The 118,995-nt window shown below is 56.5% G+C and overlaps 4 protein-coding genes across 10 annotated transcripts; 2 read left to right on the forward strand and 2 right to left on the reverse strand.

Annotated features, from left to right (window-relative positions):
* Positions 1–2,495: 2,495 nt before the first annotated feature.
* Positions 2,496–3,218, forward strand: BHLHE23 (basic helix-loop-helix family member e23). The gene has a single exon (XM_061209919.1). The coding sequence runs from the start codon at positions 2,496–2,498 to the stop codon at positions 3,216–3,218; it is 723 nt and encodes a 240-aa protein (XP_061065902.1).
* A 27,686-nt stretch (positions 3,219–30,904) lies between these two features.
* SLC17A9 (solute carrier family 17 member 9) lies at positions 30,905–46,610 on the reverse strand. 2 transcript variants are annotated; one of them, XM_061208726.1, is made up of 13 exons: positions 46,410–46,610; positions 40,543–40,740; positions 39,995–40,134; positions 38,175–38,274; positions 36,147–36,277; positions 35,571–35,667; positions 35,298–35,394; positions 34,631–34,718; positions 33,807–33,841; positions 33,330–33,445; positions 32,683–32,738; positions 32,488–32,517; positions 30,905–32,059 (listed from the first exon to the last, which is right to left on the reverse strand). In XM_061208726.1, exons 1-13 carry the CDS (start codon positions 46,466–46,468, stop codon positions 31,797–31,799), a joined length of 1,410 nt encoding a protein of 469 aa, XP_061064709.1. In that variant the 5' UTR covers positions 46,469–46,610; the 3' UTR covers positions 30,905–31,796. The 2 variants fall into 2 exon arrangements, with proteins under 2 accessions (XP_061064709.1, XP_061064710.1); XM_061208727.1 differs by having other exon boundaries at positions 31,796–32,052.
* Positions 46,611–52,393: 5,783 nt separating this feature from the next.
* GID8 (GID complex subunit 8 homolog) lies at positions 52,394–58,478 on the reverse strand. Of its 3 annotated transcripts, XM_061209588.1 has the most exons (6): positions 58,292–58,478; positions 57,919–58,012; positions 55,490–55,619; positions 54,344–54,540; positions 53,840–54,037; positions 52,394–53,059 (listed from the first exon to the last, which is right to left on the reverse strand). In XM_061209588.1, the coding sequence occupies exons 3-6, from the start codon at positions 55,605–55,607 to the stop codon at positions 52,886–52,888; spliced, it is 687 nt and encodes a 228-aa protein (XP_061065571.1). In that variant the 5' UTR covers positions 55,608–55,619; positions 57,919–58,012; positions 58,292–58,478; the 3' UTR covers positions 52,394–52,885. The 3 variants fall into 3 exon arrangements, with proteins under 3 accessions (XP_061065571.1, XP_061065570.1, XP_061065572.1); XM_061209587.1 differs by lacking the exon at positions 57,919–58,012; XM_061209589.1 differs by lacking the exons at positions 57,919–58,012; positions 58,292–58,478 and adding an exon at positions 57,652–57,908.
* A 133-nt stretch (positions 58,479–58,611) lies between these two features.
* On the forward strand, positions 58,612–108,427 carry DIDO1 (death inducer-obliterator 1). 4 transcript variants are annotated; one of them, XM_061209584.1, is made up of 17 exons: positions 58,612–58,751; positions 77,476–77,651; positions 78,166–78,273; positions 79,100–79,937; positions 80,574–80,895; positions 82,838–83,050; positions 83,843–84,056; positions 92,796–93,273; positions 93,521–93,680; positions 94,220–94,336; positions 94,494–94,598; positions 94,862–94,997; positions 95,221–95,749; positions 96,187–96,340; positions 97,055–97,144; positions 97,954–98,149; positions 105,335–108,427. In XM_061209584.1, exons 4-17 carry the CDS (start codon positions 79,102–79,104, stop codon positions 108,361–108,363), a joined length of 6,579 nt encoding a protein of 2,192 aa, XP_061065567.1. In that variant the 5' UTR covers positions 58,612–58,751; positions 77,476–77,651; positions 78,166–78,273; positions 79,100–79,101; the 3' UTR covers positions 108,364–108,427. The 4 variants fall into 4 exon arrangements, with proteins under 4 accessions (XP_061065567.1, XP_061065568.1, XP_061065566.1 ...); XM_061209585.1 differs by having other exon boundaries at positions 58,612–58,725; XM_061209583.1 differs by lacking the exon at positions 58,612–58,751 and adding an exon at positions 66,264–66,343.
* Positions 108,428–118,995: the final 10,568 nt, after the last annotated feature.

The following is a 118,995-nucleotide window of genomic DNA, read 5'->3' on the forward strand; positions in this document are numbered from 1 at the left end:
GGTGCTCCCCCACCCCAGGTGCTTGGCCTGACACCCACTCACCCTTCAGACCATGGCCCAAACACCATGGCGGCCTGTCCATGCCGGGCTGTCCCCACCGCCCTGCCCGTGCCTGACCTCAGCCCAGGAGGCAGTGCAGGGGCTCCTTGGAGAGAGCCCCCCAGACCCTTCTTGTCCTTGAGCCCACCTTCAGTCCCAGCCGGGACAGGCTGGTGGATGAGGCCTGCCCTCCTGAGCATCAGCCCTGGGCTCCCCTCCCCTCATCCATCTGCAGGGCCCAGAGCACAGAGACTCCGGTGTTTCCCACGACTGATGATCCACGTGTTTGTGCCTGTCTCCTCCCCTCCAGCATGGAAGCCCTTGAGAGCAAGGATCCCCCTCAGTGCTGGATTTCCAGAACCTTCCAGAGCACACACAGCTCTCATCCATTCGCTGCACAAAAGCACCTGGCACCTGCTCACCTTCCCCGAGCACTCGACAACACAGAGATCATCTCTATTACTCCTCTCCCTGGTGAAGCCTGGAGAACAGAGAGGTTAAGCTTCTCTGTCAAGGTCACACAGCAGGGCCTGATGAGTGGTTCCCAGGCAGTATTGAGCTGGAGACCAGGGTGACACCCATCTCTTGACTGAGTGGGAAGCAACCATCACCCACCAACTCCACAAGACCTCCAGGCACCGTCCCACCTGGAGAAAGTTTGGGGTCCTTCATCTCCCATTGGAAGGATTGAAAATGTGAGCCCCGAGGCTGGCAGGATTCCCCCAGATGGGGCTCAATCCGAGAGGAGGAAGCACCTCTGGAAACTCTGCCGAAGCCCTGCGGCCAGCTTGTGCTCACTGCACGTAGAATGTGGAGAAAGGTCAGGTGGCGCTGCGCTGGCCGTGCGTCGATGCCCTAAACCATCCCACAACCACTGCACGAAACCGGGACCCAGGTCTGAAAAAGGAACCAGGCCGCCCTCAGCTTCCTATCCTCCCGGGGGTTTTCAACCTGTATTAGAAACTCCATCATTACCCCACCCCTCCCAAACCTTCTGACAGGTCTGGCCTTAATCCTTGCCCCCAGCCTCCCAGCCATGGGGACTCTCCTGGCTGGCAACCCCAGCTCGGCCAGCGCGTCACCCTGAGGCGAGCTGCGCCCAATGACCAGCCCCCACACCCTCCCCGGCCCAGGCCGGCGGGGAGGTTGCCGAACCGGGCATCATGCATCCTGGGGCCCCGCAGGTGCTCAGACAACACCCCTCGTCTGACGCCCACCTGGGGGCACCACAGCAGTCCCTGGAGGGGTTTCTTGGCTGAGACTCAGGCCAGGACAGAGGACCCGCCCCCGCCCCAGCCTCTCGCCGGTGCAGCCCCCATCTGCTTTCTCCAGCAGAGCTGCCATCCTCCCCAACTTCATGGTGGAGCCCTCGCCGCCCCCCCCAGTAGAAAACTGAGAAAATTCCCCCTCTATGGTAGGACAAGCCATGGAAAAAACCTTTCACCGGAAATAGCAGAGAATTGAAACAAGGTTTTGCCTAAACAAGAGGTTTTTGTCCTTAAATCTCCGATCCCCGCCTCAAACCACTAAGACTTCAGGGAGCGTGGAAACAACTTCAGGACGCACTTGTCCCCGGAAACTGCGCGGCGGGGGCTGGAGACCCAGGAAAGGGCCAGCTGCGGGGAAGGCCCAGCCCAGCCGGGCCTCAGGGCGTTCAGAGCTCGCCCTTTGCCCCGCGGGTTACCCAGCTTGAGGCCGCTCCTGGAGGGAGCCCACCGCGCGCCCCGGGCGTGCGCTCCGCACCTCCTCCGGCCTCGGCGGGTCAGGCGTCCGCGGTGGGCTGCGCGCTCCCTGCTCCGATCCCTGCCTGCGCGACGCCGGAGTGGCTCCTGCAAATGGTACCGAAGATGAGGACAAGGCGGCCTGAGGCGCGTGCCCACGAGGGACGGGGGCGTACAGTGACGGCGACCCCCGGGGGCGGCAGGAGGCAGAAGCTGGAGACGCCGGGAAGCGGGAGCAGCTCTCCGGGTCCCACGGTTTCCACAACCGTCTCCAACCAGACCTCCAGCTCCTTCCATCCCGGCGGCGCCCACCCCTGGCCATCGGTCGGCGCCGCCGGTGGAGCTGGGCTCCGGGAAGAGGCGGTCACCAAGTCCCCTCTGATTGGACGGCCGCGAAGTCCCAGAGGGCGCCTCCGCACTTTAAAGCAGGAGCGGCGCGAGGGAAAGGTAGAGCCCTCCGCAGCCCAGCCCTGCGCGCGGCAGCGAGAGGTGGGGAGGAGGGGGTCGGGGGGAAAGGAAAGAGAAGAGAGAGGGCGAGGGGGAGGAGGAGGAGAAGGAGGGAGAAGGAGGCGGAGGCGACCAGGAGGCGGGGCCGAGGCGGGACCCAGAGGCCCCGGCGCGGGGAGGCCCCGGGACCGACCGACTACCGGACGGACGCGCCAGCCGGGAGCGGCACCCAGGCGGCGGCAGCGGCCGGAGCGCGCGCGGACCCCGGGGCGGCGCGGGCCGGGCCGCATGAGCACCTGCCTGCCCGGCGAGCCCTCGGGCCCCGGAGGCGCGGCCATGGCCGAGCTCAAGTCGCTGTCGGGGGACGCGTACCTGGCGCTGAGCCACGGCTACGCGGCGGCGGCGGTAGGCCTCGCCTACGGGGCGGCCCGGGGGCCCGAGGCGGCCCGCGGCTACTGCGCGCCGGGCACGGGCGGCGACCTCCCCGCGGCGCCCGCGCCCCGAGCTCCGGCCGCGGCGGCCGAGAGCAGCGGCGAGCAGAGCGGCGACGAGGATGACGCCTTCGAGCAGCGGCGGCGGCGGCGCGGGCCCGGGGGCGCGGCGGACGGGCGGCGGCGGCCCCGGGAGCAGCGCTCGCGGCGGCTGAGCGTCAACGCGCGGGAGCGGCGGCGCATGCACGACCTCAACGACGCGCTGGACGGCCTGCGCGCCGTCATCCCCTACGCGCACAGCCCGTCGGTGCGCAAGCTCTCCAAGATCGCCACGCTGCTGCTCGCCAAGAACTACATCCTCATGCAGGCGCAGGCCCTGGACGAGATGCGGCGCCTCGTGGCCTACCTCAACCAGGGCCAGGGCTTGGCCGCTCCGGTGGCCGCCGCGCCCTTGACGCCCTTCGGCCAGGCCGCCGTGTACCCCTTCTCCGCCGGCGCCGCGCTGCCCTGCCCAGACAAGTGCGCCGCCTTCTCCGGGACGCCCTCGGCGCTTTGCAAACACTGTAACGGGAAGCCGTAAGGGCCCCGGGCCGCCCCTTCCTTCCGCACGCGTCCTTCATTTTACCTTGCCCCCATGACTGTGTCACCCTGCCCCCACCGGACCCCGCCCACGGGGAGAAGGCGGCCAGACCTCGCTCCCAGCCCTTGCGTGCTGAACTTTTGGGCCCGCGGGAAGCGCAAAGCGCATCCGGGCGCGGGATTGAACCGGACAGCGGGGCGCTGGAATCCATGCCCTGGAGCCCGCAGCGCCCAATGTGCACCCTCCCGACGCCCCAGCCATCGACCCTGGAGACGGGACGTGGGTGACCAAACGTGCTTGTCCGGGCGCCGCCGCTCAGCCTCAAAAAGAAAACCAGGATGGGCGCGACCCCCGGGCAGGTGGTCCTCCCCTGAGCCACCCGCGGAGCGCGGGACAGAGCGTAGCCCACCTTGGCGGGTCGTGGCCCTCGCTTTGGAGCGCGTCTTTGGCCCCCGTCGGCCGCTCTTGCCAAACCTCCCGGCCGCGCTCTGGGGGGGCGTGTCCCCGAGGACGCACCGCGCCTGGCACCTTCCCCCTCTGCCTGCTCCAGGACCCCCGCGCCGCAGCAGCAGAGCTGCGGGATGAGCCCCGACCCGGCCCCGCAGCTGTCGTTTTCAAAGAAGCCGGGCCGCGGCCGCAAGAAGACCCCGGCCAGGAGCTTTTCGGCTCCCAAGTCTGTTATGTTTGTTTTCTTGCTTGCCTAGAGGTGAGCGGACGCTAACGCCGGCTGCAGAATTCGTTCCCTAAACAGCCCCTGGGCTCCCCAGTCCCCAGTGCCCCCGCCGGATCGTCCACACCCTGGCGCGGCCCGGGTGGAGCTGGATGGAGACCTCGGCGCGCCCTCTGCTTAAAGGCGGCTGCATGGAGGAGGGGGCCTGGGGTGTCAGGGGAGGGCCTGGTCTAGCCCTGGCGACCGGCCAAGCCCCCAGCCCACCAACCCCGCACATTTCCGGGAGAGGAGACCGGGCCACGGTGAGTACGCTGGTGGGGGCCGCGCCCTGGCCGGTGCGAACCGTGATGGGGTCTCTTTTAAAGTCGGTGTGACCACGGGGTCTGTGTTTTTTAAAGTCGGTGCTCAACTCAGAACTCTGCCACCAGCCGGGGTCCACGCGCCGAGCACAGCCGGCCGGCCGCCCTGGGGGACCGAGCTGTCCGCGCCAGTTTGCGCCGGAGCGGCTCTGCTACGATATCCTGCTTTATTAACCCAATTTCTTCGGCTGTCGCTAATGCTATGCTAATAGGGAGAGAGGACCGCGGCCCTGCAAAGCAGCCTGTCTACAGCAGTTAACTTTAATTAATACATTTCAAAAGACGCTTTTGTATTTGCAAAATGAAGTGTGTGATTAAGTCTTATTCATAAAGACATATGCTTAATACTGGTTTTTGCTAATTTCCATATTTATTTCTTATTGTCTTTTTTTCCCATAACAGACTAGTTTATCAGTTTTGCACATTCAAAAAGCTGAGTGTTGGAAACTGTTTCAAATTTCTTTTAGATAACTGCATACCCAAGTGTCACCAACTTCTAGGGTCATTTCAAAGTGACCCTAAATCAACTTTATAAATTACTTATAATCTGAAACAGAGTTACTTATTCTGGTTAAAGTACATCATTTATATTCAGAATAAAGTATTTGATTTCAACTAATTTTTTGAATAATATGATTAAATTTTAATATCAATTTAAATAGTGTTCATTTGTGACTGAACTCATAATTTCAGTGTTCAGGGAGTTGTGTCAATTTGGGCCACGTGCTTCTAAATCACAGAGTCCCAAAAGTCTCTAAGACACAGACAACTGATCTGTAAGCAGCCGCTCAGCAAATGTACGAAATAATAAGAAAACGGTGAAGGAAAAAAATCTCTCTGCCCCCTCTAGGTGAAAAATAAGAATTTTTAAAAAGAGCCATTTAAGTAATCAGAAGTCCTTCCAAAAACTTCGTTTAAGTAAAAGTTAAATTAAATTTAAACTTTTTTTTTTTTTTCTTAAAGCTGCAAAGCTGTTTATCAACTGTTCTCCAAAAATGCCAGCGTGCTGTTCCCTGGGGTAGAGTGGAGGAGTTTTTCAAAGTGAAGTTTGGTGGGTTTCTTGACAGCAGCTGCTAATCAAGCAACCTGGAATATCAAAATAAATGTCGTTTGGCCTCTCCCAAGTTTGCACAGCAAACTCCTCATTCTAAGACAACCTAGACATTGGAAGAACATTCCCAGCACGAAAGGTCTGACTGCCCCCCTCCCCCCCGCCCCGTGGCCTGTTTGCCCCAAGTATAACCAACCAGGGGTGCCTATTGGCGCTGCCTGTCTCTGTTGCCAGAGACTCTCTGGAAACTTCTGATGAGGGTTCTGGTGTTTTCCCCGAAGGCTTGCTCTCCTACAGGTGTGGCACGAATTGCTATGAATGAACTTGAAAAAATTCATCACCCCGCACCTAACCCAGAGCTCGCCTCTCTCCAGCACTGGGGGAGGAATTAAGTAGGAAAGGGCTTTGCTTGTAGCTAGGATTTGACACAGCTTGTTCTCAGAGGAACAAGATATTAACGAGAGCCCTTTAAACCGGGGTTGCCCCAACAAGGAGAGTGCCGGCCACATGTGGAATCTTACAATTTCTGGTGGCCACGTTAAGAAAAGGAAAGAGAAGTAGATGAAATTAGTTTTAATGACTTTTATTTATTCCAACATAGCCCAACTATTATCATTTCAACATGTAATCAATATTTTTAAATTATTAGGGAGATCTTTCACATTCTCTTTTTTGTACCGAGCCTTCAGAATCCGGTGTGTCTTGCACTCAGAACCCGTCTCAATTCAGAACAGCCCATTTCAAGTGCTCAGTGGCCACGTGTGGCTTGTGGCCACCCCAGTGGAGATAGCAGCTCTAGATGGTAAAAACACAAAGCATTCAAAGTGCATTTGAATAATAAGCAGGAAACCTCCACCAATTCAGGGAATACATTCTAGTGCTAGACAAATAGGAAATGCTTTGTCCTAGTCACTCAATCCTGGGTCACCAAATCTAGCTGGGGCCGGGGCGGGCAGCGAGAAGAACCATCGTGAGTTTTCTACAAGAGTGGAAGCCGTGTGTCTACTAGTTGCTGGTCCCAGTGCATCAGCCTTGCACGAGCCAACCACACCCACACCTAGGGAGCCAGCGGCGTGACTGTGGGGTCCTCCCCACTCTGGCCAAGGGATTATCTTGAGCCAACAGAGCCTTTTCCTCTATTGACCCCACAAATGAAGGGGTCGGCCACACTGGCTGCTGCTTGAGTGACTCTCAGACCAAGATTCCTTCACGCTCAGGTTATGAGCCCGTGAAGTCTGGTTCCTGGGGGCTTGGGGCAGCCTTCTCAAGCCCAGTGGCTCCATAGGGGTCCCTGGCTGGGGTCAGAGGAGGCAAGCTGCTCCGCCAAGGTCCTGCACTCCATCTTCATTCACTAACCAACATGACCGGCGTGGCCCTGGCGCTTTTGGTTCACATGGTGCCCAAGATACTTTACGCCCAAAGATCTTTGTTTTCCCCGGTAGGAAATTCACGCACCTAAAACAGCATCCCTGGTTTCCAGTAATGGCATCCAGACTCTGAGGGCAGAACTCTACCCAAACCTGGCTCTGCCCCCAAGGACCAAGAGCATGGACCACACAAAGACCATCCAGCCCACACGAGTTCATAGACAGGCCCTCAAGTACCAGGCACGTGGCTTCCACTGTTTCATTTTGTTGATTTCATCCCAAAGGTGGGATTTCCTTTTCACTTCTTCACAGAAGAATCCTTGGGGAGCCTTGTTTCCCCTTAGGAGTAATCTTGACACTTGCTTTGCCAAATACGCCTGTCTTATTTCCTTGCAGGTTGGGAACGTTAAAAGAAGAGGTTCTGCCTCATAAAGGACAGATACTGTTTTCCTGAAATGATGGGGGAAATGCACCAACCATCACTCCGACCGGCACGGCCAGCCTGGCCTCTCCCTCGGCATCTGCGAGGGCTCCCACTGCAGCCTCGGAGCAGAGGCCCCTGGGCCCTGGTTAATCCAGCAGAGAGTGATTACAGCAATGTTATCATGTGAATTTGCTTGTGATATGTTTTTAGTCTTTAATCGCTTTTGGTATCCCATTTGAAGGGATGGAAATAGAGGGGTTTATGATGTATTAAATCATTTCTCCAACAATTACCTCTTTGGGCTCGTAACTCTAGATGTTTCAACTCCCCAACTAAAGTCTGTTCCATAAAGTTAGAAAGTTAATACACATTTGCACATTTAACCCCAAAGGAGCAAAACCCACATTACCATAAATGCAGAAAGGCTGAAATAATTAGCAAAGTTACCTTTGATCCAGTGTTTTCTCTGTTTTAAAAAGTGACTTGTGCTGTTTTCTTTCCAGTCTGAAGTGCCCGAGGCCTATGCATTCATATCACGGTATAAAAGCTGATTTTCGAGTGTGGCTCTCTGAGTGGGAAGATGGCCAGAATTATTCTGGAGGTTAACGTGAGGCGGGTCACACTTGTAAGGTGCACGCGTGCGAGGGGGGTCTCTGAATAAACCCTTTCTGCTCTGTGGTCGGCTCTGTGGAACTGACCAGCTGGTGCCTGGTGGGGCTACAAAGGGAAGCTGCTTCGTGGCCCCAGGGCCTCAGCCTGTGTTTCCTCGAGGCACAGCCCTCAGAACACAGTGCAGAGCCATGCGTGGGCCTCTGTCCCCCACGACACGCAAGGCCTCCTGTGCTGGCAGCCCCACCCAGTGCCAGCTGGCCTGCGCGGACCGTGCTGCCCCCGGGGACGGGAGCGCGGTCCTAGCTCAGGGCCCTCGCGGGGCAGCTCGCCAGTGCGCTGGAAGTGGCCCAGCCTTCCCAGTGGCCTGGTTCCGCCTCCAAGCCCTGTTTTGTGTAAAGCAATGAGCCCACAGTCAGTTGCTCTCCTGGGGGCCCTGATTCGGCCTGACGGGAGCCCAGGGCCCCCAGTTCCCTAGGACGGCTCTCGGTGCCCTAATGAGGCCAGGCCAGCCTGGGAACCTGGCTTCAAATCCCGAGACACATTCAGGACCCGCAAGACTCTCTGATGTCCACAAGGCAACTGCCAGGATGCGTTTTTGTCGCCTTCGTCACTCTGCAGCCCGCTGGCTTGCGGCACCGGAGCTGTGTCCTGGCCCTCCCCGTGTGTCCCTGCATTTGACTGCAGACGGCACCCAAGTTACAAGACCCCTGGAAACAAGCGGCCAGTCTCTGCACCTCGTGCATACAACCAGAGCCAGCGGACACCTGGGGACGCGAGTCAGGGTCGGGCTTAGCCCGCACCTGCCTGGGGGTCCGGAGAGCGGCTCGCGTGACCCAGCCCCGCATGGTCACTGAGCAGGCAGGAGCCAGGTCCCCTCTGCCAAAGTCACTCCAAGTCCTGGGACAGTTTGTACAGAGCAGCCTGGATGCCGTCCACTGACCACAAGCTGGTTGCTCAGGAGCGGACACATCTACACGGTTTAGTAATAGGGACGCAGAAACCCCACTGTCTGTGAGTCGCTCTCTGGCCTGTGGCACCCAGATTGTGGGTGGGAGGGGCCATGTTTCAAGCCTCTGGGTGTTAAGACCCTTCCTCCTTCCAGCACATCCCTGACCAGCACAACTGCCGGTGTCCTTGCAGCCCTCAAACAGCGGAGGGTTCCAGGAGGGCATCACAGACACGTGGGAAGGTGTTTATTTTCTGTTCAGGGGTCTGGGTTTCCAAATAAATGTAAAGCCTTTTACCTGCTGCCAGGATGTGAAAATCCCTGCTCTTCATACACCCCTGAATCTTTCCTCCGGGCTGTGGGGTCAGCAGTGATGTTCCAGAGCTTTCTATTAGCTCCTCCCCCATGTCAGGGACCTGAGGCTGCCAGATGGGATGAAAAGCGCCGTCCCAGAATGTCCGAGGGCTGCTTCCAGGCCCCCGGGCGCACATACCCTGGCTCGTTCTCTCTCTCTCTCTCTCCTGCAGCTACATTTGGGAAAAAAGAAGGGTCTATAACCCTTTGCCTCCCTCTGGGCAGCCCTATTTCCCTAACACGCGTGCTCCTTAAAATATCACAGATTTGGGGTCTCATGACCCTGGTCACTGCCCCCAGTGCAGTGCTGGTTGCATCTGGTTTGGGAAGGGATGCCTGACCCAGGAGAACAGCTGACCGGCCGCCTTCAGCCTTCAGCCCGGCCTGGAGCCCGGTGGACACAGGCTGGGGCAACCATCCTCTCTGCCTAAGCGTCACCTGAACTCACATGCGGGTGTGCGCGCGGGTGAGCACGTGCGTGCCGTGCCTGAATACACACGCAAGTCGCGCTGTAAACTGTTTCGTCCCCTGCCGAGGCCAGCTCGTGCCCGTGGGGGGCGGAATAGGAGCCCAATGCTGCTCGGCTCTTCTGGAAGGTGGGTGAGACGCCCCCTCGCGGGCAGCGGGCAGGACCCAGGAGAGGAGGTTTCCACCTGGTCTCAGGGAAGGTCCTCACGGTGCGGGAGCCTGGATGGCCGAGTGTGGCCACAGTCAGGAGTGACTCTGCAGAGAGGGGTCATGGAGAGCTACACGGGGGTGAGAGTGGTGTTCCCTGAGTTGCGGTCACTTCCCTGGTCACCCAGCCTGGCCAGCCCCAGCGCCAGACCCTCCCCACCTGACCCATAGCCCACCCTGATTTCAACAGAGGTAGCGGGGAGCCCTCCCCGCAGGACAGAGGTCTCCGGGCGTCGGGGAAGGAGGAGGTGCGGCTGCTGAGCCGTAGGAACAGGGGCAGGCGGGGAGCAGAGCCTCCTAACGAGCGTGTTGTCGGGCGATTTCGCCCTCATCCTCTGCTTAATCAGGCTGGTTAAACAGTGATTCTGAGGGGCCGTGCACCCCCTAAACCTGTTCGTCCTCAGGGCGCACTCCCGCTGCGCTGCGGGAGGGTGATGGGTAATTAATAGCGTGTCGCGAAGTGGCTGTGCTGACAGATGAGGGACACGGATGAACTTTCAAGGATGCTGACTTCATTAAGCGGCCTCATGACAGCCCACAGAACCGCCCAAGACGTCGTTTGAAAGGAGGTGCTCTGCGTTCAACTGCTCCTCGCCGCCCGCCCTGTAGGGGAAAGAACGATGTTTCCAGAATAATGACAAGTGAACAAACAAGGTCAGGGGACCCCGCAGGCGGCTCCGGCAGGCATTCTGCCCAGTGTCCTGGGCCAGGACCGCAGAGCCCCGGATCCGTTCCCTCCCCGTCCAGGGACCCTGGTGAGGCAGCCGCAGGCTCTGAGCTGTCAGGAGGACTGAAGGGGGGTCCTGACACGCGGCTTCGGCCCCCAACCCCCTCGGTGCTTCATCAACGCCAGCTGTGCTCTGGGCCAGGTGAGGTAACGGCCCCACGTCTGCAACCACAAACTCGGTGTGGCCCTTTGCTGAAGACCACGACCCCCCTCGGGCCACCAGCAGAGCCTGCAGTGGAGGAGATGCAGGGGCAACCACTCCAGAGGGGCCATCCGTTCATTCTTCACAGAGCTGCTGTTTCCTCTTTTTATTGTGGTGAAACATACTTAACATAAAACTTACCGTTTAACCGTTTTAAGTGTACAATTCGGCAGCATTAAGTACATTCACAAGGTCATGCAACCATCCCCACCATCTATTTCCAGAACTTTGTTATCATCTACAATTGAATTGAATTTTTTCAAGTCAGGCTTATTGACGTGTAATTGACACCCAGTAAAATGCGCAGCCCCTTAGATGTAGTTCCTTGAATCTTGGTAAACGCATACGGCCGTGAGCCACCACTGGGCAGGGTATAGAATCTTGCCCTCACCCCGGAAAGACCTCTTGTGCTCTCCTGACCCCAAAACTGCTGGTCTGCTTTCTGGCCCTATAGTGTTGCTTTTTCGGGAATGTCTTCTAAATGGAGCCTTAGAGTGTGAAATTTGGGGGTCTGGCCTCTTCACTTGGCCTAGTGTGTCTGAGCCTGGCCGAGGTTACCATCTGTGAAGTGGGGTGGTGATCTCAGTGGCACAGGAGACTTGGGGGAGCTGGATGAGGGGTCTCCTAACTCCTAGCCCCTCGCCTGCCCCCACGGGCCGTGCGCTGCTGTCACCATGACCCTACTGCACCCACCGTGGGTGCCAGTCTTTGAAAGTCATGGGCCAGCTTGATTTCTGCAGAAGCAGCCCTGTGTGAGCCGTTGTGACATCAGAGGCTTTGGGGGAGGAAGTGAGCAGCCCCACCTTGCTCTTTATGCGACGGTTTCCAAAGATGGCTCCTGCTGGCCGTCCAGGACAGCCCCAGAACGAGGCCCAGAATCCACAGCCGCGTCGATGCCGACTGCCTGTCTGTCTTCTGAATTTCTTCCTCTTTCCAAAAACACGTCCTCTCAAGGAACACCTGGGCGTGGTTTCCCCAACAGGGTGAGGGGTGGTGAGGGTTTGGGAAGGAGTCGCTGAAATGGTCCAGGCTCGGGAAAGGCAAGGGGGGGTGACCGCATCCGGCCCCCTGAGCTGGCCCGACGGCCACACGCGTCCTCGTGAGGGGCCAGAACAGCGCGGGCCTGCGGTGGGTGCCCTAAGCACTGATTAAATGAGGATGACAGCAGTGGTCACGGAGGGGCCCCGGGAGGGCCAGGAGGCAGGTGCCCCGTGATATCACTTTTCCGTGAGCTCAGCGCCCCGGGTTGCCACTAAGCTGCTTGTCAGTTAGCGTTAACCTGGAGACGCCCAGCCCCTTACTGGGAACCACGAAACAGAAGCCAGAAACCACGGACTCTTGTAAGGAAATGGGAAACGCTGACACGCATGAGAAGGGCCTCAGCCGGAGAGATGCGATCAGATCGTAGCTGGGAGATAAACCAGGGCCCAAGGGGCCACGCCTCACAGACACTGTCTCGGCAAAACGGGAACGTGCCTGAGGGTTTTCTGTTCGAATCTGGTGTCAGCTTTTTTCTCCTGTTGTACTTTTTTGATAGAGAAAAATATGGAGAAGGCTCTAAGAAGCAAAGTGCCTGTAACAGGCTGTCGTCAGGGTAAATGCTGATGCCATTTACATGGGCTGCGGCCACGTGTGACCTGAGTGCCCCCAATACGCCGCCTGCCTTGTCCCGGTGGGACCTGCGGGTGCCCAAGGCACAGACGTCAGCGGGAAGCTGTCTTCACAGACAGGAGGCGTTCCTAATCCTCCGTGTGGCAGCTCAGTTATCTGTCCGGTGGCGAGGGGACGTTATGCATGAGGCTGTGATTAAATTTCCTCATGTAATGACCCTAAGTAAATCTTTGCAATTTTCATTTTGCGGAGATTTAATATAGATCGGGGCCCTGTTGTTGGCTCCCATTTTAATCCCAAATCACTCATTAGATGAAGACCAGCAGACAGTGGGCGAGGCCTGTGGACTGAGCCGCAGACTGGACCTACAGGAGCGCGTCCAGATGGACGGCTGCTGCCCTCGTTCCGTGATGGGCGCTAATCTCAAACCCTGACCTGCTTCCTCCCCATTACGCATATTAAATGCAGCCAAAATTCTGGGGGTGGTGCGGTCCACGCCGCTCTCCCCAGATGCCTCTGGCTCCGACCCCGCCTGCCTGCTCCACACGGAAGCAAACCCGCCTGGGAGCCAGGGCCGGGCGGTGCCCACTGACAGATCCACCTGGCCGGACACCCTAGCTGAGTTGCCAGGTAAACACAGGAGTCATTTTGAGTAAGACTCTGCCTGAAATAATTGCATGGGACATACACTGAAAACGTGTTTCTTGATTATCTGACGTTCAGATTTCAGTGGGTGTCCTGTATTGGTATTTGCTGCTCTAGCCACTGTCCTCGGCCCCTGCACGCTTAGCCCTGAGCCTCCCTGAAGCCCACTGACCAGGGCCACTCTCGTGGCTGCAGACCCCACCCTGGCAGCCCTGCCTCCAAAGACTCAGTGGGTCTCCTGGGGGCCAGATGAGCTACAGCATAGCAGTCCCAGTGTAAAATGAAAATGTGGGATCCTAGTCCCAAAATGATTCAGAATTACAGGATGGCGACAGCCTTCTGAGTGGCGGGCTCTGGGCACACTGTTCAGGCCATCGCCCGCGAAGCTGGTCCTGCTGGGGGAGGAGGGTCGCAGAGCCCACCCAGGCTGCACGCCCAGCCCGATCAGGACGCCCCCTTCCTACCATCCTCCTCCTCCTCATCCCGCACGACCCCTTTCATTCCGGGACCCAAGAGACACCCCACACACGGGCACGCACATGCACACACACTCCACATGCATGCATGTACCACATATTCAGATATGTGCTCACGTCTGCACGCACACGAAAACATGCACACTTTTGCACACATCCACACACATGCTCACATGCGTGCACACGCCTGCACACACATGTACTTCCTTTGGACACTTTGCTCATTTGGGGACATGGTGACAGGTCTGGCTTAGCTGTGTCGCCCTCTCTGTGGAAAGGCAATCTGGCCTTGTGGAAAAGGCGCAGGCCTTGGGCCAGCAGTCCTGCTGTGGGAACGCGTCCCTCGGCACAGTTGGGACCCTGGAGAAAGACATCTCCAAGACCTCCTGCCAGCGACAGGGCCAGGAAGCCGCTTGGCCGCACCCATGGGCCAGAACCGGGATGATCACATTCACGGATACGGGCCGTTTCCACGACTGACCACGTGAAAAAGCAGCAAGAAGCACTGTTTACAACAGGCTTCAAGGGGGGATGTTTACACAGATGTAAAGTCTCTCTGGAAGGACGAGACCCTGGCCTGAGGGGCTCCTAAGGAGGGGGCTCAGGGCCCGGCAGGGAGATCAAAGGGGAAGTGGCTCCTGGTGGGTACTTCTATACTCTGAGCCCTCTTCCCATCACCGGGAATGTCTTTAATTAAAACCAGAAAGCAGCAGTCATGGGCTGAGTGGTGGCCCCCAAATATGTCCACATCCTAATCCCTGGACCCTGCAAATACTACCTTATATGGCTGATGACAAATTGAGATTATAAAGGAGTGACCACAGTTCAGGTGAACAAAAGTCGAGTCAAGCGGCCATTGAGGATCTGGTGTCAAGACGCGGCCCTGCCCCACCGAGAACTTGAACTCTCTCTGAACTGTACCAGGTCCGAGGACACCACCTGCCTGCTGCAAGCCTGTGGCCTCAAGGTCTCCCCTGGTGACTATGCAGCCATTTCGGACCCCAACCAGCAGCCTCACTTCACAAGCAGCCTCACTTCTCGCCAGCTCCAATTATAATTCTTTTTTAAAAAATTTATTTATTTATTTATTTATTTTTGGATGCATTGGGTCTTCGTTGCTGCGCGCGAGCTTTCTCTAGTTGTGGTGAGCGGGGGCTACTGTTCGTTGCGGTGTGCGGGCTTCTCATTGCGGTGGCTTCTCTTGCTGCGGAGCATGGGCTCTAGGCGCGTGGGCTTCAGTAGTTGTGGCACGTGGGCTCAGTAGTTGCGACGCACGGGCTTAGTTGCTCCGCGGCGTGTGGGAATCTTCCTGGACCAGGGCTCGGACCCACATCCCCTGCATTGGCAGGCGGATTCTTAACCACTGCGCCACCAGGGAAGTCCCTCCAATTATAATTCCTGATCAACAACTCACGTAACTAACTGTAACCTTGCAGGTTTTGCCTTTATAAGTTCCCCCCATTCTGTACTCTGACAGAACACAACTCAGGTGCTTCTTGAATCTGTGTCTCCCAGGCTGCAGTCCTTACAAACCCCAAATAAACACCTTTTAATTTCAATCAGGTCTCCATTTCTGAAATCTTGGTTGATATGCCAAAGTGTATGATTAAGGATCTTGAGAAGAGGCAGCTACCTGGATTATCCGGGTGGGCCCTACATGCCGTTACGTGTGTCCATATAAGAGAAGGCAGAGGGAGTTTGGGGACTCGAGCCACAGATGGACGGCCACGGCCAGAGTGGGCCCCGGCAAGGATGACCCTCCCTGGAGCCTCCGGAGAGAGCACGGCCCTGCCTGCACCCTGACCTTGGACCTCTGGCCCCCAGACTGGGAGAGACTGCTTTTCTGTTGTTCAAACGCCAGTCTGTGTGCTCCACTATGGCAACCACGGAAGCCACTGCAGAGCCCACCCTGGAGGGTACAAGGGCGCCCACCGCCCCTCGTGGCGCCGCCGACTCCTTCGTGGCTCGGCCAGACTCCTCTGTGGCTTTATTCTCCCAGAGGAACAGGAGGGCAGGGAAGAGCCAGTGGCGACTGCTCCAGGCCCCTGGCCGACTGCATGCACACCACCCCCTGGGTGCACACAGCACCCCCGTCCCGTCTGCAGGTCAGCCCGCAGGTCCCCAGAAACAGTGCAGAGCCGCTTAGATGGACCCACGGCCTCTGCACCACCAGGAGCCACGTCGTGGAGTTGTGGGAGGGTCACGTGGACTCAGGCCCTGACAGTCATGTGATGGGCGCGCCTGCTGGACGCTCCGGCAACCCCAAGGCATCAGCTGTCCTAGGAAAACCTTCTTCATGTGTCACAGGTGGGAGGTTACAGAGCAGGTGAAGGGCCGTCTCGGGTCACGGCAGCTGCTGGGTCCCTCTGAGTCCTTCCCTTCCTTCCTTCAACAAGCACTGCCCAGTCGAGGGAGGTGGATGACTTCCCTCAGGAAGGGACTCCGCAGGGTCCCAAACCCCCCAAAGGGCTGGTGAGGCAGGACCAGCCTTGGCCTCTGACCCCCAGGGGTAGATTGTGACCCACCCAATGGGGTCCAGCTTGTGGTGGGAGGTGCTTTACCATGAGCAGAGCCGGTGGGGACATGGGGAGAGGGGAGGAGGCCCTAGGGCAGAGACCGGGGGCCAAGGGGTCACCAACCCAAGTGCTGGTCACTCCACAGCAACCTTAACATTTTCTTCCCACCTGGAGACCTGACTGCATCCTTACTGGGTGTATCCGGTAGCTGTTGCTGCATTACAAATAAGCCCAAAGCTTCGCAGCCTGAAACAATAACACTCATTCGTTATCTCTCAGTTTCTGAGGATCAGGATTCAGGAGCGGCTCACTCAAGGTCTCTGGTGAGATGCAGTCCAGCTGTCAGCGGAGGCTCTGGTCATCTGGAGGCTGGACTGGGGCTGGACGGTCCCCTTCCAGGTTGGCTAGATCACGCAGCCCTGGGCTGGAAGCCCCAGTTTCTGGCCCTGTGGACTGTCCACAGGGCTGCCCCAGTGTCCTCAAGACAGGGTAGCTGGTCCCGGGGCCAACAGTGACAGATAACCTCGTCTTAGAAATCATAGACCATCTCTCCCACCACTTTTTATTCGTTAGAAGCACATCATTAGGTCCAGGCCACACTCAAGAAGAGGGAATTAAACCTTCTCCTGAGGCGAGGATTGTCAAAGAGTTCAGAGATGTATTTTAAAGCTACAACGTTAGCAGAGTTCACTTGAAGGGACTGAAAGAAAATCCCCCATAGATACCCCATCCTACATGTAAAAATGTTCCCACAAACAATCACAGGGTCTGAATTCAACCTTTAGATGTTCATTTCTTTGACTTAAGCATAAGTCAAAATCAAAGTGTCCAAGTTCTATAGTTGGATGTGACTGTCTCAACAAAGGGTCACATGTGAGGAGCCTCCTCATCAACCCTTTCCAAGGGCAGACCGCTATTGTCTCTCTGGGGATCTCTGCTGACTGTCTTCTGGGCCACATCTGTCCCCTGGGCCCCACCTTCAGTGCCTGGGTCGTGCTCGGAAGTAGGAGGCATTTGATAAGCAGATGTGACGTGTCACCCTGGACCACAACAGGGTCCCCAGCCACCTCCAGTGAGTCCCCCGGCCCCCGACGCCCAGCCCGAGCACTCAGGAGGCACAGCGTCCGATACACTGGCTCCATCAATCCCCTGCTATCATCCTTTATAGGCAGCAATAAATGCCGCACTTATTACCGGAATGGGTTTAACTGCAGTAATGACTTTGTATCACAGGAGCGGCCATTCTGGGTCTGATATAAAAACCACAATACTAAAACTTCCTCTGTGGTATTTTCGTTAAGTCTCCATTGTTCTGAAATGCAGGCTGTGCTTGAACATTCTGGAGGGGGTGCTCTGCTGGGACATGGAAGGGGGTCCCGGGACTGGAACAGCCCACAGCCCTGTCCCACTGCAGACGCTCTGCTCTGGCTGGAAAGGAGGAGGCTGTGCACAGCGGATGAGCGTCCCCGACCAGGTGGGGCCCAAGGCCTGGACCAGCCGCTGGCCGCCCAGAGCCTCAGCATCCTGGGTTGTGAAATGGGGGTTAAGACTCTGCCGGGCCGGGAGGTGCAACCCACCCCTGCCGCCCGCGGGACCAGCAAACACCCAGTGGGCTCCGCCCTCTTACTAATGGCCCGCCTGGGTCCCCTGGCATCACGTGAAGGGTCGATCGGGGTCCCAGAAACCAACTTGTGTGTGACTTTCCCAAAGATAACGCTGTCCTCCAGGACATGACCCTTTTTCTTCCCCACGTGGATCAGCTCCCGGGATTCATTCGGACCCTCACTAGGTCACCAGACACCAGGGCTAACTGGGGTCCGTGCAGCCACGGGGAGGCCACGGGGGTGCAGTGCTTCTCAGATGCTGGGACCCAGGACGCAGTGGCCTGAACCAGTGCCCCTCTCCCTGGGCTCTGCAGGGGTCCCTCCTGAGCTCAAGGTGATGGGGACACCGAGGACCACCCCACTGTCACCAGCATGGTCAGAACCAGCAACTTCGGGGTGCAAACGAGACCAGGACCAGCGCACCTGGAAGACCCGGCTCGTGTACCCCCTCCCGCCATGGGCGAGGCCAACCGTCCCACCCATCCCAGACCCTGTGGTCAGTTCTTCCTGAGCTATGCACACAACACTTGGAGAGCAGTGTTGGAACTCAACCCCAGGATTTAAAAAAAACAATCGAGTTCAGGCTTTCTGCTGATTCGGGTAGCTCTCAGTATATACCCCTCCCCCCCAGGGCCTCCCATCCCCCAGGTCCCCCTTTCTCCTTCTCTTCCTCTCAGTCTGGGGAGAGGTCTGCCTTCATCACGGGAGCCCTGGGCTGACGTCTCCCTCTGCCCAGGCGAGGACAGTGGCCTCCGTGGGTCCCTCTGTCTCTCGGATGCTCCTGCAGACTCTGGAGGACTCTTTGCAGCCAAAGCAAAAGGATCCGCCACCGCGAGAGGCACCTGCCCCACAGCAGCCCGACCACGAATATTGACAGCCCTTCCTTTGTGACATGAGTCCCGCCCGGGCCTGCTGCAGAGCAGAGTGGCGGCCGCTCTGAGATCCATGCAGCTTTGTTGAGTGTCAGGACGCATGGCGTGACAGATGGACGCTCGCCTTCAAACCCCTGTGCCCGAGCCCGGCGCTGAGGGCCGGGATGTTTCTAGTATCACACACTTGCCTCAGGGCTTGTTTTAAATCCCACTTACCAGGGGCTCCGGCTTTTTATCAGTCAGACGCCTTAAGCGCTTTGTCAACTTGGACATCTGGCCGCACAGTTTAAAAATTTTTTATTTGCTAAAATATTTAAGAGTGTGGCATGGGTTTTGCTGGGGACTTGGGCTGCCAGGCATATGTGGATGCCAGCCACTCCAACAGAGAACCACTGAGCCCCTAGGCCGTGGCCCTGGCAGCGGCAATAGCAGGCCGTCCTGGTGGGCGCGGCTCCTCTGGCTGAAAAGTTAGTATTCACTCCATTCGGGCTGGGAATGCTTTGTTCCTCTCGAAACCGGGAGCAACTGAAGTCCGAGGGAGGGTCTGTGGACTCCCAGGACAGTCACAGTTGAAAACAGGATGCAAGTCCTTGGACACACGCGTCCACGCAGACCCTTGACACACTCCCCGCGCTGTTCAATACTAAAAAGGAGCCAAAACCGGGAATCGACCAAATGCGCACCAGCTATGATCAACAAAAGGGGTCCATCTAGATGTGGGCTATTACTCAGCTACACACTACGACGTGGATGAACCTTGAGGGCATTATGATCAGGGAGAGAAGCCAGACACAAAAGACCACACAGTGTGTGATTCCACTTGCAAAATGCCCAGAATAGGCAAATCCAGGGAGACAGAAAGTAGATTAGTGGCTGCCAAGAGCTGGGGGTCAGAGGGGGTTGGGGTGACTGCTAAGGGGTACAAGGTACCCTTTTCAGGTGAAGAAAAAGTTCTGGAAGTTGATAGAGGTGTTGATTGCATAACATTAAAAGTAGGTAAAGTGGTAAATTTGTAAAAGACAGTCACCAAGATGAGATGATGCTGGTATTGATTGTAACGGCCTTAACCCTGATTGATTACCAAAGGTTGTTAATGATCAAGGGTCCCCGGGGGCTGGGCGCAGCTGTCTGCTGAGGACACAACAGTGAGCAAGAACAGCTGGGCTCGGCTCTGGCAGAGCTCACAGTCGAGAGCAGGCACAGACAGTAACCAGATAAGTTAGCCTGAGACGAAGGAAGGCTTCCCGGAAGAGGTGACCTTGGGCGGAGCTTGGGAGAATGGGGGTGGGGGATCCAGGCAGAGGAAGAGCAGGTGCAGCGGCCCCGAGGCAGCAGCATAGCCCTAAGGGATGAAGGAAGGATGACCCGGTGGAGAGGGAAGAGGTTGGGAGGGTGATGCCAGGTGCCCGGCTGAGCAGAGGTCAGGGGTGCAAGCAGAGTAGGGAGGGTCCCCAGAGCAGTGGTCACCCCTGTAGGAAGAAGGTGGGTTCCAGGGCAGCTCGCGTGCCTGGAATCAAACCTTTCCCTGAGCCCTGCCATGGGCCAGGCCGGGGAAGTTCCTCCCATAATGGCCTTGTTTTAGCCGTGGTCCCTCACACTCTCCAGAGAGTGACCCCAGGGTCACTGGCAGAGGTCATGCAGCTTGCAGGCAGGGCCTCAGCCCAGGTCTGGGTCCAGAGCTCCCGTCCAGGCTGCAATGAGCCTGCCAGCTCCAGTGAGGACCCCGGGATCGAAGACTCCTGAGAAGTCCCGAGAGGCTGGCCAGGGCCGTGGGGCTACAGTCTGGCCCTGGCAGCCGAGGGCCCCCAGTGTCGGGTAGGGGGCTTGGTGCCAGGTGAGGGCGCATCTCCATCTCACACCCTCTCCTGGACCACCTTAAGGGGCCACCACCGAGCTTCACACACACGCCCCCTTCCAGAAGCAACCAGAACCCCCTGTGTGTCCAGTGAGGCGTCTGCTGCTCGGACCAGAGCAGATCCTCCTGCCCACCTGGCTCCTTCCGGAGAGTCCTGAGGGTCAATTCCAGGACGAGGGGGCCATGAGACGGATCTATCTTCGCGTGCTAAGGAGGCATTACCCGGGAGCCCTGGGAGGACGGGAGTTACAGCCCGCAGGTATGGTCCTGGGGGTGGCGACCTCGGGCTACCGGGGCTGGGTGGGGCGGGCAGGGGAGGCTCTCACTTGTTTTCTGGCCTAAACATAAGACTTTCTCCAGGCTCATCCCACTGCCCTCAGACTTGGGACCAGAGGGAAGGACGCTTGGTACCGGGACTGGACCTCAGACCAGAGATGGAGGGGATGCTCCCGACCACGCCCCCTTGGGGAAGCACCAACTCCTGGGCCCTTGCTCGGTCCAGCCTCCAGCAGAGAAGGGGACCCAACTCTGGGGCTGCACACAGTCTGAGGACCCCATCCCCAAACGCCCACCCCAGGACCGGGCCGACGGGAGACGTCGAGAGGGACAGAGTGTGGAAGGACGGATCCTGGACGCCAAAGGGAAACTGAGCCCCATTGGGTCTGGAGCATCCACCTGGCCATGAGAAGGACACTCCTGGGAGGAGGCAGAGGGGAGGAGAGGCTGGAGGAGGGGCCACTGTAGGGCACAACCTGGGGAGACGGTCCAAGTGGCTGCGGGTCACACGTCCCGTCCCCAGAGAGGCCGGCGGTCAGCGAGCAGGGCTCCTGCACCCAGACCCCGCCGGCCTTGGATGGGCCCAACCTGGTCTCACCGGCCCTGCTGCCTCTTCCCCCGGCCCATCACTTCTCACGACCCCCGGGGCCCCCCGCTGTCCCCCACCCTGTGTGCAGTCATGGCACTGGCCCAGCCCAGGACCCCTGCCTCCACTCAGCCTGCCTGCTCCCCCCAGCCTCTTGCCTGCATCACCCATCTGCAGGCTCTGGGCGGGAGAGGACAGAGACAGCCCCCCAAAGAGACCCCACGACACGTTGGCCAGCGCACCTCTGCACCCCTGGATCCATCCCCAAGCCTCGTGCCAGGACTTTCCGGGCAGCAGAGGAGATCCTGGAGGCTCCCATGCAGCCAACTCACCCCGACAATTTCTCTCCGAACAGCGGTTCCCTGAGCCGGCGCAGTGAGGCCTTTACCTGCCCCCTCCGTGCCCACTGGGCCTTCGCATGCCTGTTCCCGGAGCCCCGGGGGCCCTTCACCCGTCTCGCCCACCAGATCCCAGCCGGATGCCACCTCGGGGAAGCTGCCCGGAACCCCCTCGGCCTGTTTGCTGAGCTGGGTTGGTGCCGAGTCAGCACCTTGCCCAGGGCCTGGGGCGGGGAGCCCAGCAAGGACACCGAAAGGGGTTCTCAGGGCGATCACCCCGACTCCCAGAGGGGACGACAGCAGGTGTGACGTAGCAGCAGGGGTGAACCACCCAGCCTGGTCTGGGAGAGATGTCAGAGGCCGGGAGGTGGGGTGAGGGAGGAGGGGAGAGCTGGCATCGCTTGGCAGCCCGCGTGCCCACATGGCCCCCACCCGAGACGCTGTGTCCTCGTCACTTCTCTAAGGGGACACTGTCCTTCTCTCCAGGAGACAGGCTCTTCCCTCCTCCTCAGGGTGAGCTTTCACGTCCCACAGAGGCCCGGAGTCGACATGGAATGGTCTGCCCATTCCGCTCTCCGATGGCCTTGTGTCTCAGGCTGACCCAGGTCACCTGCATCCCCTGATGATCCTCCTGCTTCTGTCCTGTGCCCGGTCCCTGGGGAACCCCGGTGGGTCTGGGGCCTGCAGCCCCCTCCGCCAGCAACACCAGGACACAAGCCAGCCGCTTTGGACTCTGTTGTTTCTCTTACCTTTAGATGTTCAACAGCATGAATATTCTTATTTTTTATTTAAAACTAATTTGGAGCTCTCACTCTCCAAGCGGCTTCTAATCACCAAAAAGCGCCTGCAGCAAGAGCTGATTGACAGGCCAACGTGGCCACTTCTGAAGAACAAATTGGCCACTGGCAGTGCCACATACAAAGGGAACGCACCAAGCGCTCGTTATTTATGAGCTATTAGGGAAGCGCAAACCAGCATCTGCTCCCCACGTGGGCAAAAACACCTGTCAGACATCAGGAGGCCATAAAATGCACACGTTTCACCGTCACTTCGGTTAAAAAGTCATTAAAATTGAATGTCAGCTAAAACTTAGGAAAACATTTACTCTTCAAACCCCTTTGAATCTTGCTGGTGAGCAGGAGACAGGACTGTTTCTGCCCGGACAAAGACACGAGTTTGTAAACAGGCAGGCGAGTCCCCGGAGCGGCCGCAGCGACAGAACAGGACACGGGAGAGGAGAGGCGTCCGTCAGGGCCCCGGACGGAGTGTGGGACCTGGGATGCCCGCTGACCCCGCCCGCCCCACGCTGACCGGGGCCGAGGTCGGCCCTCCGCCCACAGGGAGGCAGCTGCCGGCCCCCCCTTCTTCTTCCCCCAGAGCTGCCCATTAGGGCCAGTTCTGGAGACAAGTCCGCGTGGGGACTCACGGGCGCAGGCCCAGGATGGGGTCCGAGCAGCAGGCGGGGCCGGGGGTGCTAACTCAGGAGGCAGAGCAGGGCCGGGCTGGCGCCGAGGGGTCTCCTGCTGTAGGGTTGAGACCCCCGGCCGCCCCTGCCCATGTCCCGCTGCTTCCCAACAACAGAGGGTCCCAGGGACAGAAACTGGCCCGAGGCCGCCTGCTGCCACAGTCTCGACTCAACATGGACGGAATGTTGAAGATGCAGAGGGGTTTGCATCCGGCGGCAGCGGCAGGAAGCCCAGCATCACCCCAGCCCTGCCGGACGCGGGGAAGGAAGGACAGGCTTGCAGGAGCCGCGCCCTTGGCCGGGGCTTCAAACTCGGGTCGGGCACAGGCGGGGACGAGGGGTCGACCGGCAGTGGGGACTTCGGCTCAGCTGTTCTGGCCCAAGAATGTTGGTCTCGCCCAGATTTTGCCCGGTCTTTGCCCGGGGCCTGCGAGGTGCGCAAGGTTGCGTTTTGTGTTGAGCAACGGTTATTGGAAGGAAAAGGTCCGCTTGGCAGCAGTTAGGGCTTCAGACGTGCCCAGGACAAGAGGGTGAGGTGGCCACAGGCCCCAAAGAGACCGGACCTTACGATGGGCAGAGTTTGACATAGACCAAGTAGCTGAGCCTTGTCTGTTTTTCACATAAAAGAATTAACCCTAGGAATTCCCTGGGGGTCCAGCGGTTAAGACTCCGCACTTCCAGCGCAGGGGGCAAAAGTTCAGTGCCTAGTCAGGGAACTAAGATCCTGCAAGCCGCGCAGCATGGCCAAAAAAAAAAAAAGAAAAACAAAAAAGAAAGAATTAACCCTGGTGAAAATCATTTCAGAAAAGGAACCATGGAAACAGAAATGATGGAAGTAGTGAGCGGCCCCATGGACGGATGACTGAGGAACCCAGCCAAGCCCCCCGTCGGGGGACAGCGGTGGGGACAGGGCTGCATCTCTGGGACCCCCCCCCAGCTGGCTCCTTTGGGCCTGTCCGTGTGCAGATCATCCACTTGGGGCAAAAGTGCTGGGGGGGAGGAGGCCAGACTCATCGGCCTGGGGAGAAAACTCCGGGCACCCGTGACGCTGAGGGTCCTCGGGGACACACCGGCCCGGCCGCGAGGTGCTGCAGTGCCGGGAGCGGCTCCCACCCCCGAAGCCCCAACCCGGCCAAGCTCGTCCTGCAGCCAAGGGGGGCGGGGCTGCCCGTGCCCAGTTCGAGGGTCCCTCACATGAGCGCCCGGGCGCCTGGGGGTGGCCCCACCTCCTCTGGGAGCAGGACCCAGCTGCACTGTCACCAACTCACCTCCGTTCCCTGGACATTGGGAGTGGTTCATCCCTGCCGCGTCTCCTAATGCAGCTCTGGCATTTCTTCCTTGTTTAGCGTATGGAGAGTCCCAGACATGGCAGACGTGGGTCCCTCCCAAGCTCGGAGGGGCTCTGGGAGCCCCCAGCCGGGGATGCGGGGCCTGCCTCAGGCCGGGCCCCCTGCAGACGAGGCCGAGCTGGAGACTGGCTGCAGGAGGTCATGGGGGTGGTCTTGACACCAGCCGGGGGGGAGCAGGGGCGGAGTTGTGGTGCAGTGCACCACAACAGAAGCCTCCACCCCCCTGTGGGGAACTCTGGAGCCTGACGACCTTTAGGGTTGTCCCAACTGAGGCCAAGAGCGGGGCCTTAGTCCCCTGCAAGCTGACAAGTCACAATGGGGGTCAACCGCGGGAAAGAGACTCAACTGTGAGCTGTCGGCAGCCCCCTCCCCATCCCTACGGGGGGTCCGGGCGGCCCATAGCACCCACCAGGTCTCCACGGCAGCCTCTCCTGGCTCCTATGACCCTCGGTTCAGAGTAGGTGGAAATGGGGCAGCCACACTGTTATGAGCTGAATGATGTCCCCCCAAATTCATATGTTGAAGTCCCGACCCCCAGGACCTCAGAATGTGACTGTATTTGGAAATAGGGCCTTTACAGGGGTGATTAAGTTAAACTGAGGCCCTTAGGGTGGCCCTGGTCCAGTCTGACCGTGTCCTGATAAGAGGAGGAGATCAGGACACAGACGCACACAGAAAGACGACCACATGAGGATGCAGAGAGAAGACGGCCGTCTACATGTCCAGGACAGAGGCCTCAGGAGGGGCCCTGCCCGCACCTCGACCTCAGACTTCCAGCCTCCGGGACTGTGAGAGCATCTGTGTCTGTTGTGCAAACCCCCTTTCTGAGCGCTTGGTCCTGGTAGCCCTAGGCCAACACCACCAGACCCATCCTGAAAGCGCTGGCTGCTCTGTGCGGAGGTGCCAGGTTCTGTTAGTAAAGACGCATCAACAGGCATGCGTGAAAGTAGAAGGCAGGAGGAGAAAGGGCCAGACGGTGCAAAATGTCCCATTGGGTGTGGCAGGGCGGGGGCAGCGCAGGCAGCAAGGGGGCCTCCACGCCCCCACCCCCTGCCAGGCCTCCCCTCCCCCAGGTCTCCCTCCAACCCCAGCCTGAGTGCTGGCTGAAGGTTCTCCCAGCCAGAGGAGGGAGGGAGAGCAGGACCCACGCACAGGCTTGCAGGATGGTGATGAAAGCCGATGCATTAGCTATTGCATTAGCTGGACAGGCTGTATCTCACATTGTTGTCCCTGCACGCTCAGTGGTGTCTCCCAAGGTCTGTCCTTGGCACTGATGCTCTCCTGGCTCTCCCCTAAAGCAGCTCCTACGTCCGCTGCCCACCTGGCCAAAGGCAGGACACGCTTTTGGGAGGGGGTCAAATTCTCTCCCAACTACTGGACAGCCACAGAGCGGCCGGTGACCCTCCGAAGGTGGCACTGACTGGAGCCAGGTCCCCACTGCCTGGCCAAGCGGGACTGTCCCTGGGGCTGTGCTCGCCAAGCGACAGCCCCCCCCCCCGCCAGCCTCCCCCAGACCCAGCTCAAACACACCTGCTCCTGCAGCCCCCTGGACGGCCTCTCTCCTGAAACGCCCCGTCCGTCCTGTGGGATCTTCTCTCCAGCTCTTACCTGGTTGCTATTCTGCTCAGTGAATCATCCCAAGACCTGGGTGATTTTCTGTCCATCATCGTGTGCTCTCTGCCTGTGTCTGTCGGGCATTTGGCGGGGGTGGGCTCCTCCAGGCAGTTCCGATCGGGCTTCCTCACAGCATGGCGGCCCCAGGAGAGCAGGGCATAGGCTCACCAGCTCCGGTGTCCCATTCTGGTCTCACAGGCCCACCCAGATCCCAGGGGGACACAGGCCCCATCTCTCCAGGGAAAGAGTCTGGGGGCCAGGTTTTGAAACGGCCGCAGCATCCTATGCCCGATTGGCTTCTGGGGCTGGGTGGGGGTCCTCGCCACTACCTGCCTCCCCCCACCCCTGATATGGGCACCAGAAGTGCCCGATCAATGCCGAGACCACAGGCCCAGGATTTCTGCCACCCAGTGTGGGACGCAGGAGTCCCGGGTCCTCCTGGCGGGCACTCCTGGCGGGCAGACAGTGTGTGCCATGCACCCCCAGGCCAGGCCTCTTGTGCTCTGTGCAGGCTGCACCCTCGCCAATGAGCACACAGGCGGGGGGCACAGAGGAGCCCCTGGCTAGCAGGGACCCCCGCATCAGTACCATGCGTGTGTGTGCATGAGTGTGCTCACTCGTGTGCCTGTGTACACGTGTGCATGTTCATGAGTGTTGCACACGTGTACTAGATGAAGTGGGGAGGGGGTCCAGGCGGAGACAGAGGCCCGGTCAAAGTCTCCAGGTGGGAGAATACGGGCAGGCGCATCTAGCGACCGCCAGAGCCTGGGCGCCAGGGCTGGGGGGGCGTGGAGCCCTGTGGCTCAGAGACTGAAGCAGGAGCCTCTCAGAGTAAGGCCCAGAGAGGCTGGAGGGACAGCTGGACTTCGTCATCTCCGGGACCTTAGGAGAGTCGTGTCAACAGATGGCCAGGGTGAGGGGCCCGGGACCCCTCTGGGGAGAGAGAGGCAGAGACAGACAAAGACAATGAAGAGAGACAGAGATAGAGAGGCAGAGACAGAGACAGAGACAGAAAGACAGAGACAGAGACAATGAAGAGAGACAGAGACAGAGAGAGACAGAGATAGAGGGACAGAGAGACAGAGACAGAGAGCGTGAGCTGGAAAGAGACGTGGAGCCGAGACAGCTGTTGCTTCATCATCCAGCAGGAGGCAGGAGTGGCAGGGAGGCGGTCTGCCTGCTGGGCGCAGCGTGTCCAGGTGGGATGAGGAGGGGACCACCGTGCACTCAGGGCGCTCGGCGCACGCTTCCCCGCCGTGCGGGTGCTCTGGACGAGCACTGTCACCGACTTCTTGCGGTCCATCAGGACAGAGCAGAGATGCGAGCCCAGCGGGGGCAGGCGGGTGGGCGCAGCCGGCCCGGGGGTCTTCCGTCCGGCCTCAGGGCACTGCTCTCAGCCCCTCCTCGCAGGGCGCAGCCAGCAGGGCGGCGCGGGCATCACTCCCTGGGTGCTCCCTCCCGCCCCACCGCTCCCCTGCACCGGCCTGTGACCCCACGAGAACCCACAGGCCCACCTCCTCCAGGTGCAGGGAGGAGCGGCCAGAGCCCACGCACCCGAGGGGCAAGGGGCGGCAAGGCGGAGGGTCCCTGCCACCTGCACCAACCTCCCCGCCAGCTGCCTTGAAAGTTGGGAGCCTCTTTTGTATTCCAAAGGTCAAAGGGCCAAGCTTGCCTGTAATTAAAATGCCCCGTCCTTTAATTAAAGGCCCCATAACACATGAAGGGCATCTACTGAAATACGACGTGTTACACAGTCATTTCTCTGCTGTTAATTACTAATTAATGAAGCTATTTCAATTAATAGCTTCCCTACCTCGCTCCCCCTTTGACAGGCGCCGTGCTGGGGCGCGTCCCGCAATCAGATGAGGCTTCCAGCCACCTCGCTGAATATTCATGCCACGGCTTCAACGGTGTTCAATTAAACATGATAAAGCAAATCCCCATCAAAAGTGTGTTCCTACGCACAGCCCTGTTCCTTCTGCAGGAACCAGCGGAGAGAACGCACGGCAGGCTCCACTGTACACTGGAGAGAACACGGCCCGCGGCCCCAGCGGCGCCCCAAACGCCCAGGGTGGCCCCTGCACGTCCCGCCCAGGAAAGGCCAGCAGGGGTCCCCCAGGGGCAAGTGGGGACCCCCAGGGGCTTGTCCTACAGCTGAAGGACAAAGCCAGAAATGGGGGTGGGGGGAGTCCAGAGAGGTGGGGCTAATTAACATGCTAATTACAGATGTTAAGTGGCCATGAAAGATCCTGTTTTAAAGAAATGACAGAAAAGTGTCACTTATGGTGACCAGGAGGGGACACCCCGCCTGAGAGCGGGAGATGGGGGAGGGCACCCGGTGAGGCCTGCGTAGGGCTGTCGGGGTCTGGGGACAGGACATCGGGGGGAACCTGGACTGGCACATCCTGGGCCCCAGGGGGACCCCAGCCCGTCCTGAGGCCAAACTCCTGCAGTCCCAGGTGGGGGGACAGCCCTGCCCCTGAGGACACCTGTGCCCTGGGGAGAGGACTGGGGGACGGCCCCCCCAGGGCCTCCAACCACGGAATCCTGCTGCTGTCTGTCTTCTTGTTAGAAGAGGACACAGGGCTTCCCTGGTGGCGCAGTGATTGGGAATCTGCCTGCCAATGCAGGGGACACGGGTTCGACCCCTGGTCCGGGAAGATCCCACATGCCGTGGAGCAACTAAGCCCGTGCGCCACAACTACTGAGCCCGCACTCTAGGGCCTGCGAGCCATAACTACTGAGCCCGTGTGCCACAACTACTGAGCCCGTGCGCCTAGAGCCTGTGCTCCGCAACAAGGGAAGCCACCGCAGTGAGAAGCCCGCGCACCACAACGAAGAGTAGCCCCCGCTCGCCGCAACTAGAGAAAAGCCTGTGCACAGCAACGAAGACCCAACGCAGCCATAAATAAATAGATAGATAGATAAATAAATAAATAAATAAATTTATTAAAAAAAAGAAGTGGACGCCATAACCCCAGCGGCCAGCGGGAGGGACCCACAGTGGGGACCCAGACTGGGGGAGGGGTGGTGGGAGAGGGTCCCCGCCCCTGAAAGTCGCTCGTACATGCGCACCCCCCAGGTCCTGCCGCTCCTCGGGCCCCCTCCTGCCTCGGGGTCCAGCCTCGAGCCTCCCTGCGCCTGGAATGACCTTCCAACCCGTCCCTTCCTACAGAGCTGAGGGGCAAGAGCACCGGCCCACACCGCACAGGGTGGCCGACTGGACCCCTCGGCTCCCCACCTGGCGTCCTAGGGAAGAGTCAGGTCGGCGGCTCTGGGGCTGGGGAAAAAGCCCTGTCGGACGGCGCCCTCTGTCAGCCAGCTGCAGGATGACAGCAGCCTGGCCCTCCCGAGGCGCCTCCTGGCTGTGGGCCGGCAGGCACAGGCGTACACACACGCGTGCACAAATGCACACACACACATACACTAATGCACACACGCCGTGCACAAATGCACACTCACGGCCCCGGGTGGCCAGAGCCCCTCCTCTCAGGAGTGAAGGCACAGCAGGTTGAGTGTCTGGGGTTTGGTGACCCTACAGACTCCTGCCCGGCTCTCCCCCTACTGCACTCAGGGTTGGTGTCGGCTCTAGGATCCTGCCAGGGCCACCCGGGCTGGGGACGTGTCTGAGCCTGGCTGCACCAGATAACACACAGCGGGGCCCGGCCATCCTCCCACCCATCTTTGCTAACAGTGCCCTCCCCGCCAACAAACATTTTCACCTGGAATCCACGGAGCCCGACCCAGGGCCCAACACTGGCATTGGGAAGGGTTGAGGGGCCGCACCCAGCTCCAAGGTGACACTCAGGACCAGGAACGGCAGTGACGGGAGGGGGCTGGGCCCAGCTACCGCACAGCAGGCCCAGTGCCCCCAGATCCTGGTTTCTCCCTCCCCTATTCTGCGAGGCGGTGACAGAAGTGTGACCAGACTCGGATTCCAGGAGGCTGGGGATCCCAGTTTACACGTATGCCCTAGGCCCCCCTGCTGAGCAGGACCCACCAGCACCTTCTGGGTCCCGCATCCCTTCAGGGCTCGAGCACTGAGACCCCAGACGGCTATGTTCCCATGGGAAGGGCCATCTCTCTCACTCTCTCCAAGAGTTTACAGTTTGCTGTGGGTTAGAAAGAAAGGTGTTACTCTCACATCCACGCTCACAGCAGTGAATTCACAGCGGCCGAGAGGTGGAAGCAGCCCAGTGTCCACCGATGCATGAAGAGCTGAACAACACGTGGTCCAGCCATACGATGAAGTATTATACGGACTTAAAAGGAAGGAAATCCCAGCACACGCTACAGCACGGATGAACCTTGAGGACATCGTGCTTAGCAAAATGAGTCAGTCACAAAAGGACAAATACTGTATGATACGTTTCCATGAGGTCCCTAGAAGGGTCAAGTTCATAGAGACAGAAAGCAGATGGTGGGCGCCAGGGTCTGGGGGAGGGGGAGGGGAGAGTTCCAGTTTGGGAGGAGAAAGTCATGGCGATGATGGTGGTGACAGTTGCCCAACAAGGTGAATGCAGAGCATCCCTGCGCTGCACTTAAAAACGGGCACGAGGACACACCTGTGTCCTGTGTCCTGAGGAAACCACCCTGCCGTGGGGAGTTTCCCGGGCAGGGCTCCCAGCTCAGGACGGCACAGCCTAGAAATCCACCCGAGGTTTCTCAGGAGAATCCCCAGCCGAGCAAACAGCGTGGCCTTTATGGTAAATTAACATTCTGGCTGCATCTCCGTAAACAATCAGGCCAAACCTACAGAGGCCAGACTCACTTTGTAATCGAGAATCTTTCTTTCAGATTCTTTCTGATCACAAGTGGGGGGACTGCAGGAGAAAATCTTTGCTTACATGGAAAATTAGGAGTTGTCTGATTCTAGAATCTACACAGCCAACAGCTACACCAAGCAGCTCCGACACAGACGCACAGGCGGGGTCTGTCCAGAGCAGGAGCGAGGAAACCCTACCTCGGCTGTATTTGCACATTTGTGTCAGCATCCTAGAGGATCAGTACGTTTGTTCTTGGCATTTTCCTTTGACTGTTTGAAACATTTTGCTGGTTTCCTCGAACGAGTGAAACAAATCTTTAACACACGTTTATTCTTTTCATAAGAAGGGCCTTAAATAACATTATGGTCTTCTTTTTAAATAGTTTAATAGTCATCATTTAAATAAGGCTTTGGTGTGCTCTTCCACATTCTCATAGTTTCTTTTCTCTGCATATACATCTTGCAAAATCTATTATTAATCCGCGAGACGACCGGCCCCTCTATTGTAAACAAGGAGGGGGAAAGACAAGGCGGAACGGTGGGTTCGCTGGTTCCAGGGCGTGTCCTGGCCAGGAGCGGGTGCCCACGCGCCCTCGCCAGGCACCAGGGGAGCAGGACGCATCGCCAGTGCCTGGGAATCCATGGGAGGGGACGCCGGGGGCAGGGTCCCCAACGATGCACAAGGGCCTCGAGCCCCCACTTCTGCCCACCCATCGAACTGGGGGGCCTCAGCTTGGCTGCTTGGAGAAGCAGAAACACCACAGCCCTCCCTGGCCTTCTTCTAGAGCTGTGGTCCTCAGCCAGGGGGCGGGTCCCCCGGGGACACTTGGTGATGTCAGGAGACAGGGGTGGCTGTCATGACTGGGGGGCTCATCTAGTGGGTGGGGGCCAGGGATGCTGCTAAACACTCCGCAGTGCACGGGACGGCCCACCACAGAGCATGATCCGGCCCCAAGAGCTGAGAAACAGAGCCAAGCAGGTTTTGGGGAGAGACTCCAGTGGGGCGCCCTGCCCTGCAGTGACACGGTCCCGGGGCGGGCTGACCACGTGGGGCTTGTACGGATCTACGAGGAACAGACCATGTCTGTGACGAAGCTGCTGCTACTAAAGATACTAAGCCACCCACCATGAGGTCCCACCAACCCGGAAGGAGGCTGCTACCCCCAAGGGCGGGGGAAGCGGACTGCACCCTCCTGCTGGGCTGAGGCTCCCTCTCTGCTCACACGCTGGGCCAGGAGCAAGGGGCCTCTAAGCTGAGCGCTGTCCCCGAGGCTGATGGCGCTGGGTCCTCGGGGACAGTGGGTCGGTCGGCTAGAGGTCCTCGTGGGCGGGGCTCAGGTCCACCCGCTGGGCCTTCCCGAACACCAGGAAGGTGCATAGCCCGAGGCTGCTGATGGCTGCCACCAGGTTGAACACAGACGTCCAGGAGCCCGTGGTCTCGATGAGGTAGCCGCCCAGGCACACGCCCACGACTCCTGCGCCCTCGAGAGGGGACAAGCAGGCGGGATGACAGACCATTCCCGCCCCTTTGAGGACAGCTTGGAGAGCAGCTGAGGGCGGTGGGGCCTGAGGGCATGAGCCCTGCCATCGTCACCCAGGCACTCGGCCTCTGGGGACCCTGGACCTCGGGGATTCACTCACATCTGCGGGTCAGGTGGTTGGGGACGGTTACATGCCATCGGAAGCATGAGCACCGCGGAAGGCGGCTCTGTGCTCTCCCCCGGCCAGCTCTGGGGTCTGGGCTGCCCCCCGCCACTGCTCTGACACTGTGGAGCCCCCCCCGAGGGGTGCCACATCCCACCCTGAGGGCCGAGGCAGCGGAGCAGGTGGGAGGACACAGGCGTGGGGCGGCGCCCCGGGGAACTCTGGGTTTGAAACCCGCAGGCAGGGGACCCCAGCCCACTTCTCACCTGCCAAAGCCCCAGCTGTGTTGGCCACACCTGGAACAGGACAGAGAAAACGAGGACCAGTCAGCGGAGGCCCACTGAGACCCTCCCACGGCCCACCCGCCTGGGGGTGGCCCCTGGGGGCCCTGGGAGCGGGGTTGGGGGGGAGATCAGGGTGGGGCAGCCACTTCCTGTCCAACGAGGGGCCGAGGTCCTCACCAAACAGAAAGCCGGCACAGGACGGGGCCAGGTCCTGGATATTAACGGAAATGCCGCTGCGGGAAGAGGAAAGGACGCCGGCGAGTGACCACAGGGCGGCCGCCACCCGCCAAGCCGGCGGTCGGTCCTCCGATCACCTGGGTCACGGAGGCTGGCCATGCCAGGAGCTCAGCCCCAGCCCAGCGGTTACGCGCGGGACCCACTCCCAGGATGAAACAAGACAGGGAGGCAAGTTTGCTTGGACTCACACTCATTGCTACCCGATAATTTGGAAAACGACATCAAGGTGCCGATTCCCAAAGCAAGTCAGTGCAGTTTCCCTGACTAAACACTGAGCTGCTGCGCAGGCCAGGAGGCCTGCAGAACAAGACGTGGAATCCGATGGGCTCGCTCCCTACCTTTGGTTCAAAAGATGCTGCTTGGGGACCCTCATCTCCTCTGCCAGCCCCTCCCCAAGCACCCGTTTTGTTTTCCCAAAGGCCCAGGTCCTCGCCGGCTTGATACCCTGACTGCCCTTCACCTCGTGGCTCACTTGTGGGGGCATGCCATGCGCCCACCCTCCGTGTGCGCCCCGAGCCAGGGGCCCAGGACCCGGGAGCCCAAAGGCAGCGTGGGCGGCTCTGGTGGACGAGGTACCTGGCCCTTACCTGTGGTTGAAGGTCTGCAGGCCGATGGAGGCTGATGCAAAGACCACAGACTTACAAAAGCTTGAGGTGTGGCCCAAACACAGGGCAAAAACGCTGGACAGGCCGAGGCCCATCACCTGCGGGAGAGACGAATGGGGACGGGGTGGGAGTCTCTCCCCTTCCTGGGCTGCCTGGGCCATGCTGAACGAGGGTCGGTGGGGACCCCTCCCGGGCTGGGGCCTGCCTGGAGGCCACCGGGACGAGGCTGCACGAATGATCTGGGCCCTGCTGGTCGTAGCCCATTCGACGTGAGCCGACCCAGGCCCGAAAATGGGCACCAGGACTCAGGCAAGGGCCTCAGGTCAGCCAAACCTGTCCCCAGCACTGACCCACGGTGCCCTCCAGCCACTGCGCCACACCAGCCACCTTCTAGGTCAGGGGCCCCGGGAACAAAACAGGGATGTCCGGAGGGAGAGAGCTGTCCCACGACCCTCCTACCTGCATGAACTTCCGCACAGTGATGGTCCTGTAACCTAGACGGGGAGACCAGGAGACACCCTGTCAGCCCATCTGTGCTGTCCCATTCCCCGACGGCACCCAGAGTGGGTCCCACCCTCACGGCTGCGGGGAGGGAGCGGGGAGAGGAGGGCCGGGCTGGGCTCGAGGTGGGGCAGCCTGCATCACCGTGAGCCGTGCGCACACGTGTGTGAGTGCGTGTGCACTTAGAGGGTTCCCAAGGCCGAGGCCTGGCAGACGCACCTGAGGAAGCCCACTCTATGGTTACAAAGTGCTTTCTTTGTGTTTCTACCAATTTTCTAAGTTTTCCACAAGGAGTGGGTGGTTCTCCTGTAACTAGGACAAGACTGACATTTAAGGACGCGCAGTGCAAGGTCGTGGGGAGCGCGCATGTCTGCGGGACGGTCATCCTCGGGGCGTGTGCACTCGGGTCTCAGGCCTGAGACCTCTGACCTCACCAGGTGCCCTTTCCTCCTCTGAAGAGGCTTGGGGGATGTGTCTAGCCCCCGGGGTGGAGGAATTACACCGTCGCAGTGTGAATGTGTCCCAACGTCCCCTCATGGGGAAAGAGGCTGGGGGGTGACAAGCTGAAGGCAGTCATCAGCAGAGTCAGGCCGGGAGCCGGGCTCCACAGGCCCACCTGGCTGGCTCTAAGGGCCAGGGGTCCCACTCTCACGGCCTGGTCCTCGGGGGCGTGGCCTCGTCCCATCGCTACAGGTGCACCACAGGAGGGGTGCCTCTCCGCCCCCCAAAGTGAGGCAAGGCCCAGGCATGGCTCCCTGACCGGCCCCTCCCCCAGGGCTCACCCTGATTGATGAGACGGTCTGAGAGAAGCCCGCTGAACAGACTGGCAGGAATGGCCACCAGCCAGGGCACCACGTTGAAGACCCAGCCCTGCAGGGAGGAGGGTGCAGGGGCCTCAGAGGCCGCCAGGGCGGGTGCCCAACCACGGGGAGAGGACGAACAGGCCAGGCGTTCGCCCACGCCCACCACTGCCCACCAGGCTCTCTGCCCACAGGCTGGGCCTCCGAGATCCTAACTCATCCCCGACCTTGACTGAGCGCTGGGCCCTCGAGCGCTGTCACCCCTGCAGGCAGAACCTCCCTCATGGCTCCCCACACCAGGGGGCAGAGCTGGGGGGCCGCACCCCGCCCAGGGTGTGCAGCCAGGGGGTCCTGGTCACCAGAATTGGGAGGGTAGCCGGGCGGCCGGGGTGCAGTCAGCCAGGCTGACCAGCAGGTGACATCTGTGCCCACATCACGGCCCCTGCGTGCCCCCCTCCCCCAGGAAGGACTGTCCGCAGACGGGCGGGCAGCCGGGGCAGCAGCTGGGCCTCTCTTGCGTGCACCCAGGTGCGGGCGCTGAGCCGAGAGGCGTCAGAACCGCCAGAGCTCAGCGGAAGGAACCCAGGGCCCCTCTGCATGTGCTTCGCGGCGCCCCCCAACCCTGCGAGCTGCCGGGCGGCCAACCCACCTTGGAGCTGGGGAAGGTCTCCTTAAAGAAGGTCGGCAGCCAGGAGAGGAGGATGAAGAAGGAGCAGGCCGCCGAGAGCTGGGAGATGATGGCCGCCCTGGGGGGGCGGGGGCCAGGCTCAGGGTCCACACCCCCCAGCCCCCTCCCCACACCCGGGCAGCCAGGAGCCTGAGGGCGCGGAGCCCAGAGTGGAGCCGCCCCCGTGTGGGCCGCTCGCCCTGTGGCCGAGGTCCCCAGGGCCCCAAAACCCATCCCCGCAGCAGCCCGGCTCACCAGACAGAAGGCTTTCGGAAGAGCTGTCTCCAGGGCACCTTGGTGTGTCTGGACACCGGCAGGCCCTGCGCCAGGACGCCCAAGGCCAGGATGAGATCTGAAGGGCAAGACATCTCCACGTGAAAGCCATTCAAAGAGGGTGGACGGCTCTGCCCCCACAGGCCAGAAGCTGGGGGCGGCTCGTGGGTCCCCAGCTGCGCCTGGGGGCCATCCTGTCCTCTCCGCCAGAGCCTGGGGTCGGCAGCATCTGCCTTCGAGGGTGGACAGTAGTGTTGGCCATCTGTCCCCTGAGTCCTCAAACCCTCCAGGCCCCACTCCTGTCACCGGGAGCCACCTCTACCCCTGCAATCTGCCTCTGCCGGCTGGGCAGCCCCCTGCACGTCTGCGTTCACCCAGCGACTCTCACACCAGACTTGACCGTAGCCGGCTGAGACTCAGGGAGTGGGCGTCTTCTGTGAGGCTCTACCTAGGGGATCCTGGGGCCCCCGAGCTGGCCTGCTCTTGGGGGTTCGGTGGCCGCTCGCTGGAGGGGACAAGGCGCCAGGGCTCCCGCCCTTCCCGGGCAGCAGCGCATACCTTTCTCACCCAGCAGACACCTGTACACGTAACACACCCACAGCAGGGTGAGCCCACCCGAGAAATAGAAGACGCTCGGCCAGCCGTACCAGTCCAGGAGCAGGGAGCCCACGGCCCCCGTCACCAGCGTCCTGGAACGACAGGGAGGGGCGTGGCTGGGACCCTCGCTTCACTGGGGCGCGGAGACGTCTCCGAGACCCCCACCCCGGATGAGCTGAGTCCCTAGAAAAGAGGGCATTTCTATCCCCTGTGAGGCAACTGCCCGGAAGGCTGGTCCCCACGCAGCTTGCTAGGGATGTGATAAATGGAATATTTCCTGCCATATCAACAAACAAAGGATGTCACAGTCATCAACGATTGCAGCCCTCCAACGTGAGCCGGTGAGCCCTGAGGAAACTCAGGGCTGAAAAGAATACCTGCCATCCAGCAGCCATCAGACTGCAGTCACTCCCTGTGGTGAGCCCTGCAGAAACTCAGGATGTGAAAATACAGGACACAGGCCCCAGAGAGCTGAGGTGCACATCAAAGGAGTGATTTCAGTGAGCCCAGACTCTTGCATCTTCCCAGACATAGAAAAGCGCTAAATTCCTAAACTTGAGAGATCGGGTTTTCTTTAATTAACAATAATTTTTTGACCATTACCTGCCCTTTTGCTGCAAAACTCCTCTATATCCTGGCTCCTCCCCTCACCTCCTGGGAGCAGTTTCTCTGAAATGCTGTCTCCCGGGCTGCAGCCTTCATTTTGCCCCAAATCAAGCTTAACCCGCAACTCTCGTGTGCATTTTTTTAAGACAGATGCAAGCTTTCCGGGGACTCCCGGTGCCGTGGGGGCCAGCGTGGACGTGGCAGCCGTGACATGGCACAGGGGTCCTGTGTTGCCCTAGTATGTCCTTACTAGGCCTCCCAGTTGGCCTACAGTTGTGTGTGGATCCTTTTAAAATGAAAAAGGCAACGGGAAGACAGCGGTGCCAAGAACATGCTGAAACATAAGACCTCCTCGCTGTTTTCAGCTGCTCATTTCAGAGAGGATGAAATTTCAAAAAGATTTCAAAATGCAAAAACAACCACCCAACCCAACCGCCTCCCCATGTCCTGCCAATGCTATTGTCCCAAATATGCCCTTGGGGCCACCCCTCCCCGAGGCTGGCCTGTGTGTTCAGAGGCTACCCCCCAGCTGCCCCCCACCTGCTGAGGCTTGGCCAGGAGACAGTTAAAGAAGAAAGAAGAAGGAGAAAGGCTTTCCCCCAAGGCCAGTGGAGGGATGCCTCCTGCTCTGAGCCTCCATTCCCCCATCTGCGGGGACGGGGTGGGCACAGTCTCTCCCTGTACCTCCCCTGCACCCCACCCCTGCCCGGAAGGCCCAGGTCACCCAGTGAGACGGGATTTCAGATAAACAATGAAACTCTCCTATCCGTATATTGCTTCTCTGAAAATCACGTCACTGGGCCCCCTGGGTTTCTATCTGGGCCGCTCCCAGCCCCCCAGTAGGCACCCCTCACCTCTCTGCATTCTGCCTGGACCTCGGCAGCAGTAACGTGAGGGCCCTGAGCCCGGGGGTCGTGAAGCCCCGATAGGACAGCAAGACGTCCTTCCAGCCCCAGTGTGGTCGCCCCACGGAGGGTCTGGCACTCTGAGGGGCGCAGTGGGGAGGGGCACAGGTCTGGACCTTTCACGTCTGGACCGTGACGGGTACCCTCTGGGGCGAACGCAGGCCACCCCCCCCATCGGGACGGGCACCCCATCCAGTTCTGTCAGCACAGATGGAAGGGAACTTAACACCCCAGCCCATGTGCCAGAGCCCCAAAGCTCTGGTCACCTGCCGCTGGCCCGAGAGGGACAGAGCGTGCACGGAGATGGGGGGTGCCAAGTGCCTCCCAGAGCACAGAGTCACCAGACCTGCGTCACCCTGTCCCAGATGTGCACGTGGCCTGTCCCCACCGGACGCACCGAGGCGCTCTGCCAGGCGCACGCCCTTCGCCTCCCCACACCGCCCCGCCCCGGCTCGGCCCCCCCCAGGCTGGGACTTACCCAAACTGGGAGCCGGCACCCACGGTGCTGTAGGTGAAGGCTCGCTCGCTCTCCCGCACCTTCTGGGACAGCAGGCTGGTCAGCGCAGGGAAGTAAACCCCTGGGGCGGCAGAGAAGGCAGAGGCCCGCGTGGAGCTCTGTCCCGCCAGGGTGGCCAGCGGAGGGGTGAGACGCGGGCTGGAAGCTCCGCGGGGCCCTCGGTGATTATTCAAGCCCGGGTCTCCTTCCTCCCGCTGTCACCCCCAGGGACCAGCAGGGCTGGGCTTTTCCCAACACTCAGCTAAGGAGACACTCAGCTTGGGGAGCGGGGGGTTCGCTCGAGGTCCTGCCACCAGGACGGCTGCAGGGGGACTTCTGGGCCCAAGCTGGCGCTCCTCCACTGTCACGCCAGCTCCCAGAGCCACACGGCTCCAGAGTCCTGGCACCAACATGCAGAAGCACACACACAGGTGACAAGTGACAAGTGCACACGCACACACACTGACACACACGGTGCTTGTACGTCGGTGAGACCTGAACAGCCCCGTGGAACTGCACTGCCAGGTCCTGGATGTGACATTGCCCTGTAGCTACGTGAGATGTCACCACGCAGAGGTGGGGGAGGGAGCTCGGGACCTCCCTGTACATTTCACTGCAACTTCCTGTAAAGCTATAATTATTTTAAAATCTAGTTTAAAAAAAAAAAAAACTGCATTGGCGACTGCAGCTCTTGCTCGTTACACTGTGCTTTTCTCCAAAAGCACCTGGGGAAGCTCAGAGGCCAGGGCACATAGGGACAGGACTTGGTCCCTGCCTTCCCTTTGGGGCCCCGGGCCCCAGCTCACACCATGTGGGGAGCACGTGGGGTGAATTCAAAGGAGCGCAGGCGCTGGGCTGCCTGGACCACCAGGACCACCTGTGGGCTGGCCCGGTGGGGCTGATCAGCAAACAGGCAGAGGCCAATTCCAGGATGTACATCTGGGGTCCTGGGGGTACGGGCTACAGGCCCACGCCCTACCAGAGATCTGGGAAGTGGGGAGGTGTGGTGAGGAAGGGGTCACGTCCAGAGGACGGATGCTGTCAGATGCTGTGCTGGTGTAGGGTAGCTCAGAAGGCCGTCCCACTCCCTGGAGGGTGGGCGTCCGCCCCTGCCACCAGCTCCCCCAGGCCACTGGAGATCTTTGAGGGGGGCTCTCTTCAGAAGTGTAATATCCCCAAAGAATGAGAGCGGGGGACTTGGGAAAGCTGGCATCCCCTCAGCCTGCTGGCCCGGCCAGTGCGGATGTGGCCTCTGACTGGCAGCACACAGAAACTGGGCACGTGCCCACCATGCGGCTGGTGGAGCCGACGGTGCCGCGTGGCAACCTGGCTCACACCAGATCCCTGGAGCGGAAGTTTTGGCAGAGGAGGACACGTGACATTAAAACGTGCCAGCCAGACTGTGAAGTGACTCTAGACACGGAAAGTGCCTTGGGCGCGACGGCATCGAAGCACAAACAAACCCCGGTGCAGGGAAGTGAAGCCGAGAGCCGGCAGCCCGCCAGCGGGGACGGCCCGAGCTGTCCGCCTGCCAGGCAGGAGAGCCCATGACCTCATCAGCAGCAGCGCTGCAGCACTGATGCACCCGCTCTGATCTGAGGCACACCACACGCAGGGGCACACACGAGGACACATGTGCACGCCCATGAGCACCCACCTGAACACGCGCCCGTGCACACAGGTACACATGCACGTACATATGTGTGCACACACACCCGTGTACACACTCCCCTTGCTCTGCGGCGCGTGGGCCAGAGGTCCAATGCTGGCAGCATGGGGGCAGCCCCCTGCAGCCCCCCTACCTTGGAGCAAGCCCGTGAGGATGCGAGAGAAGGTCATGAAGGCCAGGTGGGCGCTGCCGAGGTGGGAGAGCAGCGGGGTGGCGGCGGTGATGAAGCCCCAGGCGGAAGCCGACAGCAGGATGACCTTCTCACCCCCGATCCTGCACGGGGCACAAGAGGGCAGTGATGGGGAGCTGTGCGGCTGGGCTGCAGGCTGGACCAGGAGACCCTACCGTGGAGGAACCCCGGGAGGGGGCCGGCGCCATCCGTCGCTTGGAGCTGCCCTCTGGGGTGGGCACTGCAGCCATATCCCCTCTGCAGAGGAGGCCGAGGCTGAGCGCGCAGGGTACAGCCTGGCCCCTCTGTCCCCACGGGCCCCAGAGCTGCCTCGTTGGATGCCGGTTGCTCCCCAGGGAACCAAGCACCCAAGACGAGCTGAGCGCCGGCCACAGCCCACCCCTGCGCGGACCTCGGGTCTCCCAGCCCCCGTTTTGCTGTGGGTGGGGCCTCCCCCCCATTCCCTTCCTAGGAGCCACCTCCCCCAGCCCTGCAGCAGGGGGAGGGATTACCGGTCCCCCAGGTGGCCACCCACCACCTGAGTCAGGCAGTAGCCCCAGAAGAAGCTGCTGAGCACGACACCGGCCTCTTTCTTGTTCCAGCCGAAGTCCTGGCTCATGGTGGCGGCACAGACGGGCATGCTGGCACGGGCGCAGTACAGCAGGCATGTCCCCAGAAGCAGTGTCCCTGTCCACACCTGGCACTCAGGTCTGGGGAGAGAAGGGCCCGGTCAGGCCCAGGAGAGGCTGTTGGATGGCGCACCTCGGCCACCTCTCAAACGTCCACCTGCTCATGTCTGGTGACTCCTGGGAGAAACGGGCAGACACAAGAAACGATGCACAGGGTCCCTCAAGCAGCAGAGGTGGGAGCGCCCAGATGGCCATCGCAGGGCAGGTTGAATAGCCGCAGCTGGGGAGGTGCTGCTCTCCGGGACCCGGGCTCTCAGTTTCCATGGACCAAAGGCCCAGGAAGGCAGCCAGGCTGACAGCGGGTAACCGGCCAAGGGGGCGATGGGCTGGGCAAGAGGACCCCAGCCGCGGCAGAAAGGGAGGGTACCACAGCACCACGGGCCCCCGCAGGGTCTCCAGGAGAGCTGGGTCTGCCCAGCAGACCACCTTGGGGCAGGCAGGCCCTGGGAGGAGGCTGGGCAGCAGTGAGGCAGCCCTGGCCGCCTGGGAAGGTTGCCAGACCAAGTCCATACGGTCCCCAAAACTCCTGGCCAGCACCCTCGACTGTCAGTCACCAAACCAGGAAGTCAGAAACTGCCAGAGCCCGGAGGAGCCCAGGAGACTCAGGTGCCTGTGGGACCCTGGGTGGGGTCCTGGGACATCGGGGGAAAGTGCAGAACCCGAGCACAGCATGGGCTTTGGTAGCAGTACTGCCCACGGCGGTCCAGCACTGATGGGGACAAATGGACACTGACCTAGGACGTGAATGGGGGACACTGGTGTGGAGCGTGTGGCAGTATGTATTGCCTTTGCGGTAGCTCTGTAAATCTAGAACTGTCCTAAAAGACAAAGTTTGGGGAGGGGGGATTGGTATTTTTTTTAACGAAAAAGAGAGAGAGGAGACTCAGTGCTCTTTGTGCAGGTGGGGGGGGGGCCCACTGGGGGATGGCCTGGGGGAGGGGGACCACTAGTGACTTGCGATGTCTTTGCACAGGGCGGGGATGTCCCCTGAGGGTGGGGGTCACAACTGGGGGGTGGTGGGTCGGGAGAGTGGACAGGCCTTGAACAGTCTCAGTGGGGTCTTGGGGGTCCTGCCTGCACCTGGACCCACCTGCCCAACTGGGGCAAGGGTTCTCCCCGGGGTGGGGAGGAGGGTGGTGGCGTGAGACGCACGAAGGGAAGAAGCTCAGGCTGTGGGGAAGGCACCGGGCAGGGGCTCCAAGCCCGGGGCCCCCGGAGGCCTGCCGGAAGCAGCCCGAGGCATTAGTGCTGTACGGCCTTGGGGAGGCCACTGGGCAGGTGTCCAGGAGGGTGAGGCCGGCAGGAGCCGCATGGGCAGTTCTCAGAACAGAGGGGAGGATGCCTCTCACCTGGCGGATGAGCCAGGACACTGGAGTCTCACCCTCGCTCCCCAAACCCCTTTGGACCCCTGTCTGGACCTGGCGGGGGCTCCCCAGCCGGCCGGGCACGTGCAAAGAACAGCCAATGGGGCCCAGGGCAGTGGAAGCTTGGACTCCATCTGCAGACACGGGCAGGTCCCCTGCCTGTGGGCCCCACCCAGGCTCGGGCTGTGAGCCGACTCTGGGGGGACAGTCCAGGGTGAGGCCAGGACCACCCCTGGGAGGGCCGGAGCCCTCGCCTGCACGCCTCCCGGGGGTGAGAGACCTTGGAGGCCCTGAGGATCTTGCCCGCTGGCAGGCGGCACCCGTACCATGAACCTGATAAGTGGGCGCGACGGCCGTGTCCATTATCTCCGGGGCAGGACCGCTGGGCCAGTAGCGAAGCGGGGCTGCCTCCCACCCCCTCTGGCCAGCGCCCTCCTCCTGACAGGGTGGACCCCGGACCCCTGGCGCTGGGGGAAAGTTTCCGGGCGGGAAGGAGCTGCTGTCCTGGACCTGGTCACAGCCGGGGCGGGGGGTGGGTGGTGGCACATGGGGCCCGTCCGCCGGCCTCCCGAGCTTCAGTTTCCTCGGTGAAGACGGACTCATGTCCCTGACGCCCAGCTCCTTCTCGGGTCAGTGAGCAGCAAGGTGACCCACCAGTTCCTGGAGCCCCAACAAGGAGCTGTCGACTGGCCAGCGGGTTGGGGGGTGCCTGGCACCAGCGTCCCCCTCCTTCGCGGGCACCTCCCCCGGCTCCGCTCCCCCTGGCACATCAGTGTACTTGTCCACAGTCCGGGGAGCGAGTCGCGGAGCCTTCCCCGTGTCTCAGGCCTGCAGAGGCCCTCCCCGTCCCCGCTGCTGCCCTCACAGCCGGGGAGCTGTCGCCCCCCGGAGGCTGCAGCGTCTGGCAATCCCACCGGTGGAGACAGCTGATTCCAGGCTCGAGCCCCTCCCTCGGGGGGTTTGGGGTGAATGAGCCCGGCCTGCTGTCCCCAGACAGAGCCGTGTTTGTGGGCGGCGCCTGGTTTGGAGTTTGGGAATTACAGTCCAAAGTGCTCTGCAGCCCTCAGTGATGTGTGTGGTCTGATGTGGTGACCATCTCTCCCGGAGGAGAGACTTGGGTGCCGTTCTGGGCCCGGGCCTGACTCGGGGAAACCCGCCCTTCCCTGTGCCTCAGTTTCCCCATGTGCGCTGGACCACGGATTTCAAACTGGGTCTCTGGGTGCCTGGAGGGGTGCCATGGGTGGGGCTCCCAGGCAGCACTCTTGGACGAGTTGCTTTTTATATTAGAACTTCCTATATGAGTCCAGTGGGAAATAGTGTCCCGTGCTGGAAAGCCTGCCGTTCTGCAGTTCCAGGAGCCGGCCGCTGGACCGTGCCTCGGCCGAGGCTGGGGGCTGCTCCCTTCGGAAACTGCCCAGTGACCCTCAGTGATGAGGGAGGGGCCATCACGCCCCCACCCTCCTTCCTGGTTCGTAAAGTGTGCCTGGAATGACTCAGAAGCCAAGGCGGTGAGGACGACGGTAGCACAGCGCATGCGGCAGGTCTCGGTGGCCTCCCCCCTGGAGAGGCTAAGGTGGCGGGAGGGGGCGGAACCCCACGGGGCAGCTCGCGGACTCACCTGGGGCCTGGTGGTCCCAGATGCTAGTTTCCTTTACAGAACCAAAGACTGTGAGGGGCGGGGCGGGGGCTCTGCCAGGCCAGCGAGCCCCCAGGAGGCACCAGCTCAATCAATGTCTGAGTTTATGACATGCGACCCCTGGGGGTTCAGGGCCCGTCTCCTCCGCGGCTCCAACCGTGGGAATGATACCCTCAGTCCACCCTCTTGCCCCCCGTTTCCCAGCCCAGCACTTCAGGCCTTCGGGGACACCGCTCCCTCTGAGCAAACATCCCGCCAGGCCTAGTGGGAGGCACAGTCCAAACTGCCCACCAAGACCAGCCCAGCCGGCCACCCGGGCCCACCCGGAGGGAGCCAGCAGAGGACTCATAAGCCCAGCCCTGCCGCGGCCGCCGAGCCCGTCCAGGGCCACCCACACGGCCCTGCAGGCGAGCCCTCGGCAAGCACACACTCACGGGTTGGTGCACAAGGGGAGCGACAGGGGCTGGGGAGCAAGGCTTTCAACTCCCCACGAACAGCCACAGCCCGAAGTTGCCTTCAAAAGGAAGTTTTATTCCTTTATGGGGTCAGAGCGGCGGAGGGTCACCTGCGCGCAGATGGGACCGCGTCCCCGGCACCTGCCCCTCCCTCGGATGCACTGTGCCGGCACCCTGGGAGCCTGGCTCTGTTTGCTCTCTGGGTGGGAAGTCCAGTTAGAAACAGGGGAAAGCCAGATGAGACTGACCTGCTCTGGAAGGCTGGCAGGGCACCGAGAATATGGTGCTGCCCCCCGCCTCTTTGTGGCCCCGGGGGGTCAAGAAGGGCCCATCACCTTTCAGGCAACCAGCCCACTCTGAGTTTAAGGCGCTGGCATGGGACCCCCTCTGGAGCTGGTGGGCCAGGTGCTGTGTGCTTCCTCCCTGGGCCCCGGAGGCCCCTGCAGCCCTGGCCCTGAGCTGGCGGGCAGTGCCACTGGGCGGGCAAAGGGACGTCCTCCACAGCTGCTGGGGACACAGAACAGGCCAGCTGGAGGCCTGGCTGGAGGGGGTGAGCCAGACACGGCCAGCTGCCGGAGGCCCGATTAGGACGCCAGAGGCAGAATCCTGGACCTGCGGACGGGCTTGCTAGGAACACAGAAGGTCATGGCAGAATTGGCCACAAAAGGCCTGAAGACGTGCCTCCAGCCCACTCTGCCCACTCCCGAGCCTCGGGTCTGAGCCCCCAGCTCTTCAGGGTGCTTCCTGTGAACCTTCTAGAACCTTCTGCATCCTGCAAATGGCCCCTGTGCAAGAGAAGCACCCACGGCTGAGCAAACACAAGGTCACGTGGACCCTCGATTCAGAAAAGGGAAATGCATCGGTGCTGGGGGCAGAGGGCAAGCAGGGGCAGAGGGCAACCGCCGGAGAGAACGTGTGGGCCCAAGGCTGCCGACGCCCAGCTGGGACGTCCCTGGGGAGTGGCCCTGCCTCGGGGGTCATCCACATGGTGGCAGCCGCCCACGGTCGCCCTTGTCACGATTCTCATCACCTTTAGCCACTCGGGGGTGCGAACCACCTTTTCCCGCTGAGCCCCACTCCACCCAGGACCCCCGCTACCCCACCTGCAGGTGCTCCTTTCTAAACTGGGCAGGGAGGGAGACGGTGAAGGCAAAGCCAGCCAGATCCAGATCCGTTAAAGCATAACCGAGAGGGAAGTTTGCAAAACATTCTTTAGAGGTCCCGGCCCTCTGCCCAGCTGGCTGCAGAGCCGCCTGCCACCTGGTTCAGCGGGGCCTCACCTCGACAAGGAGCAGGGCGGGGAGACAGCAAGGGAGCAGAGGCAGGCCGCAGGGCGCTCCCCAGTCGGGCACTCCCCGCATGCCTGCCGCCCTCCTGGACACCTGGCAAGGAGACCCCATGCTGTGATTTGGGCTTTGGGGCTCCCGCCCTCACCGGGCCCTGTCCCAAGGGAGCCTTCTGGCTTCTGAGGCCTTCCTGTGACCAGCTCTGGGAGGCGGGTCCCGCAGGCAGCAGGGCAGGCCCCGGGGACTCGGAGCTGGAGGTGGACGGGCCTGGGGTCCACTGGAGGACCGGAGGGAGCTCTGAGCCACGGGTGGCCTGGGGGCTGCTCTGAGGGTTCGCCTCTCGTTCCTGGTCGCTGTGTGAGTCATGTTGGTGAGCAGATCCCTGTCCCAGGGCCTTCCGCACCCGGCAGTGGAAGGGGGTGACCTGCCTGGGCTCTTCCTCCCCCACAACCGACACCCCCGCGGGGACCTTGTTGGCGTCACATCTCTGGCACACGACGACGGCAAGGCTCAGCCAACTGCTGCAGGTGCCGGCGTGGCCCCCTCAAATCCCCCCAGCCCACTGCCTGCCTGCACAGGTGACACTCAGTGGGTGGTCACAGGTGGGGGCTGGGGCCTGTCAACAGGTGCAGTCCTGGGGGGTGGGGAGGCCGTGCCTGGGAGCCACCCCGCCTAGCCAGGCAGGTCCCCCAGGACAAGACACTGCTCGCACCACCCCCAGGACCGGAGCGGCCTGGAGAGAGTGCAGGGGGCTCTGGGTGGGTGGTGGGTGGCACTGGCCCTGGATGGAAGGCGGGAGGCGTGGAGGTGCAAGGCCCCCCGGGCAGAGCAAAGGTGCGGGGCAGCAGGGAGCCGTCTCTGCCCAGGACGCCCGCTCCCTCCCCTGACTGCCGCCCCGCCCCCACCCACCCCCACCCCCCCACCCCACCCCACCCCCGAGAGGCCCCACCTGGACCACTGGGTGTCCTCGGCCGCGTCCCTGCGGGCCTCGTCCGGGGCCGGCTGCATCGGGCGCAGACGGCGCGGGCACAGTGTGTCCGGGGCCGCTCCTGCCCGGCCGACCCACCGGGCAGCGCCGCCCAAGTCCACGTGTCAGTCCCAGCGGCGCTTCCGTCCGGCGTACTCCCAGGACGTGTCGCCCCCGGACGGCCACCGCGGCGGGCGGGGCGGGGCGCGCAACTTGGGTCTCCGCCCCGCTCACTCTGTCGGAAAGGCCAGGCCTGGCGCTCCCGCGGGCGGGCGGGTCAGACCCTCGCGCCCCGGGGCCTCCTCGCTGCCGGTCGCGGAAGTTCGGGGTGGCGCGGGCACTTCCCCTGCAGGCGGCAGGAAGGATGGGGCTTTGGAGGGGCTGAGCCGGAGTGATCCCAGCCCGGACACATTGCTGGCAGGGCAGCCTGCGCGCACATCCACAAATGGAGGTGGGGTGGGGTGGTCCTCACCTCGCAGGGCTGCCTACGCGTCAGGTGACCGCTCGGGGGAGTCTCACCTGTGCAAGGACAGCAAGACTCAAGGGGAACCAATTTTTAAAATGGGTCTTTGAAGGTGGGCTCCAGCCCTGTGACCCTGGACCAGCCTGGGAACCCTGGGCGGCCCAGTGCTCGCGGGGGCGGGGGGGGCGGGGGGCTGAGTGTTCCGAGTACGGACATGTGCCGGGCCCCACGCTGAGTCCTGTGGATCCTCACTCTCAGGGCTCCACCTGACCTCAGAAGGCTTCACGCCCACGTGCAGCGCACAGCCAGCACGGAGAGGCTGTGACCGTTGGGACACATAGGAAGCAGGTGGATTTCTGGGTGATTCTGCTTCCGCCAGCTGCCCCCTCTTCACCCTGCAACGCCCCCTCCACCCGCTACCCCCTCAATCCATCCTCCACACGGCAGCCTGGCGAACGTGGCCACGTCCCACCAGGAGGGAACCCTCCGAACCTACACCTCGGTCCTGGGTCTCCCCCGCCCTGCTCCATGTACGCTTGCCAACAAACTGCTGTTCTTCCATCCATACGACGCTCAACGGGGCAGAAGGATGGTGTTGGAGAGAGGTGCATTCCCCCAAAGAGCCCACGACTCGGAAAAGTGTGAGAATCGTTGTTCAGCTCAGCTACGATAGTACCCCACCCTCCTCCTGGCAGTTCACTCTCACCCACTGCCCGAGGCTCTTTGCTGATGATTTTACATACAGACCTAGAGCCACACTGTGGGGGGCATTTGTCATTTGCCTACCCAAAGCCCCTCTCCTGGAGCTGACGTTCCGGGGCATGTAGACGAAACACAAAAAGGAGACTAAGTGGGGCAGGGAAGGGTGGCTTCTGCCGTGGGACGGGCTGAGAGGCACCCCCAGAAAGACATACGAGTCAAGTCTGAGAGCAGGGAAGGAGGAGGCATGCGGGCGGGGCGGGCGGAGGCCCAGGGCCAGCTCCAGGACCGCAGGGAGCCCAGCTGGGCGAGGAGGGGGAGACAGGAAGTGGGGACAAAGTGCTGGTGAGGTCATTATTTGAACCTTACAAACACTGCTGTTCAACACTTCTGTTTTACGCTCAGGATACAACAGAACACCCAGAGATTAAGGACTCACCAGTCCCACGAGTCTGTGGCCAAACAGGGGCCAGCGCCCCGTCCCCTCACCCTGGTCAGGGTGGTCAACGGCCTTCCAGGCTTCCGGCTGACCGCCCACCACCTCCCTTCCCGCCCCTCCAGCCCCGGCGTGGCATCCTCCGTGATGGCTGGGCTGGCTTCACTTGCGGAAGCCAGCTGGTAAAATTAGTGTGACTGTAAGACACCACGACCTGTGGGAGAGAAAACCTCATGGGACAGGGCCCGCGGCCGAGTCTGCGGAGAGCGGGAGCCATGACCGGAGGAGGAGACGTCCCTCCGGCCTCTCCGGTGACTAAGCTTACGTGCAGCCCAAACACGCAGAGCGCCTCGGGGTCCCGGCAGCCAGGCGCATCCCCGGCTCCAGAGGCGCGTCGGGGTCTCAGCCTCGTGCTGCAGTGAGCCTGCTGCTGCATGGGCATCTGACGTGGAGAAAACGCAGCCGCTCAGAAAGGTTCACGCGGGCAAGATCTGCTCATCTTCAGTCGTTACTCCGCTTGGTCAGAGCTGGGGGTAAACGAGCCCGGCAGACTTCCTTCTGTGCCACGGTCGGATGTGACCGTGAACCTGGCCTTCCAGCTGGGAGACTTCCAAACCGCAGACAACCCGAGCCCCATGTTCCTATTTAACTCCCCCCTCCATCCCCACAACGGGAAACACCTCCATGCTGTCAGCACAGGGTTATCGTGATCAGTGACCCCAGACCACCCCTCCCCCCTCCCCCCCCCCCCCCCACCGCTGGGGCTGGGCCAGTCTGCTCACCACGGAGCCGTGGCCGGCGTCCCGCAAAGGCAAAGCCGCTCAGGACGCTCCACCCGCCCCACCGAGTCATGCCAAAGGCCCACTCGAACCCCGTGCCCGATGTCTACGCAAGTAAACCACCACAAGGAAGGGAGAGCCTCAACGGCAACTCAGTGTTAAGGCACAGCCTCCAGGACGGGCAGGCCCCGTGCCAGGACCAGCCCCTATCGAGCACCCTGGGCGAGGTGAGCACAGAGCCAAGGGCTCGGGGGCATCGCCAAGGGCCACCTGGCCGCCCCTGCGAGGCGGGAGAGGTCCCTGCCGTGGATCAGCGACGGGGGAGGGCCCTCCTTTCCTGTCCCCAACACCACCAGTGCCGACACCCCTGCGCGTGCCCGGCACGGGACCGCACTCTGCACCCCGCCCATCGCCCTCCGGCTGTGTCCAGGGTCTCGCACTGACCTTCCACAGAGGGTGCTCGGGAACCTGCCCCGCTGGACGCCAGCACGGGCACCACGGCGGCGGCCCCGGGCTTGCTGGAGCAGCCCTTCTTCTTTGAAGGTTTGGAAATTTCATACGTCACAAAAAAATTACTTAGAACGTTCCAATTCAGCTGAATGTCATGCGGTGGGCAGCCTGACTAGCTCCATCTCCTTCACAAAACTGAAACGAGGTGCCAGTGCAGAAGAGCAGACGGCAGGTTTCAGAGTGGGGATGGAGCCACAGCAAAGCACGGACGCACGGGAGCCAAAGTTCCCCCACCCTTCCAGGTCTACATACAAACGTGTGAGTGTGGCACGGAGTTCTTTGTTCTTATTAGAACGTTGTCGGCGGGGGGAGGGTGGGGGAGAGCTTTCAGACGACCACTCTGAGAAAAATGTGCAAACTTTTACTATGAAATTAAGAACAGGCAGCAAAGGCAACCTATTCTGCGTTTTTCAGAAGATGTTGTGGGCGCTGCACGCATGCGCCCCGGGAATCGCCTGGAATGACAGAATCAGAGGGGCACCAAGTGCTAGGGCGGGTGACTGCTTTACACGGGCTCTCACACGACTGCTGCCAACAGTACAACGGACCGTAAACCCGAAAGAGCAGTACGCATTTCTGAAATGGGAACATACCCGCCGTCAGGAACAACACGCTTGGTGTCCAGGGGCTGGGGACGGGCAGCCCAGCCTGCAGTCACCACACCTGACGCCTTTAATCTGGTCTTTTGTTCAGACTGAGACTTCCAACAGTCACCGGGAAAGGAGTCCTGCCCTGTTATCCGGAGGACGGCAGTGTCTTTTAACACAGAATGTGTACGATTCTCTCTGAAACTCCTGGTTCTGCCACGCTCCCCCAAACTGACAGCAGAGAGAAGTGGGAAAGTACAGACATCACACTGCTTTAGAAAAGCTGCCCTCCACACGTTTCCTCTGCATGTCTGTCTTCAGAGGGCATCTTGGCTGGACGGCAGAGCCAGCCCTGCGACCCCCAGGCTTGCTCCCGGCATCTCAGTCCACGCCAGGACCAGTCCCAACCAACAGCTGCCTTTTCTAGAAACTGGAAAACGTAATTCAAATGGCAAAATACATTCGCTCTCATTTGCTGTGCGACAATCCTTGTCCTCCGGAAGAATCCAGACTAGGGGTCATTCCTCGTGTGACCTCACAACATCAGGAACACAGAGTACCAGAATATTCTCACGTTTTATTTATTTCAAGGCACTTTCCACCAGAAAGTGTAAAAAGAAGAAATAAACTACGCTGGTAGAACATTACATTTTAACAAACGCAACAGCGAAATCCAAATGAGACGAAGCAGAAAAATCAGCATACTTAATGTTCATTATCTTGAAATGGCTTAAGGTAGTTTGCTTGCTGAAAAAAGAGGAAACAGAGAAGTCTGCAAAGCCGCCCCCTTGAAGATTTCCAGCCGTGGGGAAGGAACTAAACCCCTTAAACAAAGGTAAAGAGCTGAAGAGTAACATCTGAATTCTCCGAGTCTGGCCAGCACCCAGCTCACGTGGGTTTTAGCACTGGCTCATCAAGTCACTCACTGACTTAACTGGTGAATAAAATAGCAACACTTCTCGTAAGCATTTAACACTTCATGCACGTGACAAACCCCATTCAGGTCCTGACAGTTTATGGATGATTCTTGCCCATTACTGTACATCTCAAACCCTCTCCTTTGAAAAATATTTCAAATTGATTATATATTAATTATGCACATAAATAATCTTATATACACCAATAATAAAGGATTAGGAATATGCTGAATTACCTGGTGCTTTTAAAGAAATGTAGTTTTATGTCTACTTCCCTAATATTTTTCTTCCAGCTTCTGCTGTATTAAGTCTTAATTACCTGAAGATTAAAACCCCCTTTCTCCCTAACTTATTTTTATCCTCAAACCTCAGAGGAAACGATCATACGGAAAGGTCACACCTGAGGCTGACGACGAGAGAGGTGAAACTCATTACTTCTGGGGGTAAGGAAAGGACACCCCCTCAACCCTCACAAGGTCCAAAGGGCAGCATGAAGGGCCAGTCTAGGGCCTGAGTGGTCTATTTGCCTTTTCACCCGTGACTGAATTACACAACCCCCTGGGGAAGGAAAATCCCGCCTGAAGCTGTACCCACTGAAAACCAGTGACCCCGCAGACTCAAGTGCAGGTCGAAAGTGAGTGGTAAGTGGAGGGAAGAGCTGGTGCCACAGATGCTTCAGGACAAACACTCAGGGTGTCGGAGGCAGACCCCCGACCTCCCCGAGGACCTGCCACGCTGTGCATCCAGGCCCATGGGCTCCCCAGATTCGGCTGCTAATGGCATTTCTCTCCATCGAGCCCGGGTGCCAGCACAGCCCACCCTGCACAAGGGGTCAGACGAGGGAGAACTGAGTCTCAGCCACGTGGGCGCTCCCACCAGAGGACGCACAGGAGCCACCAGCCCCAAGAGCTCCGCGTGCTGGGGCCCCTTCCACCTCCACCTCCACCGGCCTCGCCCAGGGGCCGGCAGCTCTGCAACAATCCACAAAACCCCTTCCAGCACCTGCGCCCCGGGCCACCTGCCACAAACCCCAACACCCGAGCCTGCATCTAGGTATCACCAACCGCACTGGGTGCCGGGCAGGGGACAGATGTGAGGGCACAGAAGCAGGACAGGCACAGAAGCAGGACAGGCACAGCATCTCTCACGCTGACAGCGTGAGAGATGCTGAAGTGCAGGTGACAGAGTCCACCGTGCCATGGCACACGCCGCGGCGCAGTCACTCGTCTCTCCGGCTGTAGGTACTAGACGGTGTCACTGCCGTCACATGGGGAAGCCAGCCTCAGAAGCAAAAGGTGTGCTGGAGATGATTAAAACTTTTGAGAGACCATTTTGGTCATTCTTGAAATTAAAGAGAAACCTTTATTTTTAACATAACTGCCCAGGAGAGATGGTTCACTGATCCACTAGGAAAGAGTCTCTCACCACGTACAGCACCAAAATATATATTTAAAAAATTAAAAAACACACAGCCCGCCCCTCATATACACACGCACGCACGCACTTATCTCCCCCAAAGCCACACGACCCAGACCAAAAGGGAAAAAAATCAAACTCAGGACCTGCACACAAAAGAAGTCTTTGAATTGGGATTTACAAATTTATATAGTCTTTCCTATGAAAAAACGAAAACAAACCAAAACCAAGGGGGGCAGGAAATACTTCTACACGAAGGCCAGCCGAGACGTGGGAGGGTGAGGGCGCGCTGCCTGCCTCGACGCAAACAGAGAGCGAGACGGCCGTCAGTGCCGCCCCAATGCTCCGAGCGGGGGCCTCGGGCCGACCAGCGTCCCTAAGATGCGGCGCCTTGGGAGCCGAGACGCCCAGAGCACTGAGGTCAGGCCACGGTGCGGTCCTCGCCAGCCTTCCTCGCCAGCAGGAAGAGACGGTGTCTTTCACTGCGCGTTCTCCAGCACTTAAAAGGGCTACTTTTCCCTTTCGAAAATATTCTGGGTCAGAAAAAAAAGTAAAAGGGGGGAGGAAAGAGTTCTCTGCTGCCGTACAAATCTTCAGTCCCAGACGGTGCTCTGCCGGCCCGAGCGGTGAAATGGGGCCCCCGCCCAGACTCTACTTGGGCTCCTCGATCACGCCTTTGCTGAGGTCGGTCATTTTGGGATACTTGACTTTCTTCTGGTCCAGCTCACTCTGAGCCCAAAGGAGGAGTTTCAGTAGCTTTGCCAGCTTGGGTGTTGACTCACGATTTTCATAATCCAGGACAGCTTGGTTCACTTCACTCCACACCTAGAAAATAAAGGCAGCCAATAAAAACCACCACACACGCAGAGCGCCCGCAAAAAGGGTCCATCATAAGATGCATTTCATGCGTCTTGGAAACCAATTTTACGTGAGAAGCTGGTTACTTATTTAACAAACACGAAGCCTGTGACTGTCAGGCGCTCCAGAGGATGTAAAACACACTACTTGTCCAGAGGAGCTCGTGGTGTGGTCAGCAGATGTCACATCCGGCCTGGACGGCGGTGACAGGCCAGGAGCTGGGCACGAAGGGACTGGCAAAGAGGACAGACCAGGGTGGGGGTGGGACCGGTTCCATCCTAACGAGCCCCAGGACGACACCTGAGGTGGACCCCAAGGACACCCTCCTTCCAGGGTAGCGGAGGGTGGCGGCGAGTGAGCACTGCAGCTGGGGAGCCACCATGCCGGCGGGAACACAGAGGCTGCGACGGGGAGCGCCAAAGTGTCCGAAGCAAGTGTGGGCTTTTAATCCAAAGGTACTTGAAACACCTGTTCCTACGAGCCTCCAGCTATACAGGAAGAAGGCTCAGATAAACAAGAAAAATGGGCAAAGAGGCTTGACTGTCGTGTAATAGTCGCGACGCCCTGGGCTCCTAGTGGGACACGATGGAAGTCTAAGCCAGGGAACAGCCGATGCCCTCCCAGCAGTGTCCCGGCCAGAAGCGCTGTCCCGTTCGACACCACCCACCCGCCGCCCCGTTTCTTTGGAAATCCCGAGAACATCTGCAGAGGATGCAGACGGAAGCCCCCTTCCCGCCTGGCGCCCACCTTCTGCCTCTGCATCATGTTGAGCAGGTCTCCGAAGGGCGAGTCCTCGGGGTTGTCGAAGGCCAGCAGGGCCAGCGTGCGCTCCATCTCGGTCAGGCACTCCCGGCTCTCCTCGCCCTGCTCGGCCAGCTGGGTCTGCGCGAACTCCAGCGCCGCCTCCGTCTCCCGCTGGCGGATCAGCTCGATCAGGTGCTGTTGCTGGTCGGGGGCCAGGCAGACGGGGTGAGCGCCGGGCGCCTGGCCACCCGGCCAGTGACGCCCCCGCGGCCGCGCCTGCTTCTCACGGAAAGGGCCTCTCAGAGGACACAGTTGTCTAGCAACTCCGAGTTGTTACATTTGCATTTTTAAAGCAAGACACAGCTTCTGAGACACACAGGAGAGCAGCTAACTCTAACCCCTTCCCCACGTCAATGAAAGCAACGTTCTATTAAGGCGAATTAGCCTCGTTACTTCTGAATCCCATAAAGAACCTTAATTTGTTGAGCGTCCGCAAACCAGACTCACTTGTAGGTGGAAGTAAAGATAGCGGTTTGTGTCCAGAAGCTCCGGGTGGAGGCTATTGACCAGTGCGATGGCCTCGGGAATCTGGCCTTCCAGTATCATCTCCCGGATTTTGATTCGCTCGTCGAGCGTTTCTAGATCAACACTAGGTTCGATCCCAGATTCCATCCGAAACTTCTCTGCTGCTTCCTTAAAGCCCTCTGGAAATGAAAACCATCCTCACTGCTCGGAAGGTCAGCAAGACATCAACGCAAAGCCCTTTTATCTCTAGAAGGCCCATCCGCCTTGAATAAAAAATCTCTGATATAACTGCACTTTCTTGGGGATTTGGGTTTAATACCTTTGTGACTTACCAGTTATGCCCCGGAAACGCAGAAACGCAGACATAGTACTTCATTTCCTTCCCCCAACACCCCAAACGCTCTAACCTCCCAGCCAGGGGAGGATGGGTGCTGAGGCCCCACGTGCCGGTGTGGCCCCTGGTGGAGGGCTGCGGTCCAGGCCCAGTGCAGAGAAGCTGCTGACCTGCTCCAGGGGAAGCAAGACCCTCTCAGCCTGCAAGGCCCTGGCCACTCCCACTCTTAGTGAGTTTACAATTCTCTTCAACATCAGAGACTGATAGGAGGGGTGGTGGCCACTGGGAACTCACAGGAAGGAGACTCACTTTCTGGAAACGTGTGGGTTTTCTCACCACGTACAGAGTTACCCTTTTGCTTCCCAGTGTCAAGGAGGACTGAGTGTTAGCCGCAGAGCGTGTGCGTTTCCTTCCGTATGCCCGTCCCCCTTTCTTCTTTTGAGTTGGACACACCTTCTAGAAACAGTCCAGTATCATTTACCAGACTGGCCAGAAGAGATTAATTACTTGGGTTTTAAACGTACTTCAGCACTTTCTTAATTACGTTGATCAATTGCAAAAATGTCAAAGGCCAAGAAACAGATTTTTTCCTTAGGTCTCAGAGACCTGAAATCATGATCTCATCTCCGGAAGAGGATAGCTCTTTAAAACCGTAACTACAAGTTTATCAAAAAGAACACTGCATTTTCATGACGCCTGAACACAAGCGCACCGTGAAACTTCTGTAAGTCCCGACTATGTGCACAGAAAGGGATACGGATGCCCAAGGGGCAGCACCCTCGCCACACCCCTACCTGTGACCAAGTAGTTCATGATGAGACGGTTCATGTCTGCCCGCTGGACATGCAAGTTATTGAGCTTCTCCATCCACTCGTCCTTTGTGATTTCATCGGGTTTTTCTGTGTAACTCATTCTGATTTATTTCTACGGGGAAAAAAGGTAATATTTTAAGAATCGGTGAAGAATTCTATGACAATTGCGATCATTTCAGACATAAACACGGCGACAGAGCAGGAAGTAAGAGGAGGAGAGTGGGAAGATACTTAAAATGTGGAAAACAGCACATGCAAAGGGCGTGAGACTCAAAACACAGATTCAGGGACCAAAGAGAAGGTTGGGGTGTTAGGAAGGAGGATGAACGTGAGGAAGAGCCAAGGGTCTTAGGACCAGGAGGTCAAGAGGTCGGCCGGGGTCCGAGTAAGGCCCTACAGGACAAGGGGGATCTAGATGGACTCCCCTCTAAGCACGAAGGGCAGCCACGAGAGGTACGGGCTGAAGAATCACGTGCTGCGATGTGTGTGCTCAAGAGAAGCCCACATCACACACCCTCCAGACTGACAAAAATGAAGCGGTCTGACAACACCAAGTGTTCACAAAGACGTGGAGTTCTCCTGAACCCCTTTACCCTGCGGTCAGAACGGACCGCAAAGCAAAAACACTCGGCTTCGCTGTGCGAGGCTGCACACGTGTGCTCCTCACAGCCGGCTCTTCTACTCCTGGAGACTGAGACCCAGACCCAGACGAGCCTGTCCACAGAGACACTGCTCAGGATGGCGACAACATGGAAGCCATCCACCCGGATGTTCAGCCAACAGCAGCACCGACAGATGGTCTATGGTTCACGAGACCACGGTCCCACAGCACCAAAACCCTGGGGCACATCGGCTTCACGCTTCAGCACTGTTCAGGCTGTACAAAGACTATCTGCACATTTTACCACGTATCATACGCCATCCTCTCTGTGGTGTGGGGCAGCACCCCACAATCAGATACGATTTCTTCAGTGAAACGTATGAGGCCTCGTACCAAGTGGAACAGAAGCTACTAAACAGCCTTTGCCAGGTGAGGTTTTGCCATCTAATAGATTAAAAAGAAAACCAAAAACTTTTGGTTTTCAGAGTTACGTGGATTTTAGAACTACTGAGAAGGGGCTGTGACTGTATCCACGGAACAGGATTTACTAAAGCAGGTAAAATAAATGAATGTGACCACATGGGGGACTGAGAAACCAGATGGACGAAGAGAGCCAGTCACAGCAGAGACCCAAGTGCGGCGGTTTGTGAAGAACAAAAACAAGACAAGCTGTACAATGTTTGCTTAGCAGTAAATACATTCATACATTTCATAGCAAAACCGTTTCGCCATTGTTTTAAGTAAGGGCATGAAACATGAAACTCAGGAGGTGGTTACCACAGGAAGGGGGGCCCTGGGAGCACCAGCTGGGCCCTCGGGGTGGGTGGTGAGCCCACCACTGTCCGCGTCAGTTTTATCCTTTGTAACTGACATCGACGTCGTCGATGTTACTTTATACATAGCAAAGCTCATGCTAAACCGATTCAAACAAAAAAAAAAATTTAAAAGACAGCTCTGGTTGCCCAGCGGACGTGGGATGACCGTGGGGTGGTGAGAGCTGAGCAGGAATACCAGTGAGGAGCCACCCAAACAAGAGAGGACAGCAGCAGAAGAGCCACAGAGCACAGCCCATCAAGACTCTGTGGACAGAGCCAGTGGGCCTTGCTGCTGGACCCAGCGTGGAAGGATAAAAGAACGGAAGACTCGGGGACCATGGGGGGGTTTCAAGCTTGAGACCTTGGAGGATGGACCCACAAATGAGGAGAGGAACAGGTCTGAGGAGCCGGGCAAGTTTGGGCTACCAGACCCACAGCAGGAGAAGTCAAGCAGGCACCTGGATTACAGGTCCCGAGCTCAGCGCTGGAAACAATTAGGGAAACAGCCGCCACAAAATGACTGAAAGCCAAGAGTTCGCCAAAGATCGCCCAGGGAGAGAGTGTAGGTGGGGAAGCAAAGGGGTACAAGACAAAGTCCTCGGTCCGTGGGGGATGCCATGCCCAACTGTGATCCGCAGAGGAACACTTGTCCTAAGACACAATCAAGAGGTGCTGTCCCTCACCCAAGGGCCCATCTCTCTAAGCTACGGGCCACTGGCGTAACTCACTCAGATCAAATTCTCAGTCCTGGACGACAGAGCGACGTTTGAAAAAGTAACAACTTTGGAGAACTGTTCCATTCTATTTCGTGCAGGAAGAACTCAGCAGTTAAAAATACCACAGACATAATTCAACATCCCAATGCGGACGGCGAGGAACACTTGCTCGCAAGAGCAACGTCCGGCCTCTGCAGCTCAGCCTCTGCTCGGACGCGGTTCCGGGTGGAAACGGTTCCCGTCGCAGAGACACCTGTGCGACATGTCGAGAACTATCACCTCCTAGCAGGCGCCGCCTCGGAATGTGCAGACTCCCCTCGAAACGCGCTTCGTCAACAGCAAACACCGAGTCTCTGCGCCCGGGCTCCGCCGCCTTAGGAGAAGGGGGCATTTGGACCTGCAAACCCCGAGGGCGCCGCCTCCCCGGACAACGCGGCCCGATGACGCCTGCTTGGACCCCCAACCCCGGAAGGCCCCCCGGCGCGGTTGGCCGGTCGGCGCACCCCCGCGGCCCGGCCCGCCCCCTTCCCGGGCCGCCTCGACCCCTCCCCGGCCCCGACCCCCGCCTGGCCCTCCGCCTTCCCGCCCCGCTTCGCCGCGCTCCCGCGGGGACGCTCCGCCCGGCCGCCTGGGTCCGCCGCGGCCATCTTACCGTGAGGATCCCGCCTGCCGCGCTGCGCGGTCTCCGCGGCCGCTCGGGGTGCCGGGCCGGGCGGGGAGGGGGCGGCGGCGGCGCCGGGGAGGGGGAGGCAGAGGCGGGGGCCGCGGCGGAGGCGGAGGCGGGGAACGGGAGGGCAGACGCACCGGCGGCCGCCCCCTCAGCCACTTCCCGCGAGATCGCGAGATTGCAAGCCGACAGCCAATCAAGGGCTCTCGCGAGGGTGCGGGTCGCGGCGGCCGCCCGGAAGCGCGGGACTCCAGCTTCCGTCCTTGCGCAGAACTCCCCTCACGGCGCCCTCGCTCTACGGATTGGCGCGAGAGTCAAAAGGCGGCGGCCGCCTCTGGTTAAGATGGCCGCCGTGGAGGCGTCGTTGTGGGGGAACTTCGAGCCGGGACGGCGACATCTGGACTGAGTCGGAGGCTAAGGTCTCAGCGTCCCTCCAGTCGTTTGTGTGAGCCCGAGGGCATGGGGCGGAAAGGGGGGACAGGCGCCGGTGCTCCGCGCAGCCCAGAGGCGGGGTCCTTGCTAACCCGGTGCTCGCCTTCGCGCAGGCCCGGGAGGAGCCGCCCGAACTCGGCCGGCGGGAGCTCTCGGTTCCGACGGTTGGGGCGGGTTCCCGGGCACACGACCGCGGCGGGGAGCGCGCACCCGCTCGCTGCCGGCTGAGTCAACCCGGACGGGCCTGCCTTCGGGGAACCTCCCGGGGGCCCGGGGGCCTTTTCCGCCTGTGGTCCCTGTGGCGCGGGGCCTAGTGGTTTTTTCCGCCCGTGATCCCTGCGGTCCCAGGCCCGGCGGTCTTACCAGCCCGGTGCCGGGTGGTCTTTCCTGCCCGTGATCCCTGCGGCCCGGAGCCCAGTGGTCTTTACCGCCCGTGGTTTCTAAGCCGCGCTCGGGTTGGGCGGGGACTGCAGGCCTGTGCGACAGGGGTCCCGAGGTGCTGCGGTCGCTGCCCGGAGAACGGAGGGTCTCCCTGCGCCGCGGCCGGGACCTGGTGGTCGCGGAGACGCAGAAAGTCATTTGCGCGTTTATTTGGTTATTATTGTCCGTTTGCTGGAGAAGCGTGCAGACTCCTTCAGAGCAGGGTCTCGTTTTCCCGTTGCTGGAGAGTAAAGTTAAAAGATTTCAGAACCCTTCAGGAAGGAAATTGAGGGGCAGCCCTTTACTCCGTCGGATGAAGTCCGATGTCCTCCTGAGTTAGAATTCGGGGGTTAGTTGGTTTCCTGTGATTGCTGGGGAGTGAACTAAATAACGTGGAAGTGGTATGGGACTTCTTGCAGAAAGTAAGTGGAATTTGGCAAATAGGTTTGACAGTGACGACTAATTGTGGATATTTTCCATTAGGGTTAGTCAAATGAGCTAAATCTGCAGGTCCAAAGCTTTGACCAAATCTATTTAAAACGCAGACACAAATGCAGTATGTGTCTGTAATTACATCCTTTTCAAGTACTTAATCCTATAAACGACTTTAGATGTCAACTTTATAATGGGCGAGGGGTGCAGATTTTTAAAATTGTTTTCAAGGGTGCATGAGCAAAAATCTGGTGCCCTAAGAGGCTAGAGGGTTCTAAAGAAGGTTCATCTGCACCCTCTTTACGTCATAGGTTAATGGCCCGTCACCCCCAGAAGTGGTCCTGCACAGCCTGAATTCTGTCTAGATACTGGCTACTTTTTGAAACCCACACTTCAGGCAGGATCATCTTTGTCCCTGGCCCCCTCTTCACACCCATCGGCAGCTCCCCAGTTGCCTGTGTAGAGTGAGCACAGCTGAAAGCCTCACCACTCCTACCCTGACTCTGGACTCACCAGGGTCTCTCACCTCTGGGCTCTCAGGAGCTGGGTCTGCGTGCAACACTCCTGAGGCCAACTCCTGGGAGTGGGGACACCATCCCGACAAGCAGGATGTCGTGCCACCCCTTCGTGTTCACGTGGTCCCTAAACGATTCCTTCGTTGCCTTCAGCACACCGTTCTATGTCACTGATGCCTGTTAGTGTGTCACAGTTCACCACCACCAACACATGACCTTCATAAGAGCTGAAGCGTCTAGTATGTGGCAGGGGTTCTGTAGATACTTGTCGAGAATGTGAAGGAGTAGATGAGTGAGGGTGAGGACCTTCGCTAGAAGCAGTCTCAGCAAAAAAGGACAAAGGACGGGAAGTTAGCAGTCCCAGTGGAGTGAGAGCAGAGGAAGAAGTCGAGAATGGCGCTCGGATGTGTAGCCTGGTTGGTGGGGTCGATGGTGGCGCCAGCTGAGGAAGAGCCGGCAGGGTGAGGAGTGAGATGGGCGGAGGGAACGGGTGGTTAGGGGCCCAGGGTGGACCGTGGAACGCTGGAGGGAGCGATGAGGCTGGAAGTGCAGCTTTCTTGGTGACACCTCGTGAGAGTCCGTAAACGTATCGCTCGGAGGAAGTCCGTGGAGAGGAGCAGCGGCTGGAGTCCAGACCCGCGGAGGAGCAGGGGGGAGGGGCCAGAGCGCTGCTGCCGGGCTCTCCAGGAGCCTCGGGGCGCGGCTTCCAGCAGAGCGACTGGCGGGGCGGGGCGGGCCACTTGACATTCCCCAAAAGCTGCCCTTGTGACAGGGCAAGAAGTTCGGTGAGCCGGGGAACGAAGAAAATGTCAGATCGCGGTGAGCTGAGAGGGGGTGAGGTGTCTAACACTGAGAGGCGCCTGGGGCCCTGCAGCACGTGTGCAGAGGAGCTCGCAGGTGGACTTGGTCACGGGAAACGCTAAAGCCACGGGGTTCGATGGCTGAGGGGGAGGCAGGTGTGTCGGAGAGAACCCTGGGCTTCGGGCTTGTGCCTTTGGGTTCACAGGGCCGGGCCGCCACTGAATTGGGGACACCAGAGGAGGGCCGGGATCAGCGGGGAGCTCAGAAGTCAGGAGCTCCTTTCGCATGCGTTAGGCTTGGCGGTGCGTTTGAGGCATCTAGTGGAGAGGTTAGGGGAACAGACGAGTGGATGGTAAAGGACAGCAGCACGGCCAGGAGGGCGTGAGGCCCCGGATGGAGAGTATGCAGTGAAGAGAGAGGTGGCCTGGGCCGAGCCCTGAAGACACCCGCATGCAGCAGGGGAGCGGGGAGCAGGAAGCAGCTGGGGGTGCAGGGCCACGTTGGTCATCATCTGGGGCAGCGAGCAGGTTGACCAAGATTTCAGCCCCGTGGGGTGGTTGACTGACTTCGCGATAGGAAGGCAGGGGCCCAGAGCTTCTCTTCTCCAAGCCCTGGTGGAGAGTTTCATTCTGACAGATTAACAGTTCTCTTTTGCTCTCTTTGTAATTGGTTTTCTTTTTTTTTTTTTAATTGAGGTATAGTTGATGTACAATATTATATGTTCCAGATGTACAACGTAGTGATTCACAGATCAGCAGTTCTTTAAAGAGAGATGTTAAGGTTTATTAGTTTTAAAAGAGCAGGCAAGAGTTTTTAAAAAAAGGAAATGCGTTTTGAGAATAAAATACACAGTGCTCCTTTAATCAAATCCTGGACTGTTCAACAACCTGGGTATCAGTCATGTTTTACAGAATTGCAGTATTTTGGAGGGTGTTTCTGTCTTATTCTCATACCCTCAAAGCATAAAATCAAACCCCTACATGCTGGAGCCCTGCTTTCCAGGGGATTTGGCAAGTCAACCCTGATTGTTCAGGATGAGGTATAAGCTGATTGGTTGTTGCTGCTCGGAATCGTTACCACAAGTGGGCAGTAAACTCCAAAAACTCAGTTCCCGTAGCCTTAGCTTCACACAGTATCCTGTCTTCAGCTTCTCTGTGAAGCTGTTGGAGGGAGTAAGGAAGACTGTTGTTACTGTTTAGTTCTGCTGCATGTATTCAAGACCCTGTGAAGCACGTGTAATGGGGTCTGAGATGGTCGCCTTCCCCCTCCTTGCGGGATTGTATTTTCCTTTCTCGATTATATCACTAAATCAGAAAGCACTGGTTCGTCATAAGTTTCTTTGGATGGGTAAAGTAATATTTTAGAGTAATAGTTTTCTGGACCTTTTAACTCCTGCAGAGGTTGTAACGTAAACTGTGTCCAGCACGGTGCCACCTGAAACGCTTGGGGTGGGGTGGGGGCTGGACGGAGGGGCACAGGCAGCGTGCTCACAAGGCTACCAGTCAGGGCGCTGCTCGCAGACGTCTCTGCTGAATTTGACCCTTCCCTTCACACCTGCCTGGTTAGGGCTTTGATGCACACATCGGAGATCCATACAGACACACGCATGTGTATATAAACACCTATAACGTACACGTGTGTAGCTGTGTATCTGTATATGCTTTGAGGGGTTTTTGTTTTTGCATGAGCCCAGTTCTGATCAGATGTCTGACTTGGGAGATAGAAGCACTGAATGAAGATGAGGCATTTTTTCAATCGATATCCACGCGTTCCTTTTAAAAAACACTCACCAAATTTTGTTTTTTCTTTTTTGACTTTAAAATCCTCTTACATTTACTCTTTTAAATGTTTTTGCTTTCCATTGAACGAGAGGAACTTTGTGCGTCTGACGGACTCCCAAGATTTGCCATTTTTCTGCGTAGTTGTAAAAGGCAACGTTCTTGTCCTCCTACCTTCTGCAGACAGACTTGGGAGATCCGATTTCTCCTTGGATTTCTAAATTTCAGAAGCAGTTGGTTCAATTTGGAACTCAAAACTATTTTGGTATTGAAAGGGTAATTTATGGGTATTGATTTCATTGAAATCAGGGATACCCCAGAATAAAACCTTTTGGGTATCCTTTTGAAATTCCTAATAGCTCAAACTGTGTTACTCTTGTTGGTATTTCCTTCAAATACTCTTTTCTCACTTTCACCATTTTGTTTTTGTGACCCAGGCAAGAGCAGGAATTTATACATTTTTTTCTCTTTTAGACAAATCCAGAAAGCCACTGTTAGACCTGACTTCCAACAATCTTTCACTTTTCAAGTATTTTCTTTCAGAAAAACGAATCTCTTAAACTGTAGGCGGTACAGCTAGTTGTCGCTGTGTGCCTGCCCCTGGGGCCCCCCAGGCCAGGTGCCGGCCGAGCACTGGTGGCAGCGGCCCTGCCCTGGGCCCTCCTTGTCTCAGCGGACTGTTCGCTCCCAGCCTGGGGAGGTTCCCGCTCACCAGCTGCCCCAGGAATTAGATTCAGATCTGTGGGCTTGTTTCTCCCTTTTCCTGTTACGTACGTTGTGGTACGGCGAGCTGTGAGGGTACGTGGTGTATCTGGGCACAGTGCGGTGGTGGGTGCAGTACACCGAATGGTGTTTCCGCTTTACTCTTCAACTGCTTTTCTGTCAAAATCTGTGAAAGGCGTTGATTTTTCTGGCTTTTGCATTTGGTATGTTCCTTTAGAGACTGCTAAGAGATGAAACCAACCAGAAAGGAAATACACTTTTTATGCCTTATACTTTTTAAAATATTTCTTCTGAAGTTAACTTTATTTACTTTTTACTAAACTCGAGGGGAAAAGTAGATGTCTCAGAGTTACAGGAACCACCCTGAAAGGCAGGAGTAACAAGCGTTGTTCTGATGTCTGAGCCCTGCAGCCCATGACCCCTGGGTCAGAGGGCAGAGGGCACCTGCGGTAGCTATTCTGAAGAAACCCTGAGGGTTTTCCTCCAAACTGCTGGCCAAGGCTAGGGAGGAGGAGCTAAGCGGGGGTGGGGGGTGGGGGTGGGGTGGGGGTCCCACCTTGACTTTGCCCCCTGGCTTCTTCTCTCCTCCTTGGCATCTCTCCTCTGCCCCAGGCCTGGGTCTGAGTTTGGGTCCAGGTTCACTGGGGACCTTGCCCAGGGCCAGGAAGCGGCCCCACCCTAGACCTTGACTACCCAGCTCCTTCTCTGCCTGCCTGCTGGGAGGGCGCTGGCTTGCTCGCCTTTGAATTCCAAATGAGAGTAGCAATAAAGCTGCTTGGCTGTCACCTCGCCTGGTTTTAAATTGTTCTTGGAAAGGGCCTGGTTGCACCTTGCCTTGTCTCTCAGGGTTGCACTTGACTGCAAGGAAAGGGGTGCTCTGCTCAGGACCCTGCTTGCCAGTGGGCTTTAACTCAGGGGTGAGAAGAGGCTGAATGCCAGGAAGCAGTCTTTTAAAAGGATTGCTGACTTTTCCGGATGTGTTTTTCTGCTTTTATAAATTTCCTCCGAATTGTCCATGGGTATTGGTGGCAGGACCTGGTGTCCACACACGTTGGGGATGCACCAATCGTACTTTTTCTCAAAGACTGAAACCCCCTTGAGGCCTGGAAGCCTATTTAGCTTCCTGCTCCCTCCTGCCCTCTGAGCTACTCGTGTTGTCAGTCCCCCGAACTTTGGGATTTTTCTTTGTGTATTTGGGGTATTTAGGAAAGAATCTGAGACAACTGGAGATTCCTTTTTAATCTGTTTGTTCCTCTGGGTATAAGTTTGTTAGGAGAAGGTATTCCTTAGCTAGTAGACTTCAACTCAAAAGTATCCAAACTGCAGTTCCAGAAATGCCTTTTTCACCAGGGAAGAGCAGCTCCCGTGAGGAGTGACAGCAGGTGAACTGGAGTTACCTGAAGAGGTGGGAGAAGGGCGAGGGCCTGACTCCTCCCACAGGTGGCAGGTGCCCCTGAGCCTGGAGGCTCGTGGTCAGGGCCAGCTCCTGCTGGGAGATCAGAAAGGGAGGCGCAGTTGCAGGGCTGGTGGGGGCGCGGTTTCCTTTCCTTTGCTGCCCGAGAGCCCTCCTGAGCCCCCCAGTACTGCAGTGATACAGGCGGGGCTTCCCCTCTGGGCCTCCCTTCTGTCCACTGGGCTTTCCACCCGGAGCTTCCTCCTGTTCCACTGGCAGCCCGGTCCTCAGTGTCTTCCGTGCGTCCCAGCGCCCGCCCGAAGCTGCAAGCCAGTTAAAATCTCACCTTGTAGAAAGACATTGCTGCTGGATTTGCTTCATGTAAAGATTTTCAGCTAAAGAGGCTGGGTGGGGTTTCCCCATTCCGACTCCCATTTAGGGAGCCCTTTGCAGGGAGGCCTCCTGTGAGCTTCCCCTGCACCCCAGCATGAGTCCCCTTTTACACACAGCTTACCCGAGACCACACTGCTGGTTCAAGCCAGTTTCAACTCTGTCTGGTTTATGAACTTCTCATACACCCATCTGGAGCAAACCTAAAGACAATCAAGATGTTAAGAGTGCAGAATTCATCCTTGCAAGAGTCCATGGAAGCAGCCCTAATGGAATCACATCAACAGAAACAAGCTGTGTTGGATTCCTTTGAAGAAAACGGACAGTCTGAGAACCTGGCAGGCCGTGTGATCTTCAGAGATGTTTATTTAGAAGCACACCTGCTCCCAGGCCCCTGGTTCTCCCCCACGGAAGCACCTGGCAGTCCTCTGTAGAGTCACGGGTGGAGCTTTACTGCACACAGGGCACTTTTCTGCTTTTTGCCCAGCGGTTCCTGCTACTAAGGAATGTGGAAGGGAGCTGTAGCGGCAGCGATGGGGACAAAGGCCCTCGGCCGGGGAGTTACTGTCCTTGGGGGCCATTGTCCAGTGTCCCAAGGTAGCAGGTGTTTCCCCTCTGAAGTCCGTTTGTTGAGTATTTGGAGATGGGCAAGTGCCCTGCAGCCCTCGTGGGCAGGTGTGCCCGGTTGAGTAGGCGGGGGCGGCCCGGGCACTGAGCTCTTTGGCCCCGTGGGGAGCGGGCTCGAGTCCCAGAGAAGCTGGGAACGTAGTCTGGTGGGAAAGGAGCGATGCGCCTTGCTCCTCCATCCTCTTCCCGGCCCCTTCTGCCCCAAAGTGGGCCCGGGGTGGCCAGCCGACTGGAGCCGCGCCACCTCTGCTCCCAGCTTTGGCCCTCTGGCTCGGGAACCGCGCGGCGCAGGGCAGGGGCGGGGCCTGGGTCGGGCTCCTTCCTCCGCCAGCCGCGCGGGGGCGCTGCTCGGGGCACAGCCGGCTCCTCTACCTGCCGCGTCTCGGTGGCCGGCGTCTTCCCTCCGCTCAGAGCGCGGGCGGCCCTTCTACCCCCCGCATCTCGGTGGCGGCGTCGACCCCGCCCGCCCACTCTGAGGCGCTCGGAGGAAATGGCTGCGAAATCCTGGAGGCCTGCGGCCCGCGCAGTGAGTGGCGGCCGGGGCGCCGGGCGGAGGGTCGGCCGCTGCGAAGCCGCATAGGGACGGGTGGGGGTGGCGGCGCCCGAGCCCGGCCCGCCCGGCGCCGCAGGGCCCGCGCCCAGCCGCGCTCTGTTGAGCTGAGAAGATGGCGGCGGCCGCGGGGAGGGGGAGGGGGGGAGGACCGCGAGGGCCGTGGGCAGGAGCGGGGGGGTCGGGGGGCGCCGGGGCTGCCGGCAGGGCCCACTCCGCGGGGCCCGGCCCGGTCCGCCCGCCGCGGGCGTGTCCTCGGGTCTGGGTTACGGTGTGGACGGCCTGAGAGGTGCGCGAGCAGGACGCCGCCCGGTGACCCCCAGCGGCAGCGCAGAAGGAGGGCGATGCTTTTTCCTAGAAGTTCCTGGTCTCGCTGCTGGTGCGTGGAGGAAGTGATTCTGTTTCAAGTAACTGTGTAACGTAGGATTGAATCTCCCCTCTCCGTTTTTTGTTTTTTAACAAGTGTCTAGTTGCTCTGGACACCTTAAAGGAGATGAAGTTTCATTTTGGGTGTTTTTTTTTAAGTGTGGTTCTTTTCGCTTTTATTTCGCTTGATGGTTTTGGTTTCTAGTCGACTATTCTTGTAAAGAATAACATTACGATAGTTGTGTGATACTTGATGCTATAGGAAGCAAAAAAGGTCTTCAGAAAATCGGTTTCGCTCTTTTAAAGAGTATGTGCCTAGCCGTAAAATACGGATTTTTAGCTTTTATTGCGTGACTTGTCGATTTGATGTAGGACACAAATTTGTGTTACGTCTTATCCTCTGGTCAACCTCAGAGTAGAAAGGGGCTGCGTTCACCTTCCACCGGAGGTGTGCCCGGCCGTGCCCTTTCTGGCTCACGTCTTTGGGGCTCAGATCCCACGCCCTCATTTGCTCTCTTTTCTTTCCCCCTCGGTTGCTCCCCCGCCAGGTTGGGAAACCCTGGAGGTCAGGGCAGGTTTTCTGCTCTGAATCCAGCACTTCAGTCAGTGAGCTTAGAGTTAGCTCAGGTGCTGTTGTTCTAAGGTCCTAAGTTGAAGATACTCTTTAATTCGTGTTTTGGTTTTAGATAATATCCATATAATTTGCACATAGGTGGAATGAGATTTGAACCTCATGTACTTGGGTATTTTGCAGGAGGGAAGGGCGGATATTAAGATCTTTTCAGTGTGCTCACATAACCTCATTACCCATAGCTTGGTAAGCGGGAAGCTGAGCCTCTACTTGGCACCAACAACAGGTCACAGTGGGCATTCCACCAAGGTTGACCCTGTTCTGGGCAGTTGATGTGTGCTAATTCGTCTCAGCGAGTAGGATGCTTCTGTACCTGTTCTAATCTCCAAGAAGCCAAAGCACCTGTAAGGAGCTTGCCCAAGATCGCAGAGCTGGGTTCTAACCGGGCTGTTGGGCCAACCCCAGACAAATGTTCCATGATTTCCCTAGAGCTACGTAGTCCCTGGCTTCATGTTTCCAAGAAAGGTGCTTTAGCTGTGGATTTTTTTTTTCCAACATCTTTATTGGAGTATAGTTGCTTTACAATGGTTTGTTTCTGCTTTATAACAAAGTGAATCAGCTATACATATGCACATATCCCCATATCTTAGCCATGGATTTTAAGGAAATAAGATCTGTGACCTTTAGAACGATTCCTCGTTGTATTCAACAAATATTTATTGCATCCTGTGTGCCAAGCACCCTGGTTGTAGCGGAGACGTGTGTAATGGGGACCTGTGAGGGTCGGCAGCCACGTCCCTGGAGCCTGGGGCCCCTTTTTGGCACTTGAGGGTGGCGTGTATTGAACATAAACATCTCCACGTCTAGTCCTCTGCTTTCCCATCTTAACACGGCAGAGACGTCTCAGGTGTCGCCTGGGGAGGCCCAGCCCCAACCCTGTTGTGAAGCGTTCTGCCTAATGCATTTCCTGAGCACCTTCTGTTTCCTAGCTGCCTGTGTTCTTGCAGACTTACGTTAACAGTTTAGGAATAAGGTGTATCTTTAATTTACTTCTGATTTTCCACCGAGAATTGTTTTCTATTAGTATTCGATTAAATTCAGGCTGTTTCAGGCGAAGCGAGTTATGCTCTGATAAGAAAGGGCAGAATTAAAAGTTGGGCAGTTGGCCACTCCCCTGATTGTCTGCTGTTACCACGGTCACCATTTCTTACTGGCGAACAGTGCCCCTCACAGCATGTATGCGTGTGTGAGTGTCACAATGGCTTGTTGAGGAAATGTGTCACTGGGGCTTGGACACGGGGCGCCCAGTGCTTCAGGTGGGCCTTCGTGTGAGTGGGGTTTGTCTTCTTGGTGAGGAGGGGAGGGATTGGAGTGGGGACTTGGCTCCCGTTTTCTTTTTGAAGGTGGAGTTGTGGGTCCTGTTGTTGACACTGGAAGTCTCTCTGTGACTGACCACAGGGTGCCTTATTGGTTCGGAGCCCCTTCCCTGGCAGCCCGCGGACTGGGTCTTTTTAGTGTGTGTTTTCCAGATGTTCCAGGTCCTGATTGTTTTTTATTTCTGTTAACATGATGTGTTTTACTTTTTTTATACACGTGTTGCAAGCTACCAAGTGACTTCCGTTTGGCTCTTACGGAGCCAAGGTTGAATGTTTACAGGTCAGCTCACTGTTGTCCTTGGGTCCCTGCAGTTGGCACTGTGTCCAGTAGAGGCCTGATTTCCCATACACCTGGTGGCTTCGGGAAGTCCTTTAAGAAAAACGTTCCTTAAGCAGTCTTTTTTGCATTTCTTCTTACTTAAATGATGGCGTCAGGTACAGTGGAAACCTAATGTTACTCTCTTTAAGGCCAGCATCAAATGATGTGTGTTAATTCCATTGCAAAGGCTCTGTGATTAACAGTTAATGGACACGTACTATTTGGGAAGGAGGAGGCCTAACGGTCTACATTGAGCTCCCTTGATCTAAAGTGCCCACACTTCCTGGAGTCTCTCGCTTAGGCCTTTTTTTTTTTTTTAATAATTCCAAACTCTAATTTATCCCCCTGCCCGAGCTCACGGGCAGGGGGATAAACTTTGTTTTCTACGCCTGAGTCTATTTCTGTTTTGTAAGTAAGTTCATTTATGTCAATTTTTTTAGATTCCACATATAAGTGATATATATTTGTCTTTCTCTGATTTCATTTAGTATAATAATCTCTGGGTCCATCCATGTTGCTGCAAATGGCGTTTCATTCTTTTTTATAGCTGAGTAATATTTTGATGTATACGTTAATCACATCTTTTTTATCCATTTCATCCGTCAGTGGACATTTAGATTGCTTCCATGTCTTGGCTATTGTGAATAGTGCTGCAGTGAACATTGGGGTGCATGTATCTTTTCAAATTAGAGTTTTCTCCAGATACATGCCCAGGAGTGGGATTGCTGGATCATATGGCAACTCTAGTTTTTTAAGGAACCTCCATACTGTTCTCTTCATTTTATTTTTTGTGTAGTATAGTTGACCCTTGAACAACATGGGTTTGAACTGTCCGGGTACACTTACACAGGGACTTTTTCCAGTAGTAAATACTACGGGACTACACAATCTGCGGTATACGGAGGCCAAGTATAAGTTATACACAGGAATTGGATGGGAGTCCAAAGGTCACCTCTGATTTTGAGGGTAAGTTGTTATGTGAAGTTGAATAGGTAATTGTACACATTTTAATAAGAATTGTTATAGCCATGACTGTAAAACCTACTTAGTAGGTGTGATTATCTTGTTTGTAATTTGTAAAGCAGATGTTTCTCTCTTGAGTGTCAAAACTTAGGTGCTTTGGTTTTGTTTTTCATATGCTGATAGAGACACTCGAGGTATTTAATACACCTTTATAGCAGGAGGGTAAATGAGGTTTCCCCCCCAATGTGAAGATAGCTGTACCGTGTTTGGGTTGCAAAGATGAGTTTATAGAGAGAGAAAATTAGGACATAAAGAGATATGAAAGGATATAAAGAAAGCAGAAACCCCAGAAATGGCACCATCTGGAAGCCCAGTTACAGCTGTGGATGTGTTTGTGAACTTGGTTGGGGCAGGGCGGGGGTGGGGTGGGCAAGATGTGCTGGGAACTGTTACCTGCTGGCTTCGCTCTAGGGTGTGGGGCTCTTTCCATGGCAGGGGCTGTAGAGTTCATCATCCTTTAATTACAGTCTTAAGGAATTCCATCATATGGCTGTTCCTGGATTTTTTTCAAACTGGTCTCTGGGTGATGGACATTGGTTTGTGTCCCTTAGTTTGCTGGGAGCACCCTTATAAACGCACCTTCATTTCCCTAGTTATCCCTGGCAGGTCACAGTGAAGCAGTCCCACCTAGCCGGGTGGAACAGAGATGCTGCCTGCTCTGTGCCGAGCACAGAAGGGGCTCTTTGTAAATATTTGCAGATTCCCCTATGAGGGCCTGTTTTCCCAACTGCTCACCAGCAGACATTGTCATTTTAATAAATGACACAGGCTATTTATTATACTCTGGCACTTGACACGATGGAGTTTCACAGTTGTCCCCATTTCCCTGGGCAGCACACCTAGCTGTTAGGTTTGCAGTTGGGGTTGAAGGCAGGGACACCCTGGTGTGAAGCCTGCCTTCCGTGGTGCTGCCCCTTGAGCATCCCAGCCCCCTATCTGCTTATCAGAGGACTTACCCTACTTGTTAGTGTGCGGGTGTGGTCATGCTGTGGTCAGCGGAGGAGGACACTGGTGGCTGCCTTGGTCAGGACTGGGGATGCTGAGCCGGCACAAGGAGTGGTCCCCCTGAGATGCCCCCAGTGCCCCATGGAGACGGGGCTAGGTCAGTGCTAGCCATTGACTCTTTAGGTTTGTTAGATTGTAATTTAAATAGTATGTGTTTTTAGTAGTAAGGTGGCTTTCTTCTGCACTTCCCCCACCCAGGCAGCAGTGGCAGGAGTCGGGGAAGTTGCCTCAAGTTGAGCTCTGCACGGATCTGTAAAAATCAGTACAGAAAATCCTGTTTTTATTTAATTACTGCTTTATTTAAGCTTGGACCTTCCCCACTGCCCCCCAAAGCTAGACATTGGCCTCTTCTAATCTCAGAGAAAGAAAGGAAGATTCCAGCTCAAGTATGCAGTTTAATTCTTGACTCTTGCATTTCCAAGGTCTCCAGGCATTATTTTTGCCCCTTGGCCTGTGGCATGAGACGCAGCTGCACTCATGAAGCAGATGCTTGTGAGACAGCAGCAGGCCTTTGGGTTTTTCTCCAACCATTTTCTCTTTGGACTTAGGTGGCAGTCCTTCTGAATGCTGCAGTTTCATAATTGGTGCCTTCTCAGTCATCCGAGGAGAGGTGGGGAGGGTCTGGGAGAGCAGCCTCCTGGAGCGTCACTGTCACGGCCCTTCAGTGTCACTGGCCCATCAAGAGCAGCCCTTTGAAGTTGCCAGTAGTGTCAAGTCTGTGCTGTTGGCCATTCTCAGACTGCCCCCTTTACACCTAAAATTAACAAGGACTTCAAAGGGTTTTTGTTTACGTTGTATCTATTGATATTTCCCGTATTTGGCATTAAAAATGAGACATGTAAATTTACTTACTTAAAAATAATAACATAAATAACACTTTATGGAAACTATGTTCCAAAACAAAAACAACTTAATGAGAAAGGTAGCGTTGTCCTAGGGTTTTGCAGCTCTCCTGAACGTCTGGCTTAAGCCACAGTAGCCAGATTCTCTTGTCTCCTTCGTCCTATCTCTGTCATTTGGCTTCTGAGAAACCACCACGTCCGTGCCCTTAGTGTTGTGCAAATAGTTTGACCGGGGGGGGGGGGGGGGGGCCTCCTGAAAGGCCCCGGGGCCACACTTTGAGAATCTCTGTTGTAGGTCATGGTTAGAAATGCTCTTGTTGTTGAGAAATGGGAATTTAAAAAGACAGTTGACTCTGAACTTTAACACCTGGGGAAATGGGTTACTTTTAGGAAGATAGGCAATGCCTTTGAATTGGGGCAGGGGGCCCTCAACCACGTCCTTGCTTTTTGGGAAAAGCGTGGAATATCTGGCTAGTTTGTGGTCCCCAGTGAAGAGGGTTCAGTGCACACGTCCCCCTCAAAGTGGACCGCCTGGAACCAGAGCCCCAGAGCACAGCCGGGGTGTGCTCTGGGTGAGGAGGCCCCAGGGGTCTTTCGGCTTGAGGGAACGGTGACATTTTGCCTTTATCGTAGGCTGTCCTCACCCACAGCCTCTCACCGGATCCTTACCAGCAGCTCTTGCCGCAGCGAGACACGGTGCGCCGGGCCTGCACTGGGTGCTACGGGTGACACGGGGATCTGGCAGCAGTGCCCCCGTGGGTGCTGGAAGGGAGTAGCCAGCCCCGGAGCACTTGGGGCCCAGACGGACCATTGCGTATATGAAAGCGATAGGGTGGGTGTTTGGGGGGGCGGAGCTGGAGGATCAGGGTCCCTAGGAAGCAGCCCCTGAGGTGCCCAGCAGGGCTGACTGTCCTGGGGAGCAACTTACTGTGCCCAGGTCCCGTCTGTGCCCCTCCTGCCCCCCCCCCCACTCTCACAGTCACACCCTCTGTCTTGGTTGGGGAAGGAGTGGGGAGTCTCCCATTGGGGGGCCCATCCCAGTGTTGTCCTGGGCATTTTGCCAGACCTGCCCCATCTTGCAGACTAGGTGAGGACAAGAGCCTGTGCAGTTCAGAGGGTCCCTAAGACCCTGGCGGCGGTCTTGTCTTACGAGCACCAAACCCCAGAGTGTAGGATTCAGATAGTTCCTTGCCAGTGTTTGAAGCCATGTTTTCTTGTTCCCTGAGAGACAAGAGGGAGCTGCCTCAGTCCACTCGGGCTGCTGTGGCAAGGACCACAGACTGGGGGCTTTTACACAGTGGACTTGATTTTCTCGCAGCTCTGAAGGCGGGAGGCCCGAGGTCAGGATGCCGGGGCAGTGGGGTCCTGGTGGCAGGGCCAGGTGAGCTCTGGGGCCTCTTTTCCAGGGCAGGCATCCCATTCAGGAGGGCTCCGGGGGCACAAACGTGCAGACCACAGCAGGAGTCCATCCAAGGTAGCAAGCGGTTCAGTAGAGAACAGGGAAAGCCTCGTTTCCTCCGCCTTAACCTGAACGCATTCAGGTGGCTCTGCTGGTTGTTCCTGAAGCGCTTTTGGAGAGCTGCCCACCGAGGTCACGAGCCCGTGTTTTCACTCGGAAGTGGATAGAGAGAAACCAGAGTGCCCACTGCCCACCCGCAATGGGTGAGCTGGGGTCCCAGCCTCAGCAGAACTTGGCCGAGGCACCAGTCCTGGCGAGGTTTTTAAGCAACAAGTTTTACTTTTTGTCTGCACAGACCTGTAAAGCAAAAACACCTAAGAAATTTTGAACAGCAGGTGGTTCCTAGATTTCTCTCTCTGTAGTTACCGCTTGAGAAGCTTACCGTGCTGTGGGTCCTTTTGCTTCAGTGGAATATTAATAATGACAGTGTTATTCGGAAAGCAGCAGACTTTGGATTGGCCACCTAAAGGACTGCAGTGCCACTTGTGCAGTCGAGTCAGGATGAGCGTGGGGTCGCTGAGAGGGAGCGCTGCCAGGTCGGCAGGATGTTGCGTGTCCTCTCAAATTCCTGGGCGTGCCCTCGTTAGTGACTGTCCCATTAATAAAAACGGAATTGTGAAAGAGACTTTAATTGGGAAAGCTTGCTTTTTTTTAGTACTTCAGAGAACTTTCAGCATCTTCTCAATCCCTCCTCATCCCCAGCAAAGGATTTGTTATGAGACGGAAGACTCTTAACGTGAAATATCAGTAACTGTGAACTTTGGCCCAGCCTGTTAGAACCATAAATTGAGTTAGCAGAGTCCGAAATAATGAGGTTACGTTGTAGCATTGGATGTAATTTGTGACGGAAATAATGAGGTTATGTTGTAGCATTGGATATAATTTGTGACCAGGAGGTTAGAATTGTTTCAAAATTAAAATTGTTACCTTTGAATATTGTTTCGGGGGTGTGAGATTCAGAGGACCACCCTGTTTTGCCGCTAGGTGGGCAGGGCAGGTGTGCACTTGTGTGTTATCTTTTTGAGAAGCCGCAACTGTTTTCTCGTGTTTGTTGTGCTGTGAAAATAAGGGCTTCATCGTGGTTATATATTACATTTTAAAGTATCTCAGAGAAATTAGTCTCCAGTCCATAGAACTAAACATCTTCAAATGGGCAAGATGCGGTTACTTACTGTCGCGAGCTTTGTAGAAGTGAAGCCTCCAGATTTACGTGGTTGTAGAGTCGGGCATCACTCACGTTGTTTGTTTGGGGAGCGTATTTTTGGTTTTGCTTTAAAGAAAACCACTTCTGGCAGCTTAATGTTTTTCAAGCATTGGACAGTCTGAAGGGAAAATGAAATGGTGGTTTTAGAACAGTTTTGTGGAAGCAAATGTTTCCTCTCCTCTGACACTGAAGTGCGGATACGTGTGACTGCTTGGCGTGTATCCAGCGTGTTCTTGAGCTACCGGAAATGGTGTGTTTTGAAACCCTTTTGGAGACTAAGAGCTCAGAAGCCCTGTCCAGGGTCACAGTTGGCCTCGTGAGCTGGCCCTGCCGGGTCGGCGTTTGCACTGCTGGCACAGAGGTTCCTGGTAGCGCCCCTGAGGGGCCAGAGGCGCCCGCAGCCGGGGGCCCCACTCGGGCCGCAGAGCATCGCCGATGGACTGCATTTTTCTAGGTGGTGTGTGGCAGGCGTTTTCTCGAAGATGCACAGTGTGAGACTCGAGGAAAGCAACTGACAATATTTGTTACTGATGACAAAATTCCAGCTTTAAACGGAAATTAGCATTTTGAAAAGCTTTTATCTGCCACCCTGAGCTTGATGGCTTCCCAGTAATGAATGACATTTCAGGAGATGGGTGCTAACATTAACAGATGCGTCTCATGTCGTCTAATGAAATGTGCCAGCATGTGGACTCTGCATGTGTCCAACTGGCCACCCTGCACATAGGCAAAAGATGTTTTCAGAGTGCGTACGACGCAGGAAGGTGTGGAGCATTCATGGATGTGGGTGCAGATTCATGTCACAGCTGCTTTTCATGGAACTGCGGCCTGTCGAGGTTTGATGTGGTGTCAGGGAACATCCACAGTTCTGAAAGCCTTCTCAGGTGTAATTTTGGAAATACACATCCCAGACGAGCAACCGCTCTTTGGGGTCCTCAGTTTTTAAGGGTATAAAGGGACCTCAACAGCAGAAAGTTGGAGAGCGGCCTGGGAGGTGGTGGGCTGCTGCCTGTCCTTGGGTGGCCTGGGGGAACCTAAGGTTTCGTGTTGGTATTTGTACGTCTGCTTAGGAAATGGAGCCGTTTTCAGCTGAGAGGACATTTGCACTTAGAAATGTAAAGATATAAAACTATCTCAGTGCATCATGTTCGCCTCCAGGTTTTCTCTTTCCCAGTTTCAGGGATGCCCGCCCACCATTCTTTTCCTCTGGGGAAAAGTTGTTACTAATACGGTGTGACCACCGTTTGGGGACCTGCTGTTGTGTGTGGACCCACATTTTAAGTTGTGTTAGGAACATAACACAATTTTTTTTTTTTAACTTTTGCCTTTATCATAGGGGTTTATTTTTGTTTTGTGACCTGAAATTTTACATTAGAATTTCTGGGAAGAAATTATGAAAGCGATTTTGCAAATGTAAAATCAAAAAAATGAACCAAAATGAACCAGATTATCTAAAATGATATGATCTATTCTGAATAAAGTACTTCATTCCACTTAACAGAAATAACTGGATTTTCCTTTTCTGATTATTCAGAACTCAAATCCAGAGGCATGGGGGTTTTTTTGGGGGGGGGGGTTCAGATTAACATAAATTTAAAAAACTTTTTAATTCTTGAGAGTATCGTAATTTCTTTGCTTTTATAAATGTTCACTGTTGTGAACAGTTTCTCCTGAGAAGTTTCTGGTTTTGAGATGGGTTGACCACATGTGAGAGATGTGGTGGCCATGGGGGGGCGGGGGTGACCAGAGTGAGGTGGTCGCTGTCTCTTTAAAAGGATGTGGGACGGAATGTTTGCTCTGAGGTCACCAAGGAGACCACAGTTATAGGGGAGACGGAGTGAGGTGAGGAAGAGGTGAGGTGCGGGCAGGGAGTCTTGGGTCTAGAATGCGAAATGTGTTAAAATGTTAACACCGAGGATTTACCTAGTAACAGAGACACGTTTGTGGAGCAAACTAGGTATCGTGATTGAATGAGGGCACAGGAGGAGAAACGTTTTTTAAATATGTAAATACACATAGATGAGCTGTGCCACGGTGATGTACAATAATCATAACATTAGTCCTTTGAAATCTTTCTTAGATTTTTAACTAAAAGGGTAACATAGCTATAGTGTTGAGAATTTGTAGGGCTTCCCTGGTGGCACAGTGGTTAAGAATCCACCTGCCAAGGCAGGGGACACGGGTTCGAGCCCTGGTCAGGGAACTTAAGATCCCACATGCCGCGGAGCAACTAAGCCCATGTGCGACAACTACTGAGCCTGCACTCTAGAGCCCACGAGCCACAACTACTGAGCCCGCGTGCCACAACTACTGAAGCCATGCGCCTAGAGCCCGTGCTCCACAACAAGAGAAGCCACCGAAATGAGAAACCCACGCACTACAACGAAGAGTAGCCCCCCGCTCACTGCAACTAGAGAAAACCCATGCGCAGCAACAAAGACCAACGTAGCCAAAAATTAAATAGATTTTAAAAAAAAAAGAATTTGTAAATAATGACTTTCATGTATAATTTTTTTGTTCATCTTTTCATGTTTTGTTCCTTTCTCTCTGTCTCTGGGTTTTTATTGACCTGGGTCCATCTCAAAAGTAGGATTGTAATTAGAAAGCAGCTGGTACCAATTACCAGTTTTGAAACCCTCCTTCCCACTGAGGCCTCTGCCCACCAGCTTCCTCCCCACCAGTGCGCCAGCCGTGGCCTGTCCAGCCCCCTGCCTTCAGAGTGTAGTCAAAGTATCTTCCCTTCTCTAAAAGCCCTTAAGGAAGCGGGGGACTTTGTTTTGTGTATTTTGTTTGTTTGTTGACTCGCCGAATGTCTTTGTAGGTCACGTAACGTACATTCAAATAAGAGATTGCTTGGAAAGCTTCATACCTTTTTTTTTTCTTAAACATGATTCTAGTTATAGTTGTTTTAAATCTTTAAACTATTTTGTTGTTTTCTTTTAGGAGCTTACTCCGTGGTCAGAGTCTCGAGATAATCTGCGTTGTAATCTGTGAATAGTGACCAGCAGCAGCAGTGTTTTCGGGGCTTGGCGCTTCCCTTGGACCCCGCAGTTGCATCAGCCAGGTTTTGGTTGTTTTTAGGAAGTCGGAAGAAGCGCCCAAGCTTTCGTGTGGGACAGGTAACATGGCAATAGTGTTAAACACCAGCAACACAATTTTAAGTTTGATGTCATGTTTTCTATTTCAAAAGCGGCATTATATGTAAAGAAACTGATGTAACAGTATTTGTTTGAAATGGTTTAAGCTTTAGCCCAAAATTTCTTGGAGAGTGTCTAATTGTGTGCTAAGAATCTGATTCAGAGCACTACTTTATTTTTACATGGGTGGTTTTTTTAGTGCATTTACGATGACGTTGTATATTCTCTCTGGTGAGAACTGTATTTTGTAGAGGAGAGTCCTTCCTGCAGAAAGCCTTGGGTGACCAGGGCAGTGGCGTGGTCCTTGGTGGCACAGGTGCTGATGTCACAGCTACTCCTGCAAGCTTCCAAGTGGCCTGGGAGAGTGTGGGCCTAGGCCCAGGGTGGGGGAGTTGCAGACCTGGACATGGAAATGGGAGGTGACAATACTTAGTGGGAACCAAAAAGAGAATGCAGTTGTGTGTGATTTTGAATTTTGTGTATTTTCTGTTTGAAGGTTTTCATTCTGTACCAGTCCTTCTCCTGGGATGGAACATGGCATAAAACCTGAGTCATCGTTAGCATTTAAATGTAATTGAAGCCTGCTTGGGAAAAAAATCTCAAGGTATATACTATCTTTTTCAGGCTTTTTCATTTTAAACAGGAGTGAAGTTTTCACAAACACGACCCTTTAAACAGTCTGTTAGAAAGAGGAGACAAGAAATACACACCAAAGGCGCCGTCTGGCTCAGTATTTTCTCAGCGTCCCATCGTCTGCTGCTGCAGACCCTGTGCGCAGAGCTGGGTGGGCCTATCTTGTGTCAACACAGTCGTGGCTCGGGAATCTGGGCAGCGTTCAGCGGGGGCTGGGTGTGGGTGTTCAGCGTCCGAACCCCCCATCTCCACGTGATCCCTCCAGCAGTGTGGTTGGACGTCTCACATGTAGCTCGGGGCTTCCAAGCACTAGGCCCAGAGCCAGCACGGCGCTCTGTCCACCGAGCTCTGCGGGCAGAGCCAGGTGGGCCCCGCGTCTCTGTGCGGGAGAGCCCGAGGCACCCGCCACCTTGTCCTGGCCTGGCCTGGCCTGGCCTGGCCTGGCCTGGCAGCGCTGCTGCTCGCTTCCTATTTCCCCGCTACCTCTTGTACAAATCCTCGTCCTCAGCAGTTGATAAATTCACAGATTTGGTTTGCTAGTTGTGTTTTTCTACTGAACATTAGATACGTAACTGTTACAGTTTTCTTCAAGAATCCCCTTGAATCCTCTCACCGCACTTTAGGAAACGCCTTCAGTTTTTGTAGGTGGAGAATTGTTGCGATTCACCATGTCTGGGTTTCCTCCGTGCAGGTGGTGCCCCTTCTCATGCGCTCTCGTGGCTGGTGGGTGCCGGTCCTGGGCCTGGACCGCAGCCCTGGCTGACGCCTGGCGTGGTTTGGTTGCATTTCCCTGTTAGGTATGGACGAGAAGGGTGACCCGAGTGGTGAGGACACACCCAAGGCCATCAAGCCCACCAGCAAAGAGTTCAGGAAGACGTGGGGGTTCCGGAGGACCACTATTGCCAAGCGCGAGGGCGCCGGGGATGCGGAGGTGGATGCCCTGGAGCCGCTGCCCCGGCAGCAGCAGAGCCCGTCGCTGCGTCGCAGCGGAAGGCAGCCGAAGCGGACCGAGCGGGTGGAGGAGTTCCTGACCACGGTACGGCGCCGGGGCCGGAGGGGCACCCCCGTGTCCCTAGAGGACTCGGCGGAGCCGGTGTCCTGTCCAGCGACAGATGGGGAGAGCGCCTCCGAGGGGAGCGTGGAGAGCACCTCGGACGGGAAGAGCGGTCCCAGGTCCGGCTCCACGGGTGCTAAGGAACGAACGGCCTCCTTGGCAAAGGCCAGAGGGGGTGGCGACGAGGATGACACCTCCGATAGCGACAGTGACGGGTTGACTTTGAAAGAACTCCAGAATCGCCTGCGGAGAAAGCGCGAGCAGGAGCCCACCGACAGGCCCCCAAAGGGCATCCAGAACCGCCTGAGGAAGAAGCATCGGGAGGAGGACCCAGTGGAGACCATGGACGTTGAGGCAGGCGATGCAATGGAGGGCTCGCTGCCCGTCCCGCAGGAGCCGGAGGCCGACCTGGGGGCTGCGTCCCAGGCGGCAAAAATGGACAGAGAGAGCCAGCTGGAAGGGAGGGCGGCCCCAGGGGGTAATGCAGAGGAACCCGGAGACGCAGTCCGACACAAGCCTGAATGTGAGGTGTACGACCCCAATGCCCTGTACTGCCTGTGCCGCCAGCCTCACAACAACAGGTGGGTCGTGGGAGGAGGGAGTGGCTGCCCAGGCTTCCGGGGGGAGTCCGAGCTGTGAAAAGTGCCAGAGAGGGTTTTCCATTCGTCTTAGTTTAGAGAGTCCCAGGGTGGCCTGAATGAGGGACTTGTTCTCTTGGGAAAGACGAACAAGTCATTGTCAAAAAACAAAACCAAAAACGGGGTGGGTGGGCACTGCCAAGAGCCACACCCTCCACCGAGGTGGGGGCTGGCGTGGGACATTGGCCGCCTCGGTCCCACCAGCCACGGATGAGGCGGCCTGGACCAGTGGGGATCTGCTGTCCCAGAGAGCTCGCTGGGTGACGCTGCTCCAGACTGGCTGCGGCTGGGCTGTGGTGTGGACAGAGGGGTGGGGGGCGGGGGGGTAGAGGCGTGGCTGCCCTTCTGTGGACAGGAACTGTGGTGTCAGGGGCGGGGTGCTCCCCTCAAAGGGAAGATGAAGCACGTTTGAATGTTAGTAAAATTGAGAAGGGCACGTGGATGCTCTTTATTCTGTTCTCTCCACCTTTCTGTGTTATTTTTGTTTTTTTCATAATAGAATGTTGAAATTTGACTTGTGTTTAAAATTGAGTTGGTCTCTCACTTTCCATTCCTAATACCATTATTTTATCATTCCAGGTTTATGATTTGCTGTGACCGATGTGAAGAATGGTTTCATGGCGACTGTGTGGGCATTTCGGAGGCTCGAGGGAGGCTCTTGGAAAGGAACGGGGAGGATTACATCTGCCCAAACTGCACCATCCTGCAAGTGCAGGACGAGCCCAGCTCCGAGACCACAGGCACGCAGGACTCGAGGTCGAGACCTGCGGATGCTGACGGCACGGATTGTACAAGTATAGGAACCGTGGAGCAGAAATCGAGTGAAGACCAAGGAATTAAGGGTAGAATTGAGAAAGCTGCAAACCCAAGTGGCAAGAAAAAACTCAAGATATTCCAGCCTGTAAGTACCTGTCTCCCAAGGTCAGTGGTAGAGGTGACCATGGAGCCCTCAGCTGCCGTTGGCAGAAACATCAAGACAGAAGGGTTTGTCTTCTGAGATAAGTTAGCTTTTCCCAGGAGTGGCATTGTGCGTGGGGCTGGGCTCTGCGAGCTCCCAGGTCCATGCACCTGCTCAAGGCTGGCAGGCCTATCTATTCTCTCTCTATGTTAGTTAATCATATCTATCTTCTATGCTGTTATTACTGACTTAACATTTTCCATAAGTGGACTCATTTTTTTAAGTCTTCCCTTAAGTTTTCTCATGAATGGATCCTGAGCTTGAAGTACATATATGAACAAACAAAATTATTTTTGAGTCACGGGGGCACGTGTGCACCTGTATTACCCGTCACAGCCTTGAGAGAACCAGTGGTCTTGTCCCTACCTTGCAGCAAGATGCCAAGGCCAGCGGTGGTGGCCGCACGCCTCCCCAGGGTGACAAGACAGCTGCAGCTGGCACGCCCTCTGTGATGGTGTTCTCCCACTCACCAGTGCTTGTGCAGCTCTTTTTTCTCCTTTCCCAGCTCTGTTCACTCGTGTCTCCTGCCCAAGGGCCATGATTCTTTGTCATGGTTTCCGTGCATCTTGAGAGCTGTCTCAGGCTCTCGTGATTGTCCTACTCAGAGCATGTTTCCACCCCAGGCCTTCCTTGAATTGGGGGCCCATGCCGCCCCCACAGCCCGTTCTCTAGCCGGTGTTGGGCATGCAGACGGCTTTGCAGTGGCCGTGTCATAGCTCCCCGCCGTCTCCCCCTTGCACTGAGTTAGCCTCGAGGGCTGGACCATTTAAATTTTACTGTCGTGGGGGTATGAGGAGGCACCAAGTGGAAGTATGATAACTGGTAAGGAAGAAGAATTAATGGAAATGTAAGTCAGTAGGAAACGTCATGTTATTGCTGATGTGTTTGAGACTACACATAAACTTAAGTATTTCTCTGAGTAAAACTTGGATTCTGTGGAGGAAAAACAATTAAGTGCATAATTTGAGATACAAGATTTTGCTCAAGTACATTTGAGGGGTATGTTCATGTGTGTTATTAGTCTCGACCATCAAAACATGCTCTAGTGATCATGGACAGCTGTGTTCAGCCCTGGTAGTGAACCAGGTTCCTACTGCACGGCAGGCAACCACAGACTTGCTTATTAGCAGCTTAAACAACACACATTTATTAGCTCAGAAGTCCAGGCCTGGCTTAGCTGGGCCCCCTCTGCTCTGGGTCTTACAAGACTGCCCTCCAGGTGTCGGTGGGGGCTGAGGTCTCATCAGAGCTTTGGCTGGGGAAAGATCCACTTCCAAAAGCTCTGACTTGATTTAGCATGTAAAACATGTCCCGGGCAATTTTTGTGGCATGGTAATACCGAAAAGTTATCTGTTGTTTCTGAGACCCACGTTTAATTGGGTGTCCTGGGTGTTGTCTCACAACCTTGCCCGCTGAGCCTAGGCATGGGCGCCTTCTCAGCAGAGCCAGCAGTGGAATCCTCTCTCTTCTGGAGGCTCAGTTCCTCTTTTAAGGGTTTTCAGTTGATGAAGTCGGACCCTTTGGACTAACTCACAATCCTCTCACTTGGGATCTTAATTTCGTTGGTAAAATCCCTGCCCATTTGCCTGATAAGGGAACCTACTTGTGGTGTGAAAGCCCATTGTGTTCAGAAGTGTGCAGCGCGAGTCCCGGGGTCCCCTTAGAGTTCGCCCATCATGCGTGGCATGAAGGGCAGTTAAGAACTTGAGTGCCTTACTCAGGGGAGGTAGATTTGTGTGTTTTGAATAAACAAAGGTACATTTTTATTCATTATTTTTTCATACATGATTAAAAGCAGTAATCTCGGTACCATAAATAGTTATGTTACGAAGTGCCATACCCACCAAAGTGGGTGAGTACACTGAAGCCACGTCTGATCCTGCAGGTCGTGGAGGCGCCTGGTGCCGCCAGATGCATCGGCCCCGGGTGCTCGAGTGTGGCGCAGCCCGACTCTGTCTACTGCAGCAGCGACTGTATCCTGAAACACGCCGCGGCCACCATGCGCTTCCTGAGCGCAGGCAAAGAGCAGAAACCAAAACCTAAAGAGAAACCCAAGACAAAGCCGGAAAAAATCATTCTTCAGAAATGTAGCGTTCAGGTAAATTGACTGAGACCAACCATGTGTGTAGTTGAAACCAAAAGCATCTGGAGGTTACAGGCTCGGTGGGTTGATTTGGAGAGTGTAGGGCACACAGGCCCAGACGGGATGCAGGCACCTTCACACTGCCCTCCGTCTTGCCCACCAGTGTTCTCGTCAGAACTACAAATAGGCAGGTGTTCTCATGTTTTCCTTCTCCGCCTCTAGTCGAGGGATTAACTGATGGAAACGTGGGAACCGGCTGCTGCGTGGAATAGCTCTCCACACACACACCAGCCCCGCTGGGAGGAGAGCGGTCCCTGTTGAAGTCTGTGTGGGGAGTTGACGCGCAGGCAGCGGGGTGGCAAGTGGGTTCTGGGGGTGCCGCACTGAGCGCCTGGTGGGGTACAGGGATGTCGTGTGTACGCCTGTCCTTTCTCCACGTGCTGTTGGGTCTGCAGCTGCTGCCTGTCCGTGTTGCTTGGGCGCGTTCTCACACAGGGCCCCGGCCCGCCGTGCTCTCCGCCGTGCTTCACTGCCTCACTCCATGGCCCCTCGGTTATCCTGGCGGCCTAGCACCTCATCAGGATGCTAGGATGACGGGTTATTCTGTCAGGGACCTTCTCATCACTCGGATGTTGACGCGGGCCTGCTGGATGTGGGGGAGTAGCCAAGCCCTCTGCTGAGCAGATGCAGGGTATTGGGCTTAGGATGGCCCAGGAGCTGATTGAGTTGTGACCCTCACTGCAGAGTGAAATGAGCAAAGGTTCATTTCTGACCTCCTTAATGATTGGGGCTTTACTGATTATCCAGGCAGGCATTAAAATCTCTTCTGTGCACAAGAGACTGGCTCCAGACAAGAAGGAGAACACAGTGAAGAAGGTGGCGGTGGTCCCTCCAAGGAGTGAGGTCCTCGCTAAGGAGCCGACCTGTGAGAGCAGCACGCCATCCTGGGCCAGCGACCACAATTACAATGCAGTAAAGCCAGAAAAGACTGCTGCCCCCTGGCCGCCACTGTTGTATAAATGTATGTATCACCCGGGGGGAGCTCTGGACCCTTCCCGGTCTTTCTGGACGGCCGTGCACTCGGGCCTGTCCAGAGCTAGGAGTTCTAGCCGTGTTTTCTGCTGCACCTGCAGAGATCAAAGCCCTTGCCCGAGTCGAGGAGACCTCCTGAGGCCCGCGTGCCCATCCTTAGTCTGTCGGGACTTCCTGTCAGTGTTTCCAAAAAGCTGTACCAGCCCTGTTGCTGAATGTCTCACCTCTGACGATTGATGTCTTTAATCGCTTTTCTTTATTATCAGGCTCTGGTAAGTATGTGTAGTATCTTCAGCAGAAATCTGCCAAGGGGGCGCGCTGCCTGGCACTCAAGGTCCGCTGTCGTCCAGATGTTCACCACAGCGCCGTCACCGCCGTGGGCTCTCCACGCGGGGGCCTTTCCACACAGTCTGCTCCCAGCACACGTGACCCTCACTTCCTTGTATGTTGTGGGAACCTATTACTATTAGCACGGTAGTGTTGTAGCTGATTTTCAACTGAAGCATGATTTTCAGGAGTTATATTATTTTTGACCGAACCGGAATTTTTTTTATGTCCAATTCACATACTACACACAACATAAACACACATGCCAGTCTTGAAGGCCGTTCACCCTGCTTCCTGTGCTTGAAGGTAAGCGAGCACAGTGTCTCTTCACCTGGGCAGCACCCAGACCAGGAGTCTTGGCGTGCACTGCTGGGTCGTCCGCCCCAGGCTTCGAGTGCAGACAGACCTCTGCAATCCCAGATGAGACCATGCAGCTTGAATCTTCTCTCTTTCTTCTTTTTTTCAGCTCATTCTCCAAAATTAAATTTTAGAAATTTAAATTGCTCTGGGGCACATCTTATTCTATGATTAAGGTCGTTTTGTGTTCAGTTTTTGTTGATGCTATCTTTTCTACTCTTGCAACTTTTTTTAAAAGCACAAGAGATTAAATGGCCCTAAATTCCAAGATTACAGCCATGTGCTGCTTCCTCCTCTCAGCCGGCTCTTTAGGCCAGTGGCCTGAGGGAAGGCCTCGTGGATGTAGTGTGGCTAGAAAACTGCAGAACTAGATGCATTTTGAGACTGTAAATGACCCAAGACCTAAGAAATGGAGTTGCAAGTAAACTGCAAAGCAATACTGTGTGTGTATATATATATATACATATTTATCTATTTATTTTATTTATTTTTGGATTTTTGGAGTGAGTGGTTAAATATAGAATTAACCAGTTGCTGTATTAAAATGAGTCTCAATACACCTCAGGTTGTTTGAACCAAGAACTTCATGCTAACAACGTGTCGCAAATACCCATCAAATTATAGCACCTCTACACAGTAGCGCCTTTACAGGGGTTATGAATGGACCTAAATATAAGCATCGCCCAGCTGTGAATGGGTGGGGAGCAGTCACGTTGGAATCCTGTGCTAAATGTTCTCGGTTGGTTATAGGCACGTGACAGAATAAAAGGAAAACCGAGGTGTAGCCACAAAACCCTGGGTGATTGATTTCAATTCAGCTAATTTCCATGTCTGTCGACCAGAATTGGGAGACTGCCCCCAGGCTCCGAGTGTGGAGTCAGATGTAGGGCGCACAGTGAGAAAGGAAAGTTGGGGGGGTTTGGGGGAGGGGTGGGTGCTTACTTATCCCCAGTTCTGACTTCCCGATTTTTGAAGGAGATGGGGGTGGAGGGGCGGGGAGACGGGCTGCAAGGAGGTGGTGGCTCTGCTCACAGGCGGGGTTTCTCTTCCCTCTGCCCCGCCCTCTCTCTCTGCACACCAGCTCCTCACTGAGCTCCTTCCCAGCACATTTATGTCTCAGAACTACGTGGATGGATAGCCACAGCTTCTAGCCTGCAGAAGGGACATGCTTTTGAGCTAGTTGCTTCTGATCATTTTTTGTTATCCCAGAAATGTCATCTTCCCAAAAGATGATTGGGAGGAGTGTAAAAGGTCGCTGGTAAACACCCGACTTCAGCCTCGGTGAGTAGCAGCTGTGCCTCTGCCTCTTCCCCAAACCATTACTTGACAGTGGCAGTGGCTGTGGACCTTCCCCGGGTCCCTACACACAGGCACAATGGGAGGGGGCCCCTCGCACACACTCAGCAGAACCCTGCATCCCCACCAGGGCCCCCACCTGCCTCCCTGGCTGCAGAGCGTGATATTTTTCTGGGTGCAGGTGATGCCGGGACAGCTCTTAGGAGGGGGCGTTTTCCACGTTGACCTGGATTCAGGTCAAGTCTTGGGTAGATCCTTGGGCAGCCAATGTGCTCCCCCTGGAGGTGCTCTGCCCCCCACCCCCCCTTCTCCCAGGCCATTGGCACTGGCCTTGGGTTGTGGGTTCAGGGCAGCCCTTCATGAGCATCATGGGCAAGACCTTGCTACACAGAGGCTCTGACCTGCTTCTCTCGTGGGACAGTCAGTAGATCCTTCAGGTCCTCAGGGTGATGGGATTAACATGTACTTGTTCTCTGATGGGGTTTTGTTTTTTTTTGATTGTTTTTCAGAGTTTCTGAAAACAAAAACAGTGTAACTTACGGAAACAATTGCTATTTTATTTCCCCCCCGGTCACTGTTTCTTATTCCTCCTCATGGTTCCTCTTCATTTCCTCTTCATCGCCTCTCATTACTGTCCAGGCACGGGCATGAAGAGGGCTGAAAATGTTCTTCTAAAGTGTCCCTGGTTTGTTAGGGTTTGGAAGTGGAATTGTGACAGGCATAGGCACATTTCTCCATGTTTGAGGCTCCCTAAATGGCCCTGAGATGACTTAAAACTCGGGGGACCTGAACAAATTTTGACTGGAAAATCAGATTTCTGCAGTTTCATATAGCTTTGAGAATTGAAATGGGGACCCCTGGCAGAACCTGTGCACCCAGGTCCAGTGATATGTTAGCATCCTGCCCCAATGCAAGCATTGCCCCGTGGTCCCCGTGTGCCACATGTCCGGTCCCCGTGCTGTGGCGAAGTGGATCCGGGGACGCGGGTTTCACAGGGGTTGGTGGTGTGGGTTCCGGGAGCACGCGTCACAGGCAGTAAGAGAAGACAAGTCCCCACGGTGAGATGGGCGGGGGGGGGGGCGCCTGGGACCCAGGGGTGTTTGGTAGAAATGGAACGCTCGGAGAGGCATGTTTTATCAGCTGCACGAGGTGTTTTTATCTGTCTCTTCCAGATCTTCAGTGGCAAAAAAATGTGGGTGGGGACAAAGCAGCCTTGTACATCTCACCAATCTCCTCCCGCCATTTGGAGAGAGAACCAAAACTTGTCCTGATAAAGATTTACCTTGACAGCTGTTTTGAAAGTTATCCAAATAGCTGGAATTTTCTTGGTCACTGACATTCTCTCGTATTTAAGTGTTTTACTTTTTACAGGTTTTTTTTTAATAGCCAACTGTTCAGAAAATTAGTGCAGGAAAGGTTTCGCATGTACATGTACTTTTTCTGACAGAGACCCTCAGATGTACCCTGACTGCCCCCCTTAGTTCTTGTGCTTCAGCGGGGTGGGGGGGGGGTAGAAGTTTCTAGCAGGATTGCTCCTGCTCACCTCACCTGCTCTTTGGCCTTCGTGTAGCCTCTGGGGCTCTGCATCTCCTGTGGCACTGTTCACAGACGGTCCCGCGGCAGAGTCCCTTAGGTGACATCAAGTCCCAAGGGTTCTTTCTGAAGATGCAGCTGTAAACCCTCCCACACGGTGTAGGAGTCTCAGGTATATTTGAAGCTGTAAAGTAATGTTTTTGATTTTTTGCGTGTTGCACATCACCGTGCACGTAGTCATAGTCTTACCTTCTGAAAGTTAAAGAAGTAAACCTGGAAGATCGATAAGAAGGGTTTCACTTTGATTTCTGTCAACGGAGGTCGGGGCGTTGCTGTGCACCTGGAGGCGTCAGCAAGACGAGCACAAAGGTAACGGCCGCTTAACCCGCCGGGGTCAGCAGGTGCCGCGGGCCATACGCCCCAGAGTCTTGACACGCCCCCGGCCCCATCATGTTGCCTGAAGTAGCAGGTGATGCAGGCACAGATAACGGTTAAAGTTGAACCTTGTCAAAGTGGTGAAAGTGCCTGCTGGCGGGTTTTGGAGGTGAGGGAAAGCAGCAGCTCTACTCGCAGCTGAGTCTCAGGTCTGGCGGCCAGTCCGCAGCGGTCCAGCTGGCGTAGACAGGAGAGCGGAGCGCCCGCCTCACACAGCCTCGGCCCCGTGTCCTTCTCGTGGTTCATGCTGAGGGATGATGTGACCATCTTTTTCATATATTACCAGTCCAACATGAGTTGGGTTTTGGTTTTCAAAATCTGTGAAACTCTGAAAACAAGGAAGGGTCCATTTGCCTCCGGAGGTGTACTTGGTTTTTTGCAAGCTTGTTATGGCCAGTGCTATGCACCTCTCTCTTGAGGTGTAAGTTGCTCAAATACTGCACATCAGTAAGAAAAAAGTCAATCTGGACAAGCTTTGTGTAGCCCCAGATCATGGCAGTTGGGCTGTGGACCCACATACAGACCCCTAGCAATGGAGAGCAGCTGGCGGGAGGGCCCCGGAGATGGAGATCAGGCCTCCCAAGTCTTCGGTGGGGATTCTCTCTGTTTCTGTGTAAGCATAACTTTACTTCTACAGGAATAATTCACTGCAAAATATTTAAGCAAAGGCACAAAAGCAAAATGGTTCTCTCTTGCTCCTTGAATTTTCACACTAGGAAAAGTCTTGACAGCCAAGAAACAAAGTTGAAATGAGAAACGTCCTCGTACACGTGTCAGGCTGAGCTGAAAATAGAGCTGTCGTCACAGTGAGCTGAGTCCACTCCCCCAACCCCTGCTGCGGCTCCGCTGTGTCCTCGGAGCCCTGGCAGGTCCCGTTACCCGGCCCTCAGTGGCGGTAGCTGCCTCGGCCTCACCACTCAGCCTGGGTGGATCTGGGGCCCTGTGGGAATGGGGTGGGGAGGGGACGCTCCGACCTGCACCACGTGGCCTGGCTTGGCGCCTGGTCACATCAGAAGCTCTTTGATTCCTTTGGCATTTACAGCCAATCATTCTGAGTAGTGTCTACCCCCCACCGTGTCAGTGTGACTGAAAGCCTCCTATCTGGGAATTTTTAGGGTAAATTGGCACCTCTTTGGGGCAGGACAAAAGGTATAAAGCAGTGACCGTCCCTCAGGGTTTCTCACTGGTCCCTGTGAGGGGCCACCCCGGCAACGGCTGTCACTCAGCTGTCACTGGGCGGGGGCCACGCGATGCTGCGCGACTCGGCTCCTGCCCGGCGCTGGTTCCTCGCCCTGCTGCGCAGCACTGTGCTCGGAGCAGCGCGGCTTCCACTCCCGTCTCGTCCTGCCCCCGCCAAGGCCCGCCAGTGCCACCCAGTGGCCAGCGATGCCATAGCGCCACGGCCCACCTTGCCGTGTGATAAGGCCCCCAGTTTCATGCTTACTGGGAAGTTAGCCAATTAGAGTGTTGCTGGTCCCTGAGTGCCCCGGCCTGCCTGGTTCCTACCGGACTTCACCACAAACAACTCGTTTCCACTATAAACCAATGGCCAGACCCAGCAGAAACGACGTCATCTGGGGCGGTGGCCTGGCCACCGGCCAGCCTTTCCTCCTGCATCTGCTCCCCAAGACAGCACCTGGCCTGGAACTTGGGCCACTCTTTTCCCCACATGCAGCCCCCGGGATGGCCCAGACTGGGTGCACACTCCCAGGAGGCCGTCTCTGTCCAGCAGATGGGCAGGTGGTCACCCTGCCTCGAGCTGGCAGCGCTGGGGGCCTGCCACTGCTGGAGCCACTACCATGGGGGTGTGCTGCTTTCCTGTTCTCCTAGAACTGGTGCTTCGTGGTTGGTTGGTTGGTTATGCCTTGCCCTTCTGTGAACGTATACACATAAGACAGTTACAAAGGGAATTTGGATGAAGGATTTGCAAATCTGGTTTTAGCTCTACTCGGAAGTAATGCTGCTGTCACTGTCAGACACTTTGGCACTACACGGTGTCACTGCCGTTCCGGCAGCAGCTGACCCACGTCCAGCTGACGGTGGGGCCAGAGGCAACTGTTTTCTGTTCTGAGCATTGTTCCTCAAAGTAGAAGAGGGATAGAGCTGACTTGCTGTTGGGGTCCACCAGTTTCCACGTTTTACCAATTTTTTATTTACGTAATTATACTTACATACACTCTTGAGACGCAGGTGAGGGATAATGAAAGTTGACTTTTAAAAGCCAGAAGCAGCTAATTTTATAAAAGAGCAGCCTAATGGTTAAGGAAAGCCATCCCCTGCTTTTTAAATAGATTACGTTCATTTACTGTTATCACTCTTGGATAGCAGGTCACTTTAATCACCTGTACTATGAATGTCCTAAAAGTAAGCTCCTGGCTTCTGTTCTCCCTGAATGAGAGAAAACACCGGTTAGACCAGTAGAAGCGTTGATCTTGGGGAGTGAATGTTTTCGAAGTCAACAGGACTTGTCACTTGAAACAATGTAAATGTCACATAAGATTTGCTTGAGACCCCATCATGAGCGCCTCATTGAGAATTCTGGAAGCACCTTAGGCCAGCTTTTTAGAGTTGCTTAAAAGTGGGCTACTGAAGTAATCTCAGCAAAGTTTGTAAAAAGTCAGTGACTGAGCTGGTTTTAGGACTCGATTTTAATCCTGACGGGTTGGTTCCTTCATCCCCTGCTGGCAGTCACAGCTGGCACCGCGTCCTGCTCCACTCCGCTCTTGTTCCTTCCCCCAAGAAGAGGGGCCTCTGTCCATTTCATTTAACCTAAGCTCTAGCAGTCCCCCCCCGCCCCCCAGATTAGGTGCTGTGGACCCTGTTAGCCAAGGCTGAGCTGGTAAAGATAAGTTTCCATGTACTGAGCTATGGTCGCGCCTTAGGAATATGGATTTGAGCTGATGAAATAATATACGTAGAAACGTAGTTCTTAGTCTTAGTTCCTATGACGTCCCCAGTTCCTACTTTGTTAGACAGTTAGCTGTGACTTGCTGACGGGACATGGGTGACAGCCAGCAGGGTGGATGTAGAGCACGAGTGGGCTGCTCAGCAGGGAGCGGGTGGTCTTGGGGAAGCCTGGACAGCATAGCCCGGGGGTGCCGGCACACGTGGGGCCAGTGATTGGGACACCGTGGACAAGGGGACGTGAGGTCGGGGGGGGGGGCTCTGTGAGATGAAAATAGGAGATGTGCAGTCAGGGTTGTTGCTTGATGACAGTGAAGTACTTCTAACACGGTTCTAAGTTTTGGATGTGTGTAGCGCTGTTGCAAACTTTGTAAAATTAGGCAATTTCACCTGTACTACGAAATGGAAAAAACTTGCGGTCCCTGGGCTTTTAATACCTTTGGCTGAACTGGCCTGACCAGTGCTGGAGGAAGGCAGTCCTGAGGGCAGCGCTCTGGCCCTTCGCCAGGATGGTCACGCAGGGTGTAGGCTGTGAACGCCTTGGGGGCTCTTGTGGGGTCAGGCCTTATTTGTAGACAGGGTCTCACCTCTCTCCCCGGACTTCAGATTTTCTCTCTGCTTCACTAGGACAGTTGCAAGAAGCACTGGCAGCTGACTGGAATTGGTGGGTCTTCAACACCTGCGTAAAATCGGAAGGCTGCTAGAGCATCTCGAAGTCTCCCGTTTAGAATCTGGGGGCTCACTGCGCCGTGGGTAGTTTGAGAAAAGCCTGCGCCTGGGGAGGTGGCTTCTCCGTCGGTCCTGTGTGACGTGGCCCTAGGTGGCGTCCCTGTGCTCTCCTGGCTTGCTCCCTGGACCTGCCTGCCCCCCCCCACCCCCGTTCTGCCCTGGGTCCCAGACGTTCTGGGCGGTGGGCCTGAGCAGGGCCATCTGGGAACACGCCCCTGCTCTCAGTCACGGCTCCCCATGTACCTCTGCTGGGCCGCACGCCCCGAAGACCGAGGGACTGGTCTTAGGATGAACCTCCTTGCTTGCCTCTGACTGTAATTCTGATGGTCTGATACAGGATTAAGTGTAATCAAACCGTGCGAAGTACTGGCATAAAGATTCTCATTTTAGCTTTTGGCTGTAATCCTTGTTTGGATTAAAAGTGCTAACCTACTGTCTTACCCAATAGCGAGCTGCAGCTAGAGGGGTGTGAATGGGAACGTGAATGACAGCAGGTGGCGTTGCTGCCACCCAGCTCCTAGTGTAAAAATAACTGGTCTCCCCCCGTGTTGCAGTTTTCTGCGAACATTCTGTATTTTATTGAAGTCACCCTGTCCAGTTGACTTTTGTCCAAGAGGACGGTGGACACCGGTGAGCCGCCACCCCAGGGTGGCCTCGTGCTGGTCCTTCCACCTTCCAGTGCCCCGAGGGCCCCCGAGGTGGGGGTCGGATACGCATTCGAAGAGAATGTGTCTCATCCACCCTGGAAAGACGTTCTAAGCTCCTGTGCGCCAAAAACCACACTGGGACTCTCCATGAGCGTGGTCTTTGAAATCTGTACCTTTTCTTGATACAGCGAACTTTGCCCTTCGAGTTCCAAGCTAAGCTAACGGTTTAAAATCAAGCCTTTGATAGCTTACTGGTTTATCGGTTGAAGTAAAAGTTTTAATAATAAAGCATTTCTCTCTGAAACAAAGTATACTCACTCTCATAAATGTTGCCGGTAGCCCTTTTTATACTCTTTTTCTGAATTTAACAGTTACTTTAAAAATTCTCTTTAAATCTGTCTCACAGTGATGCCTGGTTATTAGGTTTGCTGGTTTCAGGTGCACATGCTGTGGGGTCCCCTGCACCCCTGCCTCACTAAGCGGGCCCCTCTCCTTTGCAGCCGTGAAGGAGGACAGACGCGCAGAGGCCAAGGCGGCGGTGGCGGCGGTGCCGAAGAAGGTGGCTCCTCCAGGCTCCTCGGGGGGCGGCAAGCAGCCCTCGCCCAGAAATCTCCTTCCAAAGAAGTCCCCTCCTTTCGCAAACACGGCAGCAGCCAAATCGGCCATCAAAAAGTCGCCACCGGGTTTCAAGGGCACCATCCCCAAGAGGCCGTGGCTCTCGGCTGCCCCCTCCCCCTCGGGCAGCGCTCCCTCGGCCAAGCAGGCAAGGCTGGCACCTGTTGCTGCCACGTCTGCTTCCAGAAAGTTCCCCGGCTCCGCTGCTTCGGTGGGCGCTGTCAGGAAGCCTGGGACCACCTCAGTTCCCCTGGCCTCTCCAGCCCCGGGACGCCTGGGCCCCGTGAGCCCCGCCTCGTCACAGCCAAATTCTCAAATTCGGCAAAACATAAGACGCTCCTTGAAGGAGATCTTGTGGAAAAGGTGGGCTGTTCCGCTTTGTTTCTTATCTGTTAAAGTGGAAAGTTTTCCACGTAAAGGGTGGTGGTTTCACGATGGCCCCACTGTTTAAGAAAAATGTCACATGTGGGACTTCCCTGGCGGTCCAGTGGTTAAGACTCCACGCTTCCACTGCAGGGGGCACTGGGGTTCCATCCCTGGTTGGGGAGCTGAGATCCCACATGGCACGTAAGTGCAGCAGTTACCGTGGGTCTTTTTTCACTCCATCTAGAGTCACTGACAGCGATGACTTAATCATGACAGAAAATGAAGTAGGAAAAATTGCACTGCATATCGAGAAGGAGATGTTTAACTTGTTCCGAGTCACAGACAATCGGTACAAGAGCAAGTACCGCAGCCTCATGTTCAACCTCAAGGACCCCAAAAACCAGGTGCGTGTCCGACCGTCAGAAGCAGGGGCAGTCCTGGCCAGGTGCTGCCCAGGCCTGGGTTAGGGCACTGGGTCCCCCTGCGGCTGTGGGTGAGTGGCATGCTGTTCCCGTGGGGCCAGGCACTCGCCCGCGTGCTGAGGTCCTTGCTGCCTGTGAGCCTGTGTGCCTGCCGGGGCCCACGCTGTCTGGATCGGCCTCTTGACCTCTTACCTGTGCTCAGAAGCAGGGCACATACTCTGACTTTCCATTTTGTCTTGTTAACCCCTTGGCAGAAGGGATTTCTTCTACCTTTGTCCCTAACACTGTACCTTCTTCAGTTGATTGTGTTTTCTGTGAGGTGGTCTTTGTAGCAGGGTCAGTGCGGTGGGATTCTCGAGATCAGCTGCCCGACCTCAGGGCCTCTGTTCTCCGAGCATCGATGGGATGCTCCGGGCCCTCGTCCTGCCGCGGGGCAGGGGCTTGCCTTGCTGCCTATCTCCACATCCTCTCTAGTATCTTAGAGGGTTTTGAACGAGTGAACAAGAGATATTTGTTTACAGGGGCTCTTCCATCGTGTTCTGCGTGAAGAAATCTCTTTGGCAAAACTTGTGAGAATGAAGCCAGAAGAACTTGTTTCCAAAGAGCTTTCCATGTGGAAAGAGAGATCGTCAAAGCCTGTGAGTGCCGACGGGAGAGGCGGCTGCGGGTGCCAGAAGCCTGACACCAGCGCCCCCTCACCCCGCCCCGGAGTGAATTGATAGCCTGTTGGCATGAGAGAGTCCCCTTGGGAAAGAAGGGCTAAGGCTTCATGTTTGTCTGTCTTTTTCATCTTAGGTGATGGAGTCCAGAACTAAATTGCATAATGAGACTAAGAAGCCTACCGTTAAACAGGAAACTATTCCCGATATGGAAGATTCTCCGCCAGTATCAGATTCTGATGTAAGCGTTTAGGATTTCCAGTGCTCACGAGAATTGACTAAGGTGATCTCGTTCCAGACGTTGTTAGGTGCCTGAATTACTGGGCAAGGCACTGAGCTGACACAAGTGTGTGTAGCTGTATTGCTTCTCAAGTACTTGTATTCAGTAGTCCTTTTTCTCTTTTTTCAGTGGTTCTTAATCACGTGAGATGTTTTTTCCATGGGTGCTGCTAATTTGGAGAGGGGGTGGAAAAGGAATGACCTCCTCTGCTTCTTGCGCTTTAGGAACAGCAAGAATCAGTGCGGGCGGCCCCCGAGAGGAGTGCGGCGCCGCTGCTGGACCTTGTCGGCAGCATGCTGCAGGACACGACCGGGCAGCACCGGGCGCACCTCTTTGACCTGAACTGTAAGATCTGCACAGGTGAGCAGATCTGGGGGGAGACTGTGGAGACCCTTCTCGGGACAGCGGCATTCGAACCAAGTTACACAGTGGAAAGGCTAGAATCGTTTCTTCAAGCTTAGGAAGTGAGCCCCTACCTTTATAGTGTTGTTGTTTTAAAGCAGTGATCGTCTGTCTACCCGTGGGCAGGCTTTGCTCTCGAACGTGTGCGATTTCTCACGAAGGCCTTCCTTCTGTTCTCCAGGTCAGGTTCCATCGTCGGAAGGTGAGCCAGCTCCGCAAAAACAAAAGTGGTCAACTTCTGCCAGGAAGGAGGACTCAAAGCCCAAGCATGACAGGTCTGCCTCTGAGCCCGCTCTCAGCTCAGCCGATGATGCGGCACCAGAAACTCTGCCCGAAAACGCCTCGGAGCCAGACCTGGAAAGCGCTGCTCGCGCCCATTTGGAGGGAAAGTCCCTCCCGGTGCCTCCAGAGGACGGCCGCCCCGAGCCCTCCGCCCTGGAAGGCGCCCCCTGCCCGGCCCCTGGTGGCGGCGGAGTGCTCACCACAGTCACGGTGTCCGGCCGAGACCCCAGGACTGCACCAGGCGGGCCGAGCACGGGCACGGCTCCCTCGGCAGCCCGCCCAGACAACGCCCACCCAGCGGAGCCCCGACAGGACGTCCCGAAGCCTGTGCCGACCTCCGTGACGGTGCCCAAGTCCATCCTGGCCAAGCCGTCCACGTCGCCCGAGCCCAGATACCTCCTGTCGGTCCCGCCGTCGCCAGGCGTCAGGTGCGGCCCCCGTGTGTGGTCAGAGCAGCCGAGCTGCGGCGCTGCTTCCAGAGGAACAGAAGGGGCAGTAACGAGCGGTTCAGTCGTTCGGCTCGGAGCTCCGCCCAGAAATGCAACTCTCCTCAGTTTTCTCTTTTAAAAAGGCGTTTTTTTAAAGCTTCAGTTTTAGGATGACTAATTATCACCTTAGAAATAGAGTTCTTGAAAACTGGAATTTGAATTTACAGCCATCCAGTTTATTGCCTATACAGTTTGTATTTCTTTGACCAGAATGTGTTTATATCATTATGATTAAGGTAATTAATTTGAAAAAGTAAGCTATCAAAACTTGCAGGAATTCACTTTGCTTTTATAAACATGTTAAATAAATAAATAGATATTGGGGATTTTTGGGGCAGAGAGAAAGATAACGTATTTTCTGTGGTTTTGTTTTACAGCATCTCGGAGTCCCGGTCCCCTCCAGAAGGAGATACCACCCTCTTTTTGTCTCGACTCAGCACCATTTGGAAAGGATTTATTAACATGCAGAGCGTAGCGAAGTTTGTCACTAAGGCGTATCCTGTCTCTGGCTGTTTTGATTACCTCAGTGAGGTTAGAACCAGGAGGGAGAGAAGTGTGTGTGTGCGTGTGCGCGTGCGTGTTTTCCACAGGCACTCTCACCCCGCGCTGGAGTCAGGCGTGTGACCACCTTCCTGCTGAGTGGACACACAAGCACCTCTGAAGGCAAAATAGGGGTTGCTGGGCCGAGTCAGCAGGTTAACGCAGTTCGGACAGTGGCAAAAATTCAAATGAGAAATCAGACCCTCCATCTTTTCTGAAAAAGCTGAAGCTCGTCTTCCTTCTCCCTCTGTTCCGCTAGAGCTTGTGCAAAACCTGGGTGTGCGTGTGCCCACTGCAGGTGTGGCCAGACACGCGTGACCTGCCTTGGTGTGGAGGGGCACACACGACAGCTCTTTTATTTTTCAAAGTTAACAAAACGGCACTAGCATTTCAGACTTAACAAGGAGTGCTCAGTCACTTCTGAGACATACCTGGATCTTTACTGTATGTGTATGTTCATAAAAGACAACAGTGAAACATTTTGCTAACTGTCATTCTATTTAGCAGAAGCTTATCCTCCTACCACCCTTGGGTTTGGTCACTCATAATCCCGGATGTTAGTCAACTAAGCAACATTTGACACAGTTATTGCCGCCTTGTTTGGGATAGTTGCAGTTTTCTTAGTTGTGAATCTCGGGTAGTTTGGGGTCTCTCTGTGACCGCCACGGTTCCACCGGCCATTTAATCAGAGTCCGTTTCACTTAGGACCTGCCCGACACGATTCACATCGGCGGAAGGATTGCCCCAAAGACAGTCTGGGATTACGTCGGCAAACTCAGATCTTCAGTGTCTAAGGTACCTGCCCACAGTCTGACCTCTGCACCCAAGGAAGAAGGGGTTTGTTTACACACGGCTCGCTCTTTGACTTCTCGTCTTGAGCGTTAATACTTGAAATGTCTCTAGTTCGTGAGATATTTGCAGGTGAACGTTTAAGTTGATAGCTGGCTAACCTGTGAAGGGGTGTCTGAGTAGCACGACGGTGGAAGCTTTGTGAAAGCGCATGTGCGGTTCAGAGTTAGAAATACAGATGCTCTGTCCCTTCTTGTCTGAGCTGATGGAGTAGAGGTGGGGGGAGGCGGCCGGGCTGGAGTCTGTGAACCCCTGAGATGCGGACGCAGCTGTGTGTCTGCGTGTGCAGTGCTCTTTGGGGGAGGGGCTCTGGTTTTCACTGGGGTCACAGAAGGGTTACGACCCTGGTCTAGTTCAGCCCTCCCGTTTCGGAGGTGCGGGCAGCTCATCACACGCTTGGTGGTCACTTAGCTCTGTGTCAGACGCTGCCCCAGGCTGGCCCTGCACACACACTACCCCATCAGTACGAGAGCCCCAGGAGGTGGGCTCTTTGTTGAGGACAGTGGGGCTAAGTAGTTTTAAAGCGGTTCCTCCAAAACCAAGATCAAACCCAGCAGTCTTGAGACTCGGGCCTGCGTCCTCTTCACCAGCTCATTGTTCTGAGGTGTTGGGCAGCCGGGTTGTGACAGTCAGAATCAGAGCTGGTCACTTCTCTCCTCGCTTCCCTCCTGCTTTTGGGGCTTAGGTGCAGGATGAAGCGGCTGTCTTTCCGGAGTGGCCACAGGTCAATGCTCCCCGCCCTCTGTTTGTTGCAGGAGCTGTGTCTGATCCGCTTCCACCCCGCGACGGAGGAGGAGGAGGTGGCCTACATCTCTCTGTACTCCTATTTCAGCAGCCGCGGCCGCTTCGGCGTCGTGGCAAACAACAGCAGGCACGTCAAGGACCTCTACCTGATCCCGCTGAGCGCTGCGGACCCCGTCCCCTCCAAACTCCTGCCCTTTGAGGGACCAGGTAGGCCTCAGCCTTCCGCCCACACGTCCCCCTCACGCCCTGCGGAGTCCCTCCCGGCGAGCTGCGTGCCTCACCCAGACCCGGCCTTTGGCAGCGGAACTTGGGAGCAGGGGTGAAGCAGCGTCGAGCTGTGGGGCTTCCCGGATAGTGGAGGGTGGCACCGGAGGTCCCCTGAGGAAGGTGTGAATTGTCTTAGAGAAGCCCTGCGAAGAGGCACAAGGCCGTCCGGAGCCCGGCCGCCTCGTGTGAGCAGGGTGTTGGCGGCAGGAGCTGGGCGGGGCCGGGGCCTGGCCTGCGGGCTTGCCTCCTCGCAGGCGTCCGGCCGAGCCTCGTCGCCTGTCCTCGCTGCAGGCGTCCGTTCTGAGGAGAAGCGAGAACGAGCGTTGAGACGGGAACTAGTTCTAGAAATAGCCACTTTGAAATCTGCTGCCCGAATTCTTACCTTTGGCAGACCACTTTCTGTCCACTCGTGCCTTAGAAAGTGCTGCTTCTAAAGAGTTACTTACAGGCTGACCGGAAAGAAAGTTCAGGCTTGTCAAGGGAGCTAAGGGCGATTCCGAGGGGGACGTGGTCTCTGGGGACCCAACTTCTCTTAACCCTGAGAAGTTGACGGGACTTAAGTCTCGCAGAAAGATGCCTAAATGGGAGTGTCTCCTTGGCCGTGGCGCCCCCAGAGACGGCTAAGCCTAGAAGATGCTGAGTGTAACCCGCGGTCAGCGCTCTTGAAGCGCTTGCTTCTACAGGCGGTGGCTACGCCCGCGCCCGGCGCCTCCGTGTCCGTGGCCAGCGCCCCTGCCGCAGCCAGGCTCTTACGCGGCTCTGCGGCTGGGCCCAGCGTCCTGGTCGGTCCCCGTGACCGCAGGGCTCGTGTTCCCTGACACAACACACGGAAGTGTCTCAGTGCCGAACACGTTAGAAGCCAAGCGCTCCGGGGGGCTGTCCCACTCCTCGCGCTGAAGCGGTGCCGCCTGACGGGCAGCAGGGAGGGCCGTGGCCGAGGTTCTTGGCGGGCAGCTCCTGGGGCGCCGGCCGGCTCCCTGGACGCCGTGTTCCTGATGCAGCGGTGACGGTGGTGAAGCCGACTTCCCGATACCGTGAGGAGCCTCCGGTCAGTCACGGGGGCGGAAGCCTGTGTGGGGCTTAGTGTGAGCGTAGGTCCTGTGACACGCGCACGCTGCGCGTCTGTAGCAGCGGGACCTGGGAGGTGACGAAGCCCTGTTTCACCCGTGTCGGAGCCCCTCTCACGGCTCCACCTGCAGGGCCCGCGGTGGGATCTTGCCTGACTCCGTCCCGGTGCACCTTGTCACACGAGCGGGGGGCTGCCGGGTGCGGGGCCACGGACAGACCCTGAGGGGGCAGAGGTGGACGAGGTCAGGTGTGGTGAGGAGGCAGGGGCGCGGGGGCCACCGAGGAGACCCCCAGTTGGAGCCGCGGCGGGAGCTGGTGCAGTGCTGGGATGGGGCCCGGCTGGCAGAGGGAGGGGGCCGCGCTGGGTGTTCCGGGGTGACACGGGGACAAGGAAGGCGGGGCAGGGCGCTCACCTCATCTGCTAAGTGACCACACTTGATGACCAGCGGAGTGGACATCACTCCTCCATCTGCATTCCCAAGGCTGTCACTTCCTGAAGGGGATGCTCCAAAGCCTGCAGGTTTTCATCCACGATAGAGAACGAATGTTTCATTAAAATAAAGTAGTGAGAGGGGTTTTGGAAACGTAATTGTATGGGTAATTTTACCATAAACTTTGAAAGACTTTTTGTTTTTAATCGAAGGGCTTCTAAATCTCAGCTTGTTTAATTTAGTATATATATTTTTAATTCTCCTGATACCTTTGTTTGATATTAACGTCTGTGTGTGTTCTGTACACTTGCACATCAGCCAAACTCCCTTGGCCCCAGGCCACGTTACCTCCCTGAGCTGCTTCGCACGTTTGTATCGTGACTTGGCGCTCCCTGGGTACAGACGTCCGTGTGTCCCAGGCTCGTGGCGTGTGCGTCACGTGCGTGGTGTGTGTGTGCATGCGTGTTTGGAAGGTGGGCCGGGGGTGTTCCTCCTGTCTCTGCACAGCATCCTTTGACGGCACAGGTCCAGTCTGAGGGGCTGCCGTGTCCCTCGATGGAGCAGCCAGCGGGCTTGAGCACATGCTGCCCGGCAGCGCTCCCCCGCAACCTGATGGGAGCGCCCTTGACCCCCACGTCAGCCCCGCAGCGGGGAGCGCCCGCACTGCCCAGGGTTGTCGCTGCCTGAGGTCGCAGGGCCAGTAAGCGTGGAGTCAGGGTCCGCCCCGGCCGCATCTCCATCCCAAGGCCTCGGTGGGGCACAGGCCTCCCACTTCGGGCAACCCGCCAGCGGGCGGGCTTCTGGGAGGAGGAGGGCAGGTCTGTGGGGGTGGAGAGTGCCTGAGAGTGCCTCGGCATGTCAGTCTCTGGACTTGGGAGCCCCGTAGATTTTGACAGCATGGCTCACACCCGAGAAGCAGGTGAGGACACGAGGTGTTGAACCCACGTGCGGAGCCGGGGAGGCTGCGCGGCCTACTCGTGGTCAGCGTCCTCTCCGCCCCACGCTTGGATGGTGGACACGGGGTGGTCTCCACGCAGAACCCACAGCCCAGTCCCTGCACGGCAACAGAGCCCATCCGAGCCGAGCCCAGTCTGCCTCCAGGGCGTTTTGTCCTCCCGGGCTCCCTCGACTTGTCCCAGAGGTGCCAGACCGTCACCACGTCACACAGCCTGGAGGACGGCTGGGAGGCCCGCGTCCCTCTGACCCAGCGGACAGTCCTTCCACTGTGGACGCGGCTCAGCTCAGTCCCACGCACACTGACGGGGCTCCACCCCTGGGGACTCGGGTCTCAGCTGGTCCGCGCGTCTAGGGGCTTTATTCACAGAAGGAAGACCAGTCAGATGGGACGCTGGGCCTAGGCCAGGGCGCCCGGCCCTCCCGAGGGGGTGGGGGGCGCCTGTCGAGGGCCCTCGGGCGTCTAAGGTGTGGACCACCGCGAGCAGAGGATGGGGACCTGCCTTGCGCGGCGTTGCAGGGAGAGGGCCGTTCTCCTAGCAGGCTGGCTCCAGCGGTGGCGTCTGCCTTCTGTCCTCACTCGTAACTGCTTCCTAAGTTAGCAGACCGTTTCCGTGACTTGCAATATTGTCAGGTAAGCGCGTCTTCGGTTTCTGCGTGTCTGCCTGCGTAGCTGTGTACAGATGCTGTAATCAAAGGCAAAATCGTGCTGAATGGAAAGTGCTTCTCTCTCCTTTGAAATCAATAAAAATATTTCATGGAAACTGGTCATTGTTTGTCTGAATTTGAACCGTTTGGTAGCTCTTGGTGCCCATCCAGGTGCACTGTGATGAAGGACTGTCTCCACCTTGCTTTGCCTCAGCCGACGCCAGTGTGCTTCTGGCTGTGCAGGCGGCGGTGCTGCGCTGGGGGCGCCGGGACGCGGGCGGGCGGACGGATGGACGACGCTCTCCTCGCTGGGACGCGGAGCCCTGGCTTTGCACAGGTCTTAGGGACCCAAGAGTGGGAGCGGGCGAAGTCTGCATGGGAGCCCAGTGCGGCGGGCGGGCAGCTGCTTCTCCCTGTATTTGCTGGGTCTCTGCCCAAGTCCTCTTTGAGGACGGTTGCTACTAACTCCAGCACAGTTTCTGTTCCCGCAGGTGTGGACGTTTTGTCTTGTCGGACTCAGACCATGAGAAGGTGTTCACTTTAAATACTGAATAGTGGAGCATGCCAGGTAGATTTAGGGGTAAAAGCCTCATTTGATAGTTGGGCAGCTTTCAGCTGGTTTATTAATTAAAACTAAACCTCATCCCCCGCTGTGCCACGTCCAAGGTGCATGGGGGCTGCTTCCCCCCGGCCCTGTTGCTGACACACCTGGACACAGATCCTGGTTTGGGTCTTGGCTCGGAAATCCACACACACCTTTTCAGCTGTCCCTCATCCCTGGGTTTGTCCACTTCTCTCTCTCTACGGGTGGTCTGGGGCTGACCCTTTCGCCGTGAAGACTCGGGGACCTACATGCGGCTAAGGCTTGTTTCACCCACACGGGACATCGTGGACACGTTTGCCCCCGCGATGTGGAGGGCGTCGGGCAGGGGTGCCGACACCCCGGTGCTCAGTCTCATCAGTACCCCGTGTCTGGAAATGATAGTTCAGCGGCCCTCCACCTAGTTCTCATCTGCTTGATGAGTCATGAGCCTCACCACTACCCTCAAAGGGAGGTCGGTAAGTAAGCACCCCGCTTGTAACCATGGGACAGAGGCCCTGTGCAGAGCCGGGGAGGCGCCCCGGGCCCCCGGCGGGAGCCCTGTCTCCGCACGCAGGCAGCGTGCTCACTGCTGCTGCGCCTTCTCGGGACGCCCTCTCCTCTCCAGGGGTCACACTCGACAGTGGGCGCGCCCGCAGGGGCCCCAGGGGGAAAATGGGGCCTTCGGGGGAAAGCCACCCCTGCCACCGCCCCAGTGGTGGTAGCCCTTTGACTGTGTCCAGCGTGCCCTTGCCAGGCGCCTGTCGTGAGGGTGCGGAGCGGGGTGGAGCCAGACGTGCCCTCACCTCCCTAACGGTCACTGCCGAGGCCCCGGTAGCACGGTGAATCATATTCTTCCACGAGTAAGTCATCTCCACGGTGCTAGTTAACATTTCAAGTCTCCATGCAGCCATAACGTGCACAGGTGAAGCAGATAAGATTTGACTGCTTCAAAAACAGCCCAATTTAAATGTAAAATCCTGGGGCAGATTAGTGGGGAAATTCAAAACTAACACTTCTCCAACTCTGGAGCTTTACTAGATCACTTACGGGTGTGTGTAGATGAAGTAGTTGAGAGCTGAAAGCATTTAAAAATACTAGCTGCTTAGTTAGATGCTGGTCTCCAGGGAGTTTTCCTGTTTTCGAAACAAATGTAAATGTTAAGTAATTTAATCATAACCTCACCTGTGATGCCTGTGACCACAAAGGGTAGAGCCTAGAGAATTTTGCCAAGTCTGGGATGTATCATTTTTGTTAGGAAGCATATAAAGCTGTTGCAAGTTGTAGGGCTGGCACACCTCCCGAGGACAGGACCCCATCTCCCTGGTTTTAACGCAGTGACTTACCCTCTACACACAGCGTCTTTGACCTGAAACGCGATTCATGCCGTAAGCCCTAGTGCTGGCACCTTAGAAGTTTAGCTCTTCAGAGGTAGCATAGCCCATCTGCATTGAGGACGATGAGGACAGTCGTGGGCCCTGGGCTGCTCCCCAGCCCTCCCCACCCCCGCCCGCATGGCCGAGCACGTCCCTCCTCTGCTGCGCCTGCTGACAGAGCTGGCCAAGGCTCCAGCTCGTGGCCCGGCGTGGGGACCTGCTCTGCCAGCTCTGGGGCCGTGTCAGCGACGGTCGGTCCAGAAAGGGCCACGAGAGCCAGTTGAGCTATTGACTGTGCCCCAAACTGGATATTAGTGAGCTGTAAATGATTCAGTAAGTGGCAGTTGTAGTGAGTGAGAGATTTACTATTTTAAGTTAAAATAATTGGTTTTGATTAGAAAGTGAACTTGATAGAGTATCTTTCACATCTGAACAGAACCATCTGGATGCCATGCTCAGTGCAGTGGGCCTGGCCCTCCCGTCTCCATGCCCTCCTTTGCCCAGCTCCTCCTTCCCCTGGTCACCACTGTCATCAGAAGGGCAGGCAGAGGACATTCTGGAAGCCATTCCTCTTATCACGAGTGGGTGTCTTCATGGACACCTCAGCCCTTGAATGTCAACCTGTGAAACGAGGCGCTGCGTACAGTGGGGAGGGGGCCAGCAGTACATCGCCGATCCATGCGGATGCTGGGCCAGCCCAGCTCACTCTGGCATGCCCGGTCTTCCTCCTCGGGGGTGGGATGGGACATCCGCCACCCTCGTGCTCGGCATGTCAACCCATCTCTGTTGGAAATTAGGAAGGGTGACGGGCGCTCGGAACGGCACAGTGGGTGTCCAGAGACAACTATTTGATCTGTGATCAACTTAAAATCACAGAAAGAATAGGAAAAACAGTACTGATTTTCTTTTTTAGTGAGTGAAAACAGAAAATATATAGCATGAATATCTTTTACACAATAGTGATTTATGTGTAAATTGAATTTATCCAATCTGGTTAATTTTAAATATGCTGTTGAAACAAAATTTTGGTCCTGTGTTTATCCTTTCTCCCTAACTTACTGGTCTGTGACTTGGGCTTTTCTGTTCCGCTCTTGGTATTTCGGGTTTGTTATTAGTGTGAGGGTGGAGGAGCCGCACAGGAACAGTAGCATCCCTGGTACAGGGCACCACAATCCAGAGTGTTTGGACGAAGAATTTTTTAAGCAATAATTATTTTTTAAGAACTGTGCAATGTTCTGAAATTCCCAGCGTGTTCTCCACGTGGTCTGTCCTTTGCTGCCCCTGTCCTGAACACCTCTGGGCTTTAAGCCGCACGTCCTGTGTTGACAGAGACCTGAGCGTTCGGTAGCTTTTGATAAGTTACTGGTCATTGAATGTCTTTCTAAACCTGCAAGGACATTTGTTTTAGGCATTTTGGTCAGCATCACTTTTCCCATCAATTGTAATCTTGACACCAGTGACTAATGAACGTATCGAATGGCGTGTGCTATATCAATCAGTATAATTTTGTTGATCATTATAATTGAGTTGTAGAATTGGTCCCTAATTGAACCTTTAATTTTCGTATGAATAGCTTAATTTACATATTGCAGCTCATAAGTTAAAGTCGAAAGGGGGTGCTGCCTTCCTGATTCGTAGCAAGAGGCAAATAAAGGAACACAGCTAAGAGTTTGTTTAGAAAACATCCTGGTACATACAGGCTTCATTCCCAGTAGGTGAACGGCCTGGCGTGTGTGCGTGCTGGCCTTCCCGGCCTCCTCCAGCACGCCTCTACCCTAGCGTTGTGTATAATTGAAAATCTGTAATAATTTTAGCACTGGGCGAATGCACGTGTGCATTGGGCCCTTGGTTTTGTGGTTTGTGGGCCCGTCAGGCTGGGCAGGTGCGCGGTGCAGTCTGCATCTTTTGCAGCAGGTCTTCAAACACTTGGTTCTGTTTTGCCCCAGTATTTCCTCCTCCTCCCTCTGGAAACCATCCCCCCCGCCGCCCTTCACACCCAGAGTTTACCCCTGAAGGACAAAAGCTACAATTCGATTCTAAAATTTGCACAACTGTTTTGTTTTTTTAGGTCTTGAGTCACCGCGTCCAAACATAATCCTGGGGTTAGTAATCTGTCAAAAAATAAAGCGTCCTTCAAATGCTGGCGAATTAGACAAGACAGAGGAGAAGCGGCCCCGTCTTCAGACACAAGAAGAAATGGATCCCGTCCACCCCAGAGTGCCAGCAGCCCTGCTCCCTGAGAAGAAGCCCCCCAAGTACCCGCTGTGCCCAGGGGACGCGGCTGTCAGCACCACACCCCCGGGGTCTCCCCCACCCCCACCCCCTCCTCCAGAAGCACCAGGTGCGCCGGCCTCGTCTTCCGTGTTACAGATACTGACGTCGCTCAAACCGGGAGCCACGAACACTGTCACAGCCTCACCCGCGTCAGTGACCGTTGCGGTGGCCGCTTCCTCTGTCACTTCCTCTTCTTCAAAAACAGCTTCGCCCCTAGAACACATCCTGCAGACTCTCTTTGGGAAGAAGAAGGCGTTTGACCCCCCCACCAAAGAGCCTGCCGAGTCGGCCCCAGCCCCCCACCAGGACTCGAGAGCCAAAGCCGGCGGCGGGCTGCCGGCGGCGCCTCTGCTGGACCCAATCGTCCAGCAGTTTGGCCAGTTCTCAAAGGACAAAGCTCTGGAGGAGGAGGAGGACGACAGGCCGTACGACCCCGAGGAGGAGTACGGTCCTGAGAGAGCCTTCGACACGCAGCTCGGAGACCGCGGGAGACGCCCGGACGCGGAGAAGGCCGCGGGGGCGGCCGAGCGGGAGGAGGTGGCCTACGACCCGGAGGACGAGACGATCCTCGAAGAAGCCAAAGTGACCGTGGACGACCTGCCCACTAGGATGTGCGGGGACGCGCGCGGCGGGCCCGGCCCGGCGGCCCCGTCGCTGGCTGAGCAGCAGCAGATGCTGGAGGAGCTCAACAGGCAGATCGAAGAGCAGAGGCGGCAAGTGGCGGAGCAGGAGGCGGCGCTCCGGCAGCAGAGGGCGGCCGTCGGCGCCTCCACGGCCCGCTTCTCCGTGTCGGACGCGCTCCTGTCGCCGCCGCCGGAGCCGCAGGCCGCGCCCCCCGCCGACAGCCAGGCCCCGGGCCCGAGCGCCGAGGCGCGGCTGAGCCGGGACCCCCGGCAGGCCCGGCGGCTGGCCGCGGAGAGCAACGAGGGCGAGGCTGCCCCGAGGCCCCCGCCGGCCAGAGAGGCACCCGGAGGGGCCGCCGCCGGCCCAGGGCCGCTCCCGGCCCAGGAGGAACCGGAGTCGGCCCCTCCACCGTGGGCTCCGGGCGAAGAGGCCCCACTGCCGGCCAAGCAGGACGGCCCCCTGCGCGAGCCCGCGGAGAGCCCGGGGCCCGAGAGCGCGGCCGGCGGGGACGGCGCAGCCAGGCCTGCCCGGAAGGTGCTGCTGCCCACGCCGCCGGGCGCCTCCTTGCAGCCTCTCTTCCCTTCGCAGCACGAGGGCCAGACCTTCCACCCTCCCGGAGGAAGGGATCCTTTCTCGGGTCCAGTGTACGCCTCTCAGGAAAAGCCTCTGGGCTCTTGCCCGTACGAGGATCCGAGACATGCTCAGTTTCCCGAAAAAAGTGACTCCCTGGCAGCTGAGACTGAAGGAGACAGAGAGCCACAGCCCAGGCCAGGCGAGGGGGCTGGCACGTTCCCTGCCGCAGCACAGAAAGGGGGGCCTCCGCCCCAGTTCCAAGGCCAGCGGGAGCCTGCACCGCGCGCTTTCGGGATGTCGGGCCTTCACGGCCCCAATTTCACAGGCCCACGGGGGCCAGTCCCTCCGTTCTCGGAAGAGAATTCTAATAACGATGGGCCGAGAGGGGGGCCTCCACCAGCCAGATTCGGGCCCCAAAAGGGGCCCATCCCTTCCTTGTTCTCGGGGCCACACGGGCCACCTCCCTACGGGGATGGGAGGGGCCCGTCCCCCTCCCACCTGGGTGGGCCCAGGGGAGCAGGGCCGCCTCCGTTTGAAGACCGCAAGGACCCCCACGGGGAGAAGAGGGAGTTCCCGGAGGCCCCGTACGGTGAGGCCTCGGGCCCCCCTGGCCAGTGCGAGGGGCCCGAGCAGGGCCCGTTCCTGGGAAACAGGGGTGCCGCGCCTTTCCAGTTCGGGGGCCAGAGGAGGCCTCTGCTGTCGCAGTTTAAAGGACCCCGAGGTGGCCCTCCTCCCTCTCAGTTTGGAGGTCAGAGAGGGCCCCCCGCCGGCCACTTTGTGGGCCCGAGGGGGCCGCACCCTGGGCAGTTTGAAGGCCCCAGGGGCCAAGCTCCTGGATTCGTGCCGGGACCCAGGGGGATGCAGCCTCAGCAGTTCGAAGAGCAGAGGGTCCACTCGCCGCCCAGATTCACCGGCCAAAGGGCACCGGCGCCCTTGCCCTTTGGGGGGCCCCGGGGGGCCGCTCCCTTCCCCGAGAAGAGCGAGTCGGCGCCTCCACGCTTCCACTTCCAGGGTCCGGCCGCCCCCGGACCCAAGCCGGCGCCCCGGCCGCTGCTGGAGCTGCCCAGCCACCCGCCCGGGCCACCCGCTGCGCCGGCCCCAGGCCCCGAGGCCGAATTCCGCGAGGGCAGGGGCCACGAGTACAGAGGCCCAGGCTTCGAGGGGCGGCCCCGGGACAAGGCCCCGGAGGAGCCCGAGGCCCCGCCGCCCGACAGCCGCCCGGGCCGGGCCCTCGAGGACCGGCGGCGTGAGCGGGAGCGTGGCAAGCCCTGGGAGCGGGAACGCGGCCGGACCTGGAGCCGCGAGCGGGACTGGGACCGAGGCCGCGAGTGGGACCGACACCGCGACAAGGACGCTGGCCGCGAGTGGGACCGGGGCCGCGAGCGGAACGCGGGCAGAGACAAGGGGCGCGAGTGGGACCGGGCCCGAGAGCGGAGCCGCAACCGCGACCGCGACCGCAGACGTGACCGGGAGAGGTCCCGCAGCAGGGACCGCGACCGCGACAAGGCCCGCGAGCGGGAGCGCCGCAGGGACCGCAGTCGGAGCCCGGAGCGACCCCGGGACCCCAAGGCCGAGGCCCCGCGGGCCGCCGCCGCCGCCGCCGCCGCCCCCGCCGCCCAGACCTAGGGCCGCCCGTGAAGCCACGCTCACGTGCTGAGCAGGTGGTCTTGGAAAGAGCTGGGAGCTCACGCACAGGACAGAACCTTCTGGACTTGAGAAATTACTGTAATTTTGTGTATGATGGTTTCTTACAAAATTTCACACCTTTACAATTCTGATGCTTTTTAAATAAAAACAAAAAACTAAGAACTCTTTAACATTTCCATTCAAATGTACTGAAATGGGAAAGTACCTACAAAAGCATATTGCTTTTTCAGATTATAAAGTTATCTTTTCTAATAACTTGACTATTGTAAATTTTAAGGGAGTTTAGTGGACCTCAGAGCCATACCTTTCCTGACGTCTCATCTGTGATATCTGTTTCCAGAAGCTAACTTCACAGGGTTCGGGGCAGGCGGCCGCGTGTTTCTGTGCGTGGCTGTGTCTGTCAGCTGGTCTCTGGAACGTTGAGAAACACCAAACTTAACGGGAGCCTCTTTCTCTTGTCGTGAAGAAATCTGAATTAGAAATTTCAACCAGGAAACAACAACACATTTCTTGGTTTTGCTCAGCGTTTAGGTATCGCCTTACATGTCCCCCCCCCCGCCCCCCCAAACATGATTAAAAGCAACATCTGAATAGAAATTGTGGAATTTTAAATAACAATTTATTTTAAAAGGTTTACATTTTACCAGCCTAAAGAAAGTGAGAAAACAAAGCAATTAAGTGTACTTTAAAAGGCAGGGCGGGTGGAGGGAGTAGATTTCTTTGATTTGAATAATCAGGAACATTTTGTTTGTTGAACTTGACCATCTGAGCGGTTCTATGTCCCAGGAAAAGTGCACCAGCTCCACTCTGTTCTACTTGTCAGGTGACAAATCTCAGCGTTTGTCATTGAAATGGAACGATATTTGTGTAAAGCCTGAGACGAAAATAGTGATATTAGCTGAAGAACTAGGAACGAGAGAGCTTTTCACTGTGAGAGACAGTATACTGCTTCTCGCCATGTATTTTCCAAGTACTTCTGAAGTGTGGAAGAGAGAAAAAACGGGCTAATTTATTTGACTGTACAAATAAACTTTGATAATTTTTTTATATTTTCATAAACTTACTTTTGCAAATATAAAATGAGAGAATTTCATTTGTTCTTTGGAGTCTGTCCCATCGTACATCACTACAGATTTTTCACTTCCTAGCACAAACGTTTAAGTTATGAGAACATCGAGAACTTAGCAATTTGGAGTGATTGGTGTTATAGACCCTGTCGGTAGGTTACGTTAAAGTGGCGACGAGTTCCAACATCTAGCGTGATGTGAAGGTTTTTTTACGTGTAAAACAAAAAATTTTTCTAATTTAAATACGACAAATGTAAAAAATCAAGTGTGTTTCTTTAGGTTTACTTGATAGAAATTTCTGTAAATTGTATTTTATATTGCAAAGTATTATATCACTGTACATTAAAACATGGAACTTCATAGCTTTGTTACTTGAAGTAGAATAAACATCTACAGAAGGTTTTCTGTCTCGTGTGGCATCGCGTTGGAAAGTCGGGTCTGGACAGGGATGCCTCAGCTCCCGCTTCTTGGCAGTCGGCGTGGTGTGGGCAGCGGTGCCCTTTGGCCTGAAGACCCCTGCCGGATGCACCCCGTTCCCGGGATGGTTCCAGCGCAGGTCCCCATGTAGAGCAGGAAGCCCGAGGCCACCAAGGGAAGGACAGAGAAGCGCACGGTCAGGGGATGACAGAGACGTGGGGCTCGGGTTGGGGGGGCAGGCGGTCGACAAAGGTACCGGCAGGGTCGGCAGGCACCCCAAAGTCCCGGCCGCTGACTCGGGCCTTAAAGGAGCACCGGGCTGGTTGGTAATGAGCGTGTGGTGAGGCGGAGCTGGTGGCCCAGGCGCCTTGCCGGGTGGAGTAAGTGGCAGGGGCTGGACCAGCAGATGCGGTGCCTTCAGGTCAGGGAAGCGGCCACCGCTGGGAGGAGAAGACAGAGGTGTGGGCCTTGCCTTTGAACTTCAGGGCCACCACTGACTGGCCCCGACCTGGTGGCCCTTGTGCTCCCATCGCCCGCCGTGAGCCGAGACGCCCAGAAAACATCCCTCCGGTGGGACAGGCTCTACCCCTGTGGGCCGAGACGCCCAGAAAACATCCCTCCGGCGGGACAGGCTCTACCCCTGTGGGCCGAGACGCCCAGAAAACATCCCTCCGGCGGGAGAGGCTCTACCCCTGTGGGCTGGAGAGTCAGCAGCTTATCGTCTGGTTTCCTGGCTGAGCGCACGACAAACCAGGGGCGAGTGCCGCAAAGCGGGGGTCCCGCGAGGGGACGCCGCCATCACTGCCGTCTCGGAAAGGCGTCGGGCCGGGCGAGGCCGGGAGGGTGGCCGCTCGTCTACGGAGAACCCACCGCGCTAGCCTGACCTTGGGGAAGACCGCCCTACGGCGAGGTCCTGCCAAAGAGGAAATCCCGAATCCTGCAGGATAGACGCCGAGCAGGGCTGGGCACAGTGCCCAGCTCCAAAACGCGTGAGTCCCTCCGGCCTGCGGGCTGCTGTCCAAGCAGTTTTCCCAAAACGTCGGGGAAAATATGCCCAAGTTTTAAAATCCTCAGTCCCTTGAGTACAGCTGGGACGTTTGCATCCACCCCAAGCCCTGCTTTATCTGCTCCACAGAATACTCCCGTGGCGTCCGCAGCTCTGTCCTCACCCTGCCAACTAGCCCTGCTCTCCTCCAGGACCAGCCCTGACGGCTCCAACCCGTGACCCCGTTTAGCCAAAGTCACTCACACGCAATCAGGTGCGCCGTGTAGCGCTTGGCTCTCCGGAAACCTGGCATGAGGACTCCCTCCCGCTTGAGGCCTCGAGGGCCGCGGTGCCTGGCAGGGCCCCGTATCCCATCCAGCCCTGCAGAGGCAACCGTCGGGGAGGATGAAAGCAGCCTCCAAGGGAGGATCACACCCCAGGGGCCGGACCCTCCCCACCCCCGCACCAGCAGGTCCAGGGACAGGGAGACAGCAGGGCGAGGGCACAGCGATGGGGACCAACTGGCTGTGCCCTTGAAGGGGCCTGAGCAAAGGTTGGGGAGGCAGGTGCCCCAGGGTACGAGCCCCAGCCTCCCACCCAGGCCCCTCAGGGCGGGGGTGGGAGCTCCTGGCTTGGGATGGCTCTGACGCCTGCTTCCCATCAGACATTTAGGAAAGGGGAGGCCCTCCAAGACCACCCACACTTTCCACCCAGCGGTCACCACGGGCAGCCATCTGTATCTTTTCCCTTAATCTTTTTTTCCCTCTATTTTTCTTTTACAAAATTGGGATTCTATACATTCTTGTATCTTTTCTTCACTTCTTATAACCTGGGCAATTCCCAAAGGTATCAAGTATTCATCAAAAGCATCGTTTAGGACTTCCCTGGTGGCGCAGTGGTTAAGAATCCGCCTGCCAATGCAGGGGACACGGGTTCGATCCCTGGTCCGGGAAGATCCCACGTGCCGCGGAGCAACGAAGCCCGATGTGCCACAACTACTGAGCCTGCGCGCCACAACTGCTGAAGCCCACGTGCCTAGAGCCCGTGCTCTGCAACAAGAGGAGCCACCGCAATGAGAAGCCCGCGCACCCCAACGAAGAGTAGCCCCCGCTCGCCGCAACCAGAGAAAGCCCGCGCGCAGCAACGAAGACCCGACGCAGCCAAAAATAAAAAAATATAAATACATTTATTAAAAAAAAACATCATTTACATTTTTTCACGTTGTTCAAAAGTTTCTAACTTCTACTTTCCAGAGAATGTGGGCTCCCTGGAGATTTGTGGGGTCCTGTGTGTTCCCAGAATGTGGGAAATGAAAGAGGTGTACCAAGAAAATCAAGATCTCCCAAATGCCGCCATCTGCAGACAAGTGTTCTTTTTTTTTTTTTTTTTTGAGACAAGTGTTCTTAATGGTGTTCCTGGCCCACTTTTCCTGTACCCATGTTGCTGGCGTTCAGGTGGGGGGTCACCAAGGAAGCACAGAGACTTTTTCCATCTTTGAGCTTCACACGAGGGTGGTGCAGGCAGCCCTGGTGGCTGGAGCGGCTTGCAATGCCACTGAGGGTCCCCCGTGCTCTGCCATCCTCAGCTCATGACTCTTGTCCTCGTGTTTGCAAGAAGGCTGCTCCTTCAGCCATCACGTCATCACCTCATTGTTATAGGAGGAAGCCAGCAGGAGCGACAGAGCCTCTGTTCCCCTTTTAAATGTCTGCTTTGACCTCATTGGCCAGGTTGGCACGCGGCCACCTCTGGCTGCAAGGCAGCAAATCAGGGTATCAGGGTCTGCCAGAGAAAAAGAAGAGGAATTCAGCCACTGTGGACACCACCCCAGGGTGTCCCTTTATGTAAAGGGTCAGAAAACTGACCGTAGCAAGTGCTGGCGAGGATGCGGGGTGGCGGGGAGGGAAGGTGGCACCGCCCTGGAGAAGAGCTGCGGGTTTCCAATCAGTGACTTGTCATCAGTGGGGGCAATGTCACCCCAAGGGGGTGAGAACCCAAATACTTATAGTGATTTATTCACAGTTGCCTAAACCAGGAAACCACCCAGGTGCCCTTCAGTCAACACGGGGGTGGATCGTGGCCCAGCCACGGGGAGGAGGGAAGTGCATCCAGTGAGAGAAGCCCCAGACCAAGGCCACTGGCCGCAGGACCCCCTGAGGGACATGCTGGAGGGGGCAGGTTGCAGACAGGGTGGGGTGGGGGGCCTCTAAGGGGCAGCACGAGGGAGGCATCTGGGGGACGGGGGCGTCCTGTCCGATGGCAGCGCTGCAGGCACGGCTGTTGGCACTTGTGACTTTGACCGTGAGCAACACCCAGACGCACAGGGAGACCGAGTGCTGGGCTGGCAGCTCCCAGGGATAAGCCCCAGCTCCCGCGCGCACACACGCACACGGATGCGCACACACGTGCGCACACACTGGCACACACGCACACACGTGTCAGGAACGAAAAGAAAGCAGCTCAAGTCTGGAAGGCGAACCGGCCGCGGTCACGCGTCTCTCCCTGGACGATGTGCATCCTTTCATCTGTAGTGGCGCGCTCTTGGTCTTCAGAAAAGATCCCCACCCGTGTAATCAAGGAGTAAAGGAGCACTTTCCTTTTGTTTAGAAAACAAGGAGTGAGGAGGGAGGAGGAGGGCAGAGGGAGGGAGAGGAGCCGCGTGGGGCAGCCTCGGGTCCCTCTGCCGCTGGTTTTCTCGGCCATGCTATCACCCCCGGTCAGGACGGCCCTGTGCATCCCTGGCTCTGGCGTCCTGCTCCATCGTGCCTTTTTCTAGGCCAGTCCTGGAATCTCTCCACCCTGCTGGGCATTCGGACCCGATTCTCTCCAGCACTGGGACCAGCACTGGGTCCACCACTTGCTGCTTTTAATGTGTTGTGATTTTGCAGTTTTAACTGAAGACTCGGCCCTTCCCTGCCTCTGCTGGCCTCTGACTCCTGCTGCCCTGCCCCTCGTCACGAGTGTTCATCCCTTGACCCCACGAGCTCAAACTCACGTTAATTTCCTTGGAAGTTCAAAAGCAGTTGCCCTAAACTTTCCTTTGGTTTGTCTTTCCTTCTGTTCGTGCGTGTGCGTGTGTGTGTGTGTGTGTGTGTGATTAATCAATACTTTAATAGCTGAGGAACTTTCGAGCAAGCGGAAGGAAACTCGTATTTTGTTCAATGTCCTATTTCTCAGTCCTATAAATCTATTAAACAATATTTTTAGAGATATTTAAACACAATATCAAACACTTAAACACCAAATTAAATACTTAACAATTTTTCCAAATATTTAGAAATCGGTCACAAAGGTATTTAATCGAGTTCTCCTAAGCCGCTGATTGAAATCACATCTCTAACAAAGGTTTCTCCGATTCTTTTACTCCTTAAGGAGCAAACAAAACTCACAAATCACAGCAATGACAAGATGCGCAGCAAATGGTTTACAGACGCCGGTGCCGTGGGTTATCACTGTCTCTTCGTTATCTGGGTCAGAGAGAGACAGAGAGGGCGGGAGGGAGAGAAGAGGGAGACAGGGATGGGGGGACGCATCAGGGCTTGGTCTGCAGGCTTAGCCCCGGCTGTGGGAGCTGCTTAGCCCCGGCTGTGGGAGCCCCGGCCAGAGCTGGACGGAAGCACGGGCAGAGGGGAGGGTGTGGAGGGCGAGGTGAGGCCAGGCCGGGCCCCACGAGGATGGACTAGCCTCTCCCACGTGTTTCTCTCTACCTCCAGCCTGGACAGTGCGGACATCCGGCCTGAGAAGCTGGCGCACTTTGTCATAAAGGTTAGAGGCACAGCTGGCCCGAGAGAGGCTGAGCGGACCCCGGGAGACGGTGTGGCCAGTGGGGACACTGCCCCCAACAAGGCGACCCCCACGTGCGTGACCCCAGATCGACCCTCCAAGTTGAAAAATCGGTGCGGCTGTCGCTTCTCTTCTGGTCTCCAGATCTCGTGCAGAACTGTCTCTGCTGACCCCCTCAACCGTGAACACGCAGCAGAGGGGCTTCTAAGAAAAGGGGCCCGGCTAGCCACCCCCCGCCCATCATCTCGGCCCCCCGCGCACCTCCATGCCTTGCTTACAGCCGCTCTTTGAGCCAAATTCCCAAAGGAAGACAGGCACAAACTCACCTCCCACCCAACACGACGCCCCCATCGCCACTGTCCCCGCCCCCAGGAGAGGGGACCGGACTTCCCATCACTTCTGGGCGGGCTTCCCGGTCCTGCAGACTATGGGAATAAGGCCGGCCATTCTCGTTGCATCCTACGTGATCAGGGACGAGCAAGGAGGAGAAAACAAAAGCGTGTGGTGGATAAACACGCAGGCACGTTTCCATCAAAAGCAGGACGAGGCGCGGCTGTCACAGCCGTCACTCCTGGTGGCAGCCGCGGCGCTGGTACCGACAATGACCCTCCTCCATGCCCCCGTCCACGCTCCCTGGGCCCTCGAGCAGCTGCTGGGGGCTCGTGGCCTGGTGGGTGACCCAAACCTTTGCTCCTGCCGGGTCTGAGCCTCAGCCATCGGGCCCGAGGGCATCGCTGTGGCTGTCCACCGGCTTGGAGGACGAAGAGGACCTGGGTTCTCCAGCTCCTCACCCGTGAGAGGCGGGCCCTGCCACCCCTGCTTTGGGCCTGAGGAGTCCCAAGTGGCCAGGCCACAGCCTCCACCGACGGCCCCAGGAAGCCTCACTGCGTCCCCGCAAGGAAGCTCTCTTCCCCTGAGGACTGAGCCCTCTGGAACCGAGAGTCACAGAACAGGAAGCACAGATTCTGCGGGGCATCAGGAGAGGTAATAGGGAGAGGGGCCACCCCATTCGCACACCTTGATTCCAGATCCAGGAATCCTGGAGCGAGAGCACCCCTGGTTGCGGAGCCAGACGGTGTCCCGGGGGACATCGCCCCCGCCCTGCCCCGCGCGGGGTTGCCACTTAGCTGGCACAGTAACTGAGTCTTCAGAAGGCCGTCAAGCACACCTCTTAGACTGCCCAAAGCATGCAACGCTGACAACACCAGACGCGGCTGAGGATATGGAATGACAGGAGCTCTTGTTCACGCCAGTGGGAATTCAGAATGGTGCAGCCACTTCGGAAGACGGTTTGATTATTTCTTACAAAACTAAGCATCCGCTTACCATACGCTCCAGGAGCACTTTAACTAAGTGAAAGAAGCCCATCAGAAAAGGCTGTATGATGCCACCTCTATGACGCTCTGGAAAAGGCAGAACTATGGAGACCGTAAGAGGATCGGTAGCTGCCAGGGGGCAAAGGGGCAGAGGGATGGGCAGGCAGAGCACAGGGGATTTTTAGGGCAGTGAAACCACCCTGTATGCTAGTCAACACGCATGTCCTATACGTATTCGGTTAAACTCACAGCTCGGTGTGTGCTTGAGTGATTGTAGGCGCTATTGTACTTTAATTGCAGGGTCTGCATATGTCCACCTCTAGGGTATAGGAACATGACCGGTATTAGTATGTCGTTGTGTTCTCCGAGCTCGCTGAACTCACTGGCTTTTTTGTAGGTTCTGTAGGATTTTCTCCCTAGGTCATCGTGCTGCCTAGGGAGGAGGTAGACAGTTCCACTTCTCGTCTTCCCACCTGCATGCTCTTCTTTCTCTTGCCCTGTCACGCTGAGTAGACCCTCCAGCACAATGCTGAACAGAAGTGGCGACAGTGGGTATCTTTCCTTTTTCCTCATCGAGAGGGAAAACATTCTGTCTTTTGCCATTTAAGTATGATGTGAAGTGTGGTAATTTCATATATGCCCTTTATCTGGTTGAGGAACTTGCCCTCTATGCTTGGTTTGCCGAAATTTTACTGGGAATGGATGTTAGATTTGCCAGCCACTTTTTTTTTTTTTTTTTTTTGCATTTTTGAGGTAATCATATGGTTTTTCACTTTGCTCTATGAATATAGTAATTTACATTGGTTGATTTTCAAATGTAAACAAAACTTGCATCCCTGGAATAAACACCACTTGGTTACGATGAGTTACTCTTTTTAAAAAATCTTGTTGGATTCAATTTGCTAAGCTTTTGTTAAGAATGTCTGCCTATCTGTTCATGTCCAATATTGCTTTGTAGTTTTATTTTCCTGTAATGTCTCTATTCTCTGTCTGGTTTTGCTATCCAGCCCTGCTGGTTTCACCGAATCCATATATTTGTACAACGGTGTCATGTCCAACGCTTGCCCGCATTACTTGAGGTTCACATGGATGCTGTGCCTGGGCCTCCAGCCGTTAGTCCAGAGTCACTAAACTGACTTTGCCACCCACTGGGGGTCTCCCCCTACACGATGGCCTGTCCACAGAGAGCTCCTCCTGTTCTCGAAAACCAGCCCTTCGCATCGGTCCGTGATGCTGTTTACTTATTTATTTATTTATTTTGCATGTTTAGTTCTTAGCTCAGGGGAGCCAAGGTGGGGCCTTTCGCCCGCCCTGACCTGTTTCGCCGGGCTCTGCCTGACTCTTCAGCTGGGGTCCTCAGCTAAGGAGGGCTACCCCTGGAGGGCTAGACCAGAACCGCTTGGAGCCACGTTTAGACTTTGAAAAAAACATGTTTTATATTTTCTTCACATTTTATTTATAAAATAAGTCCCACTAAAGCCAGATCATTCTCACGTTTCATGTCTAAATAAAAGAGGGCTCAAAAACTGTTATCTGCGAGGAATCCGCCCAAATCAAGAAACACAAAAGACAATGTAGGTGCCAATGGTCTTTATTTCCAATAAGCGAAAAGCCAAGTCGCATATAATCTTGATTTTATTTTCTTTTTTAAACATTGTAAATTTCACCATACTCCGTGATTTTGCTGCTCCAAGTGGGGTCAACTGATCAGCGGCACATACGTCAGCTGGGGGCTCCTTGGAAAGGTGGCATTCCGGGTCCCACCTAGGCCTGCTGAATTAGAATCTGCTTTTAAACAAGATCCCCAGGGCGAGCCTGTGCACATTACGGTCTGTGTTGATGTCACGCTTAGAATCTTCTCAAAGATTGTATCGATATCATCCTATATATTTAGTAGCTGTATAATTTTCTTTTTAAATTTAGGTATTTCGATGATCTGAAACTAATTTTTATGTTAGGTGTGAGAAAAAGTGCTCTTTTTTTTTTCCCCCACACCTGATACCTTTTATTGAGTAAGTAGTCCATCATTTTCCTACTGGGGACATATTAAGTGGACAAAAAGAAAAGCAAATATATATATATTTTTTTACTTTTTTTTGTTTTTAAGTTTTTTGGCTGTGCCACGTGGCATGTGGGATCTTCGTTCCCCTACCAGGGATTGAACCTGCACTCCCTGCAGTGGAAGCACGGAGTCTTAACCACTGGACCTCCAGGGAAGTGCAGGATGATCTTACATTGTTCAAAGAAAAGATACTGCAAAAGAGATGAATAGCACTCCATAGATGTCTGAGCTCTGACAGAATGAGCGATTCAGAGCCTGATGGAAGAAAACTGTGCCTAAATCACAGGCCTTTCTTTAAACCACGTGGTTCCTATACAGAAAACAACCACTGGTTGAGATGGGGGTAAGGGTGAGAGGTGGGTACAGTAATTATTTTGAGCCTGCAAAAATAATTCTTCTAAAGACCACCTATTCTATGATACCATTTATAGGAGATGCCCAGGGCTGGCAAACCCATAGGGACAGAAAGAAGGTTAGTGGGTAGGGAGTGCTAATGGGTATGGGATTCTTTGGGGTGATGAAAATGTTCGAAAACTGATTGCGGTGATGGGATGTGAATACACTACCACTGAAGAGCACACTTTAAAAGGTTGAACCCACGTGGCATGTGCATTCTAGCTCATCATTGGCCAGTGTTTGTCGAGTGCATTGATTACAGGAGCCCTGCCGGTTCTAGGAGGAACCGTGCACCACGTGTATTTATTTACCTGACTGAGTTCTCACCTACGTACACACTGCCTTGTCACACCTGTATTTGGGGCCGCTGTCTCACCTGTCTACTGTGCGGGCGCACTGTAGGCCTCGTGTCCCGAGAAGGGGGGGACCGCAGGGCACCCCGTGGATACGTGGACTCGTGGTGAAGCGTTACCTGGAGAGGCGCCTCTTGCATGCGCCCTGATACCCGGCCAGGCCCCGGGCGGCCCCGCGGACACTCGACCCGGGTGGTCTGGCCCCTCAGGCACTGGACTCGGACGGCCTGGCCCC

This window comes from Eubalaena glacialis, chromosome 13 (assembly GCF_028564815.1).
Source record: "Eubalaena glacialis isolate mEubGla1 chromosome 13, mEubGla1.1.hap2.+ XY, whole genome shotgun sequence".
In the NCBI taxonomy this organism is placed as follows: domain Eukaryota; kingdom Metazoa; phylum Chordata; class Mammalia; order Artiodactyla; family Balaenidae; genus Eubalaena; species Eubalaena glacialis.

Excerpts from the sequence above, each read along its gene's own strand:
- BHLHE23 (XM_061209919.1), top strand. The coding sequence starts at position 2,496 with ATGAGCACCTGCCTGCCCGGCGAGCCCTCGGGCCCCGGAGGCGCGGCC.
- SLC17A9 (XM_061208726.1), bottom strand. The coding sequence starts at position 46,468 with ATGCAGCCGGCCCCGGACGAGGCCCGCAGGGACGCGGCCGAGGACACC. Across the intron at positions 40,741-46,409 it reads GAGGACACCCAGTGGTCCAG|ACCTGAGTGCCAGGTGTGGA; the intron begins GTGGGGCCTCTC and ends TTCTCTCCCCAG. Across the intron at positions 32,518-32,682 it reads CTGTGCCGGCTTTCTGTTTG|GTGTGGCCAACACAGCTGGG; the intron begins GTGAGGACCTCG and ends GTCCTGTTCCAG.
- GID8 (XM_061209587.1), bottom strand. The coding sequence starts at position 55,607 with ATGAGTTACACAGAAAAACCCGATGAAATCACAAAGGACGAGTGGATG. Across the intron at positions 54,038-54,343 it reads ATCTTTACTTCCACCTACAA|CAACAGCACCTGATCGAGCT; the intron begins GTGAGTCTGGTT and ends GCCCCCGACCAG. Across the intron at positions 53,060-53,839 it reads ACATGATGCAGAGGCAGAAG|GTGTGGAGTGAAGTGAACCA; the intron begins GTGGGCGCCAGG and ends TTTATTTTCTAG.
- DIDO1 (XM_061209584.1), top strand. The coding sequence starts at position 79,102 with ATGGACGAGAAGGGTGACCCGAGTGGTGAGGACACACCCAAGGCCATC. Across the intron at positions 94,337-94,493 it reads AAGAGAGATCGTCAAAGCCT|GTGATGGAGTCCAGAACTAA; the intron begins GTGAGTGCCGAC and ends TTTTCATCTTAG. Across the intron at positions 94,998-95,220 it reads GAACTGTAAGATCTGCACAG|GTCAGGTTCCATCGTCGGAA; the intron begins GTGAGCAGATCT and ends TCTGTTCTCCAG.